We start from the raw sequence: 144,179 nt of genomic DNA on the forward strand, positions 1-144,179 counted from the left end.
TTTGGGCAATGTCAATGGTGGCGATTCTGATGTACATAAATCGCAGCCATGGCCGTTAGCAACGTCTGAATCTCATGACATGTCTCATGCAGGTAGAAAACATATTGTTATACTTGGACTCCAAAGATGGGTTCCCTGCATCTCTGCAAACCAGAGTTACAGGGGTGCAAAATTGGTAAAATCCCCCATAGGCTTTCATTGGGCCTCCTATTTACCGTTCCAAAATCTCACACCATTTCAAAGGGCGATGGCTCAGCAGTGGCAAATTTTCTAGCATTGTAGGGACCCTTAGGGGGATCATGACTGGTGAGTTTCGGGCCCCTAGGACGAAGAGGTCATAGCCTAGGGTCACAAAAACCTGTTTGTTTGGGCAAGGTCAATGGTGGAAATTCTGATGAACATAAATCGCAGCCATGGCCGTTAGCAACGTCTGAATCTCACGACATGTCTCATGCAGGTAGAAGGCATATTGTTATACTTGGACTCCAAAGATGGGTTCCCTACATCTCTGCAAATCAGAGTTACAGGGGTGCAAAAGTAGTAAAATCCCCCATAGGCTTTCATTGGCTCCCTATTTCACTTTCCAAAATCTCACATTTTTTCAAAGGGCGATGGCTCAGCAGTTGCACATTTTCTACCATTGTAGGGACCCTTAGGGGGATCATGACTGGTGAGTTTTGCCACCGCTGAGCCATTGCCCTTTGAAATGTTGTGAGATTTTGGAACGTTAAATAGGAGACCCAATGAAAGCCTATGGGGGATTTTACCACTTTTGCACCCCTGTCGGCCGCTAGCCAATCGGAAGAGGCAGAGAGGCGGCGCAGCAGGAATGGAGGACGCCGCGAAGTCATAGCTGGGGGCGGTGCTGGGCACAATGCGTCAGCGCACGCTGCCCGCCGCCCCCTTCGCTCGCCGGAGTCTTCTTCTATGCCGCGCATCTGCACTGACTCTAGCTAGCGCGGCCGAAGGAGGGGAGACCAGGAGGAGCCCCAGACACCGCCGCTGGAACTGGAGGGAGGTGAGTGGCTCCTACACCTAACTACACTATACCTGGCTAACTATACTGAAGCCACCTACACCTAACTACACTATACCTGGCTAACTATACTGAAGGCTCCTACACCTAACTACACTATACCTGGCTAACTATACTGAAGGCACCCACACCTAACTACACTATACCTGGCTAACTATACTGAAGTCTCCTACACCTAACTACACTATACCTGGCTAACTATACTGAAGGCCTCTACACCTAACTACACTATACCTGGCTAACTATACTGAAGCCACCCACACCTAACTACTCTATACCTGGCTAACTACACTGAAGGCACCCACACCTAACTACACTATACCTGGCTAACTATACTGAAGCCACCCACACCTAACTACTCTATACCTGGCTAACTATACTGAAGGCACCTACACCTAACTACACTATACCTGGCTAACTATACTGAAGGCACCTACACCTAGCTACACTATACCTGGCTAACTATACTAAAGGCTCCTACACCTAACGACACTATACCTGGCTACCTATACTGAAGGCACCCACACCTAACTACACTATACCTGGCTAACTATACTGAAGGCTCCTACACCTAACTACACTATACCTGGCTAACTATAGTGAAGGCACCCACACCTAACTACACTATACCAGGCACCCACACCTAACTACACTATACCTGGCTAACTATACTGAAGGCACCCACACCTAACTACACTATACCTGGCTACCTATACTGAAGGCTCCTACACCTAACTACACTATACCTGGCTAACTATACTGAAGGCACCCACACCTAACTACACTATACCTGGCTAACTATACTGAAGCCACCTACACCTAATTACTCTATACCTGGCTAACTATACTGAAGACACCCACACCTAACTACACTATACCTGGCTAACTATACAGAAGGCTCCTACACCTAACTACACTATACCTGGCTACCTATACTGAAGGCACCCACACCTAACTACACTATACCTGGCTAACTATACTGAAGGCACCCACACCTAACTACACTATACCTGGCTAACTATACTGAAGGCCCCTACACCTAACTACACTATACCTGGCTAACTATACTGAAGGCTCCTACACCTAACTACACTATACCTGGCTACCTATACTGAAGGCACCCACACCTAACTACACTATACCTGGCTAACTATACTGAAGGCACCCACACCTAACTACACTATACCTGGCTACCAATACTGAAGGCTCCTACACTTAACTACACTATACCTGGCTAACTATACTGAAGGCACCCACACCTAACTACACTATACCTGGCTAACTATACTGAAGGCACCCACACCTAACTACACTATACCTGGCTAACTATACTAAAGGCCCCTACACCTAACTACACTATACCTGGCTAACTATACTGAAGGCCCCTATACCTATCTACCTATACTGAAGGCACGTATACCAAGCTACCTAAATGTTGGTAGATCTCCTGGGCTTGGCAAATTTTAAAGTAGCTCGCGAGCCAAAAAAGTGTGGGCACCCCGCCCTAGGCTATGACCTCTTTGGCCTAGGGGCTCGAAACTCACCAGTCATGATCCCCCTAAGAGTCCCTACAATGCTAGAAAATTTGCCACTGCTGAGCCATCGCCCTTTGAAATGATATGAGATTTTTGAAAGTAAAATAGGGAGCCTAATGGAAGCCTACGGCAGAATTCAGCACTTTTGCACCCCTATAATTCTGGTTGGTTATAATCATCACCCGCCGACTTTAGCAGTTAATAGCAAAGGCCCCTTACATCCTAGCAACACCAAATTTGCAGGATATGTTAAAAAGATAGCAGGAAATAATATTTAATGGACTTCCTAGGCCACAAATGTGAAAAAAGTTAAATACCTTTTCATAATCCAGATCCATGGAGGACGCCATCCGCGCCCTCCCGTTCATTCCCCCATGGCTCCTGCAGTAATACCGACCCCCGGTCGGGCCCTGACCCCTCCAAACGGGTCGGGTTCTCATTCCCTCCTCAATATGGCCCCCACAGATTGCCGCTGCTGTGCAGTGTGCATAGGCGTGATTGCGGCTGCGCAGCTCTAGGCCCTCCTCCCGCCGCGTCATCAATATGCGTGCATGCATCGGACGCATCGGGAGGAGGTGCTAGAGCTGCGCAGCCGCAATCGCGTCTATGCGGACTGCGCAGCTGCAGCAATTTGTGACGGCCATATTGAGGGGGAAATGAGTTGAGAACCCGACCCGTTCAGAGGGGTCGGGACTCGACCAGGGCCGTTATTAGTGCGGGAGCCATGGTGGAATGAACGGGATGGCGTCTTCAATGGATATGGATTATGAAAAGGTATTTAACTTTTTTCACATTTGTGGTCTCGGAAGTCCTTTAAAAAATGTTTTTGTTTTTTTTTTATTTGCTGTGTGTGAGAAATCTGAAAAAAAAATGGCGTGGGGCCCCCCCTCCCGAGCCTCTGTAACACCTTGTCCCCATGCAGGCTGGGATAGCCAGAATGCGGAGCCCCAGCCGACTGGGGCTTCGCACCCTGAGCTAAACCAGCCCGTATGGTCCATGGTATTGGGGGGCTCCGGGGGGGGAGGGGCGGCCAAGCCTTCCGCTCCTCCCCTCCCCCCCCCTGAGCCCTTGTCCAATCCATGGACAAGGGGCTCTACCCCACCTCCGGTACCCCAGGAGGAGGTGGGGGCGACGACTCCCTGGGGGGTGTTCATGGTGGCATCTGGGAGTCCCCTTTAAGAAGGGGACCCCAGATGCCCACCCCCCTCCCAGGAGAAATGAGTATAGGGGTACAAAGTACCCCTTACCCATTTCCACAAAGGGTTAAATGAAATTAAAACACAACCACGAGAAAAGTATTTTATTATTCTAAATTAACCATAAATACTTACCTGTACCTTTAAAAAAGTTTTCCCACGCCAATATCCACGGTAAATGATCCAATGAACTGTATCCTCTTTGTTGCGATCTTCAATTAAGTTGATTGAAGATCTCCGACGCCTCCCGCATAGCAGAGAATGCGTCCTTTTGGACGCATAGCTGCCGGCTCCTGCTGTCTCTCTCCACCTCCTCACCTGTCACCCTCACCTAGCCTGGCACCCATGGGTGCACCGGGTGCAAGGCTAGGTGAGGGTGACAGGTGCAGGCAGGTGGGGAGAGACAGCAGCGGAGCCGGCAGCTTCACGTCCTGCTCAAGACGCATTCTCTGCTATACTAACGGTTCTTGAATCATCCGGTTCTTTTTAATGAATCGGTTCTTTTTTTATGAATCGGCTCATTTTACTTTGAAAATTTAAATTTGATTTTCTCAAAAAGTATAAGGTCTTTTTGAAAAAAAAATTTTCCTCTTGTTCCCACTATTCCACTTACATTCCCAACAATTTTGGTGTTTCTACTATGTAAGGGGACTTTGCTATTAACCGTTAAAGTCGGCGGCCATTAAAGTCTATGGGCGAACCGAACTTTGAAAAAAAGTTCCCGGTGCTCTGCGAACACGAACCACCAAAGTTCGCCTGGAACCGTTCGCCGGCGAACCGTCCGCTACATCTCTACTGATAACTGCTCCCCTCCCCAATCCTTACCTACACATACTTGGTTCTCTTAGGGAGAATGAGTCTCAGGATACTCAAACATATATTTAGTATATATATTTTTGCTAAGTAAACTCATCTTTTAAATTGAAGTAGGTAGCAAAAAAATGCATCATTTCCCAGCAGATGTGTAGGTAAGCACTTTATATTATATCCAATCCCTTCAACTTTTATTACAGAAACATGTTTATTCATCAAATAGTAGGTTCAGAAGCATTATTTAAATGGAAAGGAACAAATGTGGTTATGCTGCCTATACAATATAATATACTGTAGTATTAGAGAATAGTCAGCAAGGCCAAATCTGCCTGTTTCAAAATGTAATATATGCACTTTAGAGATTCTGGCTTAGTTGTAAACTTTTTTAAGGTCAAATGATGACAATAGTTATACTCATAAACAAAGTGATAATGTGTCCTTTCTATTCAAATTGTTGGTTTAGACAAACTGCCAACTCTATATTATTCATAAAATGTTCATGTACTATTTACTGCAAAGCTGAAAGCATTTCTTGAATAAGTAATTACTTGGTGATAGCTATTTTCCTGTCCTCTTACTTATAAACATCTAAATGCTCAGCAGGGTTTTGGTATTGTAGACAGTTTGTCATTTTTATAAGGTGTGCAATAGAAAGCCTTAAAATACCAATAAGGAATGTGATAATTATACAACAATAACATAATGCAACCTAGTCTCTACTTATCAGGCTTTGAGCAACCCAGACTCATCCCATTATGCTCACTTTAACCACTTCCTGCAAAATGGATGTTTTAAAATGTCTATTTTTTTTGTTTACTTTTTAGTGCAATTAGGCCATTTTATAAATGTCCATTTTGCAGTAGCAACGATCCAATTACACCCACGGCTTCCACAGGGGAGCCCTCTAACGAGCACATGCACATTCATTTTGTATGGTCTATAAGCAAACAGGAAGTTGTAAAAGGGAACCTGAACTGAGTAAAATTATTTAAAATAAACATATGATGTAGCTGCAAATGAATATTACAAACTTACCTCGCCATCAGTTCCTCTCAGAGGCTCACCATTTTCTTCTTATAGTGATCCCTTCCAGTTTTGACAATATTTTGTCAGAACTGAAATATACCAGTTGCTGTCAGTTATATCTCACAACTGAATGTGCAAGCAATGTCCATGTTTCACTATGGCTCAAGTGGGCGATATGACAGTTTAACAGTGTGCTGACCAGGAAGCTGTTATGGGGTAATAGCTATTTTCAAAATGGAGGACACAGAATTCTATTGATCGCAGTGGACAAACAGGACGCAGGAGAGCAGAAAAAGATTGATGAGTAGACTACACAGTTGGTAAGTATGACATGTTTATGTTTATTTCAACTTTTAATTTTAAGATAAAGTGAACTCTGTTTCTGTTTGAAATGAATGAATGCAAACAGTAGAATTAGCAACTGGTTCACAATAGGAAACTGCATTTCATTCACATTTCTTGCACAAATATGAATGGTTTTGCATTACTCTATACAGTACAAAATGAACAGGGTTATCGGTAACCTGCAATCATACCTGGCAATAGCAGTAATAGGCTGGGAACACCGCCCCTCCCCCCCCCTCATCTTTTTTTTGATTGTGTATGTTTTTCTCTACATCGGGGACCAGAAGAAAAGGAGCACAAAGTTCTGATTTCTATTGTATTATTTATTATTCTCCATACTGATGTTGTACCTAACATGGGATGCAACGTGGTGTCAACTAGGTGAGCCCTGTCTCCAGGTTTGCCTAAATTTTGTAACCAGTATTTCACTGAAGCTTCACCGGGGTCATGTTTAACCACTTGCCGACCGCGCACTCATAACGTGCGTCGGCAAAGTGGCAGCTGCAGGACCAGGGACGCAGTATTGCGTCGCCAGCTGCAGGCTGATTAATCAGGAAGCAGCAGCTCGCGCGAGCGGCTGCTTCCTGTCAATTCACGGCGGGGGGCTCCGTGAATAGCCTGCGGGCCGCCGATGGCGGCTCGCAGGCTAAATGTAAACACAAGCGGAAATAATCCGCTTTGTTTACATTGTACGGCGCTGCTGCGCAGCAGCGCCGTAAGTCAGATCGGCGATCCCCGGCCAATCAGCGGCCGGGGATCGCCGCCATGTGACAGGGGACAGCCTGTCACTGGCTGCACAGGACGGATAGCGTCCTGTGCAGCCCCGATCTCCGGGGGGGGGGAGCAGGTAGGAGAGGGAGGGGGGAATTTCGCCGCGGAGGGGGGCTTTGAGGTGCCCCCCCCGCCAGCCACACGCAGGCAGGAGAGATCGGACCCCCCCAGCACATCATCCCCCTAGTGGGGAAAAAAGGGGGGCAATCTGATCTCTCTGCCTGCTACCTGATCTGTGCTGGGGGCTGCAGAGCCCACCCAGCACAGATCACTAAACACAGCGCTGGTCCTTAAGGGGGTAAAGGGTGGGTCATCAAGTGGTTAACATATACAAGCTAAACAGATTCCTAGCGTACCATCTGCTGATGGAGGTGCAACACAGCCATTCAAGGCACTTCTTACACACAGCTGCTGGTTGTATGCAGAAAGGGAAGTTTTAGAAATTAATTAAAGGTTATCATAACCATACTCTTACTTATTTTTCCAATCCCCCACACTGGTAAGACTCACCCGGACCCCAAAAGTTCCAGGACTGACTTCACACTGAAGCGTCTGTCCAGATCCTCACTGACCCCTGAAGGTGGTACACCATGTCAATGCAGTAGTCTTGCTTACCCAAGTGACTTCTGGGAGAAGGGAATGCTGCTTGTCTCAAAGATAGTTGAGAGAGGATTAAGAATTACATGCAGGTAGATGCATTCCTCTAGATTGTAAGCCTTCGGGCAGGGTCCTCCTCCTTATGCCTCTTACCTGTTCACACACCTCCATTACTGTATACCCATCCTATGGATCTGAGTGAACTCGACTTGCCTCATCTCCATGCTCCCGTCCAGTGACTGACTAAGCATTACCTGGTACTCATACTATGCTGCGTAATCTGGTTTGCATGTATTCCTGTATTATTGCTGTATGTCGCCCCTAAATATTGTCTGTAACCTTAAAGTGAACCTCCAGACTAAAAATCTATTCAGCAGAACTGAAAAGGCTTGGTGTTTCTTTGACAGTTTCACAGTATCAGAACTCTGTTTTTCTTACCAAAGCATCACTTTTAGTTGCATTTTTAGCTAAGCTCCACCCCATCAAAGAAAACTGCCTGGGCTTTTTTTCCCTGATGCTGTGCAAACATGATGGGATTCCCTATGTTGTTATTCACATTGCCTAGCAACTGGGAGGGGTGATCAGGACACAGGACAGTTGGAGCTGTGTCTCATGCTCCCTGTCACCTGCTTTCAACCAAAAAAATGGCTGCCCCCATGAAATCACAAACATTTGCCTGTTATTTTAAAACAGGGTAGGTAAGAGATTATATTACCTATCTATTTTAATTAACAAAACTAATGTAACTTAATGACAGTATGTTTGTTTAGGCTGAAGTTCCTCTTTAACTAATGTCCAGCGTTGCTTAATAGTTGGCACTTTATAAATACAATAAATAAATAAATGCATAGAGAATAGCTGCTTAGGTCAGATGCAGAGACAGGTATAAGGTGCAAAGCTCACTTCTTCAAGTGGGAAAGAGCGGGCATGTACATTTCTTAACTGAAAGCCAGTTAGCTCTGGAAATAGCAAACCAGTTAGCTCTGAAATTTCACCATCTTTAATGAGGTTGAATGAGAAATGTATCAGAACTGAGCCTATGAAGATATATAGTAGCCGCATATAAAAAGTTAAAAGTTAGGTGACATTTATAATAGCTGCGTAGAAATAAAGGGCCTTAGATAAAAAACAAATTGGAAGGTAGAAATCTGCTTTAACAAACCCTCTTGAAGTCTGCTTAAAATAGTGTTTCATATCAAGCTTTAGAAATCTCATCCTAGCATATTGCTCTATTCTCATCAAATTGCTGTCATGGCAACCGTGACAAATTTGTAGCTTTTTTTGGAAAATTGAATTAATTTTGACCATCAATATTTTTTGTTATGAATGCCATAAAGCATTTTTCAGTCACTAATTAGTAATTGTACATGACTTCTTACTGCTGGAGTATGTATGTTGGAGAAATACACATTTCTTTATATTTTACTGTGCCACTGCACAGACTATTTAATTGAACTTATTATGGTATGCCTTGTTTTTTCTTCGCCCTACAACATCTAATTATTCTCTTTCAAATTTTCTTGTATAGACAAAGAAATGTGACAAGGCATTTGGGTTCCTTTATAAGAGGTATTGTGGAGAACAATGGTTGCTGCTCAAATCAATCACTAAAACATTTGTTCAGAGGTGTTTCTATTATATTGCCTCATTTTAATATTGTTGGTAAATAATTAACTTTAATTAATCAACGTCATACTTTACCTGCTTGTAAAGAAAATGGCACACAATGACAACTGAATACAAAAACATTTCAATGCTGTTTGTATATTTTGATGTATAGTGAAATTATAGAATTTAGATAAAATATATAATCTTGACATTTATTGTTCTCAAACAAAAACACAATGGCCTATATGCAATTACATTTTTTTCTTGAGTTTTCTCCTAGGCGATATTTTTAAACTTGTCAATAAAATGCATTTGAACCCACAAAATAGCAAGCAAATACTCAAAATAATTTTGATAGAACTTTTTAATCTACTTTTTGGTACTTTTTAAGTTAAAAACCGCTGGAAAGATATTTTAAATCAAAGATGAAAAATTATCTCCTAGGAGAAAACTAAGGTGAAACAGTGAATTGCAAATGGCCCAATATATTGTCACTAATTACTTGCACTTAGAACCAGGGCTGTGGAGTCGGTACAAAAATCATCCGAAACCTCTGACACCGACTTCAGGTACTCAAAATTGCTCCGACTCCTCGACTCCAACTCCTTAGTCTAATTTTTACAAAGGCTATGGATTTGGTTCAAAAAAATCATCCAACTCCGACTCTTCAGTTTATTGAAACCACCGACTCCGTCTCCAGGTACCCAAAATTACTTGACTCCTCAACTCCAACTCCACAGCCCTGCTTAGAGCATGCTTAAAATGTAACCACAGGCACATGTTGTGCTTGTCTTGCATAGGCAAAATGTTGGCAAAATGTTCTCTTATCTGTTTAGAAGCTTACTGCGAAGGATTTTTTTTTACCCATGTGTTGAGAAGATTTAGCCTTCACCTTTTAAATACTGCCAGGATCAACAGATACTATACAGCAGCAGTTTGCCAAGTGCATCACAATTTAATCAACCCATGCATGTGTTGTCAAACACAAAATTGATTTTTATGGACAAATGCTTTTTGGTGAGTTCAAAAAGCTAATTTGGTGGTAGAGTTCTTCTCCTGTAGAACTTGTAACTTATGAAATGCAGCTATTAACTAACATATGAAATGCAGCAATGACCCCCACATATGGAATGCAGACATCACCCCCGCATATGAAAGGCAGCCATTACCCCCACGTATGAAAAGCAGATATTACCTCGACATATAAAATGTAGCAATCACCCCACATATTAAATGCAGCCATTAACCCCATATATGAAATACAGCCACTACCCCCACCAATGCAACACACCCATTAACCCCACATATGAAATGCAGCCCTGACCCCCACAAATGAAATCCAAACACTTCTGTGAAAATTGTTTTGATCAACTTCTCACCTGCTCTGTGTAAATTTAAGCCACTCTATCTCTTACTCTTTGATGTACACAGACAGTTCCAGGGAGGTCTCGCTCTGCACCTACACTATGGGGCATCTGTCCTGTTCAATAGCCACACTAGTGCAGCAAGACAACTCCTTTGCTGTGTGCTGGCTGGCCCTGCAGTGCCCCTCATCTCCACACTGCTCAAAGGTTGGAGAAGATATTTCTTTCTTTGACTGAGAGAAGGCAGCTGCTAATGATGCAGCAGCTGCCCACTGTACATGCTGGGTCACCAGGGAAATGAGTCCAACCACCTGCCAGAGAGGATCCTCTGCCGGCAATTAGGGTGACACATACAATTCAGGTGAAAGGCCAAGCCAGCACAAGCCATCCCATCTGTGGCCGCCCAAGGGCCGGGCCTTCACCTAAATCTGTCTCTGATACTATTTATAACATAACCTCTCAACTTACTAAAAGTACTTGGAGAAAAAGCATTCATACTGAAAGTGGGACATAGGACATGACATCAGTTAGATTTATTTTGGTCTTGGTCCTCCTCTTCTAAAATCCTCAGGTCTTTCCTCTTCATAAGCAATTATTTCACTGGTAAAGATCTTGTGATTCCTTTTTCATGATGTATGCCAGTCACTCACTGAACAGATTGAACACTGGGGGAAAATTGTCTTCTGGTTTAATGTTGGAGGATGACTGCAGTACAGCAAGTGCCATAAATAGAAGGTATAGTTACATAGTTATTTCGGTTGAAAAAAGACATACGTCCATCGAGTTCAACCAGAGAACAAAGTACAACACCAGTCTGCTCCCTCACATATACCTGTTGATCCAGAGGAAGGCGAAAAACCCTTACAAGGCATGGTCTAATGAACCCCAAAAAAGAAAACATTCCTTCCCGACTCCAGATGGCAATCAGATAAAATCCCTGGATCAACACGACTGGGCATTACCTAGTAATTGTAGCCATGGATGTCTTTCAATGCAAGGAAAACATCTAAGCCCCCTTTAAATATGACATTTTTATTTACCTATAGCCACATTATTAACTACAAGGTGAAAACATATAGCGACTAAAGTAAAAAAGTGATGTACTTCATAACAAGTGAAATGTATAATAAAACAATATCCTTATTATTTGTTATTATGATGCCCTCTGGCTGCACAGCAGTGTATTATACTCAGAGATACCAACAACCTTCCTCCAGATTTTTTACAGTTTTTATGGTCATAAATCTATTCTGTTATCAGGTCCTGATGTTTCTCCTCAGCCCCTAGCCTTTAACAAATCACTCACAGATTGTGCTAGAGCAGAGATGGCTGGCATTCCTACAAACAACTGCATTCTCTGACAAAAGTGAGATAGATAGCAGCCTGATACTCACTGCTACTCACCACTGCATGAACCTAACACACAGAAATATCTTCAAAGATCTTTTTTTACATCCTATCAGAAATTTACGACTTAATGGATCTTTTAAATGACTCACTTTACAGAGTTATTAATTGTATTGTATTGTAAATTTGTGGTCACTCACACAGCCACATGTGAGGGAAGAGGAGTCAGCTGGGTGGATGAGGACAATGCAGCACAGTGTTGAGCACTGCAGACTGCAGTTCTTTTCAGAACAAGAAAAAAACGTAATTCATTTTATACAGAGGGTGCGGTATTGCACCTTTTTCTTCAGAGGGCACCCTAAGCCTTTGCCTGGACTGTCTGTGCCCAAAAACAGTCCTGATTATGGCACTGCTTTTCTTCCAGGGACAGTGCTGAAAAGAAACCTGGAGTGAAGGGAGTATGGAGAGAGCAATTGATCTCTGCTATTTGCCTGGCTATAGTGATCATTTCCCGCAAAAAAATATGTATAATACTTACTAAATCATTACCCCAGAATATGTACGCTGACCAGGGTTTTTTTCTTGATTTATGGATCTCAGTTTAATTTACTAATGCTGGCCTCACATATATAGGCCCATATGCAATTAACGTTTTCTCCTGAGTTTTCTCCCAGGAGATATTTTAATACTTCTTTTTAAAATATGTTTTCAGCACATATTATCAAAATTATTCTGAGTATGTTCTTGGTTGCTTGTGGCTTAAAAGGAATTTTATTGACAAGTTGTGAAAAAAAATCACCTAAGAGAAAACTCAGAAGAAAAAGTTAATTGCATACGGGCCATAGATTTAAATGTAATTCTCATAAATGTTTTTAAAGTGATTGCAGAAGTCTCAAAAACAATTATTAAAGTGTCAGCTTAGCTGCGATCAAACCATTTTGTTTTTTCTAATATGACCCAAGGAACACTGTAAAAAAATATAACCCCCTAGTGGAAAAAAATTTTCTATTTGCTTATAAATATGTATAAAAAATTGCTTATATGTTAGTACCCCACCAGTGAGCTGGGCGCAAGGTGAACCGAATAATGGCTCACCTCGCTGCCGCTCCCCAGCGGCATTAAATACTATCATCCCTCTGAGTCGTAGCATTTCGGAGGGAGGAGTAATTTGGGGTCTGGCAATTACCAGAACCCTAAATTACCCTTACGCTCCCCGCACAGTATAACATTACTGCTATGGCGGCACCTACTTTCGTCACTCATCGCTGAGGCAACGTCCGCCAAAACCACCTGCTTCATCAAAAACCTAATGTGTTCAATTATCTGAAAAGTACTAACTCAACTCATTAATGAAAACACAAAACCTGTTATAATGATTTGACTGGGACAAGCTGCAGTAATTCCTGGCACTATGAGAGATCCCCCCTGGGCTACACATAACACATGTTGAGGATCTGACCTGCTTTCTCCACTGCTAGATTACCGAAGCCATGAAGTCGAGAGTCAGGTAACTGCAATTTTCGGAATGGAAATAAAATATCAGTCTATATATTATTATTCGTTGAATTAAGACATTTCTTCTACTATAAAAATAAAAATATATCTGCAAAGCTATTTCACATACAAAGTGCATTTTGTTTCCTGACAACATGAATTGTTGTGTGCATAAGTAAAACAAGTAAAACAATGCATGTTAGCACTTCAAAAAATAATACTGCTATTAGTATATTACGCCACTAGATGGTGCATTTTATTTAAATATCCTTGACTCCGAGTCCACACATCATTATTGAAGTTTCATTGAAACAAATAAATACTGGATCAGACATAGATTATACTGTAGTTGTAAATTCAGCAAGTAATTACTAAAAAAAAAGTCAAGATGAAGGACGTCCCATTATGATAATAGAGAGGAATAAATGTACCAGGTTTACCTCCATTGTGTAAACTAATAAAAAGTCCCTCCATGCATAAGAAGTCATAGTCACTTTCCTGGAAAACCTCTAACAACTCATGGCTCACAGGTTCATGAAGAGGGAAAGAGGGACTCTTTTTTTCATGCAAAACATTACAGTTATTAGGACCAAGTACTTATAAGCACAAGGGAATTTTCATACCATCCCTGATGCTGAATTGGTCCCAAAAGAATACTAAAAAAAGTATACTGCACTTTAACATAAGAAATGTCATAATTAGGTAAATAATAGTCTCGTGTAGTAGCAAAACAATGCTTTTTTGGGTAAAAGACTCAAAAGAGAGACAACAGAAGAGCAGAGAGAGGGATTGTTTGGCAAGACTCTCTTCTTCCCTGTTACCACCAAATGAACTCAGTGCCCGATAACTTTTTCTTTTGAGTTTAGGTTTTATTTTCACACATTGCCAATAAAATGCCTATTACCCTCCTTAGCAGTATGATTCTTCACAGTTTTTAGCTTCTGAAAGCACTACAATGTTTTCTCTGGAAAGATTCAGACTGCTAAATATAGGCAGCCAGAGAGTGACCCCTGAATGTAGGTAGCAAGAGAGAGACTAGACAGAGGACAGTTAGCCAGAGTATGCCCCCCTCCCCCCATTATGCATAGCCCGAAAGTCCCCCCCAGTACAGATAGATAGATACAGATTGGATAAACAGGGATAATAGAGGCGCCAGACAAGGTACTCCTGGGGGATGTGAATCCACCCATTTCCCTCCTTTTAGACGGTTTTTAACCTATTTTATACTTGTCTGGCGACCTCTATTATCCCTGTTTATCCGATTACTTAGTCCACCCTCGGTGGAGGGGTATATCCCCATTTTTTCCTTCTATAGAGAGTAACATTTTAACCTGAGTGGGGTCAGGTGATAATTCTCCCCACCTGCTGTCTCAGTGGTTGCCTATGTGGTAACCCAGACTTGTGAGTATAAATTTAATTCCGTTATATCTCCACATTCTCTGAAAATACTACACCAGATTGGGCTCTCGGTCTCTTCCTATTTTTGTTTTCTAAGATAGATAGATACAGAGGTCACTACATTCTAGGTAGGCAGAGAGTGCTCCCCTTTATAGGGAGCCTGTCAGTGCCCCCCCCCCCCCCCCCGTTAAGTTAGCCAAAAAGTGCTCCTCCATTATAGGTAGACAGAGAGTGCCCCACCCCACCACGCCGGTAGCTAAAGAGTGCTCCTCCATCCCTCAGAATAGGTAGTTGGGGTGCTCCCCCATTAAGTATAGGTCACCAGAGGCCCCCCCCATCCCCTATGCACAGTGCACAATAGAGTCTGTAGATCACTTACCTCACTAGGTTTTGGTCATAAGCTGCGACTTGCAGCTTCCTACTGTCCTCCAGGAAGCACTCTATCTCTATCACATCATGTGACAGACAGCAATCTCGGCAAAGTGATGGGGCTCCAGAGAAAATAGGCTGCAGGTGCTGGATCCTGTGGAGGTGAGTGAGCCTTAAGCTGGCCACTAACGGTCCAATTTCTAGCGAAAAATCGTTCGAGCGATCAGAAATTCTGATCGGACGAAAAATCGTTCACTACACCATCAACTAACCAATCATTGCTTCCTATCTATCACGACCACCAAGAAAATCCAAATTTTCGTTCGACAAAAATTCATTCGGGCGACATTTTTTTCACTCGTTCATAATCGATTGTGTCCACCAATGGAGATTATTTACAACCAATCCGATCAGAATTTCTGATGGCTCGAACGATTTTTCGCTAGAAATTGGACCATTAGTGGCCAGCTTTAGAGCTCTGCTGTGCACTCTGTCTGCTCCTGGCCCTTCTAGCAGTCTCTATGAGTAGCTTGGGGTTACTGATAACTGCAGTGCAAAGTACAAAGTAACCCCAAGCTACACTGGGGAATACCGCCAAAGAGGTTAAGCCACCAGTAAGCTAGAAAATACTCAAAATAATGTTGATAACACATTTTCACTTAATTTTTGGTACTTTTTCAATTGCAAAGTGCTGAAAATTTTATTAAAAGAGAAGGTGAAAAATAATCTCCTAGGAGAAATCTCTAAGGCCTAGTTCACATTATAAATCGCTAGCTCGATCGCAAGCGCAGAGTGCTTTTGTAAGCGCTTTTCCCATCGTTTTCTGAGCGATTAGTGATTTTTAGAAGCGCTTTTCTAAGTGCTTTTGTTAGGCGATTAGCTTTTTTTTTTAAAAGAAAAAATCAGGAAGTGAACTCTTTGACCTGGAACTAAATAACTTTAATGTACTTTGTGAGGAAAAGCGCCCACAAAATCGCTTTTTCAAGCACTTAGCGATTTTCCTATACTTTGCATTGAAAAGCAAACATTCAGCAAATTTTGCAGGAGCTGCGTTTGCGATTGGAAAGAAAGCTCATCACTCATGTGAGAATATTCACATAGGAAATTATTGCACAAGCGCTTTTAAAGAGGAACTCCAGTGAAAATAATGTAGTAAAAAAAAGTGCTTCATTTTTTACCATAATTATGTATAAATGATTTAGTCAGTGTTTGCTCATTGTAAAATCTTTCCTCTGCCCGATTTACATTCTGACATTTATTACATGGTGACATTTTTACTGTGGGCAGGTTATGTAGCTGCTCCTAGCTGTTTTGGCTGTTAGAGACAGCTGTAAACAGCTAATTCCTGTCTGTGAACCTTGTTACATTGTAACAAACTGCCAAAAGTACCGCGGTACTCAGAGCTTCTTGTGGGAGGGGTTTCAGCACAAAATCAGTCATACAGCGCCCCCTGATGGTCTGTTTGTGAAAAGCATTATATTTCTCATGTAAAAGGGGGTATCAGCTACTGATTGGGATAAAGTTCAATTCTAGGTTGGAGTTTCTCTTTAAATCGCTTTAAAAAAATCGCCTGCGCTTAAAAAAAACAAAAGCGCTCCTAGTATGAACAAGTTCTTAGGGGTCATTTCCATATAGCGCGCTTTCATGCGTGCTTATGGAAACGCGATTGCAGGGACAGCAGACAGTGCATAGACTGTATTGTCTGCTGTTTCCATGCATGCACGGCAATTCACCGCTGAATTGCTGCACATGGTTTGCTGCATTTTGGGGCGATTCAGCCCGCAATCCCATTCAGTGTAAGGAAAGGGATCGCAAGCTTCACCCTGGCGAATGATGCACAACGCATCTGCGTTTAAAGTGGAAATGAGCCCTTAGGGCCAGTGACTCTTGGTATTTATGACTCCTGTATTGTATATGTGACCTGTCTCTGTACTATTTGTTTAAAGCTATAATGAGCTTTATAAAAAAAAGCTGATAATATTGTTGCTATCCCAACTCACAGTATGGCAGTATTTAAATGTGTTAAAAACTAGCAGTGAAATTTGAGAATGTGCATATTTTTCTTATGGTTTCAGACCAGTTAAGGATTTCATTGATTATGGAAAGATTGATTATAGAATATGACAAAGGAATAACTAACAGTAAAGTACTTTCAATATTTATAATATACATTAAAAAAGCGCTCAACAATCAATCACATGGGAGAATACCCAAAAAACATAATGATAGCACGTATTACTAGACCATATACAGAATATATAGTCTGTTTCCTTTTCCAATGTCACTACCCGATTATCAGCTGCTTGTTATCTTCAATCAATTCTCAATACCTCACAGAAAAGAAAAAGGCTAGAGATAGTGTAATACTGTGATATATAGGCTGCAAAAACCCTCCTGTAAAAGTGAATGTGGTAACCGAACACAATATATAGCATGCATAATCGAATGTGCTTAACAGACTGCACCAATCAAAGGAACAGTAATAGTGCTTAATTGATTTTTCCTTCTGGTTTAGGATATCACCAGGGTTTTCTTCATCCTCTCATAGCTGTAAGGCCCAGTGCACACCGAGCGGTTTTTGGAGCGATCCGCCGGCCGCATCCGCCTCTAAAAATGCTTGTCTAATGTATTGCAATGGGATGGTGCACACCGGCGGTTTGCGTTTTTTGCCAAGCCGCAAACGCGCCTCCTGCTGCGCGTTTGCGGTTTTCGGAAGCGTTTCGTCCTCAATGTAAAGTATAGGAAAACCGCAAACCGCTCTGAAAAACGCTAGTTCAGAGCGGTTTGCCAGGCATTTTTGTTACAGTAGCTGTTCTTTAACAGCTTTTACTGTAACAATATGTGTAATCTGCTACACAAAAACGCATGCAAAACCGCTAGGTATGTTTAGAAAACCTCTCTAAACATACCTAGAATCGCTCTGAAATCAGCTCCCAAAACCGCTAGCGTATTGCGGATCTGCTAGCGGTTTTGGTGTGCACTGGGCCTGAGACACGGAAGAATAGCAATAGCGTAACACTGTAACAGTGACTCCATATAGGATTACTCCTCCACCCACTCTGACCTCAGTGCTTCACACTTGTAAAAAAAAAAACTCCACCTACATGCACTCAGAATGTGCTTTCCAAAAGGGTATGCTGATTCCACCACAGAACAGCATAACGTGCTTACGATGATAAAGCACTTGCATCAACTTTTCCTCCAAATTAAACAGCCCCCTACATACTGCTGCCCTGAGTCATGCGATTCAGGCTGCTTCATGGTAGGGCCAGCCCTGGATAAGAAGCCCTGGCAGGAAATTCAGTTATACCCCGGACAGGGTTCCTGGTCATTAGAGTGGCAGGATGTGCTGAGTATGGATGTCACCAACTGCAATCAAGATAAAAGAAGAACAAAGAGAAAGACAGAAGATTTAAATAAGATGGAAAGAATCAAATAGCAAATACAAAAGAATGCATGTAAGTAGATAATACACAAAAGAAGAGAAGAGATTGCAGGTGAGAAGAAAGAAGCATACAGAAGAGGAAAGCCGAGGAAAAGGTTTTGTTTTAATTGAATTGGTTAAAATACTTTGACAATGTATGTTTATTAAATATTGATAGCGTTTTGTTAGTTCATTGTTTTTACTTATAGTAAACATGACATTTTGAAGAAAAAAAATGCAGTAGATATGTTAGAAGATGGAAGCCTCCGGATAGTCCTGAGGCTTCTCCCATTGTACACAATTCCACCAAACCAGCACTGGAACCCTCTAAGCATATCTGACAAGAGCTTGTGAGCTTTGTCAGTGCGGCTGTGCTTGTATATGGAGGGGAGTGCTGCCGAGAATTAAGTCCTGGAGAGCTGCAGGGTCCAGGACAACATGGGGAGCCTCTGTATCATCTGACTTCCCTCTACCTTGGCAAGTATTTAACTTGTTTTTCTTCACTCGGGTTTACTTTAAAATCTTTTACCTATTTACCTTGTGCGTGCAAGAGGTGGGGATGAGCCACATGCCTTTAACATCAAGGCAAGGGTGCTTTGCAAAGCAGAGGAGGCTTACCTGCCTCTGACACTGTGGTGTGCCGTATCAATTCTTATGTATAGACTGATTGGGGGGGAGGGGCCATGTAAAACTTGCACCAAGACCCATAGATCCTTCGATACGCCACTGCCAATATTTGACTATAAAAGTGTAAAATCTCGGTATTAAATACCAATATTTTACTATGGCCAAACCTAACCCTACTCTCCCACCTGACGCCTAACTCTTAACCACTTGAGGACCCACCCTTTACCCCCCCTTAAGGACCAGCGCTGTTTGTTTGGATCTGTGCTGGGTGGGCTCTGCAGCCCCCAGCACAGATCCGCGGCCACACAGAGCGATCAGATCGCCCCCCTTTTTTCCCCACTAGGGGGATGATGTGCAGGGGGGGTCTGATCGCTCCTCCTGTCTGGCATGTTGCGGGGGGGGGCACCTCAAAGCCCCCCCCGCGGCGACATTCTCCCCCCTCCCTCTCCTACCTGCTCCCCCCGGAGATCTGGGCTGCACAGGACGCTATCCGTCCTGTGCAGCCAGTGACAGGCTGTCTTCTGTCACATGGCGGCGATCCCCGGCCGCTGATTGGCCGGGGATCGCCGATCTGCCTTACGGCGCTGCTGCGCAGCAGCGCCGTACAAATGTAAACAAAGCGGATTATTTCCGCTTGTGTTTACATCTAGCCTGCGAGCCGCCATCGGCGGCCCGCAGGCTATTCACGGAGCCCCCCGCCGTGATTTGACAAGAAGCAGCCGCTCGCGCGAGCGGCTGCTTCTTGATTAATTAAGCTGCAGCTGGCGACGCAGTACTGCGTCGCTGGTCCTGCAGCTGCCACTTTGCCGACGCACGGTATAAGCGTGCGGTCGGCAAGTGGTTAAACAACCCCTTGCACAAACTACCTACCTAACGCATAACCTTAAACACCCTCCCACACACACAAACTACCTACCTAACACCTAACCCTCCCCTGCACAAACTACCTACCTAACTCCTAAACCCCCCACATACTAGCTACCTACAGGCCCCTTTTCACTAGCCACAGTGTGATGCAATGATTGCGTCGCAACTGCAACAAAACCCACCCCCTGCAAATTCTCAGGTGCCACCATAGGTGCCTAAAATGTCGGCATGTGGGCACCTGCGATGCCCAATATATAGAGGGCGCTGTACTAGCGTCTGCTTTTTCCCTGGTGCCCAAGTTTCCGCTCCAGTGCCCAGCTGCCAATATTTTGCATTGGCGCCTGTGGCGGCACCAAATTAGTCAACTTGCTACATGCCCCTTTTTAACTGCTTCGGAGATGCACAGCTCCTTATATACAAAACAGCACATTAATTCAGCATATGCTGCTGCTGCTTGCCTGCTACTTAGGCAACATTAAGTTTAGCAAAAAGCAATCCTTCAGCTTGCCAAATTGCCCTATAACTGTATGAAAGATTTTATTAGTCTACTATTGCTTGAATGACTAAAGAAATAACAGATTGTTCAATTTTTGCTGTAGCTCTTGAGTGTTTGTTGACAAGTCTAGGACAAATACACATTGTACTGCTTATTTTCTGGATGAACGATCTTTGATCACTCATACAACAACTGGTACAATTCATACAGCTTTCCGTTTGGTAGGATAATTGATTTGTCAGGAGGTGCCCATATAAATAAAATTCAGAAATGTTCCCGCTCAATAAACAGTGTAAAAATAAAGGGCTGTAAGTGATGTCAACACAACTCACATTCAATTTACTGGACTCACATCAGCTAAGTACTGATGTCTGATTGCTAAGGCTCAATGTGCTGCATATGTCATTCCTGCACTGCAGTGGATTACTGAATAATCCCTTCTCCAGTCTCCACCATGACAATGAGTTATTGGAATTACTAAGCAAATCCTAGAAAGGTCAGCTGGGGTGTTGGGAGTAATATTTCCAGGAACTGATGCTGCCGCCTTTGTGCAGGTGCAAGCATGCATAATTGTAAGAAAAGTTGGACTTTGAAAAAAACGGGAAAAAAAAGTCTAGCCCCACCCCTCAAGCTGTAATATTCTCTTTATTCAGCCATGTGAGCTATGTGGCTAGAAGGACAGATGAATATAACACTAACTAGTCTACCTAAACTCGTTTAAAAACGGGCTCTAGGTAGTGAAATTACCGCCGCCAGTCAGTGCACATGCCCGACGCTGCGCGCACGCCCACCCGCCCGCCCTGCTCCCTGGCCTGACCTCCCGTCCCAACGGCTGTCTGTACTGCGCACATGCGCAGTACAAAGAAAACCAACTACGGACAGACAGACAGGAAAAGTGCATGATGCAGGGACAGTTAGGTTTTATTGTATAGGATACCTCAGTTTAACCACTTTGGGGGGCAACCTTGTTTATTGTAGAGAATGCACAGTACATTCTGTTGCAAAATCTGCAATGAAAGGAATTACCTCCACCAAGGTTGAGAACAGTCGTTGGTGTAATTTTCTTTTTCATCAACCAAAGGTTTATTGAAAAAAGTTGTGTAGTAGTACATATATAATTGGGTCAGATGCTCCTTAACACATGGGAAAACTTGGCGTGAAGAACTTAGACAATCCTCCCAGTCTTCTTCATCTATGGGAACTCCCAGTTGTGTCCATTTGAACATGGCAGCAGAAATGATGGGATCAGACATATGCTCATATAATAAGGAGTAAAGAGAACCTATCTGATGCGTTATCTGTCCATATTTTAGGAGCTTGAAGACTGGGCATGAACCCATATGCGGTAAACCCTGTGGAAACTGAGCTCGTAAGGCATGGTGGAGTTGTAAGTTGATGTTATTTTCATGTTGAGTTTTGGGGTTTGGCAGATAGCTTTGTTACACCTAGAAGTTCTCCTCTCAAGCACAGAATAGTATACGACCTGCAGACTTCTTTGTTGCTTGCTGAAACTAGAAGGACAGAACCAACCATCATGTGAGGCTCAAAAGTCATGTGAATTTATCGCTTGTTGGATCAGGCAAACCGCCTGATATAATTCACTCATCTATTCGTATGTCACACATATATACGCCCAACTATCGATAGTCCAACAGACCAAATTTGGACGATAGTTGGGCGGAAATGTTGCAGGTGTGTACGAGCCTGTAGGCACCATCAGATTAGATTACAACAAAGAATGGTGAGATCACTAACCCTGCCAAAGTTCATGATACCTTTAGTTGGTTCTATTATGGCATAAGTCTCTGCACAGTCTACCAGTTAAGCCTGTTTGATGTTTACCTTAATATCAACTTCAATACCAGTCTGACAGCCATCTGCCTCAACTCAGGCTGTTTATGGATCATTACACAATGCAGATTCATCTATGTCCACAGGTACTAGTGGGGCAAACTTCATGACTAAAACTTGAGAGTTCTCAACAGCACAGCATTTTGGTGTCCAGTACTGTTATTGGTCCATACTATCTCGTGGGCTGTTGGGTAGTGTTCCTTACAATCAGCATCCCAAGTATGCCCACAATACAAAAACAGATTAGCTTAACTATGCGACAACACACACAAGTAAGCGAAATCCACTAGATAACATTATTCTAGAATATCTGGTATCTACAGTTGTATACAGAAAGAGACAGAGGGATAGAAAGCACCTGCATTTGAGCAAAGTAAAGCTTGAAGTACCAAGGTTTATGTAAGGCTAGGTTCCCACTTGAGCCGGACCTTGAATGGCCAGCAGGAGCGGACAGTGTAATGTGTGCTCCAATGGTCTGTTGTGGTTGTTGGTGTGGGGGCAGATGCATTTCAACGATAGGCTATATGGGAAATGCATCCATTCTCCTGGAAAAATTGTGGACAGCACAAAAGTGCAGTCTGTTTACCGCAACAGATCCAACAGATCAATTGTATTAAATAAATGCATCTAAAAATATAAGGAAACTGCCTACTTACAAACAGTAAATTATTTTTAATGCATGTTAAATGTGATTTGTGTAACTATCAGTTCAGCATCAGTTTATATTAAGCAAGACCTTTTGAAGTGTGCATCACCACTAAAATCCTTTTCATACTTCCCCATGTATCCTAAAAATGGCCAGTAAGATTCAGTGAGAAACATAAAGAACGTTTGCAATGAACATTTCAGTTTCATCATCTGATTTAATAATGTCAAACAGCGACTAAAGGCAAATGCAATTTACAAATTTTGAGAAGTTCCTCAGTGGGAGTAAAATGGGAATTTCCACCATGAGGAAGAAGGTAAGTTATGCAAATTATGTATCTCCACACAGTGAAACTTTGATGTCTCACAAACAGATCATGTGCATGTAGAAACCTTCAAATGTACTCTAAAAACACACCTTTTCATATAATCCTATGAATTGCTATAGGTAGCATTGGAGGTTCTCTGCCTCATCCACTAACCCCTGTCTCCTTCCTTATTGCTTCCACTTCACTAGCCTCTAGATTGTAAGCTCACAAGGGCAGGGACCACCTCCTACTGTTTCTTATTTTGCTGTAATTTACCATATGAACGTGTACCAATTTTAGTGATCTCTCAAACTACACATTAACTGTGTATGTATTTGTACTTGTAGTACTCGATGTCATGGTAGTACAGTGTCTTGAACTTCTGATGTATATATGTTTCCCAATATTTGTTGTGTATGATGTACAGTGCTACGGAAGATGTTGGCAGTATATACTGTAAATAAAAAAAGTATATAATAATAACATGTTAAACAGCTAAAAATGAAAGCACTTTCAATTTTGCTTTAATACCTGATTGATAAGTGTTTTTAAGAGCAATCAGCTGTAGATGACATGAAAAATGAAAAGGTATGTGTATAGACACGCACACATACGGCATACATTTGATAAAGGCATCCACTGAAAAGAGCACAGGAATAGTCAGTAGCAGAATATCAATAAATTTACCAATATTCTACTACGTCATACATATATTAAAATATCGGCAATATTGACCGATTTTTTTTATTTTTTTTGACAATACATTTTTATTAAAGTTTTACATACAATACAGTATGTCATTGGTATATTGATAACTTCTTATAGACAGTAGCATATAAAGTGACAGAACTGTAAATTCAATAAAATTGCAACGACTGATAACTCAGCTTAACAATGATGTTTCTATTCATCAGCTTCACATTACTAAATGTTGGCTTTAATAGCTGTCTTTAACACACAGGAACTCAACGGCCTAACGCCAGAGAGCCCTCAATCTTCCTCAACATAGAAAGCATAGAAAGGCAAGAGAAGAGGTAACTAGGGAGGTTCTTTGTATATCATTCTAATGTCTTACCCATGTCAGGCCTACCTTCTTTCTACCAGGAGGCACTGGGGAGAGACCTTGGGCACGCTGCATACTCTTTTTTGGAAACGGTGCTCCCTCTCTTTTGTTTATGTAAAAAAGAAATTAGGCTGGCAAAGATTGAAGCTGAAAATCAAATCGCTACGGATATCAAATCTAACCCAAAGAAGTTTTACAAGTACATCAACTCTAAAAAAAGAAAGGTTGACTGTATTGGACTCCTAAAGGATGAGGGTGGGAACTCAATGGTGGATGACCAAGGCAAGGCAGAGTTATTAAATGCTTTGTTTGCTTCTGTCTTCACAAGGGAAACATCACTGTTGCAAATTACAAATGCAGAAGAGTCTCAATCTTCCAATTGTAATATTAAATACTTAACGCAGGAAGAAGTGAAGGCAAGACTAAATAAATTAAAAATAGACAAGGCACCTGGCCCGGATGGCATTCATCCTCGGGTCCTAAGGGAATTAAGTTCAGTTATATATAAACCCCTTTATCTTATCTTTTGTGACTCTCTTTCAACTGGCAGAGTCCCAGTAGATTGGCATACAGCCCATGTTTTCCCATTATTTAGGAAGGGCAAAAAATCAGATCCGGGAAATTATAGACCTGTAAGCTTAACATCAGTTGTATGCAACCTATTTGAGAGGTTACTAAGAGATACTACTTCATAGTAGAAAATAATCTTATTTCTCAGCATCAGCATGGGTTTACTAAAGACAGGTCCTGTTTGACTAACATGCTCAGCTTTTATGAGGTAGTGAACGCTAATGTTGATATTGGGAATGCTGTAGATGTGATATACTTGGACTTTGCAAAGGCCTTCGACACTGTTCCCCACAAAAGTCTGGTGCAAAAGTTGAGGATGCAAGGACTGGGGAAGAGTCTGTGTGCATGGATATGGAACTGGCTATGGACAGAAAACAAAGAGTTGTGGTCAATGGATCATGCTCAAAATGGGTGACTGTTAGCAGTGGGGTCCCACAGGGGTCAGTACCTGGGTCCAGTGCTCTTCAATTTATTTATTAATGTCCTAGTAGATGCAGTAGAAAGCAATGTTGCTATTTTTGCAGATGATACAAAAATTGTGCAGAATCATCAACTCTCAGGAAGATAGTGACATATTGCAACATGATCTGGATAGGATGGCTATATGGGCACATAAATGGCAGATGAAATTCAATGTTGAAAAATGTAAAGTGATGCATTTTTGTCGTACCAATGGTCTAGCACCATACAAAATAAATGGGATACAGTTGGAGACATCAAACTTGGAGAAGGACTTAGGAGTACTCATCGACAAGTTAAATAATCGTTTTCAATGCCAAGCCACAGCAGCTAAAGCTAATAAACTTTTGGGATGCATTAAAAGGGAAATAAAAACTCTCTAGTAAGGCCACATTTGGAATATGGAATTCAGTTCTGGGCACCACATTACAGGAGAGATATTGCAGTTTTAGAGCAGGTGCAGAGACGAGCAACTAAATTGATATGAGGGATGGAAGGTCTCACTTGCAAAGAAAGGTTAGATAAACTGGGTTTATTTAGTCTAGAGAAAAGACACCTTAGAGGGGATCTAGTTAACATGAATAAATACATCAGAGGGCAATACAAAAATTGGCAGATGAGCTTTTTGTCCCTAAGCCTTCTCAAAGGACTAAAGGACATGATCTGCGCATGGAGGAAAAACGTTTAAGCCATTTATTGAGAAAAGGCTTCTTTACAGTAAGAGTGATTAAGATGTGGAATGCATTGCCACATGAAGTAGTTATGGCAAATTCTATATCTGCATTTAAAGAGGGCTTAGATGCTTTTCTTGCGTTAAAAGACATCCATGGCTACAATTACTAGGTAATGCCCAGTGATGTTGATCCAGGGATTTTATCTGATTGCAATCTGGAGTCGGGAAGGAATTTTTTCCCTGTTGGGGCTATTTGGACCATGCCTTGTAAGGGTTTTTCGCCTTCCTCTGGATCAACAGGGATATGTGAGGGAGCAGGCTGGTGTTGTACTTTGTTCTCTGCTTGAACTCGACCCAAATAACTATGTAACTATGTAATGAACAGAGAGGAACCCCACAATGAACTGTAACCAGAAGGATAGCCATAGACCCTGAACAAGCATGCAGCAGATCAGATGTTGCTGACATTATTGTTAGATCTGACAGAATTAGCTGCATTCTTGTTTCTGGTGTTTTTCAGACACTAGTGCAGCCAAATAAATCAGCAGAATGGCCAGGCAATGAGCATTGTTTTAAAGGAAATAAATATGGCAGCCTCCATATCCCTCTCATTACAGTTATCCTTTAACAACCTATGTATCAACCATACAGTGTTCAACAGTGGAAGAGGGTGTAAAATTCAAGAAGCAGCAACATAGCCTCCATCATTTCACAAAGCACTGAATCCATTGCTGGTGGACAATGGAGCTGTTTGGGCATTCACTTATTTGGTCAGTTGCTCATTAATTAGTGAGGGTTTATGGAACTGTCTGATTGCCACAAAATGTGAGTGATCAGACATGTACCACTGCCCCAGTTACTAAGCATGGGTGTCTTCTGAGACCCCTTACAAATATTTTTCCTATATCCTCATCTGCAGCATAGAAACAAGAAGTATAAAGGTGCCCATACATCTAGCGGTGATGGGCAGATTCGACCAAGAGACAGATTTTTCTCTGATCGAATCTGATCACAAAGAGATCTGTCAGCTGCTGTCAGCTGCCCATACACCACAGGCTGGTTCCTGATCGATTTCAGCATGAAATCTCTTGGGAATCGGCCTTGTGACACCGGATCTGCCGCCTCTGTTGCTGTACCCCTAGTGTAAATGTGCCCCCCGTGCGTGCATTTTTGCCGACTGCTCCACGCCAATTGGCGTGAGCAGTGTGGCAGCCCCATGACCTCTCCACACCCATTGGCGTGAACGGTCTGCTATGGGGCTAGCAGGAGATCGCATGCAGGATGAGCTTGCATCTCCTGCTTGGGGGGCGGAGCTCCACCCTGCCTTCAGGCTCAGGAGACTGTTAGACTGTTAGAGGCTGCCTCCATAGATTTTGCGTGAAACGGCGGTAAGTCTATCTGTGCCCAGCACCCACCGTTACCACACCACCTCAGACAATGGTATGTTCATGCATGTTTATGTTAAATTAATATTTTTGATGCCACAATTTGAAGATACGCTGTTTTGGATTTTTCACATGTGTTCCACCGCACTCTGGATTAAATAGCAATAGAAGCAGTGCCGATTGTCTCCCTCTCCCCTCTTTTATTGTATTGCAACTTCTAATCAATCAGAGCACGCTATCAATACCAGAAGTGTGGATGAAGAGGTGTGTGTTATATGCTATATCCTTCCAAATTCAGCGCAAATACTGTAGTACCGACGCTTTTCTTCTTCTGTCACAGAAATTCCATTCATCTTCAGGCTTCCTCCATTTGCACCTCACACACTGCCGGTGTATAGAATGTAGTGTGTGTGGGACATTACATACCCAGCATGTGTTATAAACCAGCAGCGTGTGAGCACAAATGGAGGAGGCGGAAGACAGATGGGCACCGCATCGGGCGACAGCAGACAGGTACAGTATTGAGCAGCAAGAAAAAGTATGTGAACCCTTTGGCATTATACAGTGGCGTACCTAGGGCATTTGGCACCCGGTGCTGGGTATTAAAAGACCCCCCCCCCCCCCCCTAAAAAAAAATAGGCATGGCCACAACCTGCGTCATGCTTCGCGGCAAAAATGGGCGTGGTCATGACCGGATGAGGGGGAAGCTAACTGTAATTTAAAGTATTAGCTAGTATAGCTAGTAGTTTCCCCCAGTATAGCTGCCCCCAGTGAAGCTAGTATAGTTGCCCCCAGTGAAACTAGTTGCCCCAATGAAGTTAGTATAGTTGCCCCCAGTATAGCTAGCTTAGTTGCCCCCAGTATAGCTAGTATAGTTGCCCCCAGTATAGCTAGTATAGTTACCCCCAGTATAGTTACCCCCAGTATAGCTAGTATAGCTGCCCCCAGTATAGCTAGTATAGCTGCCCCCAGTATAGCTAGTTTAGCTGCCCCCAGTATAGCTGGTATAGTTGCCCCCAGTATAGCTGGTATAGTTGCCCCCAGTATAGCTAGTTTAGTTGCCCCCAGTATAGCTAGTTTAGTTGCCCCCAGTATAGCTGCCCCCAGTATAGCTGGTATAGTTGCCCCCAGTATAGCTGGTATAGTTGCCCCCAGTATAGATGCCCCAGGAGGGGGGAAGCAGCGCTAGAAGGAGGGGCAGTAGCGGCAGCGGTGGGGAGAGGGGAAATATCCCACCCCTCCCTCACCTGGGACCCCTCCTTCTGCCTCCCTACCCCTCCATAGAGTAGCGGTGGCAACTGCAGGCTCGGCAGCGGGGATACATGCGCAGAATTACTCACCACGCCACGTTCCAAACACCGACAGCGTCATGTCGTCACAGATCTCCGCCTTCAATGCCGCCCACTGTGCTTCCGCTAATCAGGAAGCACAGTGGGCGGCTTTGAAGGCGGAGATCTGTGACGACATGACGCTGCCGGCGCTTGGAACGCGGAAGTGGTGAGTAATTCTGTGCATGTCTCCACGCCGCCGAGCCCGCACTTGCCACCGCAACTCTATGGAGGGGGAGAGAGGCAGAAGGAGGGGTCCCAGGTGAGGGAGGGGGGGGGATATTTCCCCCTACCCACCGCTGCCGCCACTGCCCCTCCTTCTAGCGCTGCTTTCCCCCTCCTGCTCTGCTGCTGTGGGGGGTCGTGGCGACCCCCCCCCAGCAGTCTGTCACCCGGTGCGCCACGCCCCCCTGCGCACTACAGTAGGAACGCCACTGGCATTATATGGATTTCTGCACAAATTGGCCATAAAATGTTTGTCTGTGATTGTCTATTATTGTTACTTAGATGAAGATCAGATCGATCTTCATCTAAGTAACAATAATAGACAATCACAGACTGCTTAAACTAATACCACACAAATAATTAAATGTTTCCATGTTTTTATTGAACATACCATGTAAACATTCACAGTGCAGGTGGAAAAAGTATGTGAACCCCTAGACTAATGACATCTCCAAGAGCTAATTGTGCAGAAATCCTTATAATTCCAATACTTCACATAATTTTTCTTGCTACTGTAAATCAAGCACAGGGGACCCATTTACACTAGGGAGGACAGTGGCCAGGGGTTCAATACATCCGCAAAAAATAGCAGATTTATTAAAAATATTTTTTACAATTAACTAACGTTATTAACAAAAAAAACCCCAACATTCTTTGGGAATATGTGGAATACGTATTTCCCCAGAAATCTGCAGAATCGGAAAGATATTTTTCGGAAAGCAATAATTTCTTCATAATTGGAAATCGGCATTTCTGACCATCCCTAATAATATTGTGGTTAAAATTGTGTTTTTGATTAATCAACCCTCCTGGCGGTTTGCTAAAAAAATCGCCAGGGGGCAGCAAATCTTTTTTTTTTTTTCATGTAGCGAGACAAAGTCTCGCTACATGATAGCCGCTGCTCAGCGGCATCCCCCCAGCCCCTCCGATCGCCGCCGGCGATCGGCGATCAGGAGATCCCGTTCAAAGAACGGGATCTCCTGGAGGGCTTCCCCCGTCGCCGGGCTTACCGCCAGGAAGATTAAAATGTGTCACCATTTATTATATTAGTAGCAGTAGAATAGCGTAGAGTAGTACTATCTTTATGGATGCAAAAATTCCCCTTTTTTGTCTAATGTTTTACCACTCCATAATGGACAGTAATAAAAACCCTAAACATGAACATATATATATATATATATATATATATATATATATATATATATATACATACAGGACCTTCTCAAAAAATTAGCATATTGTGATAAAGTTCATTATTTTCTGTAAAGTACTGATAAACATTAGACTTTCATATATTTTAGATTCAAATACACACAACTGAAGTAGTTCAAGCCTTTTATTGTTTTAATATTGATGGTTTTGGCATACAGCTCATGAAAACTGAAATTTCCTATCTCAAAAAATTAGCATATTTCATCCGACCAATGAAAGAAAAGTGTTTTCAAAACAAAAAAAGTCAACCTTCAAATAATTATGTTCAGTTATGCACTCAATACTTGCTCGGGAATCCTTTTGCAGAAATGACTGCTTCAATGCGGCGTGGCATGGAGGCAATCAGCCTGTGGCACTGCTCAGGTGTTATGGAGGCCCAGGATGCTTCGATAGCGCCCTTAAGCTCAATCAGAGTGTTGGGTCTTGCGTCTCTCAACTTTCTCTTCACAATATCCCACAGATTCTCTATGGAGTTCAGGTCAGGAGAATTGGCAGGCCAATTGAGCACAGTAATACCATTATTATTATTATTATTTAGTATTTATATAGCGCCGACATATTACGCAGCGCTGTACAGTGTGTGTATACATATTTATTATCTTGTCACTGTCCCTCAAAGGAGCTCACAATCTAATCCCTACCATTGCCATATGTCTATATTATGTTGTGTAAGTACTGTAGTCTAGGGCCAATTTTTTAGGGGGAGCCAATTAACTTATCTGTATGTTTTTGGAATGTGGGAGGAAACCGGAGTGCCCGGAGGAAACCCACGCAGACACGGAGAGAACATACAAACTCTTTGCAGATAGTGCCCTGGCTGGGATTCGAACCAGGGACCCAGCGCTGCAAGGCGAGAGAGCTAACCACTACGCCACCGTGCTGCCCACCATGGGCAGTAAACCATTTACCAGTGGTTTTGGCACTGTGAGCAGGTGCCAGGTCGTGCTGAAAAATGAAATCTTCATCTCCACAAAGCTTTTCAGCAGAAAAATATATATTTAAACAAAGCCATAAACAAAGCCATATAGTTACAAGACAAATAACTATATAATTACCAGAGGGAAATGTAATCTTTATTGGGACTCTGGGTTAATAAAGGGAATTTCCCACTAGAGGAACAATGCAACTTATGCAAATGATACTTCCTCTTGTTGACACAGACTTGTTTCATATTTTATTAGCAGACGTTTAAGTTGCAGGTTTTAGTTTAGTACATTAAAATGTTTTAATACAGTAACCTTCTGCTACAATCAAGACATGGAATCACCCTTGGTTCCAATGACAACTATTGTGAAAAAAAAAAGAGGAAAAGTAACTGTTACATTTTGGAGTCTACAAACAGAAGAAGTAACCTCTCCTCTGCCTCCTTACTTTCTATGTCCCCAATTAAAATAAATGATCCTTTCTTCCTAATTTATGCCACAAATATGGTAGAAACAACGAACAGAGGCGCCAACAAAGTATAAAATAATTAAAATCCATCTAAAACGGGGAAGTTGGTGGACTCACCTCCCTCGAGAAAAGATCAAACTATGAGACGTTACTAGAATAACAGTAACATTTATTGACACTCTCCAAGTGTGCAACGCGTTTCAAGGGTCAACTTATGCCACAAATAAGACAGGAAGTGAGGACATTTCTACATCCATACACAGCCTCTAGCTGATCTCTCCACGGTACAAAAGGCCTTTCTTGCTTCAGCAGTGTAGAGGCCACTGTATGAAGTGGCTAGTTACAGGGGACACATCATGGAAGGTCAGAACTGTCTGTTCTCATATGTTACTATACTTAAAGAGACTCTGTAACAAAATTGTCAGCCTTATTTCTTCTATCCTATAAGTTCCTATACCTGTTCTAATGTCCTCTGGCTTACTGCAGCCTTTCCTAGTTGCACAGTGGCTGTGTTATATAATCTAATCTTCTTTCCTCTGTCGGCTCTGTTGGGCTCAGGCACTCAGGCTGGAATGTGCAGGTCTGCTTGTGATAGGATAGAAGCTATACACACCCTCTCCAGGCCCCCTCCAAGCTTTGTATGACTCACACACTGAGCTACTCTCAGCCTATCACACATGCTGTTAGTAGCCATGTCTTTTGTTTGTAAACACTGCCTAAACCTGGCAATTACAAGCCAGGATTGCAGCAGGGAGTGGCAAAAACAGCACAGAGGGGCCCAGGAGAACATAATGAATAGAATTGAATGCTTTTTATTGTAAGAATTTTAGAGTACAGATTCTCTTTAAGGAAATTGGACTGTCTCTTGTGGACAGTAAGGTACATTTTGGTTACAGAAGAAAAGGTACATGAAAGCAGTCATATATCTATGTCAATCTTGAACAACCACCTCTAAATGGGGGTAAATCATTCAAAATCATTTATCAGTGACAAGCAGTGGCATTTCTGACACCTTTACCTAAAAATGTTAACAACATACATTTTCAGCCATGTGACTGAAACAAATAGAACTGTGCAGTGGCGTAGCAATAGGGGGTGCAGAGGTTGCGACCGCATCGCAGCCCTTGGGCCAAAGGGCCCCGAGGGGCTCTCCCTCAAACACAATATTAGCTCTCTTTTGGTCCTGTGCTGGTAATAATCACTTCTATAGATGCTTTAAATAGCAGTAATCATTAACAAACTGTTTCCCATTCCCTGCTTGTACCTCTGACACTGTGGAAATCCTTGGCAGATTTTGGTGCACTGTATCAATTGTTATGTACAGAGCGCTTGGGTGGCCCCATGTAAAACTTGCACCGGGGCCCATGGCTCCTTAGCTACTCCACTGGAACTGTGTACTGTAATGAGTCATAAGATGATGAGCAATAAAATAAATGTAATATAAGAGACAGATAGTCTAATTCAAAAAGGCACCCTTTCCAGTGACTGATGTACAAATTATCCACACATACATTTCTGGGCATTTCTTCACCTCATTTGATCTGATGAACCCATCTGGCTAGAGGTAAAACATTTCTCTCACATGATTGGCAATATTATTATTATTGATAGTGCCAGCATGTTCTGTGACACTGTACAACAGGATATAAGGTATAACAAGACAGTATAAACAATACAACAGTTAACAGAACAGACAATGGTGGTGGATAACAGTTTATGCAGTGAACAAATCAATTACAGATTTTGACATAACGGTGGAAGATATGCACACACATTACACAGCATTGTGAGACAAAAGAGGAAGAGAGCCATGGCCAATTCCCCTTACAGTCTAAACAGTTAAGGGATAGTACAACAGGTGAGAGGAAGGTAAAATAATGGTCAGTTGCCAGGGTGTCCTAAGAGAGAGAGCATGCTTTCCTGATGAAGTTAGTTCTTAAGGTGGCCACACACCATACAATATTTTAAATATCTGTTCAATTTAAGAATTGCAATCAATTTTTCTGACTGATTGTAACATTTCAAAAATATGACCAATGTACCACACACCTTTCCCCAATTATGATAAAAATGATTAAAAACTCTGACAAAATTGCTAGGGTGTGTATATTAATAAATTGAAGAAAAGAATCTGGCAGATTGAAGAAAAGTATCTGGCATTCCGGATCGATTAAAATAGAAGAAAACAGGAAATCCGATCGGATTTTTCAGTCGAATGAAAAAAAAGCTTTCGATTTTTTCGGAAGATCCGATCGTTTTTATCGAATTGTCGTAAAATCGGATCATTTTATTGTATCGTGTGTGGCCACCTTTAGGCTGTGCCTTGCAGTAAAACAGGTTAATGCAAGCTCAGCAGAGGCATAGCTGGTCGGTATATAAATCATCCAGCACTGGGTTTTTTTCCCCACACCCCTACTGCACTCAGAGCCTCCTGTCCATCTAGTGTCCTGTGAAGCTGATCGGTTTTTACCATTTCCAGTGATGGGCATCAATCCACTGTCCTATTCTGCATATCTCAGAGCCCTAGAGTACTATACCTGGCTTCTCATCCGCACAGAAGTGCAGTACATCAGGCGTCTCAAAGGCCCCTTTCACATAGGCAACTCACTGCCTGTCAGCTACTCTCCTGTACTGATCCAGCGCTTGTTAGCACTTGGTACCGGTGTAATCAAAAATATTGCAACCTATAATATTTTTGCAACTTCAATGGACTGTGCTTAACTGCATGCCCTGCCTTCTTTCTCATTTCTCGGCTGTAATTATTTGCAACTGCCTGTGTTTAGTTCCCTCCAGGGGTTTTATTAGTTGCCCACCAAGGTGGGGGGTATTACTTCCCTCCGGGGAGGGGGTTATTAGTTGCCCACAGGGGGGGGGGTCTGTATTCCCTCCAGGGGGCGTGATTATGTCCAGTAGAGGAGGGTCCTGTGTGATAATAGGGTTAGGTTGGGTTGCATTTTTCTGATACAAATACATTGAAATCAATGGTTAGGTTGCACTTTCTGATAGCTATAAGTATAAATTAGTGCAACTGGTTGCAGAATATTATAAAGTTGCAAAAATTTTCACCACACCAGCGATGGACAGACCCCCTCCATGCAGTCAGATCTACAGCCACAGATGTGCTCAGACTCAAAATGTCGATGTCCTCTGCCACCTTGTAACACCACCGCATTCAGCGTTTTAGTTAGGAGGATACTCCTGAACATAAATGTTACAAAAAGAGGCATTTTATGACACTTCAGACTGTCTTTAAGTTGCAACTGAATTTCCATGGCGGGCGGCAGATGGGACACTGAACTGCTGGGCAAGCGTGCAGTTCAGCCTACAGTCTGAAAGGGGGCTAAAGAATGAACAGGAGAGGATCAACGTTCAGCACTGGAAGGGTTAAGCACTGATCAGCTTTGCAGGACAGGTGACTCTGAGAGACAGGAAGGAAACCCACAGCTGGATGACTAGGCTGGGTGTGCATGTTGCAGAATTGCATGTGGTTTTCAGGAGTGCGCTACTGAAAAATGCATGCAATTCTGCAGAGTGCTCCCAGCCTTATACACTGATCAACTGCATAGGAGTACAGATCATATGTGCAGAGGATGCAGACTGTGGTGTTGCAGCTTTCAAATCAATTATCACAAAGCTGTTTCACCTGTTTTCACCTTATCAATGTTAAATTGTTAAGCTCCCAAAGGTCAAAAATATAATATAATTCAGCTACAAAAAGTAATATTAAAATGAAGTTAATCAGGAACAACTTACTTTGGGTAATTATTTTGCATGTAAATGTGCTGAAAGGTTATTTTTAACAATTAGGTGATAAATAAGTCATTTATGAGAAGTTTTGTGAATAGAGCCCATAATGTGATGAGGCTGTCAGTTGTAAAGTAAATACCTATGTGACTTTCTTGTACTAAATAAAAAGAGCATCATTCTTTATAGCGCCAGATTCTCTCTCCTACTATCTGTAGGCAAAATAAATTGCACACCAACGATGGCACATTATAAGAAACTAATTCAAATGAATTCCTTCACTCACTGCACGACTTGTAAGAAACCTTCATAACTCCACCTTTTTTTTTTTAGAAGGAAAAGGCACTATCTGAGACAGTTCTGCACAGATTTGTACAAGCCTCTGCTTGATGACTGTCCCCCTGTGAGTGGAGTTATCTGAGCTCAGCGAGGAGCGGACACTGGACCTGATTGTACAGTAATCCTCAGCGAGGGCTTAATGCTCCTCCTCTTATCAGTGAGTGATTAATATAGGAGAGTATCACTTCTCTCCCCACTATCTCCGGCAGCTCAGCTCAGGCAGGCAGCACTCAGGAGGCCGGTGTACAGCCTTGGGCTCACTTCCATCAGCAGCGTGACATGAGGCAGCTTCAGAGCTAGCAGCACGGCCCACCAATGGGGAACCTCCTAAACGGGGGCAGCTTTAAAGAGCCCACCACTGTAGAGGACTGCGACTCCACCTGGGAGACGGACTCCGGGGGAGAAGAGGAGGGCGAGGAGGAGGAAGCGGAGACGGACGGCTTGCCAGAGGAGGGGAGGCAGCCTGGCAGCGAGGAGCAGGGATCAGAGGTTACTGCAGGCGAAACAGCAGACACGGGCCACCAGGTAAGTCCAGCAGCAGCAGCGTGCCTGCATTGCCTTATGTATATACGCTGTGCATTCAGCCTCCACCTGGGAAGCAGCGTGTGTCCATGCATGCACTTCTCTGCTGCCTCACTTGTGCCATGCATATAAGCTGTACAGTCAGCTTCCACCAGGCATCGGCTGTTGTGAATGGAACTCAGCCTGTACCTTCTAATATGGAGTAATCTGGCGGTCATTTAACTCATTGCTGTATTTCCGTGCACAGGAATCCAGCACGCTGCTGGAGCAGATGATCATTCTGTAACAACAAACTCCACGTCGCTGCTCTGTGGTTATTCTGGAGTTCTGTTTGTTTATTGTTCCAGTTTGTCCGCCCCCACGTCTCCTAGCTTCTCCTGTGTGCTTACAGATCTATACTGTACATACAGTAGGTTCTCATTCTCTTCTCTGGGAAAACGGAAATCATAGCAGCATTTCTCCTATTGGGCAAAAACTAAATAATTTAGTTTTTTTTTTTTGCTCAATGAGACATTCCATAAGACATCTAAAGTGTAGTGCAAAAATTGTAGTAGTCGTTGATGTTGATCGTGATATTGATCGTGGTGCAGTTATATAGTGTATTGTCTGCTTTAGTTGCAGGGGCGTAGCAATAGAGGGTGCAGAGGTAGCGACCGCATCGGGGCCCTTGGGCCAGAGGGGCCCTCTCTCAACTTCAGTATTAGCTCTCTATTGGTCCTGTGCTCATAATAATCACTTCTATAGATACTTTGAATAGTGGTAATCATTACAAAAGTGCTCCCCATCCCCTTCTTGCACCTCTGACACTGTAGTTGCCTTTGGCAGGTTTTAGTGCGCCGTATCAAAGGTTATGTATATAGTGCATGGGGGGCCCCATTGTAACACTTGCATCGGGGCCCACAGCTCCTTAGCTACGCCACTGTTTAGTTGCACAAGTCTATGGAGCAATGCTTCTTCCATGCCTATGTATTAGAGATGAGGTTAAAATTTGAACTTAGGTGACCTGTTGCAATGCAGGAACTGGAATTAGTGAGGACTAAGGCCACATACAGACATCAGACCATAGTCTTTGGAAAATGAAAGATCACAGACCAATCTTACCACCCTTCCTGTAGTATAAGAGCCATACTCTACACAGTCTTTTCTATGGAGCTGAACTCCACATCAGAAAAAAATCATTGCAAGATGCTGCACACACAGATGCTGTACAGACACAAAAGATCAGTATCTGCAAAAGATCTGTTCCTGCCAAAAATCCATTCCTGCAAATTGCAATGATAGTCTATGAGATCTGCAGATCATCATACACACATGATTTAACTGACATTCATCTGCAGATCAGATCCACCAGGATGGATTTTCAGATCTGCAGATCTGCAGATGAATGTCAGTTAAATCATGTGTGTATGATGATCTGCAGATCTCATAGACTATCATTGCAATTTGCAGGAATGGATTTTTGGCAGGAACAGATCTTTTGCAGATACTGATCTTTTGTGTCTGTACAGCATCTGTGTGTGCAGCATCTTGCAAAGATTTTTTTCTGATGTGGAGTTCAGCTCCATAGAATAGACTGTGTAGAGTATGGCTCTAAGGCCACATACAGACATCAGACCATAGTCTTTGGAAAATGAAAGATCACAGACCAATCTTACCACCCTTCCTGTAGTATAAGAGCCATACTCTACACAGTCTTTTCTATGGAGCTGAACTCCACATCAGGAAAAAATCTTGGCAAGATGCTGCACACACAGATGCTGTACAGACACAAAAGATCAGTATCTGCAAAAGATCTGTTCCTGCCAAAAATCCATTCCTGCAAATTGCAATGATAGTCTATGAGATCTGCAGATCATCATACACACATGATTTAACTGACATTCATCTGCAGATCAAGCAATCATCCGCAGATCTGAAAATCCATCCTGGTGGATCTGATCTGCAGATGAATGTCAGTTAAATCATGTGTGTATGATGATCTGCAGATCTCATAGACTATCATTGCAATTTGCAGGAATGGATTTTTGGCAGGAACAGATCTTTTGCAGATACTGATCTTTTGTGTCTGTACAGCATCTGTGTGTGCAGCATCTTGCCAAGATTTTTTCCTGATGTGGAGTTCAGCTCCATAGAAAAGACTGTGTAGAGTATGGCTCTTATACTACAGGAAGGGTGGTAAGATTGGTCTGTGATCTTTCATTTTCCAAAGACTATGGTCTGATGTCTGTATGTGGCCTTATACTACAGGAAGGGTGGTAAGATTGGTCTGTGATCTTTCATTTTCCAAAGACTATGGTCTGATGTCTGTATGTGGCCTTAGAAGGACTAAACAGCTTTGAAACACTGATTTTACCTGACAGCATGATTAACTAAGTTGCCAGTTAAGTCATGTTAATTCCAGTTTATGAAGAACGAAGAAACAAATAAATCTGGAAAGTTAAATTTTAAGGTAGCCATACATCTGTAGATTTGGTGGCCGATCGACCATCCGATTCGATAATCATTATCGAATCGGCTGAAAATCGGTCCCACCAAAAGCATGCCTGATCGATGATGCGGCCAATTTTGGGTCAAAATTGGTTGCATGTTTTTGATCGTACATGAAATGAAAGTAAGGAAAATCTCGGGCAACAGGCTCAATTGGGTGTGTGGCAGCAATGGTGTGGGATAATCGCGATTGACGAACACAATGGAAACCCCCAGCTGTGTTCCCCAAATGCACATGAACACCCCAGCTCCCCCAGTTTATGGTGGCCAACAGGTTTTTCCCCGATCAGATTTAATCAAAGAGAGATCTGTCTATTGGTCGACCCAAAATCTCTAGGTGGATGGGTACTTTTAGAAACTTCTGTAACATCTAGAAGTTGTAACTTTCTTAGTTACTGAACATGTGCCTGTCACATTTGTACATCAGTTCTATAGGGAGTCAAAAGATAATGCTTTGTTTCAGCCCTTGTCATTCTTATGTATAGTTATGGCATTTATATATCTGATATGAAAGGTTATATCTGCTGTAAAGGTTTCATGCAACTACTATGTTGTTTTGTGTTCATACCAAATTTCAGTTCCTGGCGTCGGTATAAATGTCAGTATCCTTTCTGTGCTGGGGTTGGTAGTGTGCTGGAGCAGTGAGCACATCATACAGGGCTGTGTAGTCATTAAAAAAATCTTCAGACTCCAACTCTGACTCCTCAGTTTACGAAACCTCCAACTCTTTACTCCAGATACCCAAAATGGCTCAGACTCCTTAGGCTAATACTTACCAGGGCTGTGGATTTGGTACAAAAATCATCCGACTCCTGACTCCGACTCCTCATTTTATGAAACCTCCAACCTCCATGTACCCCAAATTACTCTGACTCCACAGCCCTGACATCCTGTCTCAATGTACTGGTAATGTCGACGGTATACTGTTGTGTACTTTAGACTGATAAAAATGTACTAATAGATATATGACAATCTGTCAGCCTTCTTTTGCCTGTAAATGCTCCCTGCAGCCACATCCTGGTAAGCCGGGTTGGGCATTAGTGTGCAGGCGTTGGCCCGGCTGTGCTCGTCCTTGAACACCATGCCACCCGTCCTTAAACATTATGTGTTGTTCTAATGCCTTTTGTTTAAATTGGACCTGGACTATAATTTCAAGTAAATATACATGGCTTGAGAGTCCTTTTACACTGCATCAGTTGCATTGCAGAATGATTCTGCATGTCAACTCACTGCTCATACAGTTCTATGGGGCTCTCTGTGTTGTAACTGTCCATGTCATTCTAACTTGCTGCGTGCAGGCTTTGCTTTTACATCTATGTTCAGTCTTCATTGCAGTTCAGACACACATTATAACATGTGTGCTATGCAATGCACACAGTGTGAATCCAGCCTGAAACTGGACCAATCATGCTCAACTGCATTTGATGGAGGTGGGGGTAACTATCCCCACACATGTGAGTGTAGGTCCTGGAGAGGGACTTATGGTGAAACCTGGGAGACCCCTTCTATAATAAGGGGACCCCCAAATATCCATTTCCAGTCCCAGATAAAAAATTAAGGGACGGTCATTTCTTTACCTGGAACCTATTTAGTAGTCTTTCTTCTAGATAAAACAGGAGACCTGCATGGGCGTCCGCAGAAAATTTTCGTGGGGAGAGCAAAAATGGAGGGAAGGGGGCAATTCGTGCCGCGCTGAAAAATTGCAGTAAAGACAGAAAAATGGGCATGGCCAAGGACCAGGATGCGGGTGTGGAGACAAATTTACATGAAGTTAGCAATGGTGGGACATTAGATTAGGACTATGGTAGGGATTAGATTGTGAGCACCTCCAACACAGGTACTCCCCAGTTTAGGTAGTGACAGGGACCCCTCCCCCCATGTTTAGTGATAGGGACCCCCCCCAGTTTAGGTGGTGACAGGGACCCCCACTCACCGTGATGTTAGACCTTAGATCAGCACTGTCCACCTGCTGTGTCGCGACCCCGCGGCCTAAATCATGTAACAGGCAACGTCACTCCGACCATCGGGCGGCCAGTAAGAAGTGGGAGCATGGTCCCCCCTGTGGAAACCGTGCTGCATATGGGTGCTTTGCTGGGCACTGTGCCTTTCAGGGCTGGGTGCTTTGCAGGGCTGGGTACTTTGCTGGGCTCTTTGCTTTGCAGGGCTGGGTGCTTTAGCAGGGCTAGTGGTTTTGCAGCACTGGGAGCTTTGCTGGGCGCTTTGCGGGGCTGGGGGCTTGGCTGGGCGCTGCCTGTGCAACTCAGACCTCAGATCAGGGTGAGCGGAGAGGCGGCAATAGGCAGAGCAGGGTGCAAGCTATCCACCCGGACCTGCACATTGTGAAGTGACCAATGATGTCACTTTCGCGTGCGCCCTGCTCTGCCTTTCCCCGCCTCTCCGGTAGCCCTGATCTGAGGTCTGAGTTGCGCGGAGATGGAGAGGAAGAGGTGGCAGGCATGGCATGAGCTATTGAAACAAACGGAGAACTAAAACCAGTATATGCTGCTCAAAAAACTGCACTTTATTAACAAGAGTTTTAAAAAGGCACACACATATATATTCAAGGATGTCAGGGAATAACCTAACATACGATTGATTGAAGTATTGATGGATACAACACTATGTGCTGCAACTGTCTGGGACAGTGGAGAGAGTCCCTTAGATGAATAGCAATTTCCTAAAATGAGGATCAGGTCAATATTAACTGCCAATATCTTAGATATCACCCAAATGTTCTAAACAACACTGGTAATAGGAAGCAATCCCATATAAAGAAAAACAATGACCATACAGTTAGATACAAGTGCCAGACTACCCGCAAAGCCCAAGGCAATATTAGAAAACCTTGGTGATGCCCAAGTTGAATTCCTGCGAGGAGACCTAGATATTAACACACAGTAAGGTCATAACCACTCACAGAAGGCCTGAGCTATGCCTGCACCCCTACAGATACACAGGACAGGCTTTTGGTCGGGGGGGATGCTAAGACCACTCTTACCCTGTGCTGCAGACACCCATGGACACCTGGGGCCTTATTCACAAAGCGGTGCAAAGTGTTTGGATGCCTGTGAAAAGCCCCTTATCACGCCTAAACTCAGTTTAGGCGTGATAAAATGAAACTCGCGCGCAAAGTTTTGCGCGCGCAATCGCTCGTCGCACGGTGCAGTGTGCGCGATGCGCACATTAAACCCTATGGGCGCTGCGTGCGGAGTTGCGTGATTGCACGCGCAAGACTTTGCGCGCGATAAAGAGCACAAATCGGTGCTAACCCAGCGGTGCAAAGCTTATCACGCCTACAGTCTTTTAGGCGTGATAACTGAGTTATCACCGCTTTGTGAATCAGGCCCCTGGTATCCATTAAGGATACAATCTTGATAATACAATCTTACCAAATCTGTGTAATATGAGGGACTCCCTAAAGTATCCATTCAACTTACTTAAGTTTACTACTACATAGATTTGATAAGATTGTGCAATCAAGATTGTATCATTAGTGAGCACTTTTACATGTGAAATCTTTGTTAATTAATCTGTATTCTGTTTATTTTTCATTAATCTTCTGTTATGTTCTCCTGTCCTTCTCCTTTCATTCTTCTGTTCCGTTCTTCTTCTGCCTTTCTTGTCATCTCATGTCTGATTGAAGAAAAGCTCCCTCTGCATGTTGCAACCTGTTGCACGCAGCCAGGCAACCACCTCACACCCTGAAACTGCAGCAATAATGCCGAACTGACACCCTGGCCCAAAGCATCTTTGATTCAGAAGAAGCTATCTTATCTCTATCTTATCTGAATTGACTAAGCAGCTTATATCCAACCAACCACCCACTCTATGGAGATGGGATGTGGGGAGGAATATGTGCTTTCTGGTGCAAATGTTAAGTTAGCCATAAGGCCCATACACACGTCGGATTTTTGCGAACGACCCGTCGTTTGAACGTTCCGTCGTTCGCACGTCAAATCCGGCGTGTGTACAGACTATCGTTCGGGTGATAAGACTGGTTTTCAGCGATCCACCGGGCGTTCGCAAAAATCCGACGTGTGTATGGGCCTATACACTGGTCGATAGCCACCAGATTGACAAACAGATAGACCCCTCTCTGATCGAACTTGATCAGAGAGGCATCTAATGGCTGCCCATACACTGCACACAAATGCTGAAATCGATTCAAAACCCGTGGAGCCTCTGCTTGCCTCACTGCCCCCAGGCCTCCCCCATTCGGGCTCCCCCGTTCAGCTGCAATAACATTACCTGTCTAACGCGAGTCCATGGGTCCTGCTGTCACTTCTTCTGGCGTTCTTGGTGTCCTCTTCCTGTCCCGTCCTGTGGCAAGGGCGCTCTACTGTTTGAACTTTGGCTTGTTACAGGACATGACAGGAAGTGAAGATGGCACAGAGAAGAAAGCCCGCTGGATAAAGTGACAGCAAGAACCAGGGACTTGCACCGATGGACAGGTGATAATGCTGCCGCAATGCTGCGTCGGATGTTGCTAAATCGAACGCCGCTAGCGACGCGCACCCAACCTGCCAACGGCTGAGTGACATTTTCTGTCTGGACCAATTGACTGAGGCAGGGAACACACTTGACTGTTTTCGTACGCGTTTTCTGCACAGAAAAACTGAGAACTCATGTTAATCAATGGGCTAGTACACACTTAATATTTTGTTCGTGCGCAGAAAAAAAACTGACATTCTGCATCATGACTCTGCACATTTTGTCTGTTTTTTTGTATCAATTACATCAGCTGCTATGAAAAAACGCGCGAGTTTTCCTGCATAGAGACACACTTGGTGTGCAGAAAAAGTATGCAGGAAAACGCGCGCGGAAAACTGAAAGTCAAGTGTGTTCCCTACCTGAATGAACTGTTGTTAGATGGAAATCGGTCGATCGGTCAATGTGTTAACAATTTCACAGCAGATTAGATTGCAGTGATCAAATCTGCTGTATATCAAAGGGATTTCAAACAAGTATATGGATACCTTTTATAGAATAAGGCTTCATGTTCACTGTGATTGCTACGCAAAATTGGATGTGACTTTTCAGACTATCAAAGTTAATAGGCTGCATGCAAACTCGCGTGCGGGTAAAAATCAGACGACACGCAGCATAAAATTGCATCACGCATCTCAATCCCATAGGAGTGTATGGCACAACTAGAGGGATGCGGGTGTGTCTTGCATCACAGCTTTGCTGTCATCGTGTCTCGCAAAACGCACGCCGAGCACAGCGGGAACGTAGTCTTAGCACTACTTTTTTCATTGAACCAAGGAAGGTGAGCTTTTTATAGAATGAATGGGTGTCATTAAATGCATACCTATAAATATGCCGCCAGGAGATTTGGGCGCAGGATAAAGCCGATATATGGCTTACCCTGCTCCTGTACAAGTCTCGACAGCGTTAATAACTATTCCCTATCCAGGTCGATGTGGATGGTAGGGAATTATGTAATTTGGCTTCCAACTATTGCTGCCTGCCGAATTGCAGTGTTTTAACTCCCCCCTCCCCTGGCGGTCTGATTCTTTCCAGATTTTAGGGTCTAAAAGCGGTGCAATTTTTTTGCAGGCTTTTAGACCCTAAAACCTGGAAAACATCACACCACAGAAAGATCTGCAGCAGCCCCAGCACTCACCTTCCTGGGATCCAGCGCTGCATTTCTCCCTCCATCCTCCGGGTAGCGCTGTAACCCTGCAGTGAGATCTTCATCTGTCGTCATGACGTCAAACGGCGATCTCACATGAGGGATACAGAGACCCGAAGGACATGAAGGAGAATGGCTGCTGGCATCTGGATCCCCCAGGAGGTGAGTGAAAATGCTGCTGAGTGCTATGTTCTGCACAGTTCTACTGGCGGCTACCATGAGTCGTGCTAGGAGTTACCGCTCCTAGCTTGTTTTTTTTTCCACCCTGTGCCTGACTCGTGATAACCGCCAAGGAGGTTAAAAGTAATTTACACTCTGTCTTATGACGGCACCCAAGTTACTCACTGCTGCTATAGCCGTAATTCCTATTACGGCCTATGGTGGCGCCAGCTGTGCCCAAATCACCTGCTTTAAATGCCCATTAGACAAAAAAAGAGGTTTTATGAAGCAGGTATTTACACACTGCTGGACATGTTTAAAAAGCATATCTAATTTGGTAAAGTCAGGATCAAAATCCTGCTACCTAAAGCAGTGGTTTATTCTATTTGCTAAAGCTATAAGATGGATCACTAGGACCTGTTGTATTTTATTAAGCTAGGCAACCTCAGTTAGGCAACCTCAGTTTTCTAAAAATAGCCCTTGCTCAGTTCCATTCTCGTTTTATTTTTATTTTTTGTTTGTTTTTTCTATCTGGCTAGGAGATGATTGCTACTCTATAAAGGACAAAGCTTTTCAGGGTTAAAGTACGGTATGTTCACAGTGATACAATACAGTGAGTGTATTGTAAAAAAAAATTGCAATGCAACGAAGGGGAAAAGTCAACAACAATCAAAACTCTCCTGACCAGTGTGATAATCTTATTAAACTTTTAGCAGCCAAATAAAGTTAATCTTTACATGGGTGCAGGGTCAGATTTTTCCTGCCACTGGGGATGTGTGCCTCCTTCTTGCTAATTTATTCATTGGCTGCCAATTAACTATACACATCACTTTTAATGCACATCTGACCAGAGAAATAATACCAATTGCCTTGCAGTCCTGCTGATCGTTGTGGCTGTGGTAGAGTCTCAATAACACATCTTAAAGAGGAACACCAGTGAAAATAATGTAATAAAGTGCTTCATTTTTACAATAATTATGTATAAATGATTTAGTCGGTGTTTGCCCATTGTAAAATCTTTTCTCTCCCTGATTTACATTCTGACATGTATTACATGGTGACATGTTTACTGCTGGCAAGTGATGTAGCTGCTGCTTGCTGTTTTGGCTGTTGGACACAGCTGTAAACAGATATTTCCCACAATGCAAAAGGGTTCACAGACAGGAAACTGCCAAGAGTACGTACTCAGAATTTCTTTGTGGGAGGTGTTTCACCCCAATATCAGTCATACAGCGCCCCCTGATGGTCTGTTTGTGAAAAGGAATAGGTTTCTCATGTAAAAGGGGGTATCAGCTACTGATTGGGATAAAGTTCAATTCTTGGTCGGAGTTTCTTTTTAAGCATGCAGTTAACCTAGTCAGACTTCAGTCAGAAAAACCTGACTGGCATGCTTGTTCAGAGTCTATTGCTAAGAGTATTAGAGACAGAGATTCAGCTAGAGAGCCAGGCAATCTACATTATGTAGATCAGTATGTCAGCTGATCTACTGATCAGTAAATCAGTATGTCAGCCTCCATATCCCTCTCAGTTTAGGTGTTTTTAACTGTAAACCTACAAAGCTCTCCAGTCTTTCTTCCCCTCACTATTCTCCAAGTACCATCCCAACCACTACCTTTATTCTGCACGTGACCTTATGCTATTCTCCTCTAGAATAATCTCCTCTCACTCACCTATACAGGACTTCTCACAAGCCTCACCTCTTCAAAAAAAGCTCAGACACAGCAACCATGTACATCAGGCATGTCCAAAGTCCGGCCTAGGGAACAAATGTGGCCCACAAGCCTTTTGTGATAGCCCCCAAAGCTCTCTACAGTTGTTTATTGCTTGCAGGACGAAGCTGTGGTGCTGCACACAGAAGCCACCTTGTGTTGCCGCTCTGCCTCCCTCTTTGTGCGCCTGTAGGTTATCAGTTACCACTGTAGCAGTAGCAGCTACTGATAAGCAGCTGTCACTATGCTAGGAGCAGTAATACCCACTGATGACTGAAATGTACATGGTATATGGATTATTTCAGTTTTATCTATCTATGTTTATCTCAGCTTTATCAATGCAACTATTTGCTAGATGCTCAAGAACAGCAATATGGCTCTTGGCCTAAAAGGTTTGGTCACACCTTCTATGTTTCCCCACCTCTTGTTTTCTTCCTATTCCTTTAGATTGTAACAACACACTGTGGAGAGGTGCACAGGTGTATAAAAAGTTAAAATATAAAAACAACTTTGAGGTGGCTTACCTTATCCAAGAAATCACTTACGTTACAGTAAAAAAATGAATTTATTGAGCAGAAGGCAACACGTTTCATGGGATCCAACTTTGTCGGGTGAAGATAAACATCTACCATCGGGCACCTCCTCCTAGAGAGGTGCCAGATGCTGAATGTTTATCTTCACCCGCCACAGTGATTGGCCTGATGAAGTTAGTTGGATCTCACGAAACGTGTTGCCTTGTGCTCAGTAAATTACCTTTCTTACTGTAATGTAAGTGATTTCTTGTATGAGGTTACATAGTTACATAGTTACTTTGGTTGAAAAAAGACATACGTCCATCGAGTTCAACCAGTACAAAGTACAACTCCAGCCTGCTCCCTCACATATCCCTGTTGATCCAGAGGAAGGCGAAAAAACCCTTACAAGGTAAAAATTCCTTCCCGACTCCAGATGGCAATCAGATAAAATCCCTGGATCAACATCATTGGCATTACCTAGTAATTGTAGCCATGGATGTCATTCAACGCAAGGAAAGCATCTAAGCCATCTCAAAGTTGTTTTTATATTTTAGCTTTTTTTATACACTTGGGCGCCTCTCCACCATGTGTTGTCACAATTATGCCCCTCTTTGAGGGGGGTCCTTCTGGGCCTCCAGGCTTCTTAGGCAGAGTGCGTCCTGTACCCATTTGCAGGCCGTTATCCTCCACAGTCGCAGTTGATGGTTGCTAATCTTGCAACCCATCCTTGTGAGTACTGACTTGTTTTGTTCACACACTTTCCAGATTTTTCAATATACTGCACCATCCGGGCTCCCGGTGTCTTTGTGTTTTTTCTTAGGATTTTCCCTATTCACCATTGCCCTTTAGATTGTAAGCTCACAAGGGCTGTGTTACAGTTGTGATGTATAAACATACTACAAAGAATTGCTACCATCTAACTCTTTAGAGAATTCAAGAATAGCTGGTTAATAATTTTTTCTTTAGACACACATAGATAGTCACTAATAATAAAGAACATGTAATTCTAAGACAGTTTTAGTCCATTTCTCTTCAAAGGCTTTTCGAGAAGGATCAAAAGCTTAGTGTCAAGAATTAGTAGGATGTGGTTGACTATCGTTTTAATTATTTCAAGTGTTTAGAGATGCAGTTACATTTATCTCAACTAACAAATTTGTGCCTGTTGATGCATGGTTCAGATGGAGTGGACATATCTAGAACAAATGTTAGTGTACTTATACCTAACGCCTCATAAAATGTTGTAAAGCAGATTTGAACTAATTTTTTCTTTTATATAAAAAATACTATTTTAGTTATAAAAAGTATGAGGTAGTTATTTTAGTAGTTTAACCGATGGTGGAGCTATAGCTTACTTTATTTGATGTTTTCTCTCTCATCATGTCTGCGCAATAGATGAGGCAATACTGATTAGGCTTAGTTAGGGCCTGTTTCCACTACACGCAGATTGGATGCAGAAAAACTGACTCCAATGAATGCCTATGGGCCTGTTTCCACTAAACGCAACTTTTCTGATGCTTTTCTGGGCTGTAGAGTTAGCAGATGGCTGCTGAGTCTGAGTTGAAGTAGTGGAAGTTGGCTGCTGAGGCTGGACTGCAGTGGCATGCAGATGGCTGCTAAAGGTGCATACACACGTCAGATAAAAGTCTTTGGAAAATAAAAGATCACAGACCAATTTTACCCCCTTTCATGTAGTATGAGAGCCATACCTACACAGTCTATTCTATGGAGCTGAACTCCCCATCAGAAAAAAATCTTTGCAAGATGCTGCACACACAGATGGTGTACAGACACAAAAGATCAGTATCTGCAAAAGATCTGTTCCTGCAAAAGATCCATTCCTGCAAAATGCATTCATAGTCTATAATATCTGCAGATCCCATACACACCTTGTTCAATGGACATTCATCTGCAGATCAGACAATTATCTGCCAATCTGAAGATCCAACCTGGTGGATCTGATCTACAGATAATTGTCCGTTAAACAAGGTGTGTATGAGGATCTGCAGATATCATAGACTATGAATGCATTTTGCAGGAATGGATCTTTTGTAGGAACAGATCTTTTGCAGATACTGATCTGTTGCATGTGTACAGCGGTCTTTGTGTGCAGCATCTTGCAAAGATTTTTATCTGATGGGGAGTTCAGCTCCATAGAATAGACTGTGTAGAGTATGGCTCTCATACCACATGAAAGGGGGTAAAATTGGTCTGTGATCTTTCATTTTCCAAAGACTTTTATCTGACGTGTGTACCCACCTTAAGGCTGGGCTGCAGAGGTGGAAGTTGCCTGCTGAGGCGGGGCTACCAGTGGTGAAAGTTACCTGCTGAGAATTGGATGCAGTGGTGAAAATTGGCTGCTAAAGCTTGGGCTGTACAAGCAGAATTTGTCTGCTGAAGCTGGGCTGCAGTGGTGGATGTTGCCTGTTGAGGCTGGGCTGCAGCAGTGGAAGTTGGCTGCTAAGGCTGGTCTGTAGAGTTAGCAGATGGCTGCTGAGGCTGGGCTGCAGTACTGCATGTTAGCTATTGAGGATGGGATGCAGTGGCTGAATGTCTCCCATTTTACAAATCCGATGCTGTTTTTGTGTTTCTGATTTTGACACTACTGAACAAAAATGTTCAGCAGGTTACTCATGTTTAGGGATGGCAATGCCTAGGAGAACCTGTGGAAAAACGTGATCGGATTGATCAGCTGGTAGATTCTTAATGTTCTGAGTTGCTGTGATGACTTCCTGGTTTAACAAATGATCATGGGCGCCCGCAGAAAATTTTCTAGGGGGAGGGGGGCAAAAAAGGGGGGGGGGGGAAGAAGCGTGCGCCAAAAAAACGGGGCTACGTCATGTGGCGTGCATAGCGCGGCGCGCCGAAAAATTGGTGTGGTCATGAACCAGAATGTGGGTGTGGTCGCGGGTGGAGACAAGTTTACATGAACTTAGCAATGTGGGACATTAGATTAGGACATTGGTGGCGAACCTTTTGAAGGTTGAGTGCCCAAACTGCAACCCAAAAGTCACTTTACTATCGCAAAGTGCCAACAGCAATTTAAACTAAATACAAACGTTTTAACTCATACATGAACATTATGGAAAATCCAAGTTGAAAATAAACTGTGAAGATAAACCATTTCATCCATCCGATTCCTGAAAAATGTGTTCATTTTTTTAGAACCTCCCAGTTTCATTTTCGGTTTTAAAAAGCTGAAAAAGTAGGTTTAATACTATTGTCTCATATGATGATGATTCAGCTTTTTCCATAGTCTCGCAGTTAGCAATCATGAGGCCCCCAACAAGACAAATTCGGCGATCTTGAGGCCCCCAACAAGACAAATTCAGTAACCATGAGGCCCCCAACAAGAAAACTTCAGCAGTCATGCGGCACATAAATAGACAGCATTTCACATAAATAGGCAGAATGCCCCCTTAATATGGTAGACACCTCTCACCTGGCAGCAGTTCCCCAAAATACACTCAATCTGACAGCAGTGGTTCCCCAAAAATAGGTAGCCCCAGGTCTATAGGTGTCCCCAGAATAGGTGGCCAGCGGTATAGATGTCCCCAGAACAGGTAGCCAGGGGTAGAGATGTCCCCAGAACAGATAGCCAGGGTTATATGTCCCCAGTATATGTAGCCAGCGGTATATGTCCCCAGTATATGTAGCCAGAGGTATAGATGGCCCCAGTATATGTAGCCAGGGGTATATGTGCCCAGTATATGTAGTCAGGTGTATATGTGCCCAGTATATGTAGCCAGAGGTATATGAAGCCAGGGGTATATGTGCCCAGTATATGTAGCCAGGGGTATATGTGCCCAGTATATGTAGTCAGGGTTAAATGTGCCCAGTATATGTAGGCAGGTGTATATGTAGGCAGGTGTATATGTGCCCAGTATACGTAGTCGGGGGTGTATGTGCCCAGTATATGTAGCCAGGGGAGGGGTATATGTCCCCAGAATAAGTAGCCAGGTGTGCCCCTAGCAGGAGGGGAGCAGCGCAGAGAAGAGGGAGAGCTGTGGGGAAGGGCGGACTTCCCTCACCTTAGGGCTCTCCCTCCCTCGCTCTCCCCTCCAGAACGAAGTGTTGTGCAGCGGCTGGGCAGCGGGCGGAACTTACCTCCGTCTCGTTCAGGCGCCGGATGGATTTGCCGCCGGTCTGGTCCAGACCAGACAGCGGCACCAGAACTTCCGGCGCTGGAGCGAGATGAAGGTAAGTCCCGCCCGCTGCCCAGCCGCTGCACAACACTTTGTTCCGGAGGGGAGAGCGAGGGAGGGAGAGCCCCCTAAGGTGAGGAAAGGGGGGGAGACATCTGCCCTTCCCCACTGTGCCCATAGCTCTCCCTCTTTTCTGCGCTGCTCCCCTCCTGCTGGACGCGCGGGCACGTGGCCGGGGGGGGGGGGGCAGCGGGCGGCCAGGGTTGGGCAGACGCTCGAATTTGCCATATGTGCGGACGCCTATGCAATGACTAGCAAATCAGAGCCTTATTAATCCATCAGCTGATCAAACTGATCACATGCTTCCCTGGGAGATTTCCTAGGCATTGCCCATCCCTACTCTGGTTCGAAGCATTGTTTTAATCAAAATAAATATGACAGCCGCCTTATCATTTTTACTACAGGTTCACCTTAATTTGTTAGAGCTTCACAGCAATGGGCACCAGAGGTGGGGAAGAGCCCTTTGTCCATGATATGGACAAGGGCTCTGTAGGAGAGGGGAAGGCTTTGCCTCCCCTTTCTCAGAGAGCCCCCCATTTCATGGACCATGTGGGCTGGTATGGCGAAGCCCCACACAGGTTGACAAGGGGTTCATGAAAGTTTTTTAAGAAAAGGGTCCATGTTGTTTTTATATTTAAAAAAAAATCCAAATGTCAAAATAATGTGCAAACAAGTAGGGAGGGTGTCTGGCATCTTTGTTTCGATCCTTTCCATCAAGTGCTTATGTAAAGAATAAAGGAAATTCTGAGAATCCCCCATGAGAAGATGGATTTATCGAAAAATAGCTCGGTCATGCCTTACTACAGTAAGTGACTGCAACATAAGAAAGTAATGTATGATGCATTGTGCTGTGGGAGAGATTTAAGACTTGGACCGAGGATCACCTTCCAGCAGGACACTGACCCAAAGCATACTGCTAACACAATACTTGAGTGGTTTATGGAGCACAAAAATGTTCAGTTATTTTGTCCCGTCTGTTGGCTTAGCAAAAAAACAAATAATACATCTTCAAAGTTGTAGACATGTTCTGTCAATTAAATGTTGCAAGCTCTCAAACAATCCATTTTAATTCCAGGTTGAGGATCAATTAAACATGAAAAATGCAAATGGAGGGGGGGGGGGACTTTTGGAAAACACTGCAGGTGGCTTCTTTCATATACCATTAGCGAAAAACAGCGATGCAGTGACTGGAAAGTCATATGTCTTGCAGTGTAACACAAACAAACACATGCTGACCTAGTGCTAAAAATTTGAGATGGATCCGTGTTCCTCATCTCTACCAAGCATTGCTGTCTCTCTGGTTACAGATGTCCTTTAAAAGAAGTAGTGAGTATCATTTACATTAAAGTGGAATATAACCCTGCTTTTTATCTTTGCTCTAAAACATTATTTACAGCATATTATATGCAACCAGCATTTTTTTTTTTTTTTTTTTTTTTTACTAGACCAGCATTCGAAGGGTTACACACAGAGCTTGAAAGTTGAGTGCAGTCAATTGAAGACGCATCTGAACTTTAGATAATGTTATCTTGTGTTTACTTAAATGTATCAAGTAAGGTATGTGACACATTTTCTGACTGTGCAGGAGCTGCCAGAGACAGAGAGACACTGAAAGCATGTCTGCCTGCAAAACAGCAACGAGTTATTAATAAAATGCTAAGTCGGCTCACAAAACAAACTGTGCTTTTGGAAACCTATAACTTCTAAATGAATAATAATACTTATGCACAAATGCAAATATGATAACAGTATGGCATATAAAAAGTAGGTAAACATGTTTTTATTGAATATTATGTCCTGATTTTAATAATTCATGGATTTCTAAATCTCCGACCTTTAAAATAGGTAGCCTTTTTATTAACTAATGCAGATTCTGCCTGTCAATTAAAACATTTTCTCGCATCCTGTTTGTTTAATGCTTTTTTGCCAATCTATTTTCATGACCTGAAACTCTTGGCCTACATAAAGTGCGTATATTGTGCAAATAAATATGCTTTATCAGTGAGATTTATATATTTGATTTACATCTGAAAGGTTGCTTTTGTAGTATGTATTTTTCCTAATCATTTTTTGAGAAAGTATTATATGTACAGTATAAGCAAAATAGTTGGAATTCCTTCTGCTTGGTCCATAGTCATTATTACTATTGTGTACTTGAGGTTTTAGGTTATTTGTTTGAATACATTCAGGAACGCCTGTACTTAAAAGAAACAAAGGTCTCACCTTGCTGTGTGCATTAGATTTCCGTCATGCTGCCCTTATCCCAGCAGTTATTACATCACCAGGGCCAGACATCCATGTGTGTGACTGTGGCTTAAAGCAAGTATACTGATGCAACAGTATGTCATAATGTGCACATTATGCTACTCCTCCCACAGTTTTAGGAGTTTAATAGCAAAATTTTGCACACTTCTTCATAACCATGCAGGTTGCTTTATTAAAGCGGATCGAGATGAAAAACGAACTATAACAAGTAACTTGTCTATATCTCTTATCCAAAGTTTAGAGAGTTTACACAGCAAATCTAGCTGCAAACAGCTTCATCAGTATATGGTTATGTCTTCCTGTGATACAATGAGAGCAGCCATGTTCTGATTGTCATCACTACACAGGCAAGCTGCTCTGCATCTTCAGCCTGTGAAAACTTCACTCCCCTCTCCTCCTGCCCTCTGCCTCTGAAATCTGACTAGTAACACCTGCTCCTCCTGACCAGACTGAGCTCCCATAAGCCCTTGCTACATGGGTCTTATGCTGCATACACACTTGAGATAAAAGTCTCTGGAAAAGGCAAGATCACAGACCAATCTTACCACCCTTCATGTAGTATGAGAGCCATACTCTACACAGTCTATTCTATGGAGCTGCACTCCCCATCAGATAAAATCTTTGCAAGATGCTGCACACAAAGATGCCCTTACACATTCAAAAGATCATTATCTGCAAAAGATCTCTTCCTGCAATAGATCCATTCCTGCAAAATGCATGCATAGTCTATGAGATCTGCAGATCCTCATACACACCTTGTTTAACAGACTTCATCTGCATATCTGGCAATCATCTGCAGATCTGAAAATCCATCCTGGTGGATCTGATCTGCAGATGATATGCAGATGATTGCCTGCTAAACAAGGTGTGTATGATGATCTGCAGATCTCATAGACTATGAATGCATTTTGAAGGAATGGATCTATTGCAGGAAGAGATCTTTTGCAGATAATGATCTTTTGAATGTGTAAGGGCATCTTTGTGTGCAGCATCTTGCAAAGATTTTATCTGATGGGGAGTGCAGCTCCATAGAATAGACTGTGAAGGTATGGCTCTCATACTACATGGAATGGGGTATAATTGGTCTGTGATCTTGCCTTTTCCAGAGACTTTTATCTCAAGTGTGTATGCAGCATAAGAGTGCCTAGGCGCTGGAGGAACTGTGGGTGAGGCTTGTTTTGTTTATAGGGAATTAGAGTACTAAAACAAAAAAAAAGTATTTGGCTTGAGGAATGCCAAGTGCTATAAACTACAGTTATATGTAAGGGGCACAATTATGAAATGTGTAAAAGTTTATCTCGGATTAACATTAAGCGATCCCACCCTCCGTGCCCCTGAGGCACCCCCCAACTTTTTCCCAAAGACTTTCACTGGAAAAATTGCAAACTTTTTCCACTCGTACAAATTTGAAGTTAAACTCGCCAAACTTGGGTCACTTAGTCATGGGGTCAACCTGAAAAATTGTGTCATATTTTGGGGGCTCAAAAAAGTGGATGGAGCCACAAACAATCTGATTTTTCCTATTGACTTCAATGAGAAAATGTAAAAAATTGTCATTCTCACATTATTAAAGACAGAGCCCCCAAACTTGGCACAGCCGGTCACTGGGTGGATTATATCTCTAGTGTTTTCCAGCCAACATGATGTGGTTTCTTCAGAAACTACACCATATAGTTGAGTTTTAGTATTGCAAACATTATTTACAGACCTCCAATGCAATTTTATACTGTCCCTTTGATACTTAATGTATACATTTATAACATTTATATGCATAAATATTATGCTGACCCCAATTTATATGCCTTGTGTGTGTTCTTTAGAAAGGACAGCATGAGAAAATGATGAAACTTACCACACTAATGCACACTATAAGAGTTTTCACCAGACAGCTATAAGAGAAATGTTTGCCATGCTGTGTTCTTAACACCCACCAAGTTGCTGAATATACCAATTATCAGAAACTGCTAATGCAAACAAAATAATTAGCCTTCATCAACTTGGTTTGCGTCTGGAGAATTCTTATAAGCATCTTTTTGATCCCTGAGATTAGGTAAGGGAATATTTGAATCACTTAACCCATTAACACTGCACAACTAGTACATAGCAAGAAACATGAAGCCTTGAGTAAATTTACAGTGCAGTTTGAGCAATGCATTAATTCTACTCCTAATTTTTAGTATAATTATATGAGTATTTTTATGTTCCTATGTATAGATGGGTGCCATCTCCCAATCTCATTTGACATTAGATTTTGTGAAAATAAAACAAAAATCAGAATGTATTACAGTCAATTACTTACTTGCTTGACTCGATTCATAGCCCCCCCCCCCCCCCCCCCCCTTCGCCATTGGAGGGTACCTGTACTGAGGGATACATGGCTACCTATACTGAGGAGACACATGGCTACTCACAGTGAGGGAAGGGGTGGGGAGGTACGGGGAGAAGCTGAAAATGGGGAGTGAGGTAGGAGGGAGCAAAGAGAAGCAGAGAAGGGTGTTCCCACACCGGGGAACATTGCTATCTCTACTGAGGGGACACATGGTTACCTATACTGAGAGGGATTATGGCTAATTATAGTGAAGGAATACATGGCTACCTATACTGAGGGATATATGGCTACCTATACGAAGGGGACACATGGCTACTTATAGTGAGAGAAGGGGTGGGGAGGTACGGGGAGAAGCTGAAAAGGGGGAGGGACGCTCGGAAGGGACAAAGATAGATGGGGGAGGTGTTCCCACACCGGGTAACATTGCTATCTATACTGGGGGGACAAATGGCTACGTATACTGAGGGGGATTATGGCTATTTATAGTGAGGGAGTACATGGCTATCTATACTGGGGGGGACACATGGCTACCTATACTGAGGGGGATTATGACTACTTATGGTGAGGGAATACATTGCTACCTAACCTATACTTAGGGGGGGGGACACATGGCTACATATACTGAGGGGAATTAGGGCTATTTATAGTTAGAGAATACATGGCTACCTATACTGAGGGACATATGGCTACCTATACTGAGGGGGATTATGACTACTATGGTGAGGGAATACATTGCTACCTAACCTATACTTAGGGGGGGGGACACATGGCTACATATACTGAGGGGAATTAGGGCTATTTATAGTTAGAGAATACATGGCTACCTATACTGAGGGACATATGGCTACCTATACTGAGGGGGATTATGACTACTTATAGTGAGAGAATACTGCCGCTACACACACTACACCCGGGGGCCCATGAGACACGAGAGTGAGCGGAGGCATGCGGGGGGGGGGGGGGGGCAGGGAATAAATAGAAGGGGACATAGGAGGACCGATGGGGGGGCAGGAGACACGGGGAGTTAGTGAAGGCACACAGGGTAGGGGGAACAGCAAAAGGGGACACAGGAGGACCCATGGGGGACAAGAACACACTTGGGGGATACAGAAGCATACATGGGGACACAGGAAGAGAAAGGGGGATACAGGAGGACCTATGGGGGAGAAAGGACAAATGGGGTGCACATGGGGATACAGGAGGACACATTAGGGATACAGGACACATGGGTGACAAAGGAGGACACCTGGGGGAGACATGAGGGACACAGGAGGACACATGGGAGATACAGGAGGACACATGGGAGATACAGGAGGACACATGGGAGATACAGGAGGACACATGGGAGATACAGGAGGACACATATGAGACATAGGAGGACATATTAGGCTTTTCTGCATCCCTTTAAATGTGTATATCTGTATTCTGGCATGTAGAAGAGCTCCCTCTGGTGGCTGCAGCACATCAAAAGGGATGACAGGATGCACTGCACACAAAACACCGACTCTTATGCTGGGTACACACCATGCGTTTTCCCGCTTGATCTGCGGGTCGATCGTGATCGATTCGACTATTTCCGACATGCTCGATTCGGGCTTCGATCGTTCCTGCCGTCAATTTTGCATACTTAACATGCAAATCGACGGCAGGAACGATCGAAGCCCGCATCAAGCATGTTTGAAATAGTCGAATCGATCCCTATTGACCCGCGGATTGAGTGGGAAAATGCATGGTGTGTACCCAGCAATACACTCAGACTCACAGCTTCCTGCCTGACCTGCTCCACGGCTGATAAGGGAGACTTACTGAATTGAAGCATGTTTATTTAGTAAATTACCAAACTACCACATGCGGAAATCTTAGTGAATTTGGGGAAAAAAAGTGTAACATACCAAATGCGGTATTTTACTGACCTAAATTATTTTATCGAACTGCCTTTAGTGAATTGAGGCCATAGTATACACAGGGGTGGCTGTGTTCCCTAGAGCTTGAAATAAGGAGCCTGAGCAAAGCCAATGCTACAACCTGCGTGCCAATAGCAGTCAATTCACAGGTACACACACTAGGAATGCTACCATGCCAATGCCCAAATATACACAGTTGCAGAAGATGACTTTTTTAAAAAGCTGATAATTGTAAAAGCAGAAGCAATATGTCAATTTGTTCATGGTTATGTATTGACTTTCAGTGGAGCATCTTTTAAGTATGGATTGGCATTCCTACGTATATGTAATTTGCAAATTTCACAAACAGGTTACAGCTGGAAATGTTAAATCCTGTTTGGTGTGATGACTAATCCTGATTAGCCATCAGCCATGCTTATGTATCATAAAACTGCATATAGAGCATGAATGCCAGGTGCACAGCAGGTTTTTTGGGGGGAAGTGAAAGTAAGCCAGAATAAAACAATTAAAGGAACAGCATTCATACAAATGCTCTATGGAATTATAAACATGCAGTATGTACAGTATCTTACAAACTGGGGTATTTGAATTATGTGCTAAAATAACAAACGTGAATATAAAGCAAGAGCTGTGTTGACTTTTGAAGAAAGCTAGACTGGTGTTTCTTCCCTATTTTACTTTGTTTCTGCTTTTATTCAGCAGTGATTTTGATTTACTTTTCAAATTAAATTGTAGAGATTATACATACAGTGCACACTTCTGCTATTAAGGTGCTTTTCAAGAATTTAAACATTTCTGGGGGTGCTAAGTAGAAATTAGCATAAAAGAGACTATACAGCCACAATTGGACATTAGATAGGTCCCCTTCGTGTAAAAAGTTATAACAATTTGCGGGGGCTTCCTCCGAGAACAGAAACATTGACTTCTGCTGTGTAGCCCCGCGCCTTGCAGACGAGTGCCATGGCGCTCTCTGTATTGGAGGAAGTACCACAGCACTCGTCTAATTGTGGTTATATAGTCTCTTAGCCATAGGAAAAGGGGTTCAGTTAGAGGCATCCGGTTGTGAAGTGGTTAGGATTACAAACTTCTTGATAGTTGTTCATAAGAATTTGGAGTGATTGTGGTTGGTTGTCAGGGTGTGGAGTGCTTGGGGCTGGGCATCAGGATGTGGAGTGTTTGTGGTTGGGTGTCAGGATATGGAGTGATTGGGATCGGGTGTCAGGATATGGAGTGATTGGGATCGGGTGTCAGGATTTGGAGTGACTGTGGTTGGTTGTCAGGATGTGGAGTTATTGGGGCTGGTTGTCAGAATGTGGAGTGATTGTGGGTGGGTGTCAGGATGTGGACTGATTGTGGTTGGTTGTCAGGATGTGGAGTGATTGGGGTTGGTTGTTAGGCTGTGGAGTGTTTGTTGTTGGGTGTCAGGCTGTGGAGTGTTTGTTGTTGGGTGTCAGGCTGTGGAGTGTTTTTTGTTGGGTGTCAGGATGTGGAGTGTGTGTTTGTTGGGTGTCAGGATATGGAGTTATTGAGTTTGGGCATCAGGATGTAGCATGTTTGCAGTTGGGCATCAGAATGTGAAGTGTTTAGGGTTGGGTGTCAAAATGTGGAGTGATTGTGGTTGATTTTCAGGATGTGGAATAATTGTGGTTGGTTGTGAGGATGTGGAGTGTTTGTTGTTGGGTGTCAGGATATGGACTGATTGGGGTTGGGCATCAGGATGTACCATGTTTGCGGTTCATCAGGATGTGGAGTGGTTGAGGTTGGTTGTCAAGATGTGGAGTGATTGGGGGTTAGGTGTCAGGATGTGGAGTGATTGGGGTTAGGCATCAGGATGTGGAGTAATGGGGTTTGGCATCAGGATGTGGAGTGATTGGGTCTAGGCATCAGGATGTGGAGTGATTGGGGTTCAGCATCAGGATGTTGAGTGATTAGGGCTGGGCATCAGGATGTGGTGTGATGGGGCTGGGCATCAGGATGTGGAGTGATTGAGGTTAGGCATTAAGATGTGGAGTGATTAGGGCTGGGCATCAGGATGTGGAGTGATTGGGGTTCGGCATCAGGATGTGGAGTGATTGGGGTTCGGCATCAGGATGTGGAGTGATTGGGGTTGGGCATCAGGATGTGGAGTGATTGGGGTTGGGCATCAGGATGTGGAGTGATTGGGGTTGGGCATCAGGATGTGGAGTGATTGGGGTTGGGCATCAGGATGTGGAGTGATTGGGGTTCGGCATCAGGATGTTGAGTGATTGGGGTTAGGCATGAGGATGTGGAGTGATTGAGGTTAGGCATCAGGATGTGGAGTGATTGGGGTTCGGCATCAGGATGTGGAGTGATTGGGGTTCGGCACCAGGATGTGGAGTGATTGGGGTTGGGCATCAGGATGTGGAGTGATTAGGGCTGGGCATCAGGATGTGGTGTGATGGGGTTATTCGCCAGGATGTGGAGTGATTGGGGTTCGGCATCAGGATGTGGAGTGATTGGGGTTCGGCATCAGGATGTGGAGTGATTGGGGTTCGGCATCAGGATGTGGAGTGATTGGGGTTCGGCATCAGGATGTGGTGTGATGGGGTTGGGCATCAGGATGTGGTGTGATGGGGTTAGGCAAGAGGATGTAAAGTGATTGGGGTTTGGCATCAGGATGTGGCGTGATTGGGGTTCGGCATCAGGATATGGAGTGATTGGGGTTCGGCATCAGGATGTGGAGTGATTGGGGTTGGGCATCAGGATGTGGAGTGATTAGGGCTGGGCATCAGGATGTGGTGTGATGGGGTTATTCACCAGGATGTGGAGTGATTGGGGCTGGGCATCAGGATGTGGAGTGATTGGGGCTGGGCATCAGGATGTGGAGTGATTGGGGTTCGGCATCAGGGTGTGCTGTGATTGGGGTTAGGCATCAGGATGTGGAGTGATTAGGGCTGGGCATCAGGATGTGGAGTGATTGGGGCTGGGCATCAGGATGTGGAGTGATTGGGGCTGGGCATCAGGATGTGGAGTGATTGGGGTTCGGCATCAGGATTTGGAGTGATTGGGGTTCGGCATCAGGATGTGCTGTGATTGGGGTTCGGCATCAGGATGTGGATTGATTGGGGTTAGGCATTAGGATGTGGAGTGATTGGGTTCGGCATCAGGATGTGGAGTGATTGGGGTTCAGCATCAGGATATGGAGTGATTGGGGTTCGGCATCAGGATGTGGAGTGATTGGGGTTCGGCATCAGGGTGTGCTGTGATTGGGGTTAGGCATCAGGATGTGGAGTGATTAGGGCTGGGCATCAGGATGTGGAGTGATTGGGGCTGGGCATCAGGATGTGGAGTGATTGGGGTTCGGCATCAGGATTTGGAGTGATTGGGGTTCGGCATCAGGATGTGCTGTGATTGGGGTTCGGCATCAGGATGTGGATTGATTGGGGTTAGGCATTAGGATGTGGAGTGATTGGGTTCGGCATCAGGATGTGGAGTGATTGGGGTTCAGCATCAGGATATGGAGTGATTGGGGTTCGGCATCAGGATGTGGAGTGATTGGGGTTAGGCATCAGGATGTGGAGTGATTGGGGTTAGGCATCAGGATGTGGAGTGATTGGGGTTCGGCATCAGGATGTGGATTGACTGGGGTTAGGCATTAGGATGTGGAGTGATTGGGGTTCGGCATCAGGATGTGGAGTGATTGGGGTTCGGCATCAGGATGTGGAGTGATTGAGGCTAGGCATCAGGATGTGGAGTGATTGGGGCTAGGCATCAGGATGTGGAGTGATTGGGGCTGGGCATCAGGATGTGGAGTGATTGGGGTTCGGCATCAGGATGTGGAGTGATTGCGGCTGGGCATAGGGATGTGGAGTGATTGGGGTTCAGCATCAGGATGTGGAGTGATTGGGGTTAGGCATCAGGATGTGGAGTGATTGGGGTTAGGCATCAGGATGTGGAGTGATTGGGGTTAGGCATCAGGATGTGGAGTGATTGGGGTTAGGCATCAGGATGTGGAGTGATTGGGGTTAGGCATCAGGATGTGGAGTGATTGGGGTTAGGCATCAGGATGTGGAGTGATTGGGGCTGGGCATCAGAATGTGGAGTGATTGGGGCTGGGCATCAGGATGTGGAGTGATTGGGGCTGGGCATCAGGATGTGGAGTGATTGGGGCTGGGCATCAGGATGTGGAGTGATTGGGGCTGGGCATCAGGATGTGGAGTGATTGGGGCTGGGCATCAGGATGTGGAGTGATTGGGGCTGGGCATCAGGATGTGGAGTGATTGGGGCTGGGCATCAGGATGTGGAGTGATTGGGGCTGGGCATCAGGATGTGGAGTGATTGGGGCTGGGCATCAGGATGTGGAGTGATTGGGGCTGGGCATCAGGATGTGGAGTGATTGGGGCTGGGCATCAGGATGTGGAGTGATTGGGGCTGGGCATCAGGATGTGGAGTGATTGGGGCTGGGCATCAGGATGTGGAGTGATTGGGGCTGGGCATCAGGATGTGGAGTGATTGGGGCTGGGCATCAGGATGTGGAGTGATTGGGGCTGGGCATCAGGATGTGGAGTGATTGGGGCTGGGCATCAGGATGTGGTGTGATGGGGCTGGGCATCAGATTTTGGATTGTCAAGAAATAATGCTTCAAGCACCTATGTAATAATAATTGTTGCTTGAATTAATACAGTATAGCAGATGTGATATGGAGCAGATTTCCATGCAATACATGCAGGCCTGAATATGCTTTCCAAAAAATTCTGTATATGGAGTGATATTTCTTACTAATTCCAGTTTAGCTAGTCTCAAAGGTTGACATTAAATATGCCATGAAGGTTTTATGCATATTAGAGAAAACTGTGCTTTCGTACACAGAATCATTGTGTTGCCAAATTCCGTTAAACTCTGAGTCCTTGTACATTTTGTACATTTTTTTATTAAAAAAAGGAAAACATTTTTTCTGCTCTTTCTACCTAGTTGATTTGGTGCCAGCACACCTACTGCTATCTACAAACTTGTAATAAGAGAACTGAAGGGGACATTTATCAGTCCTTTAGGCAAATTATAAGCTAGGCTGGGGAGCATGTACTTTTTAGAGGGATGCTGGAGATGTTGGCTGTGACACACACTGAGTAGGTTGGCTCGGATAATGCTCTTACGCCATACACAGAGAGCCTGGTGTGCACATTTTACACACTTTTAGTGCCATGTGTTTTAAGTGTATGTCTAGATTTTTATAGCAAACGTGTATCAGATTTTCCTGGGTTATATCATTTTGACATCAAAAAGCTTAAAGAGAAACCATGACCAAGAATTGAACTTCAGCCCAATCAGTAGAAAAAGAGAGAACACCAAGAGCCCAATATAGTGCAATATGTACTGGTAATGTATCATTGGAAGAGTAATAATATTAATTTAATACTCATAAACCAGGGTTACCAATTAGGTAACCACTGTCAAAGCAGGTGGGGAGATTGTCCTGACCCCACTCAGGATTAAAAAGTCGCTCTCTGTAGTAGAAGAAGGAAGGGTACAACCCTCCACACAAGGGTAGACTTGATGTAGATAATAGGATAACAGGCGCCAACAGGAGAAAAAACACTAAAATAACTTAAGAACCCATCTTGGTAATAGAGGAGGCAGTGGTGGACCCACCTTCTCCAAGCAGAACATACGACTGTGGATTTTCAGACAAAATAATTTTATTCACATTTTTAAAGTAGAATACAGGCGCTGCTCCCACTCAAAGTATCTTTCACCAGCTGCTCAGGTAAAGACCATATCCACAATAGGTGTCACAGAATCCAAGCAAAGAGCTCCACAGCGCTAGGGAGATACCACGATATCTGCAGTTCCACCACAGTGTAAATATTCAGACAGTGACCCTCACCAGAAATGAGTTCAACAAAAGGTCACTCACTGTCTTTAGAAACATCACAATTTAATAAAATTCGACAAAGATAGCACATATACAATAGCTTACTTTAAGGGTCCTTTTGACAGGGACCCTTGGTAAGAAAGAGCGTATAGTGTATACCAATACACAATTAAAATCTCACGGAATCAGTTGATTTGCCCAGTCTCCAGTTCCGACCGGTTTCGGCTTTCCGCCGTCGTCTGGGAACACTGGAGACTGAGCTTCTGGGCAAATATATAAAGAGTTAACTTGCTCCGTGCCGTGTAGAGCCGTTGCGAGCGCACTCACCGGCACACGTAATTCGCCGGTAAACTCAGATTCTGATTGGTAGAAAGACGTCACATGTCTGCAGCGCACGGGAGCCTGGGATAGGAGTACGTCACCAGGGATTCCCTCAGTGCGCTGCTATTGGACAAACCAGGCCGGCGCATTAGCAAAACGGCGCACCAATAGGCGTATTAGCTGTCGCCTCAGTGATTGGCTATAATCACAGTGCAACTCGGGAGATGTAGTTCATAGCATCTCCAATACATTCATGCCGGGCGCAACTTAAGTATATGCCCCTGGATGCCGAGAATAAATTAACACAGTTGTACCTTAAAACAATAACCTAAAATATACAGTATAAAATTAATAAATATCGATTTGTCTATATCTATACAGACAATACCATATTGCACAAATATCCTTTATAAACCAAATTTACCACTGCCATCTAGTGTCCAGAATTAATATTGCATTTAGGAATTGTCTATGAAACAATTAATGTTATAGTCAATATTCAAACCTCTGGGATGCATGGTTTTAAGGGTGAAGATCCATTTGGTTTCAAGTTTATATAGGTCTCTATCCTTGTTTGCCCCCCTCCAGTCTTGTTTCAATTGATCTATTATACAAAACTTCAGGCCGGTGGGGTCTTTATTGTGGGCAATTTTAAAGTGGTTGGGGACGGAGTGATCAATTTCGGCTTTCTTTATGTTGTAAACATGTTCATAGAGTCTTCTTTTAAATTCTCTCTGTCTTTCCCACATATTGGAGGCCACAAGGGCACTCCAATAAATACACAATGTATGTACTATTACAGTTCAGAAAGCGTCTAATTTTAAAAGACTCCCCAGTGAATGTGCTAGTGAAGTTAGTAATTTTACTTGGCTGATTAATGCAGGCACGACAGCCGAAACATTTCTTGCATTTAAAAAAACCATCCAACTCCAAAAAAGTGGGATTACTGACAGGTTGTTTGTATAGAGTACTACTAGTAATTCGGTTTTGCAAGTTTGGTGCTCTCCTAAAGATCACTTGAGGTTTGTCACTTATTAGTCCAGTGAGATCATTGTCTAATTTAAGAATGGGCCAATGCTTTTCAACCAATTTCATTATGTCCCTATATTGTACATTAAAATCAGTTACAAAGGCGCATGTAAACGAATTCTCTTCTTTTTCCTTTTTTCTTTTCCCGATCTCGTCCCTTAATCACATCCACTCTATTCCTTAAGCTAATTTCATCACGTAGCTGTACCAAACGTTCATATTCATAACCTTTATCAACGAACCTCTCAATTAATACATCTGATTGCCTCAAAAAATCATCAGGGTGAGTACAGTTCCTGAACACTCTCAAAAATTGACCTGATGGAATTGCTCTGAGCCAATTAGGATGATGGCAGCTCCCTAACGGAATGTAGCTATTCCGATCCGTAGGCTTAAAAAAGGTGGATGTACTACATTTATTTGCCTCATTGGTAATAACTAAATCTAAAAAATTCACTTTTTCTGTGCTGTATTCACAGTTAAAAACAAGATTATCATTATTGAGATTAATAAACATAATTATATCCTTCAGGGATGCCTCATTCCCTTTCCAAATAAAAAATACGTCGTCTATAAATCTCTTCCATACAATTAAGTTCTCATGTTGCTTGCTATATACAAAATTGTCCTTCCATTTTGCCATAAATAGATTGGCCAGGCTCGGAGCATACCTCGCCCCCATTGCCACACCTTTAATTTGTTTGTAAAAGGTGCCATTAAAAGAGAAATAGTTATGGCTCATTGCAAAGTCAAGTGCTTCAATCAGAAAATCCACCATATTGGTATTCATGTCTGCGGTGTTCCTCAAATAAAAATCTACCGCTCTCAGTCCTGCCCACTGTTCAATCACCGTGTATAAGGAAGAGACATCTGCCGTTACTAAAAAATGCGGTGTTAAAAATTCAAAAGTATCTAAAATCTCAATCAAATGTTTGGAGTCTTTAAGATAAGAGGGCACCTTCACAACTAATGGCTGCAGAAAGACATCCAGGTAGTGTCCCAAGCGAGAAGTGACAAAATTAATTCCACTAACAATAGGCCTACCAGGGGAGTCTGTGGCATTTTTATGCATTTTTAGTAGGCAATAGAGTACAGGAGTTCGTATAAATGAGGATATCAGATACTTACTTTCTTTATCCATAACTAAACCCCCCTGAACCCCTCTCTTTACCAATTCTTTTAGTTCTTGGTAGTACTTCAATCCAGGATCTTTACTCATAGTCTGATATGTTAGTGTATCTTTCAGTAGTTCGTTCACCATATGGATATACTTAGATGTATCCATAGACTTGATGTAGATAATAGGATAACAGAGGCGCCAACAGGAGAAAAAACACTAAAAGAACTTAAAAACCCATCTTGGTAATAGAGGAGGCAGTGGTGGACCCACCTTCTCCAAGCAGAATATACGACTGTGGATTTTCAGTCAAAATAATTTTATTGGATACTCCAAATAAAGTGCAACGCGTTTCGCGAGGTACAAACCCGCTTTATCAGGCAATAACAGATAGGAGTAAACAGCATCTGCCAGTATTATCAACGCTGAGAGCCTCTGTGAGGAGGTAAGTCCACCACTACCTCCTCTATTACCAAGATGAGTTTTTATCCTGTTGGCGCCTCTGTTATCCTATTATCTTCATCCCAATCAGTAGCTGATACCCCTTTTCCTTTTCACAAACGGATCATCAGGGGACCTTTTATGGCTGATATTGTGGTGCAACCCCTCCCACAGTGCGATGTCAGTACCATGGTCCAGACAGTTTCCTGTCTGTGAACCTCATTGCATAGTGGGAAATAACAGCTGTTTACAGCTGGGTCCAACTGCTAAAATGGCAAACAGCATCTCCTTCCACTGACATCACCTGCCAGCAGTAAAAAATGTCACCGTGTGTTAAATGCCAGAATGTAAATCAGGGAGAAGAAAGATTTTACAATGGGATAACACTGACTAAATAATTTACAGTTGGATGCGAAAGCTTGGGCAACCTTGTTAATCGTCTTGATTTTCCTGTATAAATCGTTGGTTGTTATGATAAAAAATGTCAGTTAAATATATCATATAGGAGACACACAGTGATATTTGAGAAGTGAAATTAAGCGTATTGGATTTACAGAAAGTGCGCAATAATTGGGCAGGTGCTTCAATTTGGGCACTGTTGTCATTTAATTGATTACAAAACTTTAAGAACGAATTATTGGAACTCAGATTGGCTTGGTAAGTTCAGTGACCCCCTGCCCTACATATACAGGTGAATCCAAATATGAGAGAGTATTTAACCACTTAATGTTTACAGTACAGTATATCTACTCCCCTAAAAAACTTCATCTAAGCCTCAGGGGAGTAGATATTCGTAACTCTGCTACAATCGCCGCTGTGCGTGCTCTCACGTGCTCAGGCACTAATTCTTACTGCTACATGTTAGCCCGGAGATCAATGAATGGGAATGCAGTTCCCATTCATTTTTCTAGTTCCCCGTGTCCATGATCGCACATCAATTAGATGCCTGCGGTCATTTGTAAACACTGTAACTTACACTTACACGCATTAGTTCCTGTTTGTGTACTAAAAGCATGCGCAGGAAGCTAATAACTGAGGACATCTTGTGGCCAAAAAGTAAAATTACACCTACAATCATTTACTTTAATAAAGAGACCTGCACATAATTTAAAATTAACCCCTTACCTCCCACTCTCCCCCATAAATGCACAAATAAAACTTTTGCATTTAGAAAAAATTATAAAATAAAGTAAAAAAAACAAAACGACATAAATACTTACCTTAGGGACTGAACTTTTTTTTTACATGTATGTCAGGAGGGTATATTACTGTTATTTTTTTAAACTATGCGCTTGTAAATAGTGACAGACGCAAAAATGAAAACCTGCACCTTTATTTCCAAATAAAATATTGGCGCCATACATTGTGATAGCAAGATAATTTAAATGGTGTAATAACCAGGACATTATGGAAGCATGTATTATTATGGCTGAAAACTGAGAAATAATTTTTTTTTTATTTTTTTTCTTAATATTCCCATTAAAATGCATTAGAAAAAAATAATTCTTAGCAAAAGGTACCACCCAAAGAAAGCCTAATTAGTGGCAGAAAAAACAAGATACAGATCATTTTGTTGTGATAAGTATTGGTAATGTTATTGGCAAATGATTGGGAGGAGCGCAGAAATGTGAAAATTGCTCTGGTCCAGAAGGTAAAAATACACTCAGGGCTTAAGTGGTTAAAGAGGAGCTGTTAGGTATAAGGTCTCAGAGAAAATAAACACATATATCAGTAGCTAAAGATTGGCTGTACTTACATTACATATGCATTTCACTGTCCACGTTTGGATTTCACAGAATTTGTATATAGTATATGCAGAGAATGATGCTCCTGACAGCTCATGGCAGGTTCCATGTTTGTGAAGCCAAATGTGTCGTCATGTCCTGCCTGCTTCTGATCACAGAACAGCTCATACTGAATAACACTAGTTTGCAGTGAATATTAATGAGCCATGTGGCTAGGAACAATAGCGGACTCCTGCAGTGTACGCTGCCCCGAGATTTATCTGTGCTGTGGCTGGACTGAGTTTTAGAAGCTGCTGAAACTTGATCCTGTCTTCTCCTTAGCAGCCGAGGGGAGGGCCCCAGAATGCTTTGCAGTATGTTATGCGGCTTGCGTCCTGCTTAGGTCTAAGCTTTGCTGATAAGCATACATCAAAGGTAAGAGAGATCTTTATCTTCAGTAATGTCTTTTTGGCTTCCTTCTAAACTGTTTAACACAGGAGACTAGAGGTTTAAATTAGCTTCTGCAGCCTGACAGTTACTCTTTAAGGGGGTCAATTGTACGTTTCCCTCCTCTTTAAATTTACTCTAAAGATTAGCAACTTGGGGGTCTCAAAACAACTCTCAAATGAACTGAAGACAAAGATTGTTCACCATCATGGTTTAGAGAAAGGATACAGAAAGCTGCCTCCGAGATTTCAGCTGACTGTTTCCATAGTTAGGAACATATTGAGGAAATGGAAGACCACAGGCTCAGTTCAAGTTAAGGCTCGAAGTGGCAGACCAAGAAAATTCTCGGATAGACAGAAGCAATGATTGGTGAGAACAGTCAGTCAACCCACAGACCAGCACCAAAGAACTACATCACCCTGCTGCAGATGGAGTCACTGTGCATCGTTCAACCATTCGGCGCACTTTACACAAGGAGATGCTGTATGCGAGAGTGATGCAGAGGAAGCCTTTTCTCTGCACACAGCACAAACAGAGCCGCTTCAGGTATGCTAAAGCACATTTGGACAAGCCGGCTTCCTTTTGGAATAAGGTGCTGTGGACTGATGAAACAAAAATTTAGTAATTTGGGCATAACAATGGGCGTTATGCATGGAGGAAAAACGACACAGCATTCCAAGAAAAACACCTGCTACCTACAGTAAAATATGATGGTGGATCCATCATGCTGTGGGGCTGTGTGGCCAGTGCAGGGACTGGGAACCTTGTCAAAATTGAGGGTGACGCATAGATTCCACTCAGTATCAGCAGATCCTGGAGACCAATGTCCAGGAATCAGTGACAAAGCTGAAGCTGTGCCGAGGCTGGATATTTCGAAAAGACAATGACCCGAATCACTGCTCAAAATCCACTAAGGTATTCATGATGCAGAGGAACAAGTACAACTTTCTGGAATGATCATCTCAGTCACCAGACCTGAATATAATTGAAAATCTGTGGTGTGAGTTAAAGAGAGCTGTCAATGCTTGGAAGCCATCAAACCTGAATGAACTAGAGATGTTTTGGGAAGAGGAATGGTCCAAAATACCTTCAACCAGAATCCAGACTCTCGTTGGAACCTACAGGAAGCGTTTAGAGGCTGTAATTTCTGCAAAAGGAGGATCTACTAAATATTGATTTCATTTCTTTTAATTTATGCACCTGCCTAATTTTGTGTAAAAAATTATTGCACACTTTCTGTTAATCCAATACACTTCATTTCACTTCTCAAATATCACTGTGTGTGTCTCCTATATGATATGCTTAACTGACATTTTTTTATCGTAACAACCTAGGATTTATACAGGAAAATCATAACGCTAAACAAAGTTGCCCAAACATTCGCATCCCACTGTATACATAATTATTGTAAAAAATAAGCACTTTTTGTATTACATTATTTTCACTGGAGTTCCTCTTTAAGCTGACATGCTTAAAAGTGACCCACACGTCCTCAACTGCAAAGCAGTGGTTTCAATATGTACAAGATAATTATGCTTACAAACATAGGCCCAGTTTTTCTATTGTTATGCAGAGTTCCCTTATCCACTTAACCTCCCTAGCGGTATGGACAGAAATGTCCGTTCAAAAAAACATGCTGTGAACAGTATAAACATGCATACACATCAATACTCTCCTGCACTGTATACTAGACCCTTGCTTGACACATTTTGGCAAGTTACAGGGAAAAAAAAGTTTTAAAAATAAATTTTATCACTGTTTGCACAGAAATCCTGGGGAAATTGAACGCTGGGAAGGTTAAGGACCAGGGCTGTTTTGGCTGATCTGTGCTGCGTGGGCTTTCCAGCCCGCAGCACAGATCAGGATTGTGGCAGGGCGATCAGACTCCCCCCCCCCCCCCCCCCCCTTATTCCCCACAAGGGGGCTGTCCTGCTGGGGGGGGGGGGGTCTGATCGAGCAGGGGGGGGGGGGCTCATCAAAGCCCCCCTCCGCAGCGATATTCCTCCCTCCCTTCCTCTCCCTCTCGCTATGGGCGGCACAGGGCGGCGATCCGTCCTGTACCACCTTTGATAGGCTTTAGCCTTTCAGATGCCGGCGATCCCCGGCCAATCAGAGGCTGGGGATCGCCGATCTCCTTTACGGCACTACTGCGACAGCAGCACCGTCGGATGTAAACACAGGGGATTTCTTCCCCGCGTGTTTACATTTCGCCTGCGAGCCGCGATCGGAGGCTCGCAGGCTGTGCACGGAGACACCCTCCGTGAACTGACATGGAACGTTTCCATGGAAACACCACTTTCGACCTGCTGACGCTTATCAGCGTTAGGCGGTCGTTAAGTGGTTAAATGATTAGTTGAAGTTGAGATGTCTAGTTTTACCTCATTTGGATTTATGGTTTGTGGACTGAGTTTATATTTTTCATTGACCACAGTGAAATATACTGTTTGTGAACTTTTTTGTTTACTTTATTTTTGAAATTTGTTAATCTGTTTTTCAGAGTGGCACCAGTGCAGCTGAACAGAACATCAAACCACCAAAGAGAAGCTTTTATGCAGCAAGGGATTTGTACAAGTATCGACACCAGTACCCAGTAAGAGATTTCTTTGACCTTTTCTTAGTGGCATTTTCATTCTCTCTCTTTTATTTGTACAGTGTAATATACATGATGGCATAGAATGAGTTTGCATTCCTAATGCCTTGTCTGCATTCCTTCTTACTTGGCAAAACTATACATCTGATGTGAGTGTAACTCTATGAGATCTTTTGGCTTAGGAATGCCATTTTCTTTTTTTCTCTTATACAAACTGTAATAAATGTAGCCAAATTGCGATTACCGGTAGTTCACCTCCTGTGTAGAACAGTCTGTATTTCACATTTTTTGTAGACCACATTTAACGCTAACTTGAGATAAATATACCATCTTCGTTTCCTTTTACAAATTGCAAATACCTGTCTGACTGTTGAGATTATTATCACCCAATAGACTTTAAACCAGCCCTGCACTGGAGCAGAGGCTGGAATATTACTAATGTGGAATGAGAGGGGATGTGGTCACTACCCATAATGCCCCAGTCATCTAAGTCTGTTTATAAATCACATAGACTGGCAGGAGGCTGTGGGTTAATATAAGCCAGTTTCTGCCCCAGTGCAGAGCTGGTGTTTGGTCAAACTGAGCACTATATTATAGACAGACTGTGCATGGAAACTTCATCTTTTCTGTTGCCCTCTATCTTAGGAAATGCATAAAGTGTTGCAGTTGGCAACAAACATTGATGATACACCATGTGTTCAGTGAATCTGCCTGGACGTAGCAATCCAGCAGGCTTTTTGCTTTAACCTGTATTGAGTATACAGATTTTTATGCAAAACTGGACACATTTGCATGTTCTACAAAATATCATGTCCTACTCTTCATCCCAAGGACTGATGCTGTCTAGCTAAATAAGAGGTGGTCAATTCCGCTCTCCCCTACTACCCCACAGTAGCAGTTGGAGAGTTAAAGTCCGTGTATTTCAAAACTTTCTTACTTTTTTTTTTATGCACTTTGAATCATGTATGTACTGAATTTTTAATAAAATAGTTATAGTAAATTAATCTTTATGTATATAGTGATGATTTGAAGTGTTTCACTTTGTAGGCCATCATTTACCTCACATTTTTGTTTCCATGATTACCTATGGGTACCCCCGTGGAACATTTGTGTCCTAATCATTCTGCTAATTTTTAAATGTCTGAGGATACTCCCCTTTCCTATTGTTTTTTTCTTTTTATCAAACAATACAAACCTAGAGATAGTTGTAGTCCAATCTATATGTTATTAGAAATCTGCAAAGTCTTATCAATATTAAGTGTTGCAAGGTGGTAAGACCATAGTTTTTTGATCACTCTTCATTCAGGTAAGTATAGGTTATATATGTAATATTACATTGTGTAGGCCTTGCTTTAGACTAAAACATATTGCAAAATGAAAACGGCATCATCCTAGCACGACTCCTTTATAATCTGATTACATTTGCACTGCTGTTTTGTACGTACATAGCCATGATTTCCTATGTCATTGCCACTTACAATATCAGAAATACAATACATAACTATACCTTGAAGACATTGCTGTCTACATTATTACTAAGTAACATTATGCTTTCTGAAATGCAGCTTGAAATGGGTTGACTTAGAAATATGTGCCTTTTTTCTCTTGCAGCGTGTCTGTCAGTCTAAATTAGTAGTTTAGTCACAACAAGCCTAGCTGTTAGCCTGCAGTAACAATGTCCACAGATCCCTTTTGATACTACATTTATTCATGTCATTCCAACTCTAGGCACATAAACCTATACTCCCCACCCCCCAATCCCCACCCCCTCTCTGCACTAATCTTACAGTATGTAAAATGAAATATGCCTCCCAGTAAGTCTAATTCAGTTAAAACTAAACTCACAGCCACTGTCTCTGGCTCTAGACAAGGGGCCAATGCTTCACAGGCTAGGAAATAGAGCCGCTGTACTTTTTTTCTTCTATGGCGAATTTGTTTTTGCTATAGGCAAAATCATGAGTTGGTAAAATACAATACGGAAGTACATAGCTTTCACCAATATCAATTTTACTTTTACCCAATTCAAGGCCCAAGCAAGTTTCGGTGTTTAGTGCTGCATCGATCAAACTACTGAGAACTTCTTTACCCTTTAAGATCTCCATATGATTTTGATTTGCTTTTCTGTCTGATAAATTGAGCTTTATATCTGTAAGAAATAAAAAAAACACCTCAATTTCCTTTCTATTTCCTTGTACAGCAAATGTTAAAAACTTGATCCGATATATATACAAATAAGTGTGCTGAACAGCTTGTTCAATTCAGTCTAAATTCCTGAAAAGTTAACAGAAGGCAAAACACTTCTGTTTGGCATTGCTGATAATATTTTAGAGATGAAAAATTAAAAGGTCATTAACCATTTAAGCCTTTTAGACATAGCTGCTACATCCAAAAGACTGCTTCCCCGTGCTCCCGAGGTTGATCGCGCACGCTCCCATGCTGCCGCCCGTTAGCCCGGAGAGCAATGAATGGGAACATAGTTTGATTTAAGTCTCCTTTAGAAAGACTGTTGGCTTCTATGAGAAGCCACGATCATTCTAACTTCTACATCCCCTCTGCACTCCCTGTAACCATACATGTTACGCTTGCAGGACGCATTAAAAAAAATCACTGAGGCCATCTTGTGGCCAAATAGTAAAACTAAATCTACTTACTTTTTTTTTGAATAAACAGAAACACAATTACACTTAAAATTAACGGCTACCTCCCACACTCTCCAAAAAATACTCAAATAACATTTTTAATGAAAAAAAAAACAGTAAAAAAAATAAAACCATAAATAGTTACCTAAGGGTCTGAACTTTTTTTTAATACGCATGTCAAGAGGGTACATTACTATTAATTTTTAAAACATAAGCTTGTAAATAGATGGACGCAAAACTGAAAAAATGCACCTTATTTCCAAATAAAATATTGGTGCCATACATTGTGATGGGGGCAAAATTTAAATGGTGTAATAACCGTGGCAAATGGGCAAATAAAATATGTGGGTTTTAATCATGTATTATTTTACACCTATAATGGCTGAAAACTGAGAAATAATGACTTTTTTTCTTTATATTCCCGTTAAAATGCATTTGGAAAAAAATAATTCTTAGCAAAATGTAATAATTGGTGGCGGACAAAACAAGATATAGATCAAATTATTGTGATAAGAAGTGATAAAGGTGTTGCCAAATGAATGGGAGGAGAAAATTGCTCGGATGCATAAGGCAAAAAAACACGGAAGGCTGAAGTGGTTAATTCACTTTGTTTTGCAGCCTTAAAATTGAACCCTTGAAACTGAAAATAAAAATGAGAGATTGTCCTATGTTACTAATGGTCTTTAAACCATTAGTAAAACATATATAATACATTATCTCATGACTTTATTGTCAGATCAGGTTTGCTCTGAACTAATTAAGCAAAATGAATAAAGTTTCTATTGAACTGTTTTTATTGTACACAAATAATTAATATGCCATTTATTTAAAACGCATATCTAAATATTGTTGTGCTTCCAACCAAGAAAATTAGACCTATTTTAGCCCATAGTTTCTGTAACAATCTTTTTTTTAAGAGATGGAACAACTGAGAGAATTTATGGAGAAGCTTTGGAAATGCACAGTCTTTAAAATAAAGCCCATAAACTGAAAATAAAAATACGAGACTTTGTTACTGTACAATTTACCATTAGTACTGGACATACAATCTGAGAGAGGGGTAGGGCGTTTGGATCATTAGCAATAATAATTGTTGAAACTCTACAGAATCCACTGATTGATCACTAATCAGGACACAAGTCATAATGATTGACGGCGCAGAAGGCTACACAGTTGACTTTGTACAAACCTTGGGTTCAAAGTGCAGAACTAGAAAATCACTAATGCTTGTTAGGGACAGGTTTACCCTGAAGCACCAAGACAACAAAAAGGCACCTCAGCAGAATATTGTAATCAAGATGGCAACTTCTTCTGTACAATGGATACACTCTGGGGAAATATCTTTTGTAAAATGCGTCAGACACGTTATTTTTTGCTTTTCATTTTTATTTAATATTTTTATGGTTGTAATTAAAAAACACACAATTCTAATACAGTTTTAGTAAAGTGATATCTGGTTGTGCTTACACACAGTATATAGGTTGTGGTGCTTTATGTTAGTCCTGTAAGGTAACAGGCTGACTTCATAGCCCCATTATTTCTGTAGATCCTCAGTTTGACTCATCTGCTCCAAGGAGCAATCTAATCAGTTAGCCTCCTAATTGGAATCTATTGGGCTGACTCTCCTGAGACAGCAGGACTTTGAATTTTGTCTATGTCCAAAAGGAGTTGTACTGCCAATCACTGGCTTTTGTGGACGTATGGTATACATTGATATTGCTTATAGTGGCCATCGTATGTTTTGTCCTCCTGATTTACCTCTGCTTATCTTGTGCCATTAATTTGTTTATGTGCCTCACCAGTTTGTCTACAGCTACTGCTGCATCAGAGGCAGGGAAATTAGTTTTTGGGTCCTTTGTTTAAACCATTTATAACATAACAGAAGACTAATACTGTATCTTCATTATCACTGTATAACATAGAATCAATGTATACTGAAGCTTGTTATTAATATTCAGACAGAAAGGTTAGTGCAAGATGGTGTTTCTTCTCATTGATTAGTGTGTTATTAAGAAGAGGATTTGCTGGTATGAATTTTCAGATCTTTCTAATTTCTTAAAACTTTTATAGCATGTTAATGAGACAAATTTACCAACTCACACTAGGTGTTATAAAGTGTCACCGTGGAAATTCAGATTTGCATATCAGAGTGAGGTGGATTCCACAGCACTTGTGAAAGGTTAGGAAGGTAACTGCTGCTAACTCCAACATTTCAGAGTGCAGTTTAATGTGTACCTGAGCTGAAAAGTGACATTGGGCCTGATGCACCTATGTGGTAAGCTTCAATCACTTTTAAAGCTGCTGCGCTGCCTAGTACTGATCAATCCCCTAACAGTGCAAAAAACAAATCATTCAAATTGACATGAATATCACCATAAATGTCACACAAAAGTCCACTGAGTGCGCTGTGGTTCCTCCTGTAAAATAGTCAAAGTCCTTCTGGTGCTATGCACTCCACTGCGCGCTCCTCCAGAAACCTAGAACAACATCTCCACATAGTGTGATACTGTATAATCATTCAATAATCATCAATACTCCATGGTGCGAGTGCGAGTGATAAGTGTCCACACGTGATCCCCACTACCCTAGAGGTCAAAAAGGCTCACCAGATGTAGACCACCGTGATTCAGAGCCCCTGATGAGTCCTGGTGACGAAACGCGTAGGGCGGAGCCAGTACGCCTGACGTGGGTCGGAGTGCGGCAGTCTGGAGTCTCGGGAGCCTGAACAGCGGGACGCCGCAGAGAGGCCATTGACGTATCTGAGGCTGGAGAGACTTGCCGCTATGACACGCTAATCCATCCCTAAAGGGAGTCTGTAAGTTGCCTAAGTGCAGCTACGGGGATTTGCAGGGTCGCAACCACCGGGGTGCGCAGGGCCACCCGTTAGCCTGGAGATCAATGAATGGGAACTCAGTTCCCATTCATTGATCTAAGTCCCCGTTAGAACGATCGCTGCCTTCTATGGAGAAGCCGCGATTGTTCTGTTACACATCCCCTCTTCACTTCCTGTAAGCAGGAAGCCAAAAGAAAAAATTTGGCTGAGGCTATCTTGTGGCCAAATAGTAAAACTACATCTACATACCTTTTTTTTTTTTTTTTTAAATGAATAGACACACTTTTACATTTAAAATTAACTGTTTACCTCCCACACACCCAAAAATACTGAAATAATTTATTTTATGAAAAAAAAATTACATAAAAAAAACAACATAGTTACCTAAGGGCCTGAACTTGTGTGCTGAGTTGGATGGCCCTGCAGCGAGGCCTTAAAGCTGCAGTGGCCTATTTGTTAAAAAATGGCCTAGTCTTTAGGGGGGTTTAACACTGCGGTCCTCACGTGGTTAAGTATTGTTGTAGGTTTAACGTATGGGGAATATATTTGGTTTTGTCAATTTTTTTTTCATTTCAGTAAAAATAAAATATATATGAGGAAGATATTACATGGTTATTTTAACTTTTATATCAGGGGTCAGGAACCTTTTTGGCTGAGAGCCATAAATGCCACATATTTTAAAATGTAATTCTGTGAGAGCCATACAATAGGTTTTAAACTGGGAAAGTCTGAATGCACAGCAGAGGGCCATGTTGTCATGGTGATGTGTATACAGTTGATCCGCCGGGCAGTGGAAGCATCAGACACGTCTTCAGCTTCTCTTTTGGGTTTCAGCAATTTCTCTGAGAGCCAGACAGGAGAAATACCGAACAGCTTGTACAATTAGCTAGCTGACTTGGAGGTTTCACTTTGTAGGATGAGATCCCCACACTTTGGCCCAATAGGCTGCCTGTCAAGTAGCAGGCAGCCTATTGGGCCAAAAGTGTGGGGATCTCGTTCTACAAAGTCACTGGACCTGATAGGGTCCAGAGTGGAACAAATGGAGCAGCTGTTTGTTTTGGGGTAGCGCAAGTAAGTTAGTAGTGCATGCTACAGCAGTAGCGTCCTTACTTTGAAAATTTTATTTGCTCGACTTGAGCAGTGTAGCTTAGTGAATTAACCCCTACTGATTTGTATGTGAGCCAGATGTAGCCATCAAAAGAGCCACATCTGGCTCCCGAGCCATAGGTTTCCTACCCCTGTTTTAGATGCTTAATCTTAAAAATTGTTGTTGTAGCCAGATACTATCTTCACTGTAATAGGACCCATGTTTAGCTCCGCTTTTTATCCCACTCTCTTATGGCACCCATATTACATGGCCAGTTTAATCTGTCTCTATACATCTTTCCCCTCTCTCTCGCTCCTTCTCCCCCACCCCACTTTATTGAGTTCTCTAGTCTGAATAGTGCTTCTTTTATAGTGGCTTCCTTAGTGGTTATCAACGCTGATAGAAAAAAACAACCAACCTCTCAGTCCAAACTGATATAAAATAATTAAACATTTTTCCACCAGGAAGTCACACCAGGTACACCCAGGTCCATCTATAGGCAAAGCCTACACAATACAAAATATCTGAATTTGTTGCAGTAAGGCATTGGCTCCTTCTCAATCTGGTAGCCAAACACTTTCAAGATGCTATAAATGCAGATTCCTCAAAAATGCCATACTAATTTAGATCATGGCATTTACATGTGGTTGTCCAGATGTGGCAGCAAATGTAGTGCTGTGAATACGATCTGAATGAGTGAATGAGGCTTGTGTGAATGAGCCCTAAATATGACATTAAACTGTGAATCAAGGTTTGCTCAGTTTGTGTGTAAACACTGTAAATTTTCAACTAACCCATACAAATCAGCTTTCAGTGATAATAATGACTTTAATAAGTGTGGTTTATTTTTAACTTTTTCAGCAGAATTTAAAGGATCTTCGCTGTCAAAATGACTTAAGCAATCTCAGATTTTACATGAATAAGATCCCTTTCAAGCCTGATGGTGAGTCTACATTCAGTTGATAATCACAGTAAACAGCCTGAAGTGGTAGGAGTAGTCCATTGAACGCATTTGCTAAATGGTACAACTGTTGTGTTAAGGCATCTGAAGTGAAAATAAATGTATGATATAATGATTTGTATGTGTAGTACATCTAAGAAATAAAACATTATAAGCAGAGATATGAGTCTAATATTGTTTCCAGTACAGGAAGAGTTAAGAATCTCCAGTTGTTATCTGTGCAAAAGAGCTTCACTGAACTCTTCAGCTTTCAAAGTCGCAGAGAACTCTCTCTTCTGAAGCTTATTATCTCAACTGTCTGTCACTGTATTTTGTTTTTTCTGCAGAGTAAAGTTCAAAAGGTCATTAGCCTGCTCTGTGAAATAATTTAGAATGCTGAATGTAGGATGTAAATTGGAAATATTAGAGAAGGATGCAATGTTATAAAAAAAAAAAAAAAAAAAAACCACTATATAACCGAAAATAAAAATATGAGACTATTTTCTTCGCTACTAATGTTCTATTAATTATCCGTACTACACAACCAATTTATTATAATCATGATTTTATTTTTTTTTACTTCAGTGTCACTTTTAACTATAATAGTTTAAGTTAATTTAACGTTTTATTGTAGCGTCCACTTTTTGTATTGTTAATTCATCTCATTTCACCCAAACCAGTGTACATATCCACCATGACCTTGGAAAAATGTGTAACAACTGAAGCTGTTCAACAGTAGGAATAAAGAATAACTTTTACTGTTCTTAACTTACACATAATTTAAAGATCAAATGAACTTGCAGATATGCTAAATAAACCTTAAATTTTCTTAGCAATAATCTTGTTATAATGGCGTGCATTCATAAAAGGCTGTGCTGGAAAAAAATCTTGTAGGAAAAATACCGCATTTGGTATTTTAGACTTTTTTGTGTGCTAATTCATAAACCTCTTTACAGTTGCGACAGAAATGTGGGGATTTCCTGAACTAAGCTGGTGGTAACATGAGAAGCTGCCTGAGTTACATTTCTCCGTGCAGAGGCAGCATTACAATAAAATAGGCATCCCCAACTTCCCTTTAGAAGCATTTTTGTTATACTGCCTCTGTTTGCCCTGAATATGCGCTGAATCTGTCTATTAGTCTTTCTAAACAATCTGCAGGGTGGACCATTTATATGGATACACCTTAATAAAATGGGAATGGTTGGTGATATTAACTTCCTGTTTGTGGCACATTACTATATGTGAGGGGGAAAACTTTTCTGCCATTTTGAATTCAACTTTTGTTTTTTTCAATAGGAAGAGGGTCATGTGACACATCAAACTTATTAGGAATTTCACAAGAAAAACAATGGTGTGCTTGGTTTTAACGTAACTTTATTCTTTCATGAGTTATTTACAAGTTTCAGACTACTTATAAAATATGTTAAATGTGCTGCCCGTTGTGTTGGATTGTCAATGCAACCCTTTTCTCCCACTCTTCACACACTGATAGCAACACCGCAGGAGAAATGCTAGCACAGGCTTCCAGTATCCGTAGTTGCAGGTTCTGCACATCTCGTATCTTCACAGCATAGACAATTGCCTTCAGATGACCCTAAAGATAAAAGTCTAAGGTGGTCAGATCGGGAGACCTTGGGGTCCATTCAACTGGCCCACGATGACCAATCCACTTTCCAGGAAACTGTTCATCTAGGAATGCTCGGACATGAAACCTGACATGAAATAAAATAAAGTTTTATACATACCTGGGGCTTTGTCTAGCCCCCTCCTCACCAATCGATCCCATGCCGTCTTCCTCCGCCTCTTCAGAAGCCCTATTAGCTTAGCCAATCGGGGCGTACTGTGCATGCGCAGTCTGGCCGAGTGTGCCCGCACCTGTGGCCTAGAGAACTCTGCACCTGCGCAGTAGAACTGCGGGAGCAAGACAGGGGGGTGTGTGCAGGCAAACTGCGCCTGCGTTGACTGGCCCCGACTTGCCAAGCGAATGGGGCTCCCTCCAAGCAAGTGAGGAGGCGGAGGAAGACAGCATGGGAGCAATCGGTGTGGAGGGGGCTGGAGAAAGCCCCAAGTATGTATAAAACTTTTTTTATTTTGTCTCTGGTACACTTAAATAATTGAACAAGCATAATGTAAACACTCCTCCAACTCTCTTAAAGTGGTCTGAAAGCCAGCATTTCTACTTTGCTCTAAACGATTCCTCACAGCTTGAAGGCTATTATCCCAGAAAAAAAATTCTAGCAGAACATCACTGAAATGGTTAAACAAAAGCACTTTGTCCTGCTATTTAGCTTCAATCCACATCCAAACTGTAGATAACAGTATCGTAATTTACATTCCAATGTTGTTACAATGTGTGTGAACACAGTCCTATGGTGGCCATACATGGTACAATTTTTTATTTTTTTTCAATTAGATAATTTAGTTCGATCATTCGGTTAGATCGAATATAAAGATTTTTCCAGCAATTCTGATCAGATTTTTCTCAAAAAACAGGATAATCGTTCGAATTTCTTGATCGAAAAAAATATTTTCAACTTTCATTCTATTCGATCATTTAGATCGAATAAATGGGAAAATCGAATGTTTTTATTGTATCGTATATGGGCACCATAGCGAGTGAAAAGGAACTTTCTGTGCTTCAGGCACACACACAGTTCAGAAAAGCTCATTAGAAGATGTTAATATACTGTATAATAAAAAGCAGTTTGAATAAAATGCAATGACAGCTTTCAGGGTACGATAAACTATACTTTGGATACTTGTAATTTGTAAACAGACAATATTACTTATGCACAAAAGCAAATATGATAACTGTATGAATAATAAAAAGTAGGAAAACACATTTTCTTGAATGTTATGTCGGAGTTTCAGACCACTTTAAAGGAGTTATCAGGCAAAAAAAAAAACGCCCCATGCAGCCATCCTGTGCCCTCGTAGTCACTCACTGCTGCTCTGGTCCCCCTCCGTCAGCTCGTTTAGTTTTTTGCCGACCTTGGGTGTTGGCAGGCCGCATTGGGTACATTTTTACGCATTTCCCCTGGTGCAGGAACATACATTTTTACGCGTTAGTGGTTCAACGCATAAAATTTTACGCGTTGAACCACTAACTCGTAAAAATGTATGTGTTAATGTTCCTGCACCAGCGGGAATGCGTAAAAATGTACGCAATGCGGCCTGCCGACCTCGAGGTCGGCAAAAACTAAATGAGCTGACGGAGGGGGACCAGAGCAGCAGTGAGTGACTACGAGGGCACAGGATGGCTGCATGGGGCTGGTAGAAGCCCCAGGTAAGTGAAACTTTTTTTTTTTTTTTTTTGCCTGATAACTCCTTTAACCACTAGAGGACGGTGGGCTTTACCCCCCCCCCCCCCCCCCCTTAAGGACCAGGCACTTTTTTTCCATTCAGACCACTGCAGCTTTCACAGTTTATTGCTCGCTCATACAACCTACCAACTAAATGAATTTTGGCTCCTTTTCTTGTCACTAATAAAGCTTTCTTATGGTGCTATTTGATTGCTGCTGCGATTTTTTTTATTTTTTATTATATTCATCAAAAAAGACATGAATTTTGGCAAAAAAATGATTTTTTTAACTTTCTGTGCTGACATTTTTCAAATAAAATAAAATAAATTTCTGTATACATGCAGCGCGAAAAATGTGGACAAACATGTTTTTGATTAAAAAAAAACCCCATTCAGTGTATATTTATTGGTTTGGGTAAAAGTTATAGCGTTTACAAACTATGGTGCAAAAAGTGAATTTTCCCATTGTCAAGCATCTATGACTTTTCTGACCCCCTGTCATGTTTCATGAGGGGCTAGAATTCCAGGATAGTATAAATGACCCCATTTTGGAAAGAAGACATCCCAAAGTATTCACTGAGAGGCATAGTGAGTTCATAGAAGATATTATTTTTTGTCACAAGTAAGCGGAAAAATTACACTTTGTGACCAAAAAAAAAAAAAAAGTTTCCATTTCTTCTAACTTGCGACAAAAAAAAAAAAATGAAATCTGCCACGGACTCACCATGCCCCTCTCTGAATACCTTGAAGTGTCTTCTTTCCAAAATGGGGTAATTTGTGGGGTGTGTTTACTGTCCTCGCATTTTGAGGGGTGCTAATTTGTAAGCACCCCTGTAAAGCCTAAAGGTGCTCATTGGACTTTGGGCCCCTTAGCGCAGTTAGGCTGCAAACAAGTGCCACACATGTGGTATTGCCGTACTCAGTAGAAGTAGTATAATTTTGTTTTGGGGTGTATTTTTACACATACCGATGCTGGTTGGAAGAAATATGTCTGTAAATGACAATTTTTTTTAATTTTTTTTACACACAATTGTCCATTTACAGAGATCTTTCTCCCACTCAGCATGGGTATGTGTAAAAATACACCCCAAAACACATTATACTACTTTTCCGGAGTACGGCGATCCCACATGTGTGGCACTTTTTTGCACCCTAACTGCGCTAAGGGGCCCAAAGTCCAATGAGTACCTTTAGGGTTTCACAGGTCATTTTGAGAAATTTCGTTTCAAGACTACTCCTTACGGTTTAGGGCCCCTAAAATGCCAAGACAGTATAGGAACCCCACAAATGACCCCATTTTAGAAAGAAGACACCCCAAGGTATTCCGTTAGTATGGTGAGTTCATAGAAGATTTATTTTTTGTCACAAGTTAGCGGAAAATGACACTTTGTGAAAAAACACAATTAAAATCAATTTCCGCTAACTTGTGACAAAAAAATAAAAACTTCTATGAACTCACCATACTCCTAACGGAATACCTTGGGGGGTCTTCTTTCTAAAATGGGGTCATTAGTGGGGTTCCTATACTGCCCTGGCATTTTAGGGGCCCTAAACCATGAGGAGTAGTCTTGAAACAAAATTTCTCAAAATGACCTGTGAAATCCTAAAGGTACTCATTGGACTTTGGGCCCCTTAGCGCAGTTAGGGTGCAAAAAAGTGCCACACATGTGGTTTCGCCGTACTCGGGAGAAGTAGTATAATGTGTTTTGGGGTGTATTTTTACACATACCCATGCTGGGTGGGAGAAATAACTCTGTAAATGGACAATTGTGTGTAAAAAAAATCAAGATTATCATTTAAAGAGGTATTTCTCCCACCCAGCATAGGTATGTGTAAAAATACACCCCAAAACACATTATACTACTTCTCCCGAGTACGGCGATATCACATGTGTGGCACTCTTTTGCACCCTAACTGCGCTAAGGGGCCCAAAGTCCAATGAGTATCTTTAGGATTTCACAGGTCATTTTGAGAAATTTTGTTTCAAGACTACTCCTCATGTTTTAGGGCCCCTAAAATGCCAGGGCAGTATAGGAACCCCACTAATGACCCCATTTTAGAAAGAAGACCCCCTAAGGTATTCCGTTAGGAGTATGGTGAGTTCATAGAAGTTTTTATTTTTTTGTCACAACTTAGCGGAAATTGATTTTAATTGTGTTTTTTCACAAAGTGTCATTTTCCGCTAACTTGTGACAAAAAATAAATCTTCTATGAACTCACCATACTCCTAACGGAATACCTTTGGGTGTCTTCTTTCTAGAATGGCATCATTTGTGGGGTTCCTATACTGCCCTGGCATTTTAGGGGCCCTAAACCGTTAGGAGTAGTTTTGAAACCAAATGTCGCAAAATGACCTGTGAAATCCTAAAGGTACTCATTGGACTTTGGGCCCCTTAGCGTACTTAGGGTGTAAAAAAGTGCCACACATGTGGTACCACCGTACTCAGGAGAAGTAGTATTATGTGTTTTGGGGTGTATTTTTACACATACCCATGGTGGGTGGGAGAAATATATCTGTAAATGACAATTGTTTGATTTTTTTTTTTACACACAATTGTCCATTTACAGAGTTATTTCTCCCACCCAGCATGGGTATGTGTAAAAATACACCCCAAAACACATTATACTACTTCTCCTGAGTACAGCGATACCACATGTGTGACACTTTTTTTGCAGCCTAGGTGCGCTAAGGGGCCCAACTTCCTATTCACAGGTCATTTTGAGGCATTTGTTTTCTAGACTACTCCTCACGGTTTAGGGCCCCTAAAATGCCAGGGCAGTATAGGAACCCCACAAGTGACCCCATTTTAGAAAGAAGACACCCCAAGGTATTCCGTTAGGTGTATGGTGAGTTCATAGAAGATTTTATTTTTTGTCACAAGTTAGTGAAAAATGACACTTTGTGAAAAAAAAACCAATAAAAATCAATTTCCGCTAACTTTTGACAAAAAATAAAATCTTCTATGAACTCGTCATACACCTAACAGAATACATTGGGGTGTCTTTTTTTTTTTCTAAAATGGGGTCACTTGTGGGGTTCCTATACCGCCCTGGCATTTTACGGGCCGAAAACCGTGAGAAGTCTGGAAACCAAATGTCTCAAAATGACTGTTCAGGGGTATAAGCATCTGCAAATTTTGATGACAGGTGGTGTATGAGGGGGCGAATTTTGTGGAACCGGTCATAAGCAGGGTGGCCTTTTAGATGACAGGTTGTTTTGGGCCTGATCTGATGGATAGGAGTGCTAGGGGGGGTGACAGGAGGTGATTGATGGGTGTCTCAGGGGGTGGTTAGAGGGGAAAATAGATGCAATCAATGCACTGGGGAGGTGATCGGAAGGGGGTCTGAGGGGGATCTGAGGGTTTGGTCGAGTGATCAGGAGCCCACACGGGGCAAATTAGGGCCTGATCTGATGGGTAGGTGTGCTAGGGGGTGACAGGAGGTGACTGATGGGTGTCTCAAGGTGTGATTAGAGGGGGGAATAGATGCAAGCAATGCACTGGCGAGGTGATCAGGGCTGGGGTCTGAGGGCGTTCTGAGGGTGTGGGCGGGTGATTGAGTGCCCTGGGGCAGATAGGGGTCTAATCTGATGGATAGCAGTGACAGGGGGTGATTGATGGGTAATTAGTGGGTGTTTGGAGGAGAGAACAGATGTAAACCATGCACTTGGGAGGTGATCTGACGTCGGATCTGCGGGCGATCTATTGGTGTGGGTGGGTGATCAGATTGCCTGCAAGGGGCAGGTTAGGGGCTGATTGATGGGTGGCAGTGACAGGGGGTGATTGATGGGTGGCAGTGCCAGGGGGTGATAGTTGGGTGGCAGTGACAGGGGGAGATTGATGGGTGATTGACAGATGATTGACAGGTGATCAGTGGGTTATTACAGGGAAGAACAGATGTAACTAATGCACTGGCGAATTGATAAGGGGGGGTCTGAGGGCAATCTGAGCGTGTAGGCGGGTGATTGGGTGCCCGCAAGGGGCAGATTATGGTCTGATCTGATGGGTAACAGTGACAGGTGGTGATAGGGGGCGATTGATGGGTGATTGATGGGTAATTAGTGGGTGTTTAGGGTAGAGAACAGATGTAAACACTGCACTTGGGAGGTGATCTGATGTCGGATCTGTGGGCAGGTTAGGGGCTGATTGATGGGTGGCAGTGACAGGGGGTGATTGATGGGTAATTGACGGGTGATTGACAGGTGATTGACAGGTGATCAGAGGATAGAGGTATACAGTACACAGGGGGGGGGGGGGTCTGGGGAGAATCTGAGGGGTGGGGGGGGTGATCAGGAGTCCCCAGAGGGCAGTTTAGGGTTAAAAAAAAATAGCGTTGACAGATAGTGACAGGGAGTGATTGATGGGTGATTAGGGGGGTGATTGGGTGTAAACAGGGGTCTGGGGGGTGGGCAGGGGGGGTCTGAGGGGTGCTGTGGGTGATCAGGGGGCAGGGGGGGGGGAGATCAGTGTGCTTGGGTGCAAACTAGGGTGGCTGCAGCATGCCCTGGTGGTCCCTCGGACACTGGGACCACCAGGGCAGGAGGCAGCCTGTATAATACACTTTGTAAACATTACAAAGTGTATTATACACTTTGTATGCAGCGATCATAGGGTTAACATCCCGCCGGCACTACCGTATGGCCGGCGGGATGTTGCGGCGGGTGAGCGGAGTCAGGCGCCGGCGGAGGATCGCGTCACGGATGACGCGATCTCTCCGCCCATGCCCCTACAAGGACTGCCGCCTCTGTGGGTGAGTTGGTCCTTGCGGGGTCCACTTCCCGGCCGCCTCTGTGCGTTAGGCGGTCGGGAAGTGGTTACGTTTTTTATGTAGTGAAGGGGTTTTTTTGTGTTTGTTTTCTCTGTCTTTGGTTATATGAAATTAATCTTTCACTTTGAAATCAGATTGCTTTATGGAACAGACAGAATGACTCCATGCATTTATTCCCTAAGCTTCTAGTGTATTCAGTAGTACATACAGGTCCATATTCAATTAACTTTTTCTCTTAGGAGATCATTTTTCACCTACTCTTAATAAAATTACTTAATAAAATAACTTTTCAGTACTATGCCAATCCAAAACTACTACAAAGTAGGTGTTTGCTGGTGGCTTAAAAGGTATGTTATTGAAAAGGTGGAATAATATCACCTAGCAGAAAACTCAGGAGAAAAATGTAATTGCATATGGGCCCAAGTGTTCACTAACAAACAGTACTTCCTGGGTCGCAGCTTGGCTTCCTATTGGAGGAAGCTAACAGAGGCGGGGAGCGGCAGGGGGAGTGCGTTATCGAGGGGGAGATGCTAGCAGGCTGTGGAGTTGGAGTCGGAGTCGAGTCAGAGTCGGGGCAATTTTGGGCACCCAGAGTCGGAGTCGTTGATTTCATAAACTGAGGAGTCGGATGATTTTTGTACAAAATTCACAGCCCTGTAAAGTATTAGACTAAGGAGTCGGAGTCAGAGCCATTTTGGGTACCCGGAGTCGGAGTCGGTAGTTTCATAAACTGAGGAGTTGGAGTCGGAAGATTTTTGTACCGCGTCCACAGCCCTGGATGCTAGGAGGCTGATTGACAAGCCTCACATAAATAAAGCAGGCTAGCGACAAGCAGCTTGTTGCTAGCTTGGCAATCTTTTAAGGGGGTGCAACGCGGCGCAGGGGGGGGCTGGCAGTGGCAATACAATGACCCAGAGGCATGTCATTGTGCACAGGACATGCCTCTGGGTCCTATTAGGATTCCAGTATACCGCCTCAGGTTCTCTTTAATATAGGTTTACATTAAGTGAAGATCTGGTATGTAAAACCTCTAACCTGAATAGAACCCATCCACTTGTTCCAAAGGAATTAAGTTCAGTAACATACAGACCACAGTAATAATTTAGTCAGTTTTAATTAGGTCCTTTCCTCAAGACTGGTGGAAGTGGTCTCATTTTAAAAGAGTAATCTGGATAGAAATATATAATCTGGAAGAAATATGTAATCTGGAAGAAATATATAGACCTTTTAGGCCTGGTGCACACCAAAACCCGCTAGCAGATCTGCAAAATGCTAGCAGATTTTGAAACTCTTTCTTATTTTTCTGTAGCGTTTCAGCTAGCATTTTGTGGTTTTGGGAAGCGTTTTTGGTGTAGTAGATGTCATATATTGTTAAAGTAAAGCTGTTACTGAACAGCTTCTGTAACAAAAACGCCTGCAAAACTGCTCTGAACTGCCGTTTTTCAGAGCGGTTTGCGTTTTTCCTGTACTTTACATTGGAAGCAGAAACGCCTCCGCAATCCAAAAAATGCCTCACCCCGGGAGTATGCGTTTCAGCAAAACGCCTCCCACTCTGGTGTGAACCACCCCATTGAGATACATTGACCAAGCGTATCTGCAAGCAAAAACGCCAAAAAGCCCGCTCTGTGTGCACCAGCCCTCAGTCGGTCTTCTCGTATAAAAGTATTATAGTATAATAGATCAAAAGTAGGGAGAAGAAGATAATCTACCATAATAAGATAATCCAGTGTTTCCCAACCGCTGTTCCGCGGCACACTAGTGTGCGGCGGGATGTTGCCTGGTGTGCCGTGCGGGGATCCCCAACCTGTGGTCCGCGGAACGCAGGACTGTCCTCTTCCTCCCCCATGTCCCCGCGGCCTCCGCTTTTATTACCTTAGCAGTGGCCGCTCTCCCCTCTCCAGCGCATGTATTTATTCAAGCAGCGTTTCTCCCGGCTGCTCTGTGTGTGATGTGCAGGAAGCAGGGCTCGGTTGCCATAGTAACGGCGATACATATCGCCGTTACAGGAAGCCGCTGCTCTGCTTCCTGCCACATCACACAGAGCAGGTGGGAGATACGCTGCTTGAATAAATACTCGCCGGAGAGGGGAGAGCGGCCGCTGTTAAGGTAATAACAGCGGCGGAGACGGGCGGGGGCACCACCTACCCATACTGGCTATCCTGGGGCACTATACTGGCTATCCTGGGGCACTATACTAGCTATCGTGGGGCACTATACTAGCTATCCTGGGGCACTATACTGGGGTGCTATCCTGGGGCACTATACTGGCTATACTGGGGCACTATACTGGGGCACTATACTAGCTATACTGGGGCACTATACTAGGGCACTATACTGGCTATCCTGGGGCACTATACTGGCTATCCTGGGGCACTATACTGGGGCGCTATACTGGGGCACTATACTGGCTATACTGGGGCACTATTCTGGCTATACTGGGGCACTATTCTGGCTATACTGGGGCACTATTCTGGCTATACTGGGGCACTATACTGGGGCACTATACTGGCTATACTGGAGCACTATACTAGCTATACTGAGGCAACTAAACTCCCTATACTGGGGCAACTATGCTAGCTATGCAGCCGCACCCCAGCTCCCCCCCCCCCCCCCCATAGCCTGCTGCGCACGGCACTGTCCACTAGGTCGCGCAAACACCCGCCCCCCCCCCCCCCCCCCCCCCGCGCCAGTTCCCCGGAGAAATATTTGGTCAGAAAGTGTTCCCCGGGCCGGAAAAGGTTGGGAACCACTGAGATAATCAATGAAGAGTAATGAAAAGCTACTTTGGTTGAAAAATGAACTTGATGGATAAAAAAACTGGTGTAGGTCCAAAGCAATGTCTCCAAATTTGGAAGAGAGGTAAGTTTAGTTTAAAAATTCAAATTGACATGCAAAAATGTCAAAATTCTTCCTTCAAATGTTATCAGATGATTCTACTCTGAAAATATTTCAGTTCTGCTGATGATACAAAACTCATATTTCACTTTTGTTCAGGAGTTTTCATTGAAGAAATTCTAAATAAGTGGAAATCTGATTATGAAAAACTTGAACACAATCACACTTATATACAATGGTAAGTACTAATTTCTGAAAATGAATACTTAAAGGGAAGGTTCAGGGACTATCAAAAATAAAAATAAAAATCCACTTACCTGGCTAGTGCTAGGCTAGCTACATGATTTAAAAAAAAATGCAAAAAATACTGCTGCGCCACCACTCTGGCGCAATCAATAGAACGCCAGGGTGGTTAATTTAAAACTATAATGGCCAAAAACTTAAAAATAATGATTTTTTTCCATTTCTTTCTTAATCTTCCTGTTAAAATGGATTTAGAATAAAATAATTCTTAGCAAAATGTACCCTCCAAAGAAAGCCTAATTAGTGGTGGAAAAAAAAAGATCTAGATCATTTCAGTGTGATAAGTAGTGATAAAGTTATTGGTGAATGAATGGGCGGTTAAAGTTGCTCGGATGCATAAAGTTAACAACCCTGTGAGCTGAAGTGGATAAGTAGATAAATACTTGCTCTACGTTCATAACATATGTATTGCACAGTCCATGTTTTGATGTCAGTGAGTTTTATATAGTATTTAAAGAAAAAACTGTTTCAGGCATTTACCATTTTGGAATTCCTGTGCCTGAAGCCGATCCTGATGTCACTTCCTCCCTTACTCTGGGAGGAGGGTGGCCAATGCAAACACAGACAATCTTCAGACACTCCCACCCAGCTCTGCAATAGAAAGTGCGTTGTCATTGTGTGACCCTCGTCTTCTCAGCATGAAAAAATATTGGCCAGTCAGAGAGGAACAGAGGTGTGGGAGGGGAAAACAGGAGGCAAAGAGGCTTTAGCCAATTAGGCTGCATTAGTTAAAGTTAGTTGAAGCGAGTCTAAATCCACATTTTATTTATGTTAAGCACTATAGCTAGTGCTAAAACGCTGCATCCCTGCTGCAAAACAAATCCCCTGTGCACAATCCACTACTTTCTTGGTCATGGATTTTGCTGCCCATGGAGGCAGAGCTTTGAGCTGCAGCTCTGCCTCCATGCGCGTCAATCTGCCTGCGGATCTCTGCCTCTCCCCGCCCCTCTCAGTGAAGATTGAGAGGGGCGGGGAGGCGACGATCAGTGGGGATTGACGCGCAAAGAGTCAGAGCTACAGCCCTAAGCTCTGCCTCAAGCAGGAAGCACTCCCCGCATTTAGCACAGGGGATTTGGGGGTTATAAACCCCTCGTTTTGCCGCGGGGATGCAGCGTTTTAGAAACGTGGATTTAGATTCGTTTCAGAGTCTTTTTAAAGGAGTTATCAGGCTAAAATGTCCAACATGCGCTTTACTCACCTGGGGCTTTCTCCCACGCCGACCGCTCCACTCCCCGCCGCTGTTTGGGTCTGTATACAGTATACCGCGGGGTCGGCCTTACTGCGGCTGTGCGAAGCGCCACTGTCAATCATTGCCACGTGGACCGCGGCAAACTGCGCAGGCGCAGAACTACTGCGCTGCTGTCAATCATGGCCACGTGGGCCATGGCGAACTGCACAGGCGTAGAACTACTACGCCTGCGCAGTTCGCTGCGGCCCATGTGGCCATGATTGACAGCGGCACTTCACACAGCCGCAGTACTGAGCACGGAGACCCGGACAGTGGAGGGGAGTGGAGCGGTCGGCGTGGGACAGTCTGCTGCAAGGGGCTGGAGAAAGCCCCAGGTGAGAAACTCATTTTGGACATTTTAGCCTGATAACTCCTTGAAGTGTGAGGGGAAAGTAAAGAAGCAAAGAAAGACAACCCAGCATGCCCTGTAACTTCCTTTGTGCAGCAGATGTACCAAATAAAAGCCAGGTAAACTGGGGAATGATCTTTTATCAACAACAAAAGTAATAGTGATTTGTTAACTTTTGGATTGCCTGGTTAGCATCCTTATTACTTGTTTACCAGATAAAAATAAAGAATTGATTTTTGATTTTATGTCTGCCAGTTACACTTTAAAATCTGCTGAACACAGTTTATAACTCCACAATCTTCTGTGCAACGATGTGCCCCTTTTCATTTAGGTACACCTTATCCAGTTTGTGTGATATTAGGTGAACAATTTACATCTTTCTGATATCCTGTTATTGATAATTTACCTTTTCTTCCACATACACACCATTAGATATTGGGAACACTTTTAGAAGTTATTTTGTCTTATATTGATGATTGATTGATGTTACTGCTAGCTGTGTAAGAATGAGAATGTTGCTAGTTTAAAACTCCCCTCTCTCATGCTAGCATCACTCGCTCAAGAACATGCATCAAGGATTTGTGTTAGATTGAATTTTTATATGGGCTCTATTAAAAATAGTATTTAAAATAGTCTGTAACTAGCTTTGGACAATAATTTGATTGCCGTCTGATCCCTTTGAAATCACAAGTATTTAGACATCTCTTACTCGCTGTCTATAGGCATCTACAGTATGTGCAGCTAGTTATTTGATACATTTATACAGTGCTGACATATTTTTCGCACCACTTTTCAGAGAACTTTGAAACATTTACACACATATTTTCTTACTTTGCAGGCTTTTTCCGCTAAGAGAGCAAGGTTTAAATTTCTATGCCAAGGAACTGACCTCATATGAAATTGAGGTAAAAGACAATTTTATAGAAGCTGTGTTTCTTATTGAATTTTTAGATATAAAATGCTAAATGTGCATGCAATATACCTTCCAAAACCTCAGCTTGCTTATGTAAAATGTAAAGTGATATGAAATTCAAAATGTTTCTCTTTTTAAAAAGATTAAACACAGCATGAGAATGTCTAGTGAATAATTATTGGTAAAAAGTTACTGGATGGGTTACTAACACAAAGTGCCACTTCACTGGCAAACTAATTACTAAGAGTGCAGTGCCATATAGAATTCACAATGTGTTGTGTTTACTATTTTCACATAAACAAAGCAGCAAAGCTTCTCTGCCTCCCACCCTTTCCCCCAGTGAAGCAGACATTTGAGTTATTAACCCTTCCAGTGACTTTGTACTAGTATTTTTTTCCTCTAGAAGTTGTATATGCTGCGCTAAATTTCTTAGAAGAGAGAGGATATTTTGATTTACATGGCACTTTAAAATGTTAGAAGGTGTTTAAGAATGTCTTACTTCCTCAAGCTGTTGACAGTTGTTATAATGGATTCTTGGGAAACTTAGCAAGAGGCTGCTTTGATGTTCCTAGAAGAGCTCACATGAAATCTAATAATGCATTAAGCTGTAAGAAATGATTAGACGGACCGATGACATCGGGAGACTCCCTTGCAGTGACTTTAATAAGCTGTCACTTCTTTATGAATGTTCAGTAGCTTTTCTTTTAATGAGCATACAGGTATGCTAAGCAAACTCCTCTTCTGACATAACATTCTCAGCTCTGTTCAACAAAAAATGAATTATTTGCAATGTTTTTGTTATAATATTGTATTATATTTTATTGTATTTTGTTCTTTGTTGTCTTATAATCTATTTAGTTATGTTTTATTCATGGTTGTTTGTTGTCTGAATAGTTTTGTGATTTGACCAACATATAAAATTACATTTTTGTCACGGTCAGCCCTTATAGAATTACTTAATTGTAGGTAATATGGATATTTTAGTCCTCATATATGTATATAAAGGGGTGGAGTCTTTTTTAAAGTGTAACCAAGCTGAAGCTCAGGTACAAAATCGCATACTTGCCCAAGAATGGGGCTTCCCTCGCTGTCCTAACAAGCGTATGGATGCACCTGCACAGTAAGCCAGAGCCGCTTGTGCATGATTGTCTCTGTACTACTGCACAGGCAAGGCCCTGCTTGTGCAAGAAGAGGAGCACGGGCCCAGTCTGCTGGAGGGCTCTGGGCAGCAGCAGAGGACAGCAAGAAAAGCCTCATTAGGATCCAGAGACTTCCCTCTTCTTAGGTAAGCAAGTGATTCTGAACCCAAGCTTGAATTTTCGTGAATTCATTTGAAAAGCAATTCCTTAACTACGGGCTTTCTAATGATGTTATAGATATTCGAATGATGAACTAATTGAAAAGAACAAAGAAATACTTCTGCATCTTATGTGCACAGTCGTAAACAGCACTTCTTTTTATTTACACCCTTCTTTCTCACACCTTTGATACAAACGATGTATGAGTACACATAGCAGCACCACATGTTTAACTGGTCACCAGGTAACTCCTGTAGTTAAAATATCGCTAATGTAACAGTACCAATATTTTACTATAGACTAAGGGCCCGTTTCCACTAGAGCGAATCCGCATGCGTTGTCTGCATGCGGATTCGCATAACCAATACAAGTGGATGAGACTGTTTCCACTTGTCAGTTTTTTGGTGCGTTTTTCTGTGCAGGATTTTCCTGCACGGTAGGGCCTGCAGAATTCGCCTGCGTGTGGAATGCAGGCGATTCGAAGGCAATGTATTTAATAGGGGAAATCGCACATGCGTTTTTTGCAGCGATTTCGCGTGTGAATTCGCACTAAAACTAATGTACATTGAGCCAGGCAGTGACATGGTTAAAATCGCTGATAGCCTGCCTATGCGAAATCGCATGCGAAATCGCGGCAAAAATCGCATGCGGAATCGCATCCGCATGCGATTTTGTCAGCGGTGGAATCCCAGCGATTCGCACCGCACTAGTGGAAACGGGCCCTTAGGCATTTTTTACACTATATGCTAAAAATGTTCCATATGCATATGAGAAATATCTTGGAATAAAACTTCTCTCATGTCCAGTTAATGTTTGAGAGAAACATGCAGCTACAACTATAAGATACATTAGTAAAAATCAAGGGTAATTTTTTGATTCATTTTCATTTGGTAAAGAAATGTGGTTTATTGTGTAATTACATTATTGTTCAATTATTTTTTTTCCTTAAGGAGTTTAAAAAGACCAAAGAAGCAGTAAAACGATTCATTTTGGCATACAAAATGATGCTGGATTTCTTTGGCTTAAAATTGGTGGACAAGAATGGCAACATTTCAAGAGCGGCAAATTGGCCTGACAGATTTCAGCACTTAAATGAGTAAGTAAACTACTCAGTGTAGTCTGGGATGGGAACCAATACACAGTACCTATATTCTGCATTTTGTTATTTTTGTGAAGGAGTGTTGACATCTAAATTTACATTAGTAAAAATGTAAATTAATTGTAGGTTGCCAAGACACTGCAGTCCATTTAATAATCATTTAATACAATAAAGACGAGTACACTGACAAGAGTGTTGTACCTACAGGGTAGAAAGGGAGCGCACACTGATTGGGGTAGCATAGTTAAGAATACTGTGGGATTATCAGACCTAGAACTTGATGCACAAAGCGCTGTAATGTTGCCGTACACAGACAGCGAATGGCAATATTACTGTTACTACCGGCAGCATGTACCATGAGTTACGCCCTTAATGTGACCCATGGTACTTGAGTAGCGTGAACGTGTCTACTGTAGCACGAGTTATGAATGAGCATTATCATTAGTAGCGCTTATTACCATAGCAACATTCATGCTATTCGAGTACTGCAGATGGTGCTACTTGAGTACTGCAGGTCACGCTAATACAAAAAAAAAAACTCACAGTATATGCACTTTTGTGCATCAAGCCCCATGTATTTGGACAGGAGTGGTGACTGGAGTGGACAGCTGTGGAGGTAAGACATCTAGTTGAGTTGCCTAGGACAGACTGGCAGAGTAGGGGGTGCATAGTGACAGTGGTTAGGGTAATTGGACTGTGTGAGTAGGTGCACACAGAGAGGGTCTGGGGTTGGCATGACAGGTAACAAGGAGTAGGACTGGATGTGTGAGGAGAACAGAAGTTTGCATGTCACTTCCATGCAGTCCACATTCTCCTACAGCTGGGTAACAAGCCAAACTGCTGCGAAACAGCCCTCATCCAGATCTGCAATGATCTGCACATGGCAGATCAACCAAACTTGGTGAGACTGACCCTATTTCAAAACTAAGCCCTTCCTCAGCTGAGCTTCAAAAGTAGATCAATGAAAAAAGGCTTAACCAAAATACAAAACTGAGGTTTTTATCATCGGAGGTCAGTGCTTGGCAACAAAGTTGCTTCAGTTAGCACCATTGAGTGTAGGGAGCATAGACCTAATTGACTTTGTACACTGCTTGGGTGGATTGATGGAAAATGTTATTTAGTCAAACCTCGGCAACATTACAAAAATTAAGCACCTTCAGAGGATCTTCCAACCCTAGTTTACACCTTCATCATGTCATGGCTCGATCATTGTAATGCCTCTATACAGGCCTTACAAATACAGTTCTGCACCACATACAGAACATAGTAGTACTGAATGATGCTGCAAGACTGTTAGCAGACCAACCCTGCCATTGCTACCCATAAAATGGGAAATCCTCTTCGGCACTGACCTACTACCATTCAAATCTCTACAAAATGTAGGACCTGGATGCCTGAAAGATTTGGTGCATTGGCATTACACCTTACACAACCTCAGATTAACAGTATCTAATAACTTGTTCACCTCCACAGTCTACCTCACAATCTTTGGACCTAGATCATTATGTCATGCTGCTGCTACCATTTTGGAGCTCCTCATGTCGCTCAATTAAGACCGTTTCAACCCTAAAAGTTTGTTGTTGATTAGGAAAAGTGTAGGGTTATGTGAGCTGGTACATTTTCAGTAACTATCATTTTCAAATTATAGTAAGCAGAAGCACACAGAGGTTTATCTAAGCACAAAAGTGTAATAAATGTTATTAGGTTACCAAAAATGAATCACATCTCTGACATGTAAAAAATAACATAGAAACAGTAGTGCTCTTCACCCCCTGAAATCCCTATGAGTGCAATATAATCACGTAGCATATATTTATCTTCCAAGTATATCGGCTGTAAAGTTGGGTCAATTTTCATCTCAGGTAATTTGCACTGCAGAAAATGTATTTCCCTTTGTAAATCTACAGCAGCCAGTTATGCAATCAATGGGGTTTAACTGTCACTGAGTTCAGGATCAAGTTGCAATCACTATCAAGAATGAGAATCCTGTTTTTGAATAAAACCTCAAATCCAGTGCACCATAATGCAGAGTCCAATGCTTACCAGCGGAGGGGGCTTGCTTTGAAATGGAGGACCTGTATAGGCCCCTCTGTTTTAAAGAGAATCTGTATTGTTAAAATTGCACAAAAGTAAACATACCAGTGCGTTAGGGGACATCTCCTATTACCCTCTGTCACAATTTCGCCGCTCCTCGCCGCATTAAAAGTGGTTAAAAACAGTTTTAAAAAGTTTGTTTGTAAACAAACAAAATGGCCACCAAAACAGGAAGTAGGTTGATGTACAGTATGTCCACACATAGAAAAATACATCAATACACAAGCAGGCTGTATACAGCATTCCTTTTGAATCTCAAGAGATCATTTGTGTGTTTCTTCCCCCTGCATCTCTCATGCACTGAAGTTTCAGGCTGCTCTTTTCTTCCTGCAAACAGCTTTGCCCTTGTCTGTAATTCTTCAGTATGTGAAAGCCCAGCCAGCTCAGAGGATGATTTATCCAGCTTGTAAAAGATAAGAGAGAAGAGAGAAGCTGCTCTAATCTAAATAATACACAGGCAGTGTGCAGAGAGGGGGGAGTTCATAGCAGAACCACAACACTGAAGAACTTGGCAGCCTTCCAGACACAGGCCGACAAGTCTGACAGGGGAAAGATACATTGATTTATTACAGAGATGGTGATAGTATAAAGTGCTGCAGTTAGCCAGAACACATTAGAATAGCTTTTGGAACTTCTAGGATGATAAAAAACAGGATGCAATTTTTGTTACGGAGTCTCTTTAAGAGCTTAGTTTCCACTGCAGAGGGTACATGGCCCCTGAAATGGGAAGGGGGAGGGAGCAATTGAAAAACTGTTTCTAGGCTTTGCTTTGCCAGCTGCATTTTTTTTGCCAATTTTCTCCAGCTACATATTGCTGCTTGCATAGGTGCATTATGCTGCTTTGATATTCTGTTTGAAGACTTAAACAGTGCACCACGTAGTAATGCATGACAAAACATAATGAGGAAATCAGGCAGGAGTAGTTATGATTAGGAATGGCCAATAAGATGCAAATCATTTTGAGTTAGTATTGATTTATAAAGTGCCAACATATTCTGTGGCGCTGTACAAAGTAATAAACAAACATCGGGTACATAATAATACAGACAATGGTGCACACCAATATACAGACACTGTAGACACTGGTACAACATACAGAATTGGTCATTACAGTGTTAAGTGTAACTAATTGCAAGACACAAAATGAATAACAAATTCCAAGACACAAAAGGGAGAGAGAGCCCTGCCCTTGCAAGCTTACAATGTATAGAAATAAGGGGGGGGGGGGGCAAGCGGTGTGGTAGTATACAATATGCATACCTAGTTTTTTAGATTATCTAGTGAGGAGTACAACTTGGCCAGAGGTCAAAGGGAAATTGGAATAAGTTAGAGTGAATGCTTGTTTGAAAAAGTGAGATTTGAGGGAGCATTTACAGATTTAAAAGATTGGAGAGTGACAGATGTGTTGGGGAAAGTGGATTCCAGAGGATGGGTGAAGCATGTGAGAAATCTTATATACCTGAGTTGTTGCAGGATTATGCAAATAATAGATGCAAATGTATGCAGCTTGAAAATGGACCAATCAGATTGGTACAGTATTTGTATTTAGAATTTGCATCAACTGTGTCTGACCTACAAATCTGTCCACAAAACCTGTCCAACCTTCATTTCCAATCTTACTCAGAGGTACACACCTAGCCGCTCACTCCGCTCTTCCAATGAACTTCGCCTAACCGCCCCCTCGCATCACCCAGTCCCATGCACGCCTCCAGGACTTCTCAAGAGCTGCTCCAACACTATGGAACTCCCTACCTCCACCCATTAGGGCAGCCCCCTCCTTCAACATCTTCAAGAAAGCCCTCAAAACTCACCTTTTCACTCTGGCCTACTACCCCTCACAAGTGCTCTAAACCCACAGCTGAACTCTGGTCTCCTACCTCTTGTGTCATTACCTCTCCCGTTAGATTGTAAGCCTTTGGGCAGGGTCCTCCTCCTTTTGTGTCCAACCTGATCATGCACCTCCATTACTGTGAACCCAAAGAACCATCTAGGCTAGGCATCTGAGTGAACCTAACTTGCCTAATCTCCATGCTCCCCTCCAGTGACTAAGCATTACCTTGTACTCATACTGTGCTGCATGATCTGGTCTTTCTTGTATTCAGGTCATTTTGCTGTATGTCACCCCTAAATATTGTATGTATCCCTATTTATTGTCCAGCGCTGCGTAATATGTTGGCGCTTTATAAATACAGTAAATAAATAAATAATAATAATAAACTTGGAATTATTTGCATCACAATGAACATCCCTAATTATGACCAAATCATTTATACCCAATACAGTACTTCTGTTATTAGGTATCTAATAATGTAAGAGCAATGCAAATTTAAATAAGTGCTACAAACTGAAAGAACCAGTTTATTTCAACTGGATTTGCTTGCAGATGTAGAAAATAGTATTCTCAAGCTGTCTCGCCTAAATATGTTTATTGGGAATGTTTTTTGTTAGTGATTGGTTCCCCATTTTTAAATGTGGATGTGTGACACACAAGGCTGGCTGTTTGCCAGTAATGTATCTGCCACAATAGAAAGGCATTATCAATACCAGCTTAGTTTTATGCTTAGCCTGCAGTTATGTACTCAGCTTTGATCTCTGACAGTTCTGCTAACACACAAAGCAAATGAAAAGGACAGGAGCAACATGAAGATACTTCTAAAACTTGTAAATTATAAATGTCAGCGTTCATATATTACATCTTTAAAAGGCAAAAGCAAAACATTAAAAAGGAGGATGAGAAGATTACATTTATTTATTAATATTTATTTAAGTATTTATATAGCGCAGACATATTATGCAGCGCTGTACAGAGTATATTGTGTTGACACTAACTGTCCCTCACAGGGGCTCACAATCTAGTCCCTACCATAGTCACATGTCTATGTATGTATCATGTAGTGTATGTATCGTAGTCTAGGGCCAATTTAGGGGGAAGCCAATTAACTTATCTGTATGTTTTTGGGATGTGGAAGGAAACCGGAGTGCCCGGAGGAATCCCACTTAGACACAGGGAGAACATACAAACTCCTTGCAGATGTTGACCTAGCTGGGATTTGAACCAGGGACCCAGTGCTGCAAGGCAAGAGCACTAACCACTATGCCACTGTGAATGTTTTATCAAAATTAAGAACAAATCTGCCTCATGGTTTTAAACATAATCCACTGTACAGTAGCCCGCTCTGAAATCAGTGTGACCAACTAAAGTGTGGATGTTAAAAATGCATTGTGACATATCCACATATCCAAGAGATAACAAGTGTTTGCAAGCATCAAGGTGCCCATACACTTGTTGATTTTCCCTGGCAGATTTGATCTGGAGATTGATGCTGCAACATTGCTGCCCGATCATAATTTTAATCAATTTCTGCCCAAAATTAATAAAAACTGTGGCTCGCACAGGCCAAAAAGGTCTCTTTCCAAAGGGGATGGTCAGATGCCCTTGGTAGTGATGTTCAGATATGTCTGGACAACTGATAGACCCTGACCGGTCTCAACCCATCTAAAATGTGCTCCCCTGGGTCATGCAGAGTGTTGCCAGTAAAGCATACATTCACCAAAAAGTTGGAGAAAAAGTCTGGCACTATAGTGGTTAATCATGCAGAAAAATGACACAAAATATGCAGATATTAGTGAACATCAGCGAGATATGACAACCATATCAAAGTGGCAATTCAAAAAGTCATACCGATAGTGATACCTGGGTGTAGATAGGAGGCAGCGGTGGTGGGTGCCAGAGGGTTCACGGCCTGACTGCCTGTGCTTAAAAAAGCACCAACTATTGGAGATTTTCTGGTACACAGTGATTTCCGTGAGCATCCACACCGCACTTGGTTGAGCGATTTTGCTTCTTCAGGAAACCATAAATGTGGCTTTTGTAAAGCCTGTCATTTTATGAAGACTGGCAAGTCTTATACCTTGGGCCCGGTTCACCGCAATATCTTTTTTTTGCCACTTGTAGAACAAAATATGTTGTCTATGCTTTGTGGTGTCCGTGCCAAAGATTTTATATTGGCAAAACCACCAGGATGGTAAAAGAACGCATCCTGGAACACGTACGCTTGCTTCCTAAAAATAAAGGTTGTCCCAGGATCGTTGAACATATGTCAACTTTCCACCAAAGTAATCCCAACTCTCTTTTGCTTGCATTGATTTCTGTGACGCCCCACGCAGAGGTGGTGACAGGAAAAAATTATTGCTCAGACAGGAAGCGCATTGGATCCTACGTACTGACGTTATGGGTCCTTTGGGTCTCAACGACTACGTGGATCTTGCCTGCTTTCTTGATCCTTGATCACCTTTGTGGTGCCTCTCTCGTTCCTGTGTTCTTTACCCCTGGGCCGCCTCCTGTTGCCCGTTCATTCCCACTATGGCTTTTTTTCGTCTCTTTTTATCTTGTTCTGTTTGTATAAAAAAAAAACATTTTCCTAGCAATACAGTATAATAAAATGTAATTTTTCTTTATTACGAGACAAGCCATTCTGGGACTTGATTGTTGCCTCTCTATCTGGATGTCGCTTTACGGCCCCCACGTCCTACTCTCCTTAGTGTACCCATTTACTCTTTCTTTCTTTTCCTTTTCTTTCATTCTTATTCTACTCACTATATTCCACAGCTTTCATTTCTTTGGGTTCACTTTTTTTCCTCTTCCCCCTCCCCCCCTTTGGTATTTGCTTTCTGCCCACTTTACTTCCCCAACCTCTAGCTGGTTTCGCAAATATAGGCTAATAGAGCCCTTATATGTGATATTATCTCCATAGTCTTCCCCTTCTATTTATATGTATTTTTTCTTTACATCTAATCCATGCTTTTTGAGCATTCCTACTATTGATCGCTCACCCTCAGCATCCCTATTGCCTGCGTCAGGCTGGGGAGTACTGAAGTTGTCATGGTTACTATTTATTGTTTACGCTTAGAGCTCTTAGCTGCAGCTCCGTACATAGAAGGGTCTTTACGCATTGCTATTGGTCAGCGTGCACTTACGTCATTTATGACGCATGCACGTGACCTTTCATGTGTAATGTTATGCGTTCCATCAGCCCGTGTGGGGATTGGGCAGTGCAATTACGTACTTCCGGAGGGGGCTGGTTCCATTGCGGCGGACCGGAAGTGTATTTTTAGACACTTTAAAACGCTCCGCCGCCTTCCCAGCACTTGATGCACACTCACCTTGGAAAAAGCTTGGCGTAAGCCACACGAAACGGTCATCAGGCCGTGCACCCTCTGGTACCCACCACCGCTGCCTCCTATCTACACCCAGGTATCACTAGTGACACTATCGGTATGACTTTTTGAATTGCCACTTTGATATGGTTGTCATATCTCGCTGATGTTCACTAATATCTGCATATTTTGTGTCATGTTTCTGCATGATTGGACACTATAGTGCCAGACTTTTTCTCCTACTTTTTGGTTCATGTTGACTCTTTTTCTTTACCAGTCTTGAGCACATAGTTGTTTGGGTGTATAATCTGATATTGACCCGAGTGCCTGCCAGCTCTCCCAAACGCAAAGCATACATTCACCAGACCACTGGTACCCTTTTCCGATTACATATTATTTGGCCGCGGGTGAGCTTGGCGCAGGGTGAGCCGAATGACGGCTCACCCTGCTGCCACTCCAATCCCTGGTGCTGTGTACTATTCCCCCTCAGAGTAGTAGCAACTCTGAGGGAGATGTAATTTGGGGTCTGTCAACCGCTTGAGCCCCGACTTACCCTTGCTAAGGCTGCGCAGTATAGCACTAGTGCTATGGCTGTGCCCAGCTTCGACGCTGGGCACCGAAATGACAGGATTCCCGCTCTTCCTGTGTCTTCTCTCCATCGCCACCAGGGTGCTTGTGTTCCATGACCCGACGCCATGTGTGTGGCCATGAAACGTATGTGCCACCAGGTCATAGCGTTTCTTGCTGAAATCTATTACAAATCTGTTTACCGTGTGTGGCAGTAATACATCTATCTGAAAACACTACAAGCAAATTACATCCCCATCCTGTTTTGACAGGCCATTCTAACACTGACCCCTCTCAAGCTCACAGGCACGCTACCACGCTGCACCTGCACAATAGCATGGACCTTTTTGGTCTTCAGTGGAAAAATCCAAGCCTAATTGGGTCCGTGATACTGCACATGCACAGATGGCTCATGCATGTGCAGTAGCTGAATCTGATCGAACTCAACTTTTTTCACCGAAGCCCGAGCGGATCCATGCTACTGTGCTAGCCATCGCCAACTGTTCTGCAGAGGGGACAGCACTAAAATGGGCTGGTGGAGGAAGATGGGGGAAGCCTCCAGATCAATGCGCAGAACAATTTTATTGCACTTTTCTCCTGGTAGAGCTGCAAGAGCTGCAGCTACTTAGGGAATGCTCCACAGGTGACCAGGGTTATTAGGGAGCCTTGACCAAAGACTCCTTACCATTGTATGTACTGGCTTAAGCCAGAATTCGAACCCTTGTCAAAGGGCTCAAATCCCACATCAAAGTCAATACCTTACCAATACGTTATCCAGCTAAGCTGGATCATCCAGAGGCTTCCCTCTATTAATGTGAGTACCCATTGGGGCACTTTTCTTCCCTACAGGTACACTTCAATGTTTCTCTTCAGACTTAGGGCTGGTGCACAACACACAATCATAATCGCTCCAGTATGAACATACATTGGTCTTGATTCACAAAGACATGATAACTCTTATCACGGTCGCGCCAATGTTTTTGTGCGTGCTATAATGCACATAACATTTTTTGAAGGCAAACCCGAATTTGCGCACGAAATCGTGTTTGCGCACAAAAACGTTACACGCACTATAACGCTAGCGCAACCGTGATAAGAATTATCATGGCTTTGTGAACCAAGCCCATAGGATAACATTAGCAGGCGCTTTTAAAATCACAAAGCGCTCTGAAAAGCTCTTCTGGTGTGCACCAGCCCTTAGTTACTTGTCATGTCATGTGTTTGTCATTACAGATCTCAGCATAACTATTTAAGAATCACCCGCATATTGAAAAGCCTTGGAGAACTTGGATACGAGCATTTCAAGCCTCCCTTAGTCAGAGTTTTACTCCAGGAGTCCATCGTGGAAAACACAATCCCCAACATGAAACTGAGTGCACTAGAGTATTTTGTATACAGCATAAAAGAGAGGAAGGAGAGGAGAAGACTTTTAAGGTATGCCTGCAATCATTACAACCCACCTGAGCACTTTATTTGGGGACCACCCATAAAACAGAAAGCACAGCAAAGTAAATGCATTAAAAAGACAATACATTCAAATAGATCTGTGAACAACTGTTCACAGAAATCAAAGGATGTAAAGACTGAGTATGAGGGGGAAACACCAACCATCACTTTGCCTGGTGAAAGGTTAATAGAAACGGCACTGGAAGAAGAGCACAAGCAGGAAGTGACGGCAGTTGATGAACTTGAAAAACTAGTTGAGGACATAGAGAATAAGATGGAAACTAGAAATGATGACTCTGAGCTGAAACAGTCTGACCCAAATAACCTTCACACGCATTTAAATGAAACAACGAATCCTTCCCTTAGTGAAAATTACTTATTGGAACAAAATACAGAAAATTTCATAAAAGACAACAATATAGTCAACATCGTAATAGTTGACAGCACTGATGAAGGTGTTAAAGATTGCTTGTGCAGCTTGTCTCCAGCCGCCACTGCTGACACCACTGCATCTACAGAATGCAGTGCACGTCACAAGGAAGACAAAGCCACCTGAGATATTATCGGAATGAGAGATGTTAAGCAAGAAGAAGAAAAGTACAATACAATATGTAGCACTGCGGTCCATAGTAAGATTATATATGTTTTCTAAGACTCTGGATCAGCAGAAACTGGAAATTGATGTGTCACTTTATTTTCACAGAGGAAAGCACATCTAAAGCTCTATTCTGTTACTCCAAGCAGGCAATTCTTAAACTGTTTTGTTTTGTAAGTCATACAATTAATCAAACATTTTGTGTATGTCAGGTTGAATGCACACGGTTAATATCATGGTATGTGAAAAGCATTTGTGCATTGAACAATGCTAGGATTCATGTCATGCAATAGAGTCAACCAGTGAAAAATTAGATGCTAGCAACTTTAAGTGGCCAGAATAGTTAAATCTTATTTATCAGAGGTTGCCGAAGCCACTGTTGATTTTTTTTTCTTTATGTTGGGCTATTAAATTATCCCCTATGCTCCAGAAAGTGTATTTCTCATAAACAATGCAGATAGACAACTGTTTATTAAAAAGTTATAAAAACTCTTGCACCAGGAATTACTTTTTTTTTAAAATGACCCTCCCCATAAGGGTAATCCTTAGTTACTGAGTTAACAAAAAGAAACTAAAAATAGGCAGATGCTCACTGGTAATCAAGGATCTTCCACTTTGATACTCTTAAAGAGTAACTGTCAGGCTGCAGAAGCTAATTTAAACCTCTATTCTCCTGTGTTAAACAGTTTAGAAGGAAGCCAAAAAGCCATTAGTGAAGATAAAAATCTCAGTTACCTTTGATGTGTGCTTATCAGCAAGGCTGTTATAGACCCATAAGGACGCAAGCCGCATACTAAACTGCAAAGCATTCTGGGGCCCTCCCCTCGGCTGCTAATGAGACGTTACAGCAGCTTGTAATCAGTCCAGCGCGTAGCACTGATAAATCTCCGGGCAGAGTACACTGCAGGAGTCAGCTATTGTTCCTAGCCACATGGCTCATTAATATTCACTGCACACTGTGTTGTTCAAGTATGAGCTTATCTGTGATCAGGAAGCAGGCAGGACATGACGACACATTTGACAGAAAAACATGGAGCCTGCCATGAGCTGTCAGGAGCATCTATCTCTGCATATACTATATACAAATTCTGTGAAATCCAAACGTGGACAGTGAAATGCATATGTAATGTAAGTACAGCCAATCTTTAGCTACTGATATATGTGTTTATTTTCTCTGAGACCTTATACCTAACAGCTCCTCTTTAAACACACTTAAAGTAAGCCTGAAATGAAAACTTGTGCTAATTAATTGTATGTGTAGTAGCAGTGATATATAGAACTGTCCCAGTGTTTAATTTTTTTTTCTCATTGTAAGAGGTTACATTTTGACTGTAAAGTGTGCACAGCAGCCATATCAATGGAACAAAACTTGTCTCATTCAACTCCTAACAAAAAGAAATAATAAGTTTTTTGCTATCAGCAAGCTTGCAAAGCCAGGTAAGTGTTTTGATTCCATGTACTTCTCAGGAGAACTCAAGTCACTGGACTACATTTCAATTGCATTATCCGCATTCAAAATTACTGTGTTTTTTTAACACTTTCAATGAAAAAAATAAACACATGCAAGTTCTAAGTTTGGTGTTATATGTACCCTTGTTTGCCAGATAGTGTAATGCTTAAGGGCTCTGCTTCTGACATAGAAGACCTGGGTTCAAATATTGGCTCTTTTTATTTCCGTAAGCCAGCGCCTATTTAGTACTTTATTCTTGAGTGAGACTTCCTAACACTGCTACTGCCTACTGAGTGCACTCTAGTGGATGCTTTGCAAGTGCTTTGAATCCAACAGGAGAAAAGTGCTATACAAATACTGGAATTATTGTTTCTCATCATGTCGCATGTCAGTTAAGGTATTATCTGAGGCTAGATTCACAGTGGTCAGTTGAGTAACGAATGTGTTATGAGTGTGAACTGCAATAGAGACTGGACATAGACTTTAATACAAAGCCTGCATGCAGCGAGTTAGAATAACGCAATCAGTTACAGCGCAGTACTGTGAACAGCTCCTTAGAATTGCATGGGCAGTAAGTTGACATTCAGAATTATTCCCTAATGCAACTGAGCACTGTGAACTAGCCCTAGCAGTTCTCAAAACACTAACTTAGCTCTTGTAACTAAAGAGTTAATGTTTAGCACTCCACTAATATGTTTGCATTCAACCTGTGCTTTACTGCTGGAGTGTTTTATTTCTTTTGTATGTATGGTAGTTGTGTAAATTGTTAGGCACTCAATGGAGGCTAACAGGTGTGAAATATCATATAAGACCCTGTATGTGCCTAATGGTGCTAAAAGATATAAGCTTAAAAATCCTGTTAGGCTCCAGCTATTTTTGTCTTTCTTTTTTCATTTTTTCACTTGTGCCTTTAATTTCTATTAAAGGCACAAGTGAAAAAATGAAAAAAGACAAAAATAGTCTTTCCTAAGACTAAAACCTATTGTGTTCTTTTTTTTTTTCACTCATAGGTTTTTAGTTATCATTCAAAACTGTTGTTGTTTCATGCGGTACATTTACTTTTAAATGAAACTTAAAGATAATGTTAAGCCTGAAAAAAAAACAGATACTCACCTATGGAGAGGGAAGGTTAGGAGTCCTATAGCTATAGAGCCTTCCCGCTCCTCTCACGGTCCCCATATTCCAGCAATGTCACACCGGTTTTAATCTCTCACCATAGGAGCCTTCGGAAGTCTTTGGAAGCCCCAGTGCTCCCAAAGATGAGCCAGTCTGTACTGCACATGCGTGAGCGGGTGAGAAAGGGCACTTGTGCATGCGCAGTATAGAGCGGCCCGTCTTTGGGTGTACTTGGGCTCCCAAAAACTTCCGAAGCCTCTCACAGTGGCAGAGGAGCAGTATTCAACCGATCAGTCGGATACTACTTACAGGGTGACAGCGCTGGAACATGGGGACCTGGAGAGGAGCAGGAAGGCTTTATAGGACCCAAGCCTTCTCTCTTCATAGGTATCTGTTTTGTTTTTTGTTAGTATTTTTTTATGCGGCTTAAAAGATACCAGAGCTGTAAGTAAGCCTGACCCTGGCAACTGAAAGAGGATCCTGGGGAGCTTTTAGGTGAACTACGGGGGGCAGAGAGGAGAACGGAGGCAGTGGGCATCAGGACAGGTGGCAGCATATGCCTGCTCCCCCCATTTTTCCAAACATTTACAGCTCTGGCATCCTTTAACATTCACTTTAAGAGTTTAGGCCTAAATGGAAGAGGGTAGTTCATCTAACTGATTCTGAGCTCCATCTTTTTGACCGCAAATCATTTAAATCACTTTGCCTTGAAGAGGAACAGGCTGGACTCGAGGTGAAACACTTGAGGCCAAATTTCCTCTGTTTGGTGTAATGCCAAGAGTATGAGGTGGTCCAAACACACAGGAACGGGGTTGGTATGTAGCAAACATATTTGCAGGCATCTTGTTTCTTCTGCAACTAAGTAGCAGTGTCATTTAAAAAAAAGGCTGGAAACTGACATGTTCACTTAAAGCGGAGCCAAACCAAACATTTTTTTAATTCAAAATATTTAGTTGCACCACTCCGACACATACAAAGATAAATAAACACTCCTTCAAGCCTATGAGCATTTCAGTGCATGCTTTTCACCCTTCTCTTTTCATAATAACTAGGGTTATACAGTTGGCAGCCATTAGCAATTCCTCCTTTGCCGGATACCTCCTACTCCACCAGTCTGCCGGATTCTGTCCCGGCAATATGAAAGGAAGGGCGGGGTTCCTCCAATAAATGTAAAATATTTTATATTTGTCATCATGCATCTGAAAAAAGGCTGCTATTTATTATTATAATTTAGAAAATAGATTTTATTTCTGAAATCTTGTATTTTTTATGTGGGTCCACTTTAACCTTTTTGGCAGCCTCTTTTTTTTCTGATATGCACTGTGGCTCCACATTCTTTCCTGCCTTCCTGTCACCCTTGTGTCTCCCCCAGCCTCCCAGACTAATGCAGAGCGGGTGCAGGAAGCGATTTTATATGTACCTGCTCTGGACGCAGGATAACCTCTTGTCTTCCCCCACTAAGTAGCGCTGTAATGCTTTAAACGGGACCTGGAGGAGGATATTGATGCCATTTAGTTGGGAAAGAAAAGAAAGATCCTGGGTCCAGAGCAGGTAAATATCAAATCGCACCCAGCGCCTGCTCTGCATTAGGTAGTTAGAGTATAGATTGCTGCAGCTTCCTTGTCCCATGTAATTTTAAGCAAGATAACACGGGGGGAGCTGCTAATAGGTTAAAGAGAAACTTTACAGAATACTGTATAACTTAATCCCAGAGTGCACTGGAAGAAGAAGGCTTGATGACATCATAGCCTCACTGGGAAGGCGAGGTTACATAGAAATATATAGATCTAGGAAGTGTCTCTGATGCTAAAACCAGATAATTAATGTAAAATTGCATATCCTGAATAATTTAGTACATTCTGCTATATGTCATTATGGTGCCTCTTTAAAGAGAACCCGAGGTGTGTTTAAAGAATGTTATCTGCATACAGAGGCTGGATCTGCCTATACAGCCCAGCCTCTGTTGCTATCCCAAACCCCACTAAGGTCCCCCTGCACTCTGCAATCCCTCATAAATCACAGCCGTGCTGTGAGGCTGTGTTTACATCTGTAGTGTCAGTCTCAGCTGCTCCCCCGCCTCCTGCATAGCTCCGGTTCCTGCCCCCGTCCCTTCCCTCCAATCAGCAGGAAGGGAAGGGATGCAGGCGGGGGCCGGAGTTCTGCAGGAGGCGGGGAGAGCAGCAGACTGACACTATAGAGATAAACACAGCCAGCTTTGACAAGCTGTTTGTCAGCAGCGTGGCTGTGATTTATGAGGGATTGCAGAGTGCAGGGGGACCTTAGAGGGGTTTGGGATAGCAACAGAGGCTGGGCTGTATAGGCAGATCCAGCCTCTGTATGCAGATAATATTCTTCAAACCCACCTCGGGTTCTCTTTAATGGTAAAACAAATGTTCAGCCCAGTAGGCAGTGCTTTTGTAGATAGAGTTCCTACATTGTCAATATATCAGTATTCATCATTCAAAATAAGTAAGCTACTGTATATACCATACCTACATTTATATTATAAAAAGTAGCAGAGACTCATTGCACATAACAGATAAACCAGTATTTATTCAAGTATAAAGTACAAAAAACTAAATTACCTAATCTTTCCCCTGTTCACCCACACCATTCCAGTTTCTGCATATCATTTTGACCACCAGACTTGTGACAAGAAATTTAAAGAGTACTTGAGGCAAAAATAGCGTATGGGGAACAAGAAAACAAGGGTGCGCTCCTATGGTGCATCAACTTTTTATTTAATCATTCCATGCTAAAAACAATTGCACTTACAATGTATGTGCAGGTTTTGCACATGTAGGGGGCCGCCAGCGAGTATCACCCACGTCTTGAGCCTGGCCTTCCGGACCGGAAGAAGGCGTGGCTAAGCGCCGAAACGCGTTGTGACGATCAGACGGCTTGCCGAGAAGTGTAGGAGCCGGCGGTTGGTCCCCAGTCCCCTTGCCCTCCATCGCAGACGGATCCTTGAAGCCCTGGCCAGGCTCAAGACGTGGGTGATACTCGCTGGCGGCCCCCTACATGTGCAAAACCTGCACATACATTGTAAGTGCAATTGTTTTTAGCGTGGAATGATTAAATAAAAAGTTAATGCACCATAGGAGCGCACCCTTGTTTTCTTGTTCCCCATACGCTAGATTTCTGGCACCACCCAGTGGAGGGAGCAGCACCGTGGGCATAACACACTTTTAAAGGGCCATACCTAGCTGAAGCTAGCGCAGGATATACAACTTTTCTTTTCTTGAGGCAAAAATGACAGACTCTGTGTAAATGATAAAGGATTGGAGGCGTGTTAGGACTAAATACTCACCTGATCCAAAGTCTTTGGGTCACAAGTGACACTCCGCTTCCTTCCTTGGCAGTGTTCATGTTTCCAAAGACTGCTGAAGCTCTTTAGAAACCTTCGCCTGCATGGTCGCAGCCTGCCCCATATCAACAGCCACTTCAGGCTGCAGCTGATGAGCTGGGGGCGCCCCGTGGCCATGCAGGTGGGTGTGACCAGAGACTTGGCAGCCAATTTGGGGAAAAAATTGGCCAAGCTCAAATCCAAGGGGAGATGGAGTGATCACCTTCCTGGAAGAATGCCGTCAAAAGAGGTAAGTAGACCAATAGATATAAAAGATTTATACATACCTGGGGCTTCCTCCAGCCCCCACCACACTTATCGCTCCCACGTTGTCTTCTTATGCCTTCTCGTTCTGCCGGTAGAATCCCCATAAATTTAGCCAGTTGGTGCATGCGCAGTGCGGTTGCGCACACCCCCGTCTCGCTTCTGCGGCTGGGAACATTCTGAGCAGGTGCAGAGTACTCCTGTCCACCGGGGTATTGGTCTCAGGCAACCCCCCATTCTTCAATCATTGTGACAGAGCCTTTCAGTTTTACCGCAGGTACTCTTTAAGAATGTGTGTAGTGAAGTGTTTCAGAGCTGACTTAAACTAAAGGTTTTATACATACCTAGGGCTTCCTCCAGCCCCAACCACATAGATCTCCCTTACGCCGCCGCCCTCAGTCTTTTTCTGCTCAGATACGGGTCCCGTAACTTCAGCCAGTCGCGACCAGTCTGACGCAAGAGAAGTGCGCTCTTTACGCATCTATCCAGCAGCTGCCAGAGAGATACATAGAGGGCACACGTCTCTTACGCAGACTGGCCGCAAATGGAGGAAGTTACGGGACCTGGCGGAGTGGGAGCGTTCTGTGCAGATGGGGCTGGAGGAAGCCCCAGGTATGTATAAAACCTTTAGTTTAAGTCAGCTCTGCTTTCCTTTAAGTAGCATGATACACAAGTGGAACTACCACTATATGCACATTACACAAGTGTCAATAGGTTAAAATAATAGCTGGTTTAGTCATGTTTTTCCTTGCATAACAGGTTCTGAATTATAGCTGTGCCTTAGTGCTTTTCCCTCCCTACTTGGTGATTAATGGTTCTCTTTGCTAGCTCAGGCAGACTTTAAAAACAGAAAACCATATTCTTTCTTTCAGGTGATTAATGATTACAAGAAAATAAGCCTTTTTTTGATTACCTCTCCAGTTTCTACTTTCTCTTTTGTGGTAACAGACAAAAGACGTAGAAACCTGTTAGAAGTGTTTTGATCCGCACCAAGAAAATTGCACAACAAAATATACTGATTGCATTTAGTAATCAAATGCCCAGTTGACTGTCTTAAAGAGTGTTATGTGTGGTGAAAGTTCCACTTTTGAAAGAATGTGTAATGCTTTACCAGTGAATCAGTGTCCTGTTTAGAGACGGAACTGGATATTGCTTTATGATAGAATAGTATTGTAATAAAACACACACTAGTTCCAGAGATTTAGGCTGCTGGAATCAGGTGAAAATACAATTCAGGTAGGGAACACACTTGACTTTCAGTTTTCCGCGCATGTTTTTCTGCATACTTTTCCTGCACACCAAGTGTGTTTCCATGCAGGAAAACGCGCGCGTTTTTTCACAGCAGCTGATGTAATTGATAGAGAAAAGTCATCATGCAGAATGTCAGTTTTTTTTCTGCGTGCGAACAACACAGTAAGTGTGTACTAGCCCATTGATTAACATGACTTTACGTACGAAAACAGTCAAGTGTGTTCCCTGCCTGAAGCTAACCTATCTATCAGTTAAACTGTACAGTGTATGGAGACCAGTAAGGAGGCTAAGGAGGTTGAAGGAGCGGGGTCAATGTTAGCTTTTTCAAGAAAGGACAAGTGAAGTTAGTAACTTAGACTATCTTTACTTACCTGGGGCTTATTCCAGCCCCTACAGGTCACATGGGTCCCTCGCCGCAGCTCCGGTCTTCCCTCGTCTCCCGCTGGCAGCCTCTAATGATCGCCGACCCTAAATGGGTCGGCATCTTCTGCGCATGCAAATGCACCTGCGTCACCAGGAGCGTACTGTCCAGGCGTAATACACTCCTGGCGGTGCCAGCGTGCACATGCACAAAAGACTCCAACCTGTCGGGGGCATTAGCGATCTTCAGAGGCTGCCAGCGGGAGATGAGAGAACACAGAAGCTGTGACGATGGACCCATGTGACTTGTAGGGGCTGGAAGAAGCCCCAGGTAAGTAAAGATCGCTTGTCCTTTAAAGGGAACCTGAAGAGAGTAAAATTATTTAAAATAAACACATGACATAGCTGCATTTGAATATTACACACTTACCTCACCGTCGGTTCCTCTCTTAAGCTCACCATTTTCTTTTTACAGTGATCCCTTCCAGTTCTGACAATATTTTGTAAGAACTGAAATATACTAGTTGCTGTTGTCAGTTATATATCAGCAGCTGTCAGTTACAACTGAATGTACAGGGTAATGTCCATGTTTCCCTATGGCTCAAGTGGGTAATATTACAGTTTAATAGTGTGCTGACTAGGAAGCCGTTAAGGGGTAATGACCATTTTTAAATGGAGGACGGAGAATTCCATTGACCATAGTGGACAAATGAGAGGAGAATGAGATTGAGGAGCAGACTACACAGGAGGTAAGTATGACCTGTGTATGGTTATTTTGACTTTTTAGTTTCGAACTACTGATCAGTTCGACATGCAGTTTTCTCAGCAGGTAATACGGCAATTGTCTATATTTTAATATTGAATGCTAAATTTACATTTTTAAATTGCTTAGCTTTATATTGTGTATGTAAACATATTTTTTTGAAGTGAATATGCATAATGGTTTTATAATGAGTGTAGTAGCAATAAAAAAAAATTCTACTTTTATAGGAATACGTACCACTGGGCAAATAAAAAAAAATGCTTTTGTGTCCTAACCAGCAAATTATTCAGGGCAATATCATCCATATCAGTAAACATGTAACAAGTTTCCTGAAATATTTATTGTATATTTAATTTATAACTGCTAAAATTGTTAAATGTAAAAGTTCAGTGAGGTGTATGCTCATGCTTCTGTTTCCTACCTTATACAAACTACATAACTTACCTGTCCAATTTAACTCACAACACGAATATATGACTGGATAAAAGGAAAACCATAATCATATTGTACATGAAAAAATAGAACTCATTAAAGCACTGTGGTAAATTCAGCACTATTATTGATCTTAGTAGTCTAGAGGTATGGACCAAATAACATCTGAGATGCTAGAAGAACCTTGAAATGATTTAGATCTTTATAAGCCGCGGGTCACGGCAATGTAGGTAGAGGTTTCTAAAGAGCTTTGGCAGACCTCAAAAACATTTCCGCGACTGCATTGCCAAGGAGGGAGACGACGGAGTGTCACGTCACCTGTGACCTGAAGACGTCAGGACAGGTGAGTATTTAATGCTGAGACCCCCCCCCCCCCTCGATCCGGCAGCATTAAGACACAGCTTGCCATGTCAGGCTCCACCTTTTTAGACCGGAGATGGTCGTTAAAGCTACATTATAAGGTGTAAGAACCTCTTGAATTGGCAGTCCTATGTCCTCATCTGTAAGCATTTCTGTTACTACTTCTGCAGAGGAAGTGGAGCAATATCTCCAATTATTGACACAGCAACAAGTAGAACCTATTTTGTAAACTTTTTAGTTTGTATTGTTTTCCCTTATTTCTAGTGACTGGGACCACCAGCTTACATATTAAAGCCACAAGGCTCTATGGAGGTTCTAGAGGCAGGAATAGAGGCGAGATCCTTTCTGTGGGGACACAGCATCAGTCTCTCCTATGTTGCTAACCCTTTTCTGCACTATTCACGACTTAACTAAATTAAAACAATCTGGATTTGGGTTTTAATATGCTGTATTCTGTAACAATATCTGAGGAAGAACTACTTGTGATGGCCAACTTTGTGCTTCTGATAACCTTTTTCATGGTGTGAATGGTTGATTGTGCCAAGGTAGAATGAACAGAAAGTGTTACCAAGAAATGGCAGTTTTAATGCATAATGCTGCAGGAACTTCTGACATTTCTACTACAGGGCAGTGTTCCACCAACCCATAATGAAGAATTCTTAGCCAGTCCTGTCAGCTGTGGCACACACATACCATTAACACTTCTTGGATGTTTCTGTAGCTCCAGCATTTGCAGACAACCAAGCACTCTGGTTGCTGAGGTTCCTACCCATCTCATTATGCTTTACTGCCTCAGCAGCCTATTACTAGACTCCAGTGTGGTCTCATAATAGTCAAGAGTTCTATGCAAATATACAACCTAGGAGATTTCAAGGTTTCCATAGGCAGCATTCCTTCAGGGGTACCTGACTGCCCAGTATCTCATATATTCTAAGTATCCCTTTAGCTGTTATGTGAAACATGCACATTTCAGTTGCATTCATACACATCAATGTTATCAGTTATCATGTAACCGACTGATCGAGTAATACGTTTCAACATACGTAATTGTTGTTCTGTAAACTGTCACATTGTCATACATGGGCAACTATTTGTAGCAAAAGTGGATTTTTTAAAAGTCATATTATATCTGTGTATAAGGTATGGCTGAAATGTGCCATTATATGAAAAGCAATGGTTTGTTGCTGTTACTTAATTGACATATTCATAAGTGACAAGGTTTATATTTGAAGGTGGATTTGTGTATATATTTTTTTTAAAAGAAAGGCACTGTGAAGAAAAAGAGTTAGGAGTCTTACAAGTGTTACCAGCACTGACAAATGTATGCCAATTTTCAGATGTCATGCAGGGTATTCTGTAATTATCTGGACTGTTTAACATTTATTATGTCTGTATTCCTGCCCCATTGTTTATTTAATAAAATATTTTTACAGTTAAAATGCTATGTTGCATTTTTATTTACTGGCCAGCAGTTTTCAGATATGCAACAGTTTTTATATGCACTTAACGTATTATTCAAAATGTATTATGCATACTTTTTTATAAAAACAAGTAGGGTAATTCTTACAAAATGAGAAAAGGGAAAAAATGGCTGCATTTAGGCCCCGTTCACACTTGCGTTTCTGTGCCAAACGGACCGGATGACCGGACCGGATCCGGATCGGAACCGTACGATTCGGATCCGATCCGGTCCGGTTGCATCAGGTATGTATACGGCTGCGATCCGGATTCGTTTGGTAAAAGTTATAAATAAAACTATATAATTGTTGGGGTTTGGGAGGTCAGCAGAAGGTGCACTTGTAGAATCAGGTCCTCCGCTGTTTAGGCCTCACCTCCACCTCCGACATACTGCCAAACAGCTCCAGCATGTTAGTCACTGCTGCTCCACTCCAGAAATGCTTGGCCCATGTGTCCCCATCCAAAATGGCCGCTAGAATATACATAGGAAGGGGGGTAGAACGTCAGGTGTTTGTAGCCAGTGTGTTCTGTGCTTTCCGTTTCCCATTGGTTTCTATTTCCGGATGGTGCAGTCAGGCTCCGGTCCGGGTGCGTGGGCCGGATGATCCGGACCAGAAAAATAGCGCATGTTGGAAAAATGTCCGGATCCGGCTCCGTTCTGTACAGAACGGACGCATGTGAACGTCCGCATAGACTTTGCATTGCTATGCGGAACGTACGTTCCGTTTGTACAGTATACGATCCGGATCTGATCAGGCGAATCCGGACAGCGAACGCTAATGTGAACTAGGCCTAATTCTTAAATCCTGAGTGACTCACAGCTTCCATCACATTAAGGGCTTGATTCACTAAACCGTGATAACTCATATCACGGCCGCGCTAGTGTTTGCGTGCTAAAAATCACAATTGCACGTGAAATCACACATTTTTGCATGCAAAAATTTGTGATTGTGCGCGAACACGCTAGCGCGGCTGTGATATGAGTTATCAATGTTTAGTGAATCAAGCCCTAAGTGTGGAACAATTCTCGTCGCGTCAGTCACGAGTATGTCAAGAAGTGACTGCTGAGCCAGCTGAAGATCTACTGAGCTGAACGTTAATTACAGGTGGGTAGGAAGTGGTAGTACTTCTTCCTCTCTGCCTGTCCTAAGGCACGCCACCTCCACTTGCCGCATTAGTGCCCGATGGTGTTACTTATCACAGTGTACAGGAGAGCTGTGATGGGTGTGGGCTTGTGGGGATTGAGCTTGGAATGATAGTACACTTCAATCCACGCAAGTCGTAGCTCTCCTGCATGCTGTGTGAAGTAACAGTGTAAGAGGGGTACTTTAAACACAACAGTTATCCTGTATCTACAATCAAATGAACTTGAGGATGAGGATCTCCATCTTAAAATAGAAAATCCTGCAGTGCTGCTGTAACGAAACATATTTACCTGCTGTGTCTTGTCCCACAAAGCCTTCCTGAAGACCCTGCATCACTCCACTTCCGGCGCCTGCACCCGTCTCCCCGGAGAAAGAACGTCCAGCTGTTTACTGCAGTATAGCACAGCAGCGCTGCAGGATTTTCTATTTTAGGATGGAGATCCTCTTTAACAGAAGTCATAAGGTCTTGGTACACAGCATGCCTACCATGGATTTCGTTTACAAAAGTTTGTTCGATCCAGACAAATTATTGGATTGGCAACTTTTGTCATGCATTCAGTCTTATGTCAACCATGGGAAGAAATCAATCAACTTACCAGTATGGTTTTGGAGTGTGGGAGCAAACCACAGTGCCTAGTGGAAATCCATGCAAACACGGGACAACACAAAAACTCCATACAGACAGCATCCTGGCCAAGACTGGAACCTGGATCTCCTGTGCTAAAAGGCAAGAGTGCGAGTATTTTAGCTGTCACGTTGCACAGACTTAATGCAAGATAATGACTGGTTTATAGATGAGTGCTATTCAAAACGAGTTAATCTACTATCTTAATATGCAGTATACAATATGTCATAAATTTCTTTCTGGGGTACTACAGCACAATTATTTGTGTGCACATAGATAGATCTATACAGTGTGCAATGTATATAATTCACACTCGGATATATTTTTTTTGTAATGAGTTTGATGGGAAATATCGAAATATGCTTACTTGGGATTTCTGCTACAATGTGTATTGCTCCCTGAAGACTGCACAGTTGCTAGTGCTGATAAGCTGTTATTGCTTTAATAAATGGAGAGAGTGTTTCTCACTACTAGTAATTACTTATATCTGACATATTTGTGCTGAGCATGTATGCAGGTGCTGCTCATTTACTCACCCACACAACAACACTCATCCAACAAACCAACAAAGGCTCAACACTTCTGCAACATTTATTTCACTTTTTACTTCAAAGCCATCACTGGATGTGTGTACCTACATGTATGTTTAAAAAACGAATCAAGCACCAATTTCTGGGTAGAAATCCTAAGGGCCAAGTCACATGGGTGACTGTATTGCTAGCAACTGATTGTTAACCATAGCAACTGGTCATGGGCTGTAGAGACTAATTACTGCAAACAATTGTAGTGTGTGTAGACTTTTTGTTTGGACTTGAGCTTTAAAATGATACAGTATGTCTGCCCACAACTCACACTGGGGATGGTATAATGAGTTATGTATTAGGAAAGGAGGTAAAAAGTCACTAAATGCAACCGCAGAAAACTTCACACTCAAGGATAAATCCACACAAGGTACAAGACAGGAAACGGAGGCAATCCATAAACAATTAATCGGTCATATCATGCACCAAACAAACATGATCCACATCAAGGCTGAGGTCAAGCCAGGAGTCAAATCAGCAAAAGACCGTAAAACTGACCAGAAAACTAGAGGACATTGAATGAAAAAGCAACAGAAACAGACAATGGGATCCAGGATAGGAATTTGGAACTGATAAAAAACAGGATCAAGATAGAAAACAGGATCCAATCGCAGCAGAAATTAGTAGCCGGCAGACCCTCCAACACAACAAACCCTAGCTGGTGCAGAACAATCCTCTTCTATGAAGCATTTCATAAAAAAATCAGACTATTTGATTGAAATGAGTGTGGGAATTTCAGTGGCAAAGCCATTTTAACTGTTTTCAGACCACACTAATTTAAATCTGTGCCCTGTTTGGGACCTGTTATCCCTGCCAGGGCGTAAATTTCAATAAGCCCCCTGCACGCTCCCGCTGCTACCACCGTTTGCGCGGCTCTTCCACCACTGCAGCCCACTTGCCCTGCTGTTGCTATGACAGCAGAGATCTGTGAGCCTGTCAGGAGCTGATTTCATTGGCTCTTTACCACATGATCACTATGAGCCAATCTCATTGGCTCACAATTATCACAGGGTCAGGAGACCATGAAATCAGCTGTTGACCTGCTCAAAGAACTCTGCTGTCATAGCGACGGCAGAGAAAGTGAGCTTCAGTGACAGGAGAGAGGCCTGACCGGCAGTAGCGGTGAATTCCTGTGGTGTGATGTCGGTAGGCTCCCTTTTTTTGTTCATCGGTCTCTGGTGCTTAAGGTGGGTAAGACTAGTAAAGATCAAAGGCAGTCGGTAATCAATTATTTGCCATTTTGGCCATAGACCTGAACAAACACACAATCAGATATTCCTGACAAATATCTGCCAAGATAACCTGCATGCTTGTTTCAGGTGTGTGATTCAGACACTACAACAGTGAAAGAAATCAGCAGGATGCCAGGCAACTGGTATTGTTTAAAAGGAAATAAATATGGAAGCCTCCATATACCTCTTGCTTCCCACTCAGTGCAACCCACAGAATGTAGGATGAAGTTCACATCCCTTTTTATTTTTTGAATGGCAATTCTGTATGGTAAAATGCAACAGTGTGTGCAGTGGCAGAGGTGAGAATGGGCCCATAAAAGCAGTGGGTCTGTATGACTCCATTCTTCACTATCCACTGTGCACTCTACTTCCGATAATTAGTTAGTAGAGTGAGCAACGCTGAAGACAGAAAAGACCATAGCTCTTCCCTGTCCGCTGCTCTTATTTCTGGAGGGGGGAGTGCTGAAAGGAGGCCTGAGGTGAAGGAGGGTGGAGTCAGGCCCTCATCCCTGTGGTTGTGTATTGCATCAAACTGTTCCTCATGATTAGCCAGTGAAGATGTAATTTTTTCCATCCAGAAATACTCATTCATTTTGTGTCTAGGAGAAATGGATAGAGGGAGACTTCCATTCTCTCACTATTACAGCTTTAGCTGCATGACAGAAGTGTACCAGTAACATGTTCTCATGCTTAGAGAGGGAGGAGACCTTCCTATTGAACAATGCTACCCATGGGTTGGGGGGAGACATTTGCCTCTTTCCAATACCATGGATGTGAGCTGAAAGCATTCCCTACAAAACCTTTTGAGAGGAAATGATTGCTTGGACCATGACATAATCAGACCACAAAATGTCAGGCAACTCAATAGACTCTGTTCTATCTAAAATCATGACTTTTTTTTAATAAAGATGTAGTATTTTCTAGAGTAGCTTTTATGGAGGGTGGGAATAGAAGCAGTAGCCTTACTTGCCAGGGTGCAATGCCCTTCAGTAATCCCATGTATTAACCTCAGCCAGGAAACAAAAACATGCTCAACTAGGAGGCCTGGATAATCTACCACCTGTTTTGGTCAAGTCCAGGGACGCATTGAAATAACCCGCTATAAGCAACATTCTCTCTTTGTATTGTGGTGGATAGGGCTGAAATAAACGTTTTCAACCCTTCTGAGGGTGCATTAACACAAACAATTGTACAGGTGCATCTCCAGATGTTAACAATTAAAAATATATGAAGAACGCAAAAAACTTCAATAAATAATCAACAGTGACTTTGCAAGCAGCTTAATGCAGCTTCCATGTGGGGGTTGATAAAGTCAGTTAGCACACCAATTTGTAGATTCTGAAGTATTTTATTCTTCATGTCATGAGTCAACACAAAAATTGTCAATATTTTCGGGGCCAAGGGGGGATCCCTTCATCAGAAAGTGCAGACAATATAACCAGATCCCTCTGTGATGCACAACATTTAAATACAAAGTGCCAAATGAGACCTGCCTATGGCATAATAAGGAACCCCCCTCATACATATGCAAAGATAGCTGCATCCAGTTACATCCAAAAATAAACACTAGTGTATATCACCTATCCTATGCATAAATAAATGCAATCCAAGTGGTAAGCTGTTTGCTAAAGCTTTAGAGTTCCAGTGTCATCACCAGATCGCTGTGAAAAACAGAAAAGTACACACATATTGTTACACATTCAATCAGCAACAAACAAACCTTTCCTGGCTCGTAGTGTCCGCCAGAACAGTTATCTGGCTGTCATGCTGGTGTTACCAAGGTAACAACCAAACCGTTCCTGCTCCCCAATCGGATGACTGAGGTGGGCAGATAGAATATCTGCCCCAACTCACTACATCCTGCATCACATTGCTGGTTGGGCGTGACTACGCACTACCTTTACGCCCCTTGGCCGCAAGGCTCTCCATTGGTCTGCTGAGCGGTGAACCACTGCCCAGCCTGACCGCACTGGATGCTGGGAAGTTGTTATGGAAACCCATCGGGCGTCCCTGAACCGCCGCACAGAGCATCAAGCAAGCCAACTAATACATGCGTTGGTTGGATATAGTACCTATTATTATTATTATTATTTAGTATTTATATAGCGCCAACATATTACGCAGCGCTGTACAATGTATATATATATATATATATATCTTGTCACTAACTGTCCCTCAAAGGAGCTCACAATCTAATCCCTACAATTGCCATATGTCTATATTATGTAGTGTAAGTACTGTAGTCTAGGGCCAATTTTTTAGGGGGAGCCAATTAACCTATCCGTATGTTTTTGGAATGTGGGAGGAAACCGGAGTGCCTGGAGGAAACCCACGCAGACACGGAGAGAACATACAAACTCTTTGCAGATAGTGCCCTGGCTGGGATTCGAACCAGGGACCCAGCGCTGCAAGGCGAGAGAGCTAACCTATCAAACATAAGGCAAAGGAGCAGCCTATAAAGTAAAGTGCATAGATAAGAGTGGTGCCAAAACAGAGATAATTAGCCCAGTAAAGGATGAAGTTTCTGCCGCTGGGACGTGAGCCTCATGTCCACAGCAGGAGCTGCTACAGCCGCAGGGACGCAATAGTCACGTTCCTGCAACTTGGAGGGCTGTTTGCACGATTGTGCAGGCAGAAGCCCGCGATTGCAATGTTGCTGGCAACAGGGGGGATTGGCTGCAGGGACAAAAGTCTCCTGAGCCAATTCGTTCTCATCCGCCAAGAATACTCACTGTTTTTGTTTTTCCGCCGCAGATCGTTCGATTTATGAATGGGAACAAAGTTCCCATTCATTAATCTCCCCGCAAGCCACCGTGATCGCAGGCATCCATTGTTTCCTATCCTTTCCCAGGTACAATGTAGCAACACCTTACTTCATTTAGGGTACTTATTGAACGTGAATAGGAAGTACTGAGTGAGGACATCTTGTGGCCAAATAATAAAATTACACCTACTGAGTTTAGGGAATAAACATTTTTTTTAATATGTATGTCAAGAGGGCATATCATTATTAAATGATGGGCTAAAAATTCGCGATGGATGTAAAACTGAAAAAATGCACCTTTATTTCAAAATAAAATATTGTCACCATACATTATACTAGGGATATCACTTTAATATTGCAATAACCGGGATAAATGGGCAAATAAAATGTGTGGATTTTAATTACGGTAGCATGTATTATTTTAAAACTATATTGGCCGAAAACTAAAGTAATAATGAATTTTTTCAATTTTTTTCTTATTATTCCCGTTAAAATGCATTTAGAATAAAATAATTCTTAGCATAATGTACAACCCAAAGAAAGCCTAATTGGTGGCAGAGAAAAACAAGGTATAGATCATTTCATTGTGATAAAGTTATTGGGGAATGAAAGGGAGGAGCGCTGAAATGTGAAAATTATATATATATATATATATATATATATATATATATATATATATATATATATATATATATATATATACACACTGTATATGTATGTATGTATATATATATATATATATATATATATGTGTGTGTGTGTGTGTATATGTATATATATATATATATATATATATATATATATATATATATATACACGACTTCTTTTTCTTGATATATTATTCTCCTTTTGGGCCCCAGCACTCTCAAGTATATGTGGAGGTGTTGCGGACATTCCTATACGTGGAATATTGTCCGAACTGACAAGATTAGCTGCATGCTTGGTGCATGCATGCCTGTTTCTGGTGTTATTCAGATACTACTGCAGCCAAATAGACCAGTAAAGCTGCCAGGAAACTGGTATTGTTTAGAAGGAAATAAATATTGCAGCCACCATATCACTCTCACCCAGGGCCGGTTTAAGCAACAATGGGGCCCCAGGGCAAAATAAACCTGCCCCCCCCCCCCCCAACAGATACCCCGGAGCAAAAATTGGCATAAGGGACCTTTTTTGCAGCTGGTATAGTCAGGGTTTGAAGCCCCAATCGGTCGGAGCTCCACATTCTGGCTACCCCAGCCTGCATGGGGTACAAGGGGTTAAAAAGTTTCAGGAGGGGGGACCCCACATAATTTAAAAAAAAAATTCCCACACTCTAAACATAAAAAAAAATTGGGAAAATAGGAAAAAAATGCCAGGATTCTTCATACAGCCATATTGCGGCTGTATAGCGATCCCTGGCCAAAGCGCTGCAGCTGCGTATGGATCCCCTGGAAACCCTGTCAGGAAATGTATTGCTCTTTCTTTTGATACATGTAAAATTACACTACAGTTAGGTACTAAAAGTGACATTTACCGCATTTAAAAGTATACTTTTTTCCTTCGAAACTTTAAAATTGATTTTCTCAAAAACTATAAGGTCTTTTTGAAAAATAGTTTTTTTCCGCTTATTCCCAATGATCTCCTTAACATATCCTGTTAATTTAGCATTTCTAGAATTTAAGGTGGATTTGCTATTAACCATTAAAGTCGGCTGGTTTTTGAATGAGTATTTTATTTTTTAAAATCGATTTTCTCAAGGTCGATTTGAAAAAAATATTTTTCCTCTTGTAGCCACTGGGGGCCCCTACAAGCTCTGGGGCCCTGGGGCAGCTGCCTCCTTTGCCTCTATGGTAGTTCCGGCCCTGCTCTCACCTCAGGTTTACTTTAACCAGCCTTTAACCTTCCAGATAAAACTTTTTAGTTTGGAGAATTTTTAGTTCATCGCTAAAAATTTCAGTATTTACACTGTGTTGATGATGGAAAGTTTTCCTTTTTACTGCAGAACTTTTACTACTTTAGTCTGTAAAATACATGATTTAAATATCTTATTTGCAATTTTATTTGCATCTTGTCTGTTTTTTCTTAATAGCCTAATTTTATAGGAGTCATTTATGAAGACAAGAATATTGCAAATATAATGTACTGATATTAGTCAAAAAAACAGTGAAAGTCATATGATTCAATTTATAGGTTACTAAATCTTTATAGTGTGCCTTTTAAAATGTTACAATCAATTACACAAGAGGTAGGATCAGCATTTCTAAACACAGCACAATTGCAAGCACTGTACATGAAGGTAATAGAGCTAATAGATCATTTATACCAAACTTACCGTAAGTGTTTTTATAAAGTAAGTAAAGGGTCAGCTAAAACATCTTTACTATAAAGTGGCTTGCAAAGAAATTGAAATGTGATACTTTCGCAGAGTACGGGAAGTCAAAGGCTGATAACAATGTGCTGTATAGCTTATCACAGAGGATTTTTTTTTCCTGCACATTCGTACACATTGATATGAATTTTTAGGGTATTGTGATTTAAATATATATAGTAAATCAGCAAGATGGTATTCTCTGGGCAAAGCATACGTCAGAGGATAGTACTGTGCATACAGTGTATGAGTTAATAGTGCATAGGTAAGTGTAATGGGCATGGGCATGCATGCAAGCATACAGTGCAAGGATGTATGGACAGTAAGTGTTATGGTCTCTGATGGAGCTGAGGAGTCAGTAAAATGGCCGCTATCCATGTATCGCTTCCCATCCCCCCTACACACACACACACATCACACACACACTTGCTGATTGGCTGTTTGTGGACTGCTGATGAGCACAGCCACCACCTGCATTACCAGTATATCCTCCTGCATTTTTTGGGGGGCACCAACCTCCTTTGTTTTCAATAGGTGAGGAAGTACGCTGCATGTAAGTGCACAGTGGGTGAGCATGTGTAGTGCATATGGGAGCACAGCAGAAGGTTAAAGTAAATCTGATATGAATTGCTACAAAGGATTTTTACTTACATACATGGGGTTTCCTCCAGCCCCCTGTAGCCCATCTGCTCTCCCGGAGTAGTCAAGGTCTCCTCCATTGCGCTGCTGTGAGGTCTGCCATCCAGTTGAATTGTGGGCCACTATGCATGCAGGTTCCTGATCACTGCTCAAGTGCCGGTACAATCTTATCAAATTGCGCATGTGCAGAATGCTCCTGGCAGCGGTGATGTGGGATTACATTGCATAAGTAGTATACAGTCTATTTGAAGGGTATTGTGCATGTATTAAGAATAGTGCAGTGGGTGCTGAAGTGTAATTTAATATTTTCCATTCCAATAAAATGTGAATAAACTCTGAAAATTAGCATCTCATTGATCATGTCAGGCCAGAGTGTTATAAAATTAGCAAATTTCAGCTCTTTATCTCCTCCTCCCCAATAACACCATAACAGGTGGATGGTGGGAATGGGAGATTTTTATTTGGACCCAATGTGCAGGTCATGACAGTGGAATGTGTTTGGTGTGTGAGGTTATTGTGTAAGCCATACCTTGCTAGGCTGACACATATGCTTTGTTTTTGTGAGAGGAATACGCAGTTGGCCAAATCTAGGATAAAACGCTTGCTTTTGAGGCTTGTTAGACAAGAATAAGCTTCCTCACAAATGCCAAATGAAAGCTAAAGCTAGACATTCACTGCTTTTCTGTGCAGGGCAGGATAACCTTCTTCAACAGAAATCTAGAATGAGTCTCATCTTGAGTGTATCACAGTGGAGCTCACAAAACTCATTCTCTTCTCTTAGTCAGATTCAAAGGGGATGAACACAAGCCTCAGAGAAATGTCCCCCATCAAGTCATATGTTGTGGTGAGAGAAAATAAAATGTATAATTTTATTCTGAAAATCTTCCATATGTTTTAAGTAAAGCTTTAAACTTGCAGCTATTCTTCCTCACTTTTAAGCCTGAGTATTAGTGAAAATGTTTCAAGATTTCCAAGTGCAGCATGACTTTTCCAAAGGTTAGGCTTTCTTTGAAAGGAAAGAATCTTGTCACTTGCTGTTAGAACATTTTCCTTTGGCCCTGGCAGAGAATCGTTTAAGTGTTTCTCTTGCTTAAAAATGGCTACTATGTAGGATAGCTTTTATATCCATTCTTCATCTTCAAAACGCTCAGCAAAATGTAGCTTACTGAATTGCAGGAGGTCCCCTTGCAAATCACTTTTAAACTCAGATACCCTGTTGAGAAGTCTTCCTCTAAATTTCAGTATGTAGCAGCTTTATGTCCTCTTTGCTCATATCTTCACACATTTTTTACATGTATTTTTAATGCACTGACTTTTTTGTAAACTTAACCATTTTTGTACTTTTTCCATTTCATTTTCAAGACATGTTGGCAACCAGATCTCTCTATGAAGAAAGCATTGTGTTTTACAGGCGAATCAAAGCCTTCCACCCACCCAACCAACCAACCATTGACAGGGAAAACTACTAATACAAATGCCAACACAGTGTCCTCAAGACAGACCTTTTACTTCAAGTTAAAGAGGAACTCCAGTGAAAATAATTTAATAAAAAAAAGTGCTTCATTTTTACAATAATTATGTATAAATGATTTAGTCAGTGTTTGCTCATTGTAAAATCTCTCCTCTCCCAGATTCACATTCTGACATGTATTACATGGTGACATTGTTACTGTGGGCAAGTTATGTAGCTGTTTCTAGCTGCTCTGGCTGTTACAGACAGCTTTAAACAGCCATTTCCTGTCTGTGAACATTGTTACATTGTGGCAGTTTGCCCAGAGTACCGCGGTATTCAGAGCCTCTTGTGGGAGGGGTTTCAGCACAAAATTAGTCACACAGCGCCCCCTGATGGTCTGTTTGTGAAAATCATTCTATTTCTCATGTAAAAGGGGGTATCAGCTAATGATTGGGATAAAGTTCAATTCTTGGTTGGAGTTTCTCTTTAAGAAAATGAAATATAACTTGGCCTATAGTTGTTTTCATCAACTCTTTGCAACAGAAAAAGTTTTGTTGAATGTTACCATCATTTACAAATCCAACACATGTTATAATATCATGATACTTATTGTTTATCTGTTGACTTGTCATCCTAAATAGATTTACTGAAGGTACTGTGTTTTTATTGTAGGTATGGTGTTCTTTGGATTATAAATTGTATTGGATTTTTACTGTTTAAAGCTGAGGCTAAATTGTTTAATCAAGCAATAACACGTTTTCCATTTAGCCTTTGAATTTTTAAGGTATGTTTAGGCAGTGTTTATTCAAGTTTTATTGTGTCCTTTCTTAAAGTGTAACTGAGACAGGGGACTCTGGCCCCCTTCAGGCTGATTGCTCCCCCGCCATCCTTCTGCGCTACTTGGATCCTTTCCAAATTAGCCCCCAATGCCCTTCAGTTGGGGCCAGTCAGTGCAGTCCAGCGTGCATGCTCCCCTGTCGATCTCCCCTGGCCCGGAGTGTTCTGCACCTACGCAGTACGCCCCAGACCAAGGACTATTGGGGGCCCAATTGCTGAGGATCTAGGCGGTGCAGAAGGACGGCGAGGTAACAACACATTCACCCCGCACCCCCTTCACACTATTGTCATACGCACACAATTATCATTCTTTTTGCCTTTTTCATCCAGATTGGAGGGATGGCCTGATCTGGGAAGGGTCCAAGTTGTGTCAAACACTTTTCAGTTCACCATTTACTGTGCTAAGTAAGTAGGACTGATAAAGCTAATTACATTTTTTCCCCTCCATCTCCTGACTTGTGCCTATCCACAATTTGATCTCAAATCTTTTGACTGTGCCTTTCCATGCATAGTTAATTGTCTGATTTCAGTTGCACTACCTAACACTGGAATGTTCTAGGAATACCTGTTTTATGGCAAACTAGTGAAAATATGTTGGATTTTTTTTCTAAGAAAAATGTTTATAAAATATATATGCATCCTCAATGATGTGCGGAGAGCAGTTTTATGTCTTTGTCTGGGCAGGAAGCAAGGACAACCAACCTGGCAGTAACAAACTTACCCAATGGATTGCAAATTGCAAACCTTCAGCTTAGTATATCAGGCCCCCTCTGTCTCAGTACCAGCTGTGACAGAAACAGGAATAAAGGTAAAATCTTCCAAATAGGGACACAGACAGCAACACAAACCTCACAGGCACTCAGACTCTTTCCTATACTTTCCATAACTGAAAAAATAATGGTTGGAAAACAAGAATCTTCCTATAGCATTTAAATGATTTTAAATTTGAACACTTGTCTTTGTGCATCATTTAGGCATAGTTTTAGTATGAACAGATAACACTCTCCTGCCAGTTCTCCAAGCTGGGTGAGAGAGTTAGTAAAAGAGAACATTTGCATGAAAGTATATATAATTATGCAAATTTTTGCCAAATTTTATTTAGTTTTGAAGAATCAGTTGGATACATAACTGCAATTTTACTATCACAAATGTACGTGCCGATTCTTACATGCTGAAGTAATCAGATGTACTTTTTTTTTTTTTTTTTAAATATCTAGTAGAAAAGGCTGTAACTACGTTATTTGAGGAATGAAATTGAAAAGCAATTATTAAAAACTCATGACATACCAATACGGTGCGCAATGAATTTATTGCATCTGTGGATTTTCATGACAATTAGGGATGATCGGAATGAGCAAATTCCGTTCCGCCGGAATTGCGGAATTCCGCCAGCTCTAAATTCCGTCACCATTACATTTCCGCGGAATTCCGCATTCTGGCGGAAAAATTTAAGTAATCGCAAATGAAACCTTGTTTATGCTAAATGGTAGCCCATGGGACCTAGTAGCCCTTTTTTTTTGCAGCAGGAGGTGTCGCTTAAAGGGGAACTGAAGAGAGAGGTATATGGAGGCTGTCATGTTTATTTCCTTTTAATCAATACCTGCCTGGCAGCCCTGCTGGTCTATTTCTCTGCAGTAGTATCTGATTAAAACCAGGAACAAGCATGCAGCTAGTCTTGTCAGATCAGACTTATAAGTCTGAACCACTGAAACACCTGATCTGCTGCATGCTTGTTCAGGGGCTATGGCTAATAGTATTAGAGGCAGAGGATCAGCAGGACTGCAAGGCAACTGGTATTGTCTAAAACGAAATAAACATGACAGCCTCCATATACCTCTCTTTTCAGTTCCCCTTTAAGCCATGGGACCTAGCGGTGGTCCCATGGCGGTCGTTTTGGTGCCACAGGAGGTGTCGCTTACGCCATGGGACCTAGCGGTGGTCCCATGGCGGTCAATTTGGCACCGCAGGAGGTGTCGCTTAAGCCATGGGACCTATCGGTGGTCCCATGGCGGTCAATTTGGCGCCGCAGGAGGTGTCGCTTAAGCCATGGGACCTAACGGTGGTCCCATGGCGGTCATTTTGGTGCCGCAGGAGGTGCCGCTTAAGCCATGGGACCTAGCGGTGGTCCCATGGCGGTCATTTTGGCGCCGCAGGAGGTGTCGCTTATGCCATGGGACCTAGCGGTGGTCCCATAGCGGTCATTTTGGCACCGCAGGAGGTGTCACATAAGCTTTGGGACCTGGCAGTGGTCCCATGGCGGTGGTTTTGGCACCGCAGGAGGTGTCGCGTAAGCTTTGGGACATGGCGGTGGTTTTGGCGCCGCAGGAGGTGTCGTGTAAGCTTTGGGACCTGGTGGTGGTCCCATGGCGGTGGCTTTTGCGCCGCAGGGGGTATCGCATAAGCTTTGGGACCTGGCGGTGGTCCCATGGCGGTGGTTTTTGCGCCGCAGAAGGTGTCGCGTAAGCTTTTTTTTTTTTTTCACAAATCAATTTTTATTTTAAACAAGAAGAGAGACATTACAGGGAATAGCACAGTACTCCCACACGGGAGATATACAGGCCATGAACATGGGTAACAAAACAACAACGCATAGCTTAGAGTGTAATCAACAGCAGACTGATTGTGTTAATAAGCCTCTAGTGTAACGTTTGTTTTGAACACGGTCAACAATAGCAGGCGTTCATACTAGCTACGGGCTGAATGATTGTAGCAGGAGTACAGTGTCTTAGGAGGACAGGAAGAAGATATAGCAAGAAGGTCAAGCAGAAAGAGGTAGAAAGCTTAAGAAGGAGAACAGAAGGAAGTAGGAAGTAAGGAAAGAAGGGAAAGGAAGACTCCGGGTTCATCCCCAACCACCACCCACGCCGCGCCAACAACCAGCCAAAATATTAGCACAGATGTGTAAAATCAGGTTATAAGATTGGAACCAGCTGTCATGACGTTGTTATACCAAGGTGTCCATATTTTATGGAATCGTTGTGGACAGTTGCGACTCTTATGTCATTTGATATAAAGGGAGGGGAATGTTAATTGTTCGCTTCCAATGATTGGTAGATGGATTATCGTTTCCTTTCCACACTCTTAGGATTTCTTTTCGCGCATAGAAGCATAATATGCGAATCAAAAATTATACATATTTACTACAAGTTGGTTCCTCAAATAGACCCAGAAGGGCCAATTTGGGAGAGCAGTCAAAGTGTGATTCTAGAATTTCATTTATAGTAGCAAAAATATCCGACCAAAAGGTCTGGATTTTAGTACAGCTCCAAAACATATGTAGAAATGTGCCATCTTCAACTGTGTATTTTTGACATGTCGCACTGTTGGATATACAGATATTGTGCATTCTTACCGGAGTAATGTATGTTCTATGTACAAATTTTACCTGAATTAATCTATCTCTGGCTGAGATAGGAGTTCTGACATAGGCCTCAATTCACTAAGATCATGCTAGAGATAATAAGGCAAGAGAAAACTTACCTCCACACGTGAGAGAGTTATCTTACCTCTTCATTCCTTAAGTTCCCTCTCCTGTAGTCCTCCTCTGTAGTTAATTTACCTCCTCTGTAGTTATTTTCACATGCAGCTAATTAACAGCCTGTCTTTAACTCTGGAGTTATTTTAAGGATTGGAGAGTTAATTTAAAGACAGAAGAGTTAACTTTAGGCTTGCCTGAGGTAAAATGTTTCCTGAATACTACATGCCTTATCACCATGGTAACAACTCTAGAAGAGTTATTAAAGACAGGAGATAAGTTTAGTGAATTGAGGCCATAGTCTTCCAGTATATCCTCCCAGTCTTTGTTGTCTATGCCCTGGATGTCTAGGTTCCACTTTTCTTGGGACCGAAGAAGTTTTTCATTACTTTTAGCTAACAAAACCGAATAAATCACTGAGAGAGGTTTATCTAATTGTTGTGTCAGAAGTGTGTTCTCAAGGTTATTTACCGCCAGTTCTGGTGCACCATTAGGGAACTGCGCTGAGAATGCGTGGCGGAGTTGTAAGTAACGAAAGAACATCTTGTTCGAAACGGAGAAAGTTTGTTTAAGCTCATTAAATGTTAATAGCGATCCGTTTCGAACAATATATTGCAAGTTTTTAATACCCGCAGCTGCCCACAGTTTAGGGTCAGGGATCTGGGTGAAGTGAGGTAGTTTAGGATTGTCCCATAGAGGGGTATATGGGGAGATCATAGCATCCACTCCCAAAAATTTTGGGCCTCTACCCATACTTTACATACTGTGTGCATCGGAGCGGTACACCGCTCATCATTTGTCGTACCTCTATATGGCAGTAATGTAAGCCTCTCATAGGATCCCAGACAGGCCGCCTCAGTTACAACAGCAGGGTTGTATCTGTCCTGAGTGAACCACCATCTAGCAGTGACGAGGATTGCAGCATAGCAATATAATTGCATGTTAGGGAGAGCTAGGCCACCTTGATCTATAGAAAGTTGCAGGGTACTCAGAGCTATTTTAGGGATCTGACCTGACCAGATAAATGTAGAAATTAAGGAATGAAGGCTTTTGAAGAATGTTTTTGAGATTATGGTAGGGGAGTTACGAAGTACGTAGAGAAGCTTTGAGACCTATAAACAATGGTGGAATAGGTGAGATAGCTAGGGAGCTGGTTGCTAACATAGGATTGATTGTTTTTTGTTTACATTGTAATTGGTGCTGAAATAATTCCAATTTTCATGCAGAAATCCGTTTGGGTGGTTTTTGTAAGCCTCTGATTGGTGCAGAAATTCCGATTTTCATTAAGAAATCCTGTTGTTTTCACTTTAAACTTCTTCTAGGGCAGGGGTCTCAAACTCGCGGCCCGCGGGCCATTTGCGGCCCTCGATACAATATTTTGTGGCCCTCACCGGCAAAAGCTTCCTTATAGTTCGCTTCAGTGCTCCCAAGTAATACGCCGCATCCCCGCCGCTAAACAAGGGCTGCAGAGCCCCCAAATCGCCCGGGGGGCAATCCGCCGGCATTTCCTGGAAGGGGCAGAGCTTTCAGCTTCAGCTTTGCCCCTCCTGACGTCAATCGCCGCATGGATCGCCGCATCTCCTCGCCCCTCTCTGTGAAGGAAGAGTGAGAGGGGCGTGCAGAGGCAGCGAGGCACCGCGATTGTGAAATCCTTTATGCGGCCCAGCCTTATCCTGACTTTGCCTCCTGCGGCCCCCAGGTAAATTGAGTTTGAGACCCCTGTTCTAAGGGCTTCCTTGTGATTGGCTAAGAAAATTCCGCATTCCGCCGGAATTACGCATTGTTCCGCGGAATTTCCGCTATATTGCTAAGGCAATTCCGTTCCGATGCGACAAACGGAATCACCAAATTCCGGCCGGAATCACGGAAAATGGAATTCCACGGAACGCGGTGAGCATCCCTAAGATAATGACAATGCAAATTGTGGAATTTACATTACCCCCAACATCAAGAAGTTTTGAATCAGGATGATACTATTTATTGCCTAACTTAGAGGTAAAAAATTACGCTTTCGGCTAACAAGCCTACATCGGACGTGGTTCCTGCATATACTGACATTATGTAAAAAAGCCAGCTTATATACACTGGACATGCAGAGGAAAAACATTCTTTTACAAACATAAAATGTAATTAGATGCCTTAAAGGGACTCCGAGGAGTGCTCGAATTTAAAAGAATACACTTATCTGGGGCTTTTTCTAGCTCACCGTAGGCGGCGAGGTCCCACGGCATCCTCCTGGCTCCTCTCTTCCAGCCTGCGCTGGCCCCCCATTACCGGCGACACCTGAGCCTGGCGTCGGCCGGCGCTTCCTGGTTAATGACGCAATGCGTCATCAAGCCGGCCTGCGTGACAGGTCTGCGCTCTCCTCGGAGTCCCTTTAATTGCCATTTCAGGAGGGTTTCACAAGCATGCTAGCTAGTTAGATAAGATCACCAGTTTCCTAAAACATAACATAGAACAGACTCCGGGTGATGGGGAGACATCGTAAATCCAGAGTTCACACGTGACTGGGCAGACTACATACACCATTACTGTTAAAGGGAAGGTTCAGGGACTAGCTAAAAAAAATAAAAATCCATTTCCACTTACCTGGGGCTTCCTCCAGCCCCTGGCAGGCAGGAGGTGCCCTCGGCGCCGCTCCGCAGGCTCCCGGTGGTCTCCGGTGGTCGACCCGACCTGGCCAGGCCGGCGGCCAGATCGGGCCTCTTCTGCGCTCCATGGTGTGTTCCACGACGGCGCGCTGACGTCATCAGACGTCCTCCGGGCTGTACTGCGCAGGCTCAGTAGTTCATAAAAATTAATAACTGTTATGTTTTAATTTGTTGTCTTATAAATAGTGATGGACGCAAAAATTAAAAAAAATGCACCTTTATTTCCAAATAAAATATTGGCACCATACATTGCACTAGGGAAAAATGTTAAACGTTGCAATAACCAGGACAAACTGGCAAATACAATGTATGGGTTTTATCTACAGTAGAACATTTTATTTTTACACTATAATGGCCGAAAACTGAGAAATAATAAATTTTTCAATTTTTTTTCTTATTATTCTAATTAAAATGTGCTTAGAAGAAAATAATTCTTAGCGTAATGTACCTCCAAAGGAAAGCCTAATTGGTGGCAAAAAAACAAGGTATAGATCAAGTCATTGTGATTAGTTGTGATTACTGTAAGTTACTGTAAGTTATTGGCAAAAGAATGGGAGGAGCGCTGACAGGGGAAAATTGCTCTGGTCCTAGAAGGAGTAAAAACCCTCAGTGGTCAAGTGGTTAATGTTCTTAATTAACCATAAACACTTACTTTTTTTTTTAAAGATTCTTTATTTAAAGATACATTTTTCAGTACAGTACAAGTCAAGCCACAGGAAAACACGGGAGGACATTCATGAAAGATGATACGTTCTCTAAAAAGAAAACATTGTTGTGCTCATAAAAAGGTATACACATTATGGAATATGCTCTGCTATTGTAATCTTGAGGCAACAGATCCAGGAAGTCCCTACGCGCAAACCCGAGGACCCGGGCAAGCAGTAGATTATAACCGTATAAAGACAGTAGGAGGGAGAAGAGGAGAGAGGGGAGGAGAGAAAGAGAGGGGTGAGATATGATGGGTCCTGGATAGAGTTGGGCCGAACCTCCGATTTTAGGTTCGCGAACTTCCGCGGAACGGTCGGTTCGCGGAAAAGTTCGCGAACCGCAAAATACTTCAATGGGGAGGCGAACTTTGGAAAAAAAATGTCTGCTGGCCACAAAAGTGATGGAAAAGATGTTTCAAGGGGTCCTAACACCTGGAGGGGGGCATGGCGGAGTGGGATACACGCCAAAAGTCCCCGGGAAAAATCTGGATTTGACGCAAAGCAGCGTTTTAAGGGCAGAAATCACATTGAATGCTAAATGACAGGCCTAAAGTGCTTTAAAACATCTTGCATGTGTATACATCAATCAGGTAGTGTAATTAAGGTACTGCTTCACACTGACACTCCAAACTCACCGTGTAACGCACCGCAAACAGCTGTTTGTGTAGTGACGGCCGTGCTGGACTGGTGCGCACCATGGCGAGAGTGCAGGTTTTGGTGGCTTTACAGCCCATATGGTCGCCTGGCGATGTAGCTGAATGACAGAACAGTGACTGTCTAGCTGATCAAATTTGGTCTGACCACAATGAAGCAACGACCTTATTATCTTTTGTGTACCCCCCGAGACACTCATCTAGGCGCCAGTCATTGCTTCATTGTGATACGCAAGCCCCTTCACCACGGCAAGGTAATGATCACGAAGGGGAATGGGTGCATGTACATGCCTTTTCTTTTGTTGTTGCAGCTGCCCGCAGTGCAGCCAGAAAAATTAGGCAGTCATGTACACGCACCAGAAAAATTATTACAGCGGCCGCTGGTAGCAGCGGCCTAAAAAATTCAGCAATCCGCCTGGAGTCCCGGACCCTGTTGGTGGTGGCGGAGAAGGTAGTCAAGCGGCCTGCAGGCAGACATGCTGTGTGGAGGGACTGGGAGCGACTTAGTCTTCTTGGGGCAGGCCAGGCAGCCAGTCACACGGCGTGCAGGCAGAGATGCTGTGTGTGCAGGGACTGACTTAGTCTTGGGGCGGGCAGCAGCCCTCCGGGATCCATGCCTCATTAATTTTGATAAAGGTGAGGTACTTAACACTTTTGTGACTTAGGCGACTTCTCTTCTCAGTGACAATGCCTCCAGCTGCGCTGAAGGTCCTTTCTGACAGGACGCTTGCGGCAGGGCAGGAGAGAAGTTGGATGGCAAATTGGGACAGCTCTGGCCACAGGTCAAGCCTGCGCACCCAGTAGTTCAAGGGTTCCTCATCGCTGTTCACAGCAGTGTCTACATCCACACTTAAGGCCAGGTAGTCGGCTACCTTCCGTTCCAGGCGTTGGTGGAGGGTGGATCCGGAAGGGCTACGGCGAGGCGTTGGACTAAAGAACGTCCGCATGTCCGACATCACCATGAGATCGCTGGAGCATCCTGTCTTTGACTGCGTGGACACGGGAGGAGGATTAGTGGCAGTGGTACCTTGCTGGCGTTGTGCTGTCACATCACCCTTAAAGGCATTGTAAAGCATAGTTGACAGCTGGTTCTGCATGTGCTGCATCCTTTCCACCTTCAGGTGAGTTGGTAACAGGTCCGCCACTTTGTGCCTGTACCGAGGGTCTAGTAGTGTGGCCACCCAGTACAGCTCATTCCCCTTGAGGTTTTTTATACGGGGGTCCCTCAACAGGCAGGACAGCATAAAAGTCGGATCCAGTACCCTCCATCTCCTCTTGCTCTTCCTCAGTGACTTCACGTAAGTCAACCTCCTCCCCCCAGCCGCGAACAATACCACGGGAAGGTTGAGCAGCACAAGCCCTCTGCGACACCTGCTGCGGTTGTTCTCCTGCCACCGTCCCCTCCTCCTCCTCCTCCCCAAGGGCGTAGCAATAGCCATAGCAGCCATAGCAGCTGCTATGGGGCCCTGAAGCATAGGGGGCCCAGTGGATACTTATAGTCATCATTAACTTTCTTGTGTTTCTCCACCCTCTGACTTTGTCTTGGTGGCCATGAACTACGATCGAATCGGAATGAGACTGTTGATTGCCCAACTAACTCATATCCATAGGGTAGGGGCAGGTGGCAATGCTTAAGAGTGCCTACAGCTGAGGGCCCCATGAAAGTTTTGCTATGGGGCCCATAATCTCTCGCTACGCCACTGCTCCTCCCCCAAAGAAACACCTTGCTCATCATCCTCTGAGTCTGACTCGTCTTCTGCACACAACTTCTCTTCTTCCTCCTCCTCCCCCCTCTGTGCTGCCGCAGGTGTTGAGGAAACAGCTGGGTCTGATGAAAATTGGTCCCATGCCTGTTCCTGCTGTAACGGTTCCTGGTCATGCTCATTCGCAGCTTCATCCGCCACTCTACGCACAGCACGCTCCAAGAAGTAAGCGTAGGGAATTAAGTCGCTGATGGTGCCCTCACTGCGGCTCACCAGGTTGGTCACCTCCTCAAACGGCCGCATGAGCCTGCATGCATTTTTCATCAGTGTCCAGTTGTCGGGCCAGAACATCCCCATCTTCCCAGACTGTTTCATTCTACTGTAGTTGTAGAGGTACTGGGTGACGGCTTTCTTCTGTTCTAGCAGGCGGGAGAAAATGAGCAGGGTCGAATTCCAGCGAGTCGGGCTATCGCAAATCAGGCGTCTCACCAGCATGTTGTTTTTCCGCTGAATTTCCGCAAAGCGTGCCATGGCTGTTTAAGACCGCCTCAAATGTCCACAGAACTTCCTGGCCTGCTTCAGGACATCCGCTAAGCCAGGGTACTTTGCCACAAATCTTTGAACAACTAGATTCATGACATGTGCCATGCAGGGTATGTGTGTCAGCTTCCCCATATGCAAAGCGGCAAGCAGATTGCTGCCGTTGTCGCACACCACGTTGCCTATCTCCAGGTGGTGCGGGGTCAGCCACTCATCCACCTGTTTCTTAAGAGCAGCCAGGAGAGCTGCTCCAGTGTGACTCTCCACTTTGAGACAAGACATGTCTAAGATGGTGTGACACCGTCGTACCTGGCATGCAGCATAGGCCCTGCGGAGCTGGGGCTGTGTAGCTGGAGAGGAGAACTGCCACTCAGCCAAGGAGGAGGAGGACAGCGAAGAGCATGTAGCAGGAGGAGAGGAGGTGGCAGGAGGCCTGCCTGCAAGCCGTGGAGGTGTCACAATTTGGTCCGCTGTGCCCTGCTTGCCATCGTTCACCACCAGGTTGACCCAATGGGCTGTGTACGTAATGTAGCGGCCCTGCCCGTGCTTGGCAGACCAGGCATCCGTGGTCAGGTGGACCCTTGACCCAACGCTCTTCGCAAGAGATGACACCACTTGCCTCTCAACTTCACGGTGCAGTTGGGGTATGGCCTTTCTCGAAAAATAAGTGCGGCCTGGCATCTTCCACTGCGGTGTTCCGATGGCCACAAATTTACGGAAGGCCTCAGAGTCCACCCGCCGGTTTGGTAACAGCTGGCGAGCTAACAGTTCCGCCACGCCAGCTGTCAGACGCCGGACAAGGGGGTGACTGGCCGAAATTGGCTTCTTCCGCTCAAACATTTCCTTCACGGACACCTGACTGCTGCTGTGGGCAGAGGAGCAGGAAGCGCTCAAGGGCAGAGGCGGAGTGGAGGATGGTGCCTGTGAAGGTGGAAGGGAGAAAGCGGCAGAAGCAGATGATGCACCTGAAGGAGGAAGAGGAGAAGGAGGGTGACTTTTCTTTTGTGTGCTGCTGCTGCTTTTGCTCAGGTGGCCATCCCATTGCTGTTTGTGCCTTTTCTCCAGGTGCCTTCGTAAGGCACTTGTCCCTACGTGAGTGTTGGCCTTTCCACGGCTCAATTTTTGTTGGCAGAGCGAACAGATGGCTTTGGTCCGATCTGAGGCACACACATTAAAAAATTTCCACACCGCTGAGCCACCCTGGGATGTGGGCACTATGGGGACCTCAGCAGCTGATGCTGAAGGGCAAGTTGGCTGGCTGTACATAGGTGGCGATACATGGTGCCGGACACTGCCACCAGCTGTTTCTGACGAAGAGCTGCCCCAGCTTCTTTCAGCAACTTCTCTCCTCCTACTACTCTCTGACTCCCCCTCTGAACTGTCCCCCTCTTCATCTCCTCTATTGGGAACATACAGAGGATCCCTATCATCGTCATCATCGTAATCATCCTGCCCAGGTTCGCTTGCCTCAGAAAAATCCAAACATGCACCATCAGTAGGTCCTTCATCCTCCTTACACGTTACATCCATAGTGTTGCCGCGTAACTCAGACATATGAGCTGGTGAAAATTCATCTGGCTGTAACAACAATGGCTGTGCATCAGTGATTTCAACACTAAATAATTCTTGCGAAGTGTCAAATGCAGCGGAAGTGGTGCTAGTAGTAGCGCTGGTGGCTGAGCAAGATGAGGTGTTCTGTGTCGCTAAATACTCAACCACGTCCTGACAATCTTGGGAGGTGATGGGACGTGCCTTCTTCCGAGCACTGTACTGTGGGCCAGGTCCACACGAAATTACATTTACACGACCTCGCGCAGACCTGCCGGGTGGCCTTCCTCTGGCTCTGGCACTACCTCTTCCTCTACCTGTTTTGTCCATATCGGGTATGCACGGAGTGGTATATCACACTGCGTGCACTCACGTAGGTAGGTGGGTTCACTTAACTGCACAGGTATGCACACTGATGCGGTGGGTTCACTGAACAGAACAGGTATACAGTGGCGGGTTCACTGAACAGTACAGGTATACAGTGGCGGGTTCACTGAACACAACAGGTATGCAGTGGCGGGTTCACTGAACAGAATAGGTATACAGTGGCGGGTCCACTGAACACAACAGGTATGCAGTGGCGGGTCCACTGAACACAACAAGTATGCAGTGGCGGGTTCACTGAACAGAACAGGTATACAGTGGCGGGTCCACTGAACACAACAGGTATGCAGTGGCGGGTCCACTGAACACAACAGGTATGCAGTGGCGGGTTCACTGAACAGAACAGGTATACAGTGGCGAGTTCACTGAACAGTACAGGTATACAGTGGCGGGTTCACTGAACACAACAGGTATGCAGTGGCGGGTTCACTGAACAGAACAGGTATACAGTGGCGGGTTCACTGAACACAACAGGTATGCAGTGGCGGGTTCACTGAACAGGTATACAGTGGCGGGTTCACTGAACAGAACAGGTATACAGTGGCGGGTTCACTGAACAGAACAGGTATGCAGTGGCGGGTTCACAGAACAGGTATGCAGTGGCAGGTTCACTGAACACAACAGGTATGCAGTGGCGGGTTCACTGAACAGGTATACAGTGGCGGGTCCACTGAACAGAACAGGTATGCAGTGGCAGGTTCACTGAACACAACAGGTATGCAGTGGCGGGTTCACTGAACAGAACAGGTATACAGTGGCGGGTCCACTGAACACAACAGGTATGCAGTGGCGGGTCCACTGAACACAACAGGTATGCAGTGGCGGGTTCACTGAACAGAACAGGTATACAGTGGCGGGTTCACTGAACAGTACAGGTATACAGTGGCGGGTTCACTGAACAGAACAGGTATGCAGTGGCGGGTTCACTGAACAGAACAGGTATACAGTGGCGGGTTCACTGAACACAACAGGTATGCAGTGGCGGGTTTACTGAACAGGTATACAGTGGCGGTTTCACTGAACAGAACAGGTATACAGTGGCGGGTTCACTGAACAGAACAGGTATGCAGTGGCGGGTTCACAGAACAGGTATGCAGTGGCAGGTTCACTGAACACAACAGGTATGCAGTGGCGGGTTCACTGAACAGGTATACAGTGGCGGGTCCACTGAACAGAATAGGTATGCAGTGGCGGGTTCACTGAACACAACAGGTATGCAGTGGTGGGTTCACTGAACAGGTATGCAGTGGTGGGTTCACAGAACAGGTATGCAGTGGTGGGTTCACAGAACAGGTATGCAGTGGCAGGTTCACTGAACAGGTATGCAGTGGTGGGTTTACTGAACAGGTATGCAGTGGTGGGTCCACTGAACAGAACAGGTATGCAGTGGCGGGTTCACTGAACAGGTGTACAGTGGTGGGTCCACTGAACAGAACAGGTATGCAGTGGCGGGTTCACTGAACACAACAGGTATGCAGTGGTGGGTTCACTGAACAGGTATGCAGTGGTGGGTTCACAGAACAGGTATGCAGTGGTGGGTTCACAGAACAGGTATGCAGTGGCAGGTTCACTGAACAGGTATGCAGTGGTGGGTTCACTGAACAGGTATACAGTGGCGGTCCACTGAACAGAACAGGTATGCAGTGGCAGGTTCACTGAACACAACAGGTATGCAGTGGCGGGTTCACTGAACAGGTATACAGTGGCGGGTCCACTGAACAGAACAGGTATGCAGTGGCGGGTTCACTGAACACAACAGGTATGCAGTGGTGGGTTCACTGAACAAGTATGCAGTGGTGGGTTCACAGAACAGGTATGCAGTGGTGGGTTCACAGAACAGGTATGCAGTGGCAGGTTCACTGAACAGGTATGCAGTGGTGGGTTCACTGAACAGGTATGCAGTGGTGGGTCCACTGAACAGAACAGGTATGCAGTGTCGGGTTCACTGAACACAACAGGTATGCAGTGGTGGGTTCACTGAACAGGTATGCAGTGGTGGGTTCACAGAACAGGTATGCAGTGGCGGGTTCACAGAACAGGTATGCAGTGGCAGGTTCACTGAACAGGTATGCAGTGGTGGGTTCACAGTACAGGTATGCAGTGGTGGGTTCACAGAACAGGTATGCAGTGGCGGGTTCACAGAACAGGTATGCAGTGGCAGGTTCACTGAACACAACAGGTATGCAGTGGCGGGTTCACTGAACAGGTATACAGTGGCGGGTCCACTGAACAGAACAGGTATGCAGTGGCGGGTTCACTGAACAGGTATGCAGTGGTGGGTTCACAGAACAGGTATGCAGTGGCGGGTTCACAGAACAGATATGCAGTGGCAGGTTCACTGAACACAACAGGTATGCAGTGGCGGGTTCACTGAACAGGTATACAGTGGCGGGTCCACTGAACAGAACAGGTATGCAGTGGCGGGTTCACTGAACACAACAGGTATGCAGTGGTGGGTTCACAGAACAGGTATGCAGTGGTGGGTTCACAGAACAGGTATGTAGTGGCGGGTTCACAGAACAGGTATGCAGTGGCAGCCTGGCAGGTTCACTGAACAGGTATGCAGTGGTGAGTTCACTGAACAGGTATGCAGTGGTGGGTTCAATGAACAGGTATGCAGTGGTGGGTTCACAGTACAGGTATGTAGTGGTGGGTTCACAGAACAGGTATGCAGCCAGGAACAAGCTAAGCCTAACTAATCTTTCCCTATGAGAGACAGTCTGCAGCAGCTCGCCCTACTCTCACTAATGCAGGCACACGAGTGACCGTAATGGCCACCGCTGCCTGCCTTATATAAGGGGGTTGGGGCTCCAGGGGCTAGTGTAGCCTAATTGGCTACACTGGGCCTGCTGACTGTGATGTAGAGGGTCAAAGTTGACCCTCCATGGTGCATTATGGGGCGAACTGAACTTCCGCAAACGCTCGCCTGCGGGACGCGAACGCGAACCACGGAAGTTCGCATGGAACCGTTCGCAGGCGAACCGTTCGGCCCAACTCTAGTCCTGGAAAGCCCCGGCTCCGCAGGAACCAGGGAGAAGAGGGAGTTAGGGAGAGGGGGGGGGGGGGGGGAGAAGGCCAGGGATAGGAGTTTCCGTCAGGCTCGCCACGGTCTACCCAATGATTTAATTCTTTGCTAGTGATTCTGTTTTGTGAGATTAAGACCCACTGAACACAACAGGTATGCAGTGGCGGGTTCACTGAACAGGTATACAGTGGCGGGTTCACTGAACAGAACAGGTATACAGTGGCGGGTTCACTGAACAGAACAGGTATGCAGTGGCGGGTTCACAGAACAGGTATGCAGTGGCAGGTTCACTGAACACAACAGGTATGCAGTGGCGGGTTCACTGAACAGGTATACAGTGGCGGGTCCACTGAACAGAACAGGTATGCAGTGGCAGGTTCACTGAACACAACAGGTATGCAGTGGCGGGTTCACTGAACAGAACAGGTATACAGTGGCGGGTCAACTGAACACAACAGGTATGCAGTGGCGGGTCCACTGAACACAACAGGTATGCAGTGGCGGGTTCACTGAACAGAACAGGTATACAGTGGCGGGTTCACTGAACAGTACAGGTATACAGTGGCGGGTTCACTGAACACAACAGGTATGCAGTGGCGGGTTCACTGAACAGAACAGGTATACAGTGGCGGGTCCACTGAACACAACAGGTATGCAGTGGCGGGTTTACTGAACAGGTATACAGTGGCGGTTTCACTGAACAGAACAGGTATACAGTGGCGGGTTCACTGAACAGAACAGGTATGCAGTGGCGGGTTCACAGAACAGGTATGCAGTGGCAGGTTCACTGAACACAACAGGTATGCAGTGGCGGGTTCACTGAACAGGTATACAGTGGCGGGTCCACTGAACAGAACAGGTATGCCGTGGCAGGTTCACTGAACACAACAGGTATGCAGTGGCGGGTTCACTGAACAGGTATACAGTGGCGGGTCCACTGAACAGAACAGGTATGCAGTGGCGGGTTCACTGAACACAACAGGTATGCAGTGGTGGGTTCACTGAACAGGTATGCAGTGGTGGGTTCACAGAACAGGTATGCAGTGGTGGGTTCACAGAACAGGTATGCAGTGGCAGGTTCACTGAACAGGTATGCAGTGGTGGGTTTACTGAACAGGTATGCAGTGGTGGGTCCACTGAACAGAACAGGTATGCAGTGTCGGGTTCACTGAACACAACAGGTATGCAGTGGTGGGTTCACTGAACAGGTATGCAGTGGTGGGTTCACAGAACAGGTATGCAGTGGTGGGTTCACAGAACAGGTATGCAGTGGCAGGTTCACTGAACAGGTATGCAGTGGTGGGTTCACAGTACAGGTATGCAGTGGTGGGTTCACAGAACAGGTATGCAGTGGCAGGTTCACTGAACACAACAGGTATGCAGTGGCGGGTTCACTGAACAGGTATACAGTGGTGGGTCCACTGAACAGAACAGGTATGCAGTGGCGGGTTCACTGAACACAACAGGTATGCAGTGGTGGGTTCACTGAACAGGTATGCAGTGGTGGGTTCACAGAACAGGTATGCAGTGGTGGGTTCACAGAACAGGTATGCAGTGGCAGGTTCACTGAACAGGTATGCAGTGGTGGGTTCACTGAACAGGTATACAGTGGCGGGTCCACTGAACAGAACAGGTATGCAGTGGCAGGTTCACTGAACACAACAGGTATACAGTGGCGGGTTCACTGAACAGGTATACAGTGGCGGGTCCACTGAACAGAACAGGTATGCAGTGGCGGGTTCACTGAACACAACAGGTATGCAGTGGTGGGTTCACTGAACAAGTATGCAGTGGTGGGTTCACAGAACAGGTATGCAGTGGTGGGTTCACAGAACAGGTATGCAGTGGCAGGTTCACTGAACAGGTATGCAGTGGTGGGTTCACTGAACAGGTATGCAGTGGTGGGTCCACTGAACAGAACAGGTATGCAGTGTCGGGTTCACTGAACACAACAGGTATGCAGTGGTGGGTTCACTGAACAGGTATGCAGTGGTGGGTTCACAGAACAGGTATGCAGTGGCGGGTTCACAGAACAGGTATGCAGTGGCAGGTTCACTGAACAGGTATGCAGTGGTGGGTTCACAGTACAGGTATGCAGTGGTGGGTTCACAGAACAGGTATGCAGTGGCGGGTTCACAGAACAGGTATGCAGTGGCAGGTTCACTGAACACAACAGGTATGCAGTGGCGGGTTCACTGAACAGGTATACAGTGGCGGGTCCACTGAACAGAACAGGTATGCAGTGGCGGGTTCACTGAACAGGTATGCAGTGGTGGGTTCACAGAACAGGTATGCAGTGGCGGGTTCACAGAACAGGTATGCAGTGGCAGGTTCACTGAACACAACAGGTATGCAGTGGCGGGTTCACTGAACAGGTATACAGTGGCGGGTCCACTGAACAGAACAGGTATGCAGTGGCGGGTTCACTGAACACAACAGGTATGCAGTGGTGGGTTCACAGAACAGGTATGCAGTGGTGGGTTCACAGAACAGGTATGCAGTGGCGGGTTCACAGAACAGGTATGCAGTGGCAGCCTGGCAGGTTCACTGAACAGGTATGCAGTGGTGAGTTCACTGAACAGGTATGCAGTGGTGGGTTCAATGAACAGGTATGCAGTGGTGGGTTCACAGTACAGGTATGTAGTGGTGGGTTCACAGAACAGGTATGCAGCCAGGAACAAGCTAAGCCTAACTAATCTTTCCCTATGAGAGACAGTCTGCAGCAGCTCGCCCTACTCTCACTAATGCAGGCACACGAGTGACCGTAATGGCCACCGCTGCCTGCCTTATATAAGGGCGTTGGGGCTCCAGGGGCTAGTGTAGCCTAATTGGCTACACTGGGCCTGCTGACTGTGATGTAGAGGGTCAAAGTTGACCCTCCAT

General features: G+C 43.3%; 1 protein-coding gene across 2 annotated transcripts; it reads left to right on the forward strand.

Moving 5' to 3' along the window:
* Positions 1 to 35,551: 35,551 nt before the first annotated feature.
* OGFRL1 (opioid growth factor receptor like 1) lies at positions 35,552 to 108,654 on the forward strand. Of its 2 annotated transcripts, none has more exons than XM_068281462.1 (7): positions 35,552 to 36,032; positions 70,644 to 70,736; positions 78,157 to 78,238; positions 89,298 to 89,376; positions 91,857 to 91,923; positions 94,180 to 94,325; positions 103,380 to 108,654. In XM_068281462.1, the coding sequence occupies exons 1-7, from the start codon at positions 35,823 to 35,825 to the stop codon at positions 104,146 to 104,148; spliced, it is 1,446 nt and encodes a 481-aa protein (XP_068137563.1). In that variant the 5' UTR covers positions 35,552 to 35,822; the 3' UTR covers positions 104,149 to 108,654. The 2 variants fall into 2 exon arrangements, with proteins under 2 accessions (XP_068137563.1, XP_068137564.1); XM_068281463.1 differs by having other exon boundaries at positions 78,160 to 78,238.
* Positions 108,655 to 144,179: the final 35,525 nt, after the last annotated feature.

Source organism: Hyperolius riggenbachi, chromosome 4 (assembly GCF_040937935.1).
Source record: "Hyperolius riggenbachi isolate aHypRig1 chromosome 4, aHypRig1.pri, whole genome shotgun sequence".
NCBI lineage: Eukaryota > Metazoa > Chordata > Amphibia > Anura > Hyperoliidae > Hyperolius > Hyperolius riggenbachi.

Coding starts and splice junctions, on each gene's coding strand:
- OGFRL1 (XM_068281462.1), top strand. CDS start 35,823: ATGGGGAACCTCCTAAACGGGGGCAGCTTTAAAGAGCCCACCACTGTA. Junction 78,239..89,297: donor GATCCCTTTCAAGCCTGATG/GTGAGTCTACAT, acceptor ACTTTTGTTCAG/GAGTTTTCATTGAAGAAATT. Junction 91,924..94,179: donor TGACCTCATATGAAATTGAG/GTAAAAGACAAT, acceptor TTTTTCCTTAAG/GAGTTTAAAAAGACCAAAGA.